We start from the raw sequence: 144,179 nt of genomic DNA, 5'->3' as shown, positions 1-144,179 counted from the left end.
ATTAAGTAGAGAAAGAAAGGTAATATTTGTTGTTTCATTCAATTTTTGTAAGCTATAGTTTTAAAATAAACTAATAAAATAGCTTGTTTAATACCTTTATATACACTAAAAATAAAAGCTTAAGCCTTCTACCAACTAAATAGACCCCCTCTTAGCTAAGACTCCCCAAGAAACTTGAAAATTGAGTTCCCAGCTATGATGGAATGAGAAGTTAGACATGCCTTGTTATGCCCCTCCTTTTGGAGTTTAGACACAACAGCTGACCAGCATTAGTGTTAAAACAGAGATCATAAGACTGACGGGACAGACTCTGTGACAAAAAAAGATACCAAATTATAAGCAAGACCTAAGGTCATGCCAGGCAAGGTGCCATAACTATAGCTTTGATTGGACAAAGAGACTCATTTTAGTAACTTTCTCCTGATAAAACATCTACCAACCATGGACTGGTTCTGGCCAGTTTGCAGAGACTGTGCACTTATGTGCCTCCATGTCCTGAAAAGACTATTTGACATATAAAGCCTAATTACAATACATTTAAATGTTAAACCTTCACCCCCAAATAAACATAGGTCATATATACATCAATTTGTTCGATACACATGTATCAGGACCACCTTCGTAACTATTCATAACTCATCCTATAACCTGTTAAACATATATGCTTAGCCAACTCATTCAACATAAAACTCCTACCCCAACCTATCTTCACTCAAAATGCCTACTAATGGCTTTGGCCAGAGACATGCTTCCCAGTCTGCAAGATGGCCACCTCACAGTCTATAACCCTTTACAAAAAAATAAAGTATCCTTCCTAAATTTGTAGGTCCTGTGATTTTTTAACTTGACACACTGAGTCCTGTTTCTGGCTGGAGGTGCACTTCCTAGCCTGCCAGCATGGCCACCTTTATAAGAAATAGTCTCTTCTTTCCAAATATATTGTTTTTTGTAAGTTACCGTATCTTATGATGAGGATTTTTCACTTAAATATGTAAAATAATATATGGAAAGTGCTTAGCATACTGCCCGATATGTAGCAGGCACTTAAAAACCAGCACCTGTCATATTATTACTGTTACATTCACCTACTTCCTGTTTTCTTCAGCCCTCTTTCCTAAGGAATGCTGAGGTGTTCACCAGTTACTGTAGAAGAGGAAGTCATTCAAGGGACTTAAAGTCACTATTACACATTGTGACACTTCCTATTATTTATTTTTTTTTATTTCTTTTTATGTATTTTTTTTTTGAGACAGAGTCTTGCACTATTGCCCAGGCTGGAGTGTAGTGGTACAATCTTGGTACAATCTTGGCTCGCTGCAACATCTGCCCCCTGGCTCAAGTGATTCTCTCGCCTCAGCCTCCTGAGTAGCTGGGGTTAGAGGCATGCACTGCGACACCCAGCTAATTTTTGTATTTTCAGTAGAGACTGGTTTCACCATGTTGGCCAGGCTGGTCTTGAACTCCTGACCTCAAGTGATCTGCCAGCCTCGGCCTTGAAAGTGCTTGGATTACAGGCCTGAGCCACCATGCCCAACCCTCTTCCTATTATTTAAATGCTTCGGGTGTTTATGTTGCCTCCTCTACAAGAAAGTAAGGCAGTAGATCATTCATATGATCTAAAATATGATAAGTACTCAATAAATACAAAGTACTCTCCCAGGTGAATTTAAAAAGGTGCTTCCCTTTCTCCAGTCACCTATCAAGTAAGCAGGCAGAAGAAAATGGGAAACAAGGGTCTGGAAAAGAAATTTTATTTCAAAAACAGAATAATTATTATAACACCTATGCAGCAATACTAATCTACATAAGAAAAAAAATGCAAACGTAGGCAGTGCTTTTTGTGGAAGAAAGTCCAAATCAGTTTTTTTTTTTTTAAAAAATGAAGCATCATCTGAAAAAGAAAATATGGAAATATGTGTGTGTGTATGCTTGTGTGTGTGTGTGTGTGTGTGTTAAGGTCTAGGATTCAACAAAAAAAAAAAATAGACATTCTTACTAAGCCCCTGTGAAAATCAGATATAATGAATTACCTTCAAAGAGTTCTATGCCTGGAAACCCATTGGGGTTTGCAAAAAAAAAAAAAAAAAAAGTGTAAGATGCAATATACACAACTATTATGGAAAAAATTGAAAAAGCATCATTTTATGAAGAGTTTATTTTACCTAATATTCTATAGATACTAACAACTAGTAGAAATAACTCGTGTCAAACTGTATTTTTCCAGAATACTTTCACACTATGCAAGTCTATTCAAGAATTATATTTTCTGAGAATTGAGTCATATTTGGTTATCAAGGTGAGAAACCTACCCAAACTCAATAATACCAGAAATGTCTAACCTCAAATACCAAGTTAATTAATTATTAAGGAAAAATTCTAAATTTAAAATAAAAATTAGAGTGGTACAATTTTCCGAAGGTCAGCATAATTGCTTTTGGCATTATGTATTGAATTCCTTGCAGCTGGCTTCCATTTGTATTACATTTCCCCAATTATAATTTTTCTCCACAAATGACCAAGGTGTTTATGTAAGTGTCCCTTTCTTAAATTCTATTATGATTAATTAGTGACTATACAACTCTGCTTTAACATCTAAGATAATTGTTTAAAATTTTAATATACTCTAATTCATAAGAATGGGTTTAACATTACAGACAATGAATAATTTTATAAGCAATAAAACAAGATAAAAATATCAACTTATCATTGTATTAAGATTGAGCTCTTCAATTATACATCCAAAGATGATAGGTAATTCTCCTTGGCTTTGTAAGGCCACAAGTTTTCAATTGACTGTTAGGCAGCAAATTTGTGCAAATTAGACCATAAAATTAAGACATTCTCTACATCAATGCTAGAGATACAAATAAATAACATCCTGAAGGGAGAATCATTTATCACTGAGTTTGTTTCCATAGTTTAAAACCCTTTTCTTCAAAATTCAAAAAAGTACTCAATGCAGTTTAAAATATCTGACAAAATTGCATAGATATTGACATAAACTAATGCAAAAGCCCTACTGCCAAGCAAAATTTATAATTGCCAAACATTAAGACTAAAAGAGCTAATAAATCAACAAGCACTAAGGTCTTACTCTGCCTACAATATTAAATGAAAAGAAACTTTAATAGACAATATCTATATTTAAGTAAGTTGCACTCTAGTGGTGGTGGTTAGAATATACATTCTAAATTTAATACTAACATATACCTAAAAATACGGGTAAATTGAGTGTCACAGGGGTTTAGTGTACCGATTATTTTTTCACACAGGTAATGAGCATAGTACTTGCTAGGTAATTTTTCAATCCTCACTCTCCTCCCACCCTCCATCCTCAAGTAGGCCCAGGTGTCTATTGGTCCCTTATTTGTGTCTGTGCATACTCAATGTTTAGCTTCCACTAAGTGAAAACGTGTTATTTGCTTTTCTGTTCCTGGGTTAATTTGCTTAGGATAATGGCCTCCAGCACCATCCATGTTGCTGAAAAGGATATGATTTTGTTCTTTTTTATGGCTGCATAATATTCCATGATGTGTATGTACCACATTTTCTTTATCCAGTCTATTGCTGATGGGCATCTAAGTTGATTCCATGTCCTTGTTATTGTGAAAAGTGTTGTGATGAATATATGCATGCATGTGTCTTTATGTTAGAATGATTTATATTCCTTTGAGTATATACCAAGTAATGGGATTGCTGAGTTCAATGGTAGTTCTGTTTTAAGTTCTTTGAGAAATCTCCAAACTGCTTTCCACTGGCTGAACTAATTTACATTTCTACCAATAGTTCATAAGTATTCCCTTTTCTCTGCAACCTTGCCAGCATCTGTTATTTTTTTAACTTTTTAATAGCCATTCTGACTGGTCTGAGATAGTATCTCATTTTGATTTGAGTTTCTCTAATTATTAGTGATATTCAGCATTTTTTCATATGTTTGTTGGCCACATGTATGTCTTCTTTTGAGAAGTGTCTGTTCATGTTCTTTGCCCATTTTTAATGGGGTTGTTTGGTTTTTGCTTGTTGATTTGTTTCAGTTCCTTATAGATTCTGGATATTAGTCCTTTGTGGGATGCATAGTGTGTGAAAATTTTCTCCCATTTTGTAGATTGTCTCTTTACTCTGTTGATACTTTCTTTTTCTGTTCAGAAGCTCTTTAATTAGTTTCCACATGCCAATTTTGTTTTTATTGCAATTGCTTTTGAAGTTATCATTAGATCTTTCCCAGGGCCAATGTCCAGAATGGTATTTCCTAGATTTTTCCAATATTTTAATAGTATAATTTCATCTAAAATGCCATCAATTAATAGAAAGGCATTTCTGACTTGAAAAGAAATTATGTTGTTACCTCTTCAAATGCAATTTGAGAGTCATCTCTATGTTGCCTTATAGTTGTCTTGATGACAAATATTATGCCCTCACATTGCCATTAGGTTTATAATATGAGCAGTAAAGAGAGGAATAGACCACCACAGAATAAGAAGAAATATTTTGATACCTTTTTTAGTGTTGCAACATAGAATAAACTAATAAATGTTTCTAGTATCAAATAATGGATAGGTTTGTCACTGTGGCAAATATTTCTATTCTTAAATGTCAGTATTGTATGACTATAGGTTAATTTTTAAGGAAAATCATTAAAATGTATCTTTCTGCTATCATTATATATATGTAACAAAGGGAACAATCATACACACACACACACACACTCTTACATACTTTTGAAGCTCGATGGAGCTGGAGGCCATTATCCTATATATACTTTTGAAGTATATAGGACAACGGCCTCTAGCTCCATCGAGCTTCAAATTGTGTATATATATACACACACACACTATATATATATACTTTATATATATACACACACACATATATATAATTGTTCCTTTTGTTACATATATAACAATTGATGATATATATACACTTCAAATATATACAAATAGAGTTTAAATATATACACTTCATTATATATATAGAGAGAGATATATATATATATACTTCAAGTCATAATGGTTCAAGAAACTAGAGCAGAAAGAGTAAACAGTAAGGGGTGAGGAATAATATTTGAAAGACGTGGGATTTAGACAGTATCTTGAGAACAGGTACTGGGTGTTTTCATCTCTGTAGTAGAATGAATGCTGTCATGCAGTATTTGTATAATAAACATTTGTGGAACTATATTTATTGCTAGCCATAGGAAAAGATATTTCACTTAGGAAAAGTACTGTACACAATGGCTGGAGGGATGGGGGACACAAGTATGTTTGTGCAAAGAATGCTAACTCAGGGAGACAATTGGCATTTTGGCAGAGTGAGAGGTGAAGCTGGCAATGGCAGCTCCTGATCATTTATGTCTTCTCTGATGTTCCTGTCTGCCAAGAAATAGAATCTGGCTAAATGCCCATCAGTGAATGAATGGATAAAGAAAATGAGGCATATATGCACAGTGGAATAATATTTAGCATTTAAAAAGAAGGAAATCTTATCATTTGCATCAACATGAATGAACCTGAAGGACATTATGCTAAAAGAAGTAAGCCAGGCACACAAAGACACATGCCACATGATCTCATTTATATGTGGAATCGAAAAATGTTAAACTCATAAAGGGTAGAATGGTGGCTACTAAGCACTTAGAGTACTAGAAAGTTAGGGAGATATTAGTCAAAGGAAACAAAATTTTATGTAGGAGAAATAAGTTCAAGAGATCTATTATAAAACATGGTGACTATGTTTTATAGCAAGGTGCTATTTTCTTGAAAATTTCAACAAAATTAAAAAGAACATTGAGTGAGCCACACACCTGCTTTACTTAGAAAAAAACATATCAATTTTTTATATATACTGTATACTGAAGATTTTGTTAGAGGGTAGATTCATGTTATGTGGTTATATTTTAAGTAAATATAAAGGGTACTAATGCAATTTTGTTACACGGATATGTTGCATAGTGGTGAAGTTTGGGCTTTTAGTGTATCGATCACCTAAATAATGTACACCGTACCCATTAAGTAATGTCTCATTGTATTAGTCCATTCTCACACTTCTATAAAGAACTTCCTGAGACTAAGTAGTTTACGAAGAAAAGAGGTTTAATTGACTCACAGTTCTGCAAGATGTACAGGAACATGGCTGGAAGGCCTCAGGAAACTTAATCATGGCAGAAGGCAAAGGAGAATCAAGCGTGTCTTACCATGGTGGAACAGGAGGGAAAGAGTGAAGGGGGAAGCTCTACACACTTTTAAACAACTCATTCACTGTCATGAGAAGAGCAAGGTGGAAGTCTGCCCCCTATGATTTAATCACCTTCCACCAGGCCCCTCTTCCAACACATTGGGAATGCAGTTTGACATGAGATTTGGGTGGGGACAGAGAGCCAAACCATAACATTCTGCCCCTGGCCCTTCCCAAATCTCATGTCCTTTTCACATTTCAAAACACAACCATGCCTTCCCAACATTCCCCCAAAGTCTTAACTCATTCCAGCATTAACTCAAAAGCCCAAGTCCAAAGCCATATCTAAGACAAGTCCCTTCTGCATATAAGCCTGTAAAATCAAAAACAAGTTAGTTGCTTCCAAGATATAACTAACTTGTACAGGGTTACAGGCATTGGGTAATGCTCCTGTTCCAAAAGGGAGAAATTAGCAAAAACAAAGGAGATATAGGCCCCATGCAAGACTAAATCCCAGCTGGACAGTCATTAAATCTTAACACTCCAAAATAATCTCCTTTGACTCCATGTCTCACATCCAGAGCATACTGATGCAAGTGGTGGGCTCACAAAGCCATGGGCAGCTCCACTCCGTGGCTCTGCAGGGTATAGCCCCCATGGCTGCTTTCACAGGCTGGTGTTGAGTGCCTGTGGCTTTTCCAGGTTCATGGTGCAAGCTGTCGATGGATCTACCATTCTAAGGTCTGGATGACAGTGGCCCTTTTCTTGAAGCTCCACTAAGAAGTACCCCAGTGGGGACTCTGTGTGGGGGGCCCCAACCCCACATTTCCCCTCCAAACTACCCAAATGGAGGTTCTCTGTGAGGGCTCCACCCCTGCAGTAGACATCTGTCTGGAAATTCAGATCTTTCCATACATCCTCTGAAATCTAGGCTGAGGCTCCCAAACCTCAACTCTTGTCTTCTGCACACCTGCAGGCCAAACACCACATGGAAGCCACCAAGGCTTGGAGCTTGCCCCCTCTGAAGCACTGGCCTGAGCTGTACCCTTGGCACCTTTTAGCCATGGCTGGAGCTGGAGTGGCTGGGACTCAGGGAACCATGTCCTGAGGCTGCACAGAGCAACCGGGCCCTGAGCCTGGCCCACAAAACCATTTTTCCATCCTAGACCTCTGGGTCTGTGATGAGAAGGGCTGCCATTAAAGTTTCTGAAGTACTTTGGAGGAATTTTCCCCATCGTCTTGGCTATTAACATTCAGCTCTTCTTTACTAAAGCAAATTTCTACAGCCTTGAATTCCTCCTCAAAAACGGGTTTTTCTTTTCTACCTCATGGTCAGGATACAAGTTTTCCAAACTTTTATGATCTGCTTCCCTTTTAAATTTAAGTTCTAGTTCAGTTAATTTGTTTATGTAAATGAGTCAGGCTTTCAGAAGCAGCCAGGCCAAATCTTGAATGCGTTGCACCACATATCTTTAATTATCACTATCACGTTCAAAGTTCCACAGATCCCTAAAGCAGGGGCGCAGTGCCACCAGTCTTTTTGCTAAAGAACAGCAAGAGTGACCTTTACACAAATTTCCAATAAGTTCCTCATCTCCATCTGAGACCTCCTCAGCCTGGACTTCATTGTCCATATCATTATCAGCATTTTGGTCAAAACCATTCAACAAGTCCCTAGGAAGTTCCAAACTTTCTCTAATCTTTTTCTATTCTTCTGAGCCCTCCAAACTGTTCCACCCCCTGCCCATTACCCAGTTCCAAAGTCAATTCCACATTTTCACGTATCTTCATAGCAATACCCCCCCTTCTCTGGTACCAATTTTTTTTATTAGTTAATTCTCACCACTGCTGTAAAGAACTTATTGAGACTGGGTAATTTATGAAGAAATGAAGTTTAATCAACTCACAGTTCTGCAAGCTGTAGAGGAAGCACAACTAGGGGACCTCAGGAAACTTACAATCATGGCAGAAGGTGAAAGGGAAGCAAGCATGTCTTACCATGGTGGAGAAGGAGACAGAAAGTGAAGGAGGAAGCACTATACACTTTTAAACAAACAGATCTCATGAGAACTCATTCACTATCATGAGAAGTGCAAGGGGGAAGTCGCCCCCATGATTCAGTCACCTTCCACCAGGCCTCTCCTCCAACATGTGGAGATTAAATTTGACATGAGATTTGGGTGGGGACACAGAGCCAAACCACATCACTCATCACCACCCCCTTCCCACCTGCCCTACACTTCCCAGTCTCCAATTTCTATCATTCCACACTCTATGTCTATGTGTACATATTACTTAGTTTACACTTATAAGTGAGAACATGTGGTATTTGTCTTTTTGTTTCCAAGTTCTTCCACTTAAAATAACAGCCTCCAGTACCATCCATGTTGCTGCAAAAAACACGATTTTATTCTTATTTATGAATTGTATTCAATTGAGTTTATATATACATTTCCTTTATCCAATTATCCACTGATGGACACTTCTATTGATTCTAGATCTTGGCTATTGTGAGTAGTTCTGCAATAAACACAGGAGTGCAGATCCCTCTTTGATATACTGATTTTCTTTCTTTTGAATATATACCTAGTAGTGGGATTGCTGGATTGAATGGTAGTTCTATCTCTAGTTCTTTGAGAAATATCCATATTGTGTTCCATAGGGATTATACTATTTTTCATTCTCAATAACACTGTATAAGTGTTCTGTTTTGTCCACACCCTCACTAACATTTGCTATTTTTTTTGTCTTTTCAATAACATCCATTCTCACCAGTATAAGATGGTATATCATTGTGGTTTTAATTTGCACTTCTCCGATAATTGATGTTGAGCATTTTTTCATATGCTTGTTGGCCATTTGTATGTCTTCTTTTGAAAAATGTGTATTCATGTCTTCTGCCCACTTTTTGATGGGGTTGTTAAGTTCTTTGTAAATTATTTATATTAGCCCCTCTCAGATGAACACTTTATATTTTCTCTCATTCTGCTGGTTGTCTGCTTGATCATGTCTTTACCACAGTAAAAATAAAGAATCAAATTTTATTTTATGCTTTTATAATCTGTGTCTGAGGATGTTGTTTCCATTCATATTACATAAAACTGATTTCTTCTGTAATGGCTTTATGTTGATTTTCAAGCTAAACAAATATTTTCAGTATATACATAGTTTTTCTTAATATTATAACCAAAATCTAAAATATTAACCAGTTTATTTTTCAAAATAACCTAATCATCAAAATGACACATTTTATATTTAGATTATTGTAGCTGATTATTTTCAGGGTTTTTGTTTAAAAATACATTTTAAAGTATTATAGTGGAAACTTTCAATACTTTAAAAAGCCATTGAACTAGAGGCAGAAAATAACTAAGTCTGATTCTTAAATAGCTGACTTTGCTAGCTGGTTCATAATTTCAATTATCTAATTAAAATGGATCCATCTTAGATGTGCTGCTAATTATTGGCAAAAATGAAAAATGTCTTCATCTATTTCCCAGATTTATTCCCAGATTTATTAATCCCAGTCAAGGATTTGAGTATAAAATACCCTTTCTTAGTCTCACCCAAGCAAGTTATAAATAGACTCCACATAATTATATGTCTGAGAACATGTAGTATAATTTATATTAAGGTAGAATTTTGGGAATCCATGGTAAATATAATGTATTTTATCAAAATCTCATGTCATTATTTGGGAGTGTTAAATGAGTTTAAAGGCAGGACGGTTTGCCTGATCCTCTTCCCCTAAATGAAAAACCAAGGGACTGCTCTCCCAGCACGGTCCCACACACCTGGACTGGTGGAGAAATGCATCTCTCTCCTGAGGTTGTGGATTGCCAAAACCAATGGGGCATGAAAGGCTTGAGTCAGGTCAGGAACATCTAGAAAGCTAAGAATACAACTTTCTCTATAAACAAGAAAAACAATTACAATTATCATTTGGGTTCAACTAATCCCTTCGCTGCTCATCTGTCCTCAAAGTGCCAGAATCCATATTTTATGCATCTTTGAAAACCAAGCTCCAACTTTGGTGCCTCAAATATAGATGTTTAATGCATGTTTACTGTATTATCAATTAAATAAATTTAGCTTGGGTATATATAAAGACCAAAGAAATGGATTATATACATTCATAATTAAGCATGTAGAGCTAAATATACATAGATTTAGCTTTATACAACTAAAAATACACTATATATACACATACGTATGTGTGCGTATATGTATATATAGTGTATTTATAGATCTATCCCATTTTAGTCTATACTATTCCAGCATATTCTGAGCATGAATGTTGATGCTTCTATGGCTGAGCTGTTGGCTATTGATCCCTTTTTGCTATTGCAAAACCTTATGTGATGAAAAAAATCCCAGCAGTGTAAACATTGTCCAGTAAAAACCATGATACTCCCTCTGCTTCTCCAGCTGACTTCCCTACAACCACTGCCTTATTCTTCAAATTCTGGTATTAACAAATTGCAACTACCTGCATACTCTATGCTAATTTTACATCTCCTTGCTTTTGTATGGCACTTGCTTGCTGAATCACTCTTTCAACCATTACTCAGCTGGCCCATTCCTATTTGTCCTTCAACTATAACCCCAAAGTCCTTTTTCTGAACATGATTATTTTTATCTTAAACTCACTTATAAGTTATCACGCCTTCATTATTTTTCTGTAATTCTAGTATTGTCTAGTTAGATACATTAGATAGGTCAAGTTTACTAGAGAGCTAGAGATTGATATAATGATATATGGTAGGTTAGAGTGATATAAATTGATATAAATTGATATATATTGATGTATATCAGACTGCATATTTTTTCTAAATTTCATCTAGGGAATTTTCATTGATTTAAAATAAACCTACAAATCCTGCATCCTTTAACTTGTATACTTATAGCTATATAGCCATACAATTCTATAATGTATAACTAGGATTTTAGGTTTTTAAATTATTCCTTAAGTTTATTTCTTGATGGTTAGAGCCAGTGGTGAAATTTCCAAGTGTTAGCAAGTTACTTCCATGGGGAATGAAGTCTGACCTTTTAGTTTATCATTCTGTATCTTGCAGATAGCAGGTCACTTCATTTGTTAATCTCACTGAAAACTCCACTGATATGCTCTTTATCTATGCTTCTGGGGGAAGGTCTAGCATACAATAGGCTCTACATAATTGTTGAATGATTAACTGAATAGAATATTTATTGAGTGCTTCCATGTATTAGTTTGTCAAATGAGAACATAGCTGTTACAAGCTTGGATTTTGGAGTGAGATAGATTAGGATTCCATTCGTGGCTTTACAACTTACTATCCATGCGTTCTCAAAAATTACTTTCCTTTCCTCTCCTGTTAAATGAGGAAAATATCTTCAATAAGAGTATCTAAGATTGTATTAGACAAAATAAGAAAAGCTTTTAGCATGATACCAAGTATATTTTTGAATGAATGAATCCCCAGGGAAGTCCTATGAGAGGTGGGTGCTATAGGGAGGCAAGGAAACTGAGGCTCAGAGATGTTGAGCAAGTTATAAAGAAAATAAGCAGCAAAGCTAGGATCCAAATCAAGTTCAGTATGTTTGCAATGTCAAGGAAGTTTATATTATTTCTGCAAGAAACATTAGTGGCATTTTCCACTCCAGAGTTTCTTTAAAGGACATATGCTGGTGAACTCCAGTTATTTGTCAACTCTGTCTCCCCAGAAATCTCTTTAGATTAGAGTTAACATCATTCTTTGGTATTTCAAACCCTGCACAACATGTTTATAATTGGATGGTCTGATAAATGATCCTGCATAAACCAGCCACTAACATCTTTGAACCTCCTCTGTCATTTTCTATGCAGAATTCCTCTTAAGTGCCTCATATACAGTTTGATGTGCCCTCTTTTAAAGTAGATATGCACTGATCCTATCAGTGTCTAAACTACCACCTGACTGTAAAGTAGCACTTTTAAAATCTATTCTTTCATCATTTTATCCATGTCACTGTTAGAATAGATGTCACATTTTTATCTAATTGGTTTTAATACCTTTTTAGCTTGATTGTAAAATTCTCATAAGTGGGAACAATTTCATCATCTTTTTATATGTAGTATTTACCATGATGCTTGATGTATACTTGATGCTCATAAAATATCTAAATCAATACCACTATAATAATCTATAATAATTATGGTTTTATTACTCTATATGAACATAGGGAGTAATAATTCTATTTTTATGACACTGTCAATTTTATATTCTCACCTAGAAGGTTTGTTGTCCCATCTTCTGGAAACATTAAAAATTATGGAAACATTAAAAATTCCCAAGCAGTTGTTTCAGAAATTGTTTGAAGTTTGAGCCGTATTTTCTTTAGCAAGTAAAGTGAAAAGAACAGACTATCTGTATTTATGTAAATTCCCAATCATTATAAAACACACTTCCTTGTCAAGAATGTCTCTTTTGGAACTCCTAGTCTTTAAAGAATGGGAAAAAGGGGCATCAGGATGCATAGGAGACATGTACTCAAGGAGAGAGAGCCAAAAGTCTCCCAGCGGTTTTTGGGAATGGGCTGTGGATAGAATTGTTGTAAAATAAACACTGCAACATTTCTTGAATATCCTGTCTGATGTTCCCGAGACAATTTTGATCCATTTATCACAAATCTGTTTTTTCTGTCACTTCTGATTGTCTGAAGAATAACTTCCTTAATTTTATGAAGATGTGCTACAGAATATCTTTTTTTAAGCAAAAAGAAATACCACATGATCTCACTGGTATGTGGAATCTAAAAAAGTTGATCTCACAGAATTACCAGAGATTTGGCAAAGCAGAAGGGAGGGTGGGGAGTTGGGGAGATGTTGATCAAAGGATACATAATTCTGATAGCATAAATAAATTCAAGAGATCTATTTTATACCTAGGTAACTATAGTTAATGATGATACATTGTATTCTTGAAAAATGCAAAGAAAGTGGACATTGAGTGCTTTCACCACAAAACCTAATTGTATGAGGTAATGCATTTGTTGTAGGACCCAATGTACCTAAATGTCTTCCCCAGTAGACTCAAACTGTGTTGATTAAATATTTCCTTTAGTCTTCTGGATTATAGCCTCCAAAAAGGTAGGGCACACTCTGTCTTGTTCACCACTGTGCCTGGCATATTTAGCACTCATGTGACCGCACTAATACAGGAAAAAAGACACCCTGTCTCTCCCATTCTCCAATGTTTTAATTTTTTAAATAGAAACTTGGATTATTTTGATAATGCACAGTATTAATGGGAAAATGGGTATGAGGTGGGTTTTTTGCTTAGACTGTCTCATGAATATTGTTGCTTTATACAGGTAGCAGAACCAGGTTTTGTGCCCTTTCACACATTTGTTCTGCCCCATCTTCCCCCAGCCCAGTGGAACGATCAGTTTACTATTCTTTCTCCCCTGCATCCTTTCAATTTCTCTCCATCCTTGCTCCTGGAGAATAGATGGTCTTTATGTATAACAATACATCAAAACTATCCTATGGAAAGGACCAATATTAGTAAGAAAATAGTCTAGTTAGTTTATAGATGTTCCACTCTGAAGAATTTAAAGTTTACAGTATCTGGACATTCTTAGAGATAAATGAGCTTTGGCTAGAGGAGGACAGAACGTAAGTGGAAAGAGGGATTAAAAAGAGAAGAAAGGTCAGAAATAAATGTAAGGGCTTCCAGTGCTCACCCCCATGAAATGAAACTTACTTTGACAGGTGACCTTGAAGGGACATATATGAATCATTATACTAGTCTTTACTCTCCATGTATTTCTCAGTAGCTGCATACATGATTGGGTCCATCTGGGAATGGACCGAATCAATAACTTTTTCCAATTATTGCAGATAGACAGATTCAGCCCAATTTTACCCATGTAATCTATGGATCAGGTGTTATATTTTCCCACAACAGCTAACTGGAGGGGGGAAATCAAGATTTAAACATAAGTTCTCTATGAATTCAAGTTTTCATTATTTTTTCTATGTATCTTGATATAAGTTTTATTTAGAAGGTGAGAGAAGGGCAGAAGCTAGAGAAAAAGGGAGATAAAATTGAAGCAGGGAGACGAAAACCATGTAAGAGCTAATTTAAACTTTTTCCAAAAGAACAGACCCGGGTTCAAAGTTAAGAGTTTTTGGGGGTAGAGGAGAAGCAACTTGTAGAGAACCAAAAATCAGATTGAAATCTAGCACTCTAAAAGACAGGAGATAACACCACGTTGAAAAGATGCTAAAGGCAAACTTTTCTTTTAAATTTTCCCTGAAGTCCAGGCTGTCCCTTAGTCCCTCTTCTGTGACCAATAGAAGCTATCCCATTGAGCTTAGACTGAGCTTAGCTGGCTCCTCTCAGCTACTTCCCTTGACTCTGCCTAAGGGAAAGTTTCCAGCAAGATAGCTGTAACTTCCACCCAACAGCAGTGGTGTACTTTATACAAGTGTGATGGAGGGAAACCCTTCAGAGCAGTAAAGAACTCAGCAATTAAACTGGTTTCTGATAATAAAATCTGTGTGTGGCATTGTTTCCAAATTCATACATCATTTAAGCCTTTCTGAGCTTCTGTTCAAGAGAGCAAGTTTAGTCTGTCCTTTTTCCATTGTATTTATTTTAGTGTCTTCCTATTTAAGAGGCTTACAGAGTCTTGGGCAATCCATAAGCAATAAAAAACACCTTCCAGTCCTGGTGAAAATGACAAGGCAAACAAATAATGTATACAAATCCAAAAAAAATAAATTAAAAATAAATTTAAAAAAAGCTACTTCAAAAAAGTGAGTTTGTTTTTGTCCTCCTAGAAAAAACAATTTTAAAGTTCAGAGTGGTGTACTCAATATTAAAAGACTTTTAGGTACCTGTATTGTAGAGATCCCTTTCTTGTTTTTAAATGGAACTTTCAAAATCTGGGACTTATAATACCAGTCATTCATTTAAAAAACATTCACTATTTATTGAATGTTTGCAGTGTGACATCAACAGATTGAAGGATTTGGCAGACAAAATAAACAACATAAAGAGAGGTACAGACGAGTAAGAGGCAAGAGATAATTCAAAATCACCATTAAAATAGAGTCACCCTAACTCCCTGGGTAGTTTATGAATGTTTTGTGCACCGCGAGATATGGGAAGAACTCACTTCCTCTTAGGTGGGAGTCTAGTAAGCAGCCATTACAGATTTCTACCATTTACCCACCCCTTATTACTACTTGTCTATGTCCTTACCAAATGTAAATATAAATGGCACCATTTTGTACTGATCTAGTGGACCTATGCGACATAAGCAAAAATGCTTTGAATCAGTTTAGGTAGAATGAGTAATTTCCCAGAGAAAATAAAGGAAAAAGAAAAGAATAAAAAAGAACATACACGCATCAAACTTTAATTCCTCAAAAGCAAAGATACTAATGTAAAAAACATGATTTTTAATCAGCTGAAGGAGGTAAATCTAACTTCTACTTCATATTAACTCATAGTTCCTGGAATCTACTTAGCTGTATCCTATACTGCATCTAATAGTTGTTCTTAAGTGCAGAACTAACAATGAATTTTTATAATAAGAACCATAACCTTTGAATAATTAAGTTAAAAATCAGAAGATTTTTTGTTAGATACTATCATCAGAATCCAAACAGCTTTTTATTTTTGTAAATCAGTATGTGCTAATGGTTGTTACAAAATAAAATACTACTGATTAGCTTCTAATAGACAGTATTAAATACTCCCATGTGGACAAGCTACAGAAAATTTGGCCTTGAGTCCCATGGTTCACTGTTGGTAGCTGAAATTATGTAAGTGAGTGAGATGGCAGGGAGATTGTGCAGAACAAAAACAAAAATTTAGAGGAGAGAAGCATCTGTGACAAGGGTCAGGCAAACTGAATTTAATTGAAATCTGAGTAAATGGCATTGTTTGTAACTGATCAGATAGCCCAAATGACATAAGCAAAATTATCTAGTGTATCCATTACTCCAGGATGAGTAGCTCCCTAAACTTTTAAATTCCCAAACCACCTTCTACATCTAAAAAGAATGTTATTTTGAGCTCTTATATAGCAAGATTTACAGTAAAACAATAGTAATAGAAATATATATAAATAAGTTTCTACAATGTAGCTGAGGCACTTTGATGTAAAACAAAATACATTTATTTTTTACTTTTTTAAAAAACTTTTTTTTCTCCTTAAATACCAAGCTTGTGTGGTTCTGCCATAAACTCTCCACCTTTCCCAGGATGGATGCTTTCTGCTTTTTATTCACTACTTATCGATGCTCAGACAGACTAAACCTAATGACTAAAACAGCCACAGGGAAAAAAACAAACCCAGGAAAGAAAAGCATTATTTTTACAAACAAGTGGTAAATCTTCTTGATGTGTAAGGAAAATACTTCTTCTATTTATTCTGTTTGAGAATAAACAGAGCAACTCTAAAATTTTTCTTCTCCTTGATGTCTTTTTTTTTTTTTTTTAAGTGGGGGAGCGAAGCTTCACTCATTTCCAGGTTCACATTAGTGTGCACATTGACAAACTGAAAAACAAAATTCTAAACCCCCAATAAAACGAGTTTCTGCTCTTGTTACTTTTTTGTACCATGTAACTTGTCTTTAACCTATACAACGTATGTCCATAACTAAATCTGCTATCTTAATTTGTACACATCAACATGAAATCCATCCTGTGTAATTCTAACAGTATGAAAAAATATGAGCATGACTAGAAAAGAATGCAGTCAGTTCTGTCCAAAAAACAATACAGGGTAGATGAATAGACCAAATGTCTTTTACAAGCCCTCTTCAGCTCTGTGCTGCTGATAGTCAGCACAAAATAACATTGTACCAAACACTGGACACAGAGCCTCCAATTCCAACTAATATAAAACAAACAAACAAAAAAACATTCCAAGGTGAGAGGCCACTTACTCCAGCTACGCTGACTGACCACAAGCTGCTTAAGATCCTTTTCGATTTGTCTTCTAGGACCCAAAAAGAGGGGGTTCACAAGATGAGAAGTGTCTCTAGGAATGTGTGGGACACTAATAATAAGCTCAACAAATACAAGTCAGGTAACAAACCTATCTCCATTGAAGAGCCAGCTTGAAGAGCAAAATGTCAAATGATGAAAACTCCCCTCAAAAATAGCTTATGGTACTATGAGTTAAAATTTCAGGAATGCGAAGTTTAGATGCCAACAAGATGGCAGAATAGGATGTACCCAGTCCTCATTCCCCAACAGAAACAATGAATTGGCAACCACCTACAGACAAAAGTGACTTTGTGTGTGGGAGCTTCAGGAGACAGGTAGGAAATAGTGACACCCCAGTGGAGCTCAAGATCAGAGAAAGCCACTTTGAGAAGGCAGGCACAAGCCCAGGTAGCAGGCCTACCGCCATAGACCTGGCTCTGAACCCAGAAGCCTTCTTCACTCAGCTCCAGTCTGCTTGTCCATGGTCCTGGGAAGGTTCTGTCTGTCCAGGGACCCATCAGGAGCCACACCCAACAATGCCCCTAGTAACAGGCCCAGCAACTGAAGACCTGACTGTAAACACAGAAGCAGCTCTCTGACCTGGCTATAGCCACTTAACCACAGTCCCAGAGAAAATCTCATCAATAAACACAATAAAGACCATTTTTTAAAAGCTTACACTAACATTATATTCCATGCTGAAAAGCTAAAAAATTTTACCTCTAAAATGCATAACAAGGCAATGATGCCCACTCTTCACCTCTCCTAGCCAACATACTACTGAAAGTCCTTGCCAGAGAAATTAGGTAAGATAAAGAAAATAAAAACATCCAAATTGGGAAGGAAGAAGTAAAAGTATATCTGTTTGCAGATGATAAAATGTTATATGTAAAATCCCTGAAGACTCTACAAAAAAAAAAAAAAAAAATTGCTAGAACTAAGTGAATTCAGCAAAGTATCAGGATAGTAAATCAATGTAAAAAAATCAGCTGCATTTCTATCACCTAACCATGACCTATCCAAAAGGGAAATTAACAAAGGAGTTCAATTTGCAACAGCATCAAAAAGAATAATATATTTAGGAATAAACTTCACCAAGGAAGTGAAAGACTTGTACTGAAAACTACGAAACATGATGAAAGAAATTTTAAAAGACACAAATAAATGGAAACATAGCTTGGTTTATGGATTGGAAGAATCAATATGGTTAAAACATCCATATTTACTAGAAGTTTTTTAAATTATAAAATTCATTTAGAGCATAACAGACCTCAAATAGCCAAAAAAACTTAGAGCATGAAGAGCAAAGCTGGAGATATCACACTCCCTGATTTAAAAACATATTATAAAGCTAAAGTAATCAAAACCATATGGCACTGGCATAAAAATGGATATAGAGACCAATGGGGTAGGAATAGAAAGCTCAGAAATAAACCAGTGCATATACAATCAGCTTATCTTTGACAAGGGTGCCAAGAATACAATAAGAAAATCATAGTCTCTTTGATAAATGTTTTTGGGAAAATTAGATACGCAGAATAGTTAGAAATTAGACCCTTATCCCACACCATATGCAAAAGTCAATTCAAAATGGGTTCCATAATATAAACACACATCAAAATGTCACATTGTACCCCATTAATATATGCCATTTTTGTTGATTAAAAAATAAAATTGAAAAATTAGAAAAAAATCAAAAAACTTAAACAGAACTCAAAACTAAGAAACTCTTAGAAAAAAAAAAACAGATGAAAAGCTTCTAGACACTGGACTAGGGAATGGTTTTTTGGATATAACACCAAAAGTACTGGCAACAAAAGCAAAAACAGACAAGTAGGATTATATCAAACTAAAAAGCTTCTCTACACAAAAGGAAACAAATAAAAAGGCAGCCTAAGGAATAGGAGAAAATATTTGCAAACTATCTGTCTGATAAGGAGTTAATATCCAAAAATATATAAGGAACTCCTACAGCTCAATAGCAAAAAAAAAAAAAAAAAAAACTCAGTTGAAAATGAACAAGGACATGAATAGGCTTCTCTCCAAAGAAGACATGAATAGCCAACAGGAATATATATGAAACACACACTCAGCAACACTAATCATCAAGGAAATGCAAATGAAAAACAATGAGATCACCTCACACCTGTTAGGATGGCTATTATCTCCCACAAAAAAGGACAGCAAGTGTTGGTGAGGATGTGGAGCAAAGAGAATCCTTTTACACTGTTGGTGGAAATTTAAATTGGTACAACCACTATGGAAATTAATATGCAGGTTCAAATAATCAAAAATGGAATTACTCTTTGATCCAGCAATTTCACTACTGCATATATCCAAAAGAATTAAAATCTGGATTTCAAAAAGATATCTGTACTCCCATGTTTATTGCAGCATTATTCACAATAGTCAAGATATGAAAACAATCTAAGTATCTGTTGATGAATAAATGAATATGGAAAATGTGGTGTAGCTTATATACGAATAGAATACTATTCAATGTTAAGAAAAAAGGAATTTCTGCCATTTCCAACAACCTTAATGAACCTAGAGGACATTACAATAAGTGAAATAATCCAGATACAAAAGTACTATATCATTCCTCCCCTGGCTCTTCCCAAATCTCATGTCTTTCTCACATTGTAAAATATAATCATGCCTTCTTAACAGTCCCTCAAACTCTTAACCTATTCCAGCATTAACCCAAAAAGTCCAAAGTCTCATCTGAGACAAGGCAAATCCCTTCCACCTATGAGCCTGTAAAATAACAAACAAGTACTTGTTTACTTCCAAGACACAATGGGGATAAAAGCATTAAGTAGATACTCTTGTTCTAAAAGGGAGAAAACAGCCAAAAGTAAGGGGCTACAGGTCATATGTAATTTTGAAACCCAGCAGGGCAGTTACTAAACCTTAAAGCTCCAAAATAATGTCTTTTGACTCCATGACCCACATAAAGGGCACACTGGTACAAGGAATGGGCTCCCAAGACCTTAGGCAGCTCTGCCCCGTGGCATTGTGGGATGCAGTTCCTTTGACTTCTCCCACAGATTGTTGCTGAATGTCTGCAGCTTTTCCAGGTGCAAGATGCAAGCTGCAGGTGAATCTACGATTCTCAGGTCTGAAGGATGGCGGCCTCCTCACAGCTCCAATAGGCAGTGCCGCATTGGGGACTCTGTGTGGGATTTCCAACCCCACATTTCCCCTCTACACTGCCCTAATAGATTTTCTCTGTGAGTGCTCTGCCCCTGCAGCAGGCTTCTGCCTGGGCACCCAATCTTTCCCATACATCCTCTGAAATCTAGGCGAAGGCTGCCAAGAATCTATAACTCCTGCATTCTGTGCGCTCAGAGGCTTAACACTACATGGAAGCCACCAAACGTTATGGTGGCTTGTGCTCTCTGGAGTAGTGGCATGTGCCTTATCTTGGGCCCTTTGAGCCTAGGCTGGAGCCAGAGTGGCTGGGATGTGGGGAGCAGTGTCCCATGGCTGTGCAGCACAGCGGGGCCCTGGGCCTGGCCCATAAAATCATTCTTCCCTCCTTGCCCTTCAGCCTTTGGTGGGAAGGGCCGCCACAGAGGTCTCTGAAATGCCTTAGAGGCATTTTCCCCATTATTATGTATATTAGCTCTTGGTTCACTTTTAATTGTGCAAATATCTCCAGCAAGTGGCCTCTCCACAGCCTGCCTGAATTCCTCTCCCAAAAGAGCTTCTTCTTTCTCTGCCACATGGCTAAGCTGCAAATTTTCCAAACTTTTATGCTCTACTTCCCTTTTAAATATAAATTTCAAACTTATTTCTTTGCTCCTGCACCGGAGGATAGGTCGTTAGAAGCAGCCAGGCCATATATCGAATGCTATGCTGCTTTGAAATTTCTTCCACCAGATACCCTAAATCATCAGCCTCATGCTCAAACTTCCACAGATCCATAGGGCATAAAGAGAATGCAGCCAATCTCTTTCCTAAGGCATATCACACCTGAATGACATTTGCTCCAGTTCCCACTAAGTTTCTCATTTCCATCTGAGACCTTGGCAACAGGGACTTCACTGTCCATATCACTATCAGCATTTTGGTCACAACCATTTACTCAGTCTCTAAGAAGTTTCAAACTTTCCCTCATCAAGAACTATATTCTTCTGAGCCCTCCAAACTGTTCCAACTTCTGCATGCCCATTACACAATTCCAAGACTGCTTCCACATTTTCAGGTATCTGTTCTAGCAATGTCCTCCTCCTCAGTACCAATTGTCTGTGTTAAGCAATTCTTGCATTGCTATAAAGAAATATCTGAGGCATTCCTATATACCATTAACAAGACAAACAGAGAGCCAAATCATGAGTGAACTCCCATTCACAATTGCTACAAAGAGACAAAAATACATAGGAATCCAACTTACAAGGGATGTGAAGGACCTCTTCAAAAAGAACTACAAACCACTGCTCAATGAAATAAAAGAGAACACAAACAAATGGAAGAATATTCCATGCTCATGGATAGAAGAATCAATATCATGAAAATGGCTATACTGCCCAAAGTAATTTACAGATTCACTGCCATCCTCATCAAGCTACCAATGACTTTCTTCACAGAATTGGAAAAAAACTACTTTAAATTTCATATGGAACTGAAAAAGAGCCCACATTGCCAAGAAAATCCTAAGCAAAAACAACAAAGCTGGGGGCATCAAGCCACCTGACTTCAAACTATACTACAAGGCTACAGTAACCAAAACAGCACGGTACTGATAGAAAACAGATATATAGCCCAATGGAACAGAACAGAGGCCTGAGAAATAACACCACACATCTACAATCATCTGATCTTTCACAAACCTGACAAAAACAAGAAATGGGGAAAGGATTCCCTATTTAATAAATGGTGCTGGGAAAACTGGCTAGCCATATGTAGAAAGCTGAAATTGGATCCCTTACACCTTATACAAAAATTAATTCAAGATGAATTAAAGACTTAAATTTTAGACCTAAAACCATAAAAACCCTAGAAGAAAACTTAGGCAATACCATCCAGGACATAGGCATGGGCAAGGACTTCATGTCTAAAACACCAAAAGCAATGGCAACAAAAGCTAAAATAGATAAATGAGATCTAATTAAACTAAAGAGCTTCTGCACAGCAAAAGAAACTACCATCAGAGTGAACAGGCAACCTACAGAATGGGAGAAAATTTTTGCAATCTACCCATCTGACAAAGGGCTAATATCTAGAATCTACAATGAACTCAAACAAATTTACAAGAAAAAAAACTGTGTCAAAAAGTGGGTGAAGAATATGAACAGACACTTTAAAAGGTGACATCTATGTATCCATCAGACACATGGAAAAAATGCTCATCATCACTGGTCATCAGAGAAATTCAAATCAAAACCACAATGAGATACCATCTCATGCCAGGCAGAAGGGTTATCATTAAAAAGTCAGGAAACAACAGATGCTGGAGAGGATAAGGAGAAATAGGAATGCTTTTACACTGTTGGAGAGAGTGTAAATTAGTTCAACCATTGTGGAAGGCAGTCTGGCGATTCCTCAAGGATCTGGAACTAGAATTACCATTTGACCCAGCAATCCCATTACTGGGTATATACCCAAAGGACTATAAATCATGCTGCTATAAAGACACATGCACACGTATGTTTACTGTGGCACTATTCACAATAGCAAAGACTTGGAACCAACCCAAATGTCCATCAATGATAGAATGGATTAAGAAAATGTGGCACATATACACCATGGGATACTATACAGCCATAAAAAAGGATGAGTTCATGTCCTTTGTAGGGACATGGATGAAACTGGAAACCATCATTCTCAGCAAACTAAAACAAGGAGAGAACCAAACACTGCATGTTTTCACTCATAGGTAGGAACTAAACAATGAGATCCCTTGGACACAAGGCGGGGAACATCACACACTGGGGCCTGTCGGTGGGGGGTGGGGGTGCTGGGGGAGGGATAGCATTAGGAGAAATACCTAATGTAAATGATGAGTTGATGGATGCAGCAAACCAACATGGCACATGTAAACCTATGTATCAAACCTGCATGTTGTACACATGTACCCTAGAACTTAAAATATAATAAAATAAATAAATATCTGAGGCCAGGCACAGTGGCTCATGCCTGTAATCCCAGCATTTTGGGAGGTTGAGGAGGGCGGATCACAAGGTCAAGAGAGAGACCATCCTGACCAACATGGTGAAAACCCATCTATACTAAAAATACAAAAATTAGCTGGGCTTGGTGGCACATGCCTGTAGTCCCAGCTACTCAGGAGGCTGAGGCAGGAGAATCACTTGAACCCAGGAGGTAGAGGTTACAATGAGCCAAGATCACACCACTGCACTCCAGCTTGGTGACAGAGGGAGACTTTGTCTCAAAAAAAGAAATATCTGAGATGGGGTAATTTGTAAAGAAAAGAGGTTAGTTGGTTCCCAGTTCTGCAGGCTTTACAGGAAGCATGGTGCTGACATCTGCTTGGCTTCTAGGTAGGACTCAGGAAGCTTACAATCATAGCAGAAGACAAAAGGAGAGCAGGCACATCACATGGTCAGATCAGGAGCAAGAGAGGGAATGAAAATGGAGGTGCCACACACTTTTAGATGACCAGATCACTAAAACTCATCACCACAAAGATATCACCAAGCCCTGAGGGATCTGCCTTCATGATTCAAATACCTCCCACCAAGCCCCCCCTCCAGCATTGAGGTATATAATTCAACATGAGATTTTGGCGGGGACAAATATTCAAACTACATAACCACCTTAAGGGGAAAAATATTTGTTCTTTGGAGTTTCTACTTTATTCAAATGTGATGAAACTTTCACAATGGAAAACAGTTAAAAGAAGATGTTATAGTCCCCCATACACACCATGAAAAATATCTTTCAAGACTTTTATGATCCTTAAATTCAAGTGTAAATAGCTTTTGCTACATATGATTTCCTGCTTTGAAGGTATTAAATTATAACTGAACAATGTAAGTGACTCAAATCCTTAATGATTTTATTTTACAAATAATTTATAAAGCTTTTACAATAAATTCTACCACCAAATAATTTCTAACCCACATTATCATTATTTCATCACTGTGCCAACATTAACCATAAACTGATCTATATTTCTAGTATCTACAAAAATCAACAAAGCAGTGATAATGAACATGTGGCTTGCCCTTATAAGGCAAAGATGGTGATGAAATAAATTATGCAGCAAATGGAGGCAAGTTGCATTAGTCACAGACATTCACTTCAGGTCACTTTTCATGAAAAAAAAAATTAAAAGACTTCTCTATGCCTAAACACAAATAAGGGGACAGCTCAAAACTGAATTGACATCTGGATAATGGACAGTCAGCTAGGTTTACTCACAAACTGACTGGTTTTTACCCAGAACAGTTTTCTGTGTCAGCAGGTTAGCAATTTATTCAATTCTGTGAATCTTCATTTTGCCTTAAACCTTGTGAAAACTATAAGTATCAAAAATGTATTGCCTAGGATCTAAAAGACTTCTAGTACATTCAGGAAACCAGATCTCTGGCTTAAAGTGTTTACACATTATTGTTTTAGTGACATGGAATAGTTTCACAATACTCTCGGGAATATGTAAATTAGATGAGAAAATGACATTTTAATGTGTTATGGATTTTCATAATTGTATCATTTTAGCTATTCATGCCCTGAGATTTTAATTTTCAAAATATTTTCATTTATACCCAATCTTTATTATTTCTGTTAATAAGAAGCATACTCTATAAATGATCAATGAATAAAATCCATTGATGATATAAGCAACTTAGTTTAGCCACCTTCTCTTTTACTGAGTCTCAACACAATCTGTAAAAAGAGAAAACTGTTAGTCTTTATTACATTTTTCTATTAACCTTTTAATAGAGTTGCAGTAAGCATGAACAAAAGCAAAATTTGTGGTATGAAACAAAATTGTTACTTATACTTCAATAAACAGTGCCAGCATACATTATAATTTTAGCATTAATTTAACAAGGTTAAATTTATAAGACAAATGTTAGAAATTCTCTAGGGTTTCCTAGGAAACTAACATTTCATGATGAGAAGGCTTAAGTTTTTTTTTAAGTTATTTTATTTTTAACGTTTGTGGGTACATAGTTGTACATATTTATGGGATACATGTGATATTTTGATACAGGCATATGTGTAATGACCAAATCAGGATAATCGGAATATCCATTACCTCAAACATATATTTTTTTGTATTGAGAACATTCCAAATCTACTTCTCTAGTTCTTTGGAAATATACAATAGATTAATGTTAACTAAGTCACCCTTCCAAACACTAGATCTTATTCCTACTAACTATATTTTTGTATCCATTAACTAACCCCGGTTTATCCTTCACTTACCACTAACCGTCTCAGCCTCTGGTGACTATCATTCTACTCTCAACTTCCATGAGATTTTTTAGGTACCACATGAGTGAGAACATGTGATATTTCTTTCTGTACCGCGGCTCATTTCACTTAACGCCCTCTAGTCTCATTCATGTTGCTGCAAATGGCAAGATTTCATTCTTTTGTGCAGTCACATAATATTCTATTGTGTGTGTATAAATATATATATTTGCATATACATATATGTATGCATATATACACGTTTTTGATCCATTCATTCATTAATGGATATTTGATTCCATATCTTGGCTATTGTGGATAGTTCTGCAATAAACATGGGAGTGCAGATCTCTTTGTTATACTGATTTTCTTTCTTTTGAATATGTACCCAACAGTGGGATTGCTAGAGCACATAGTAGTTCTATTTTTAGTTTTTTGAGAAACTTCCATACTGTTTTCCATAGTGGCTGTACTAATTTACATCCCCACCAACAGTGTTGTATGAGTGTTTCCCTTTTTTTTTTTCTGCAACCTCTCCAGCATTTCTTATTTTTTGTCTTTTTTATAAAAGCCATTTTAATGATATCTCATATGGTTTGGGTATGCATTTCTCTTATGGTTATTGATGTTCAGCATTTTTTCATATACTTGTTGGTGATGTGTATGTCTTTTTTTGAAAAATGTTTATTCAGATCTTTTGCCCACTTGTTAATTATTTGTTTTGTTTTGCTGTTTGAGATGTGTTCCTTTTATCTTCTGGTTACTAATCCCATGTCAATTTGTTAGACCTTGTCCTTTGAGTCTTAGAGCTTTCATAATCCAAAGAGACCACTTATTTCAACAACCAAATTTTTTTCAACATAAGCACATTAATTACAAAATACTTCTACAGATATAAAAGAAAAATACATTAGCATCCAGTATAGTCTTTTAATTATGTAAAGTATTTTACCATCTTTAATATAACCATAAAAAAACAGAAAATTCATTTTAAGGATATATATAAGCTGAGACACACATGATGGGATAATTTTCTAAATAATCTCTTTTATACATTTTCTAACATTGGCTCATTTTAAAACATGTGTATTGTTTTAAGAAATATTTTTTCATTTTGTATCTTGTATCCGAATGGAGGGAATATTCTCCTGGACAGACACTACTGCATATCTCTTAATCCTGTGGTTTCCAACTCCCAATAAACCTCAAGAAAGGGGAGATGCTAAATTTTTGCTATTGTATACATTTATACTCATTTCTTTGATATCCACTCCAATGTCCTCTATTACAGGCAGTTTGGAAATATAAAAATATATATATACTTAATATATAAATTTATTTATTATATATTTAATATATAATTTATATATAAATATAAAAATACACAGAACAGGAATGTGTGTGTGTGAGAGAGAGAGAGAGAGATAGGGTGTGGATGTGTGTGCTTGTGTGTATTTGTGAAAGAAAGAACAATTTCCTCAGGCTGTATTATTTAAAAACTCAAATACTAGTTTTTTTGCATTAAAAGTGAACATTTTTCTAATTTCCCCTAGAGAAAAAATATGTAAGAACTCCTGTGGTCATTTTAATAGTTTCTTTGGTGTTTGGGTCACTAGATCCTCTCAATACTGAAAGGCAAGGTTTACTGAACCTTAAGTTTTCTTTTTTGAAAACTTAAAATTGTACCATCAAGTAATTTATTTAGCAACCATGAGTTGCCTGTCTTCTACAACAAAAACAAACTTCTCAAGTAGAAATTATCTGCAGGATACATTGAAAGAGATAATGGACTTTTTGTTTTCATCCTGTTTCCTAAGTATTTTCAAGTCAATGGGTTAAAATATTAACAGTTACTACTTCTGGGCTGTTTTTCACACAAAGGCAAGGATCATGGATTTTTCTCCATTATTGTAAACCCAGTGTCCTGCACAGCATCCAAAACATGGTAGTTCCTCAGCAGCTGTTCGTTAAATAGATCTCCACCAAAGTTCATTTCAAAGCAAGTATTTCTCAGTATTTTTCCCCCTTTTCCTGTTTGTGCTCTAATTGGAGGGCTGGAGTGACACTGCAGATATATATTTGGAACATTAAATTTGCCATGCACTGTGCTAGGAGCTTTACACACCTCAGTGGATCTCAGATGTTTGTGGGTATAAGAACAATTTGTAAGAGCTTGTTAAAAATAAAGAGTCCTAGCCCCCTCCCCCAGAGATGACTTGATGGATGGGGTAGGCCAGGAAATTCCTCAAAAGCCCCTAGATAATTCGAATGCTGTACATTTTCAGAAATCCTGCCAATTATGATTGAAAATTGGAGTAAAGGGGTTTTAGAGGCAGAAGGGTGCTTCCAATCTTAGGCAGACAGAAGTCGAATAAAGGATTTATAGTAATAGTATATTCAGAGAGTCAGTTGTTTAAATCCTGGTTCTTTTGACCCATGGTCAGGAACTCAAGCCCAGGGACTTAAAACTTGTGATGGAATTCAGTTTTCCAAAGAAGCTCTTAGAAAATCACTGTCTTCTCTATTTTCAGTAATGGGTGAACTTGACTTGAATCCCCTTTTGTCTGTAGAAATGAGCTAGTATTTGATACTTTTCACTCTGAACCACCAGCTTCTTAAGTCAATGACACAACTGCTGCAACAGCACTTTCAGAAACTAAAAAGGCAAGTGAAAAAGTAATTTCAGAGGCAACCTATTTGGCTCACCTTGCATTATTGAGCTGGAGACTAGGGGCTCTGAAACAAAGGGCAGAGACCTGGCAGCATCCACAGAAGTGTCTGCTGTGGCTGTCCAGGCCATAGACCAAAGAGAATCTGATGCATCACAGCCTATCTGGAGCAAGGACAAAATGCCTTAAAGTCAGATCCAAAGCTCTGCTCTTTCACTTAATCAAAACTAAATATTAAATCACAAATGCAGACCAACCTTGTGGTCTGTGAATAAAGGTAAATTGTTTACTCCCATGAACTCAGTCTTTGGAGGGAAGAGGGGGAGGCAGACAACTTCTCTATTAAATCATTATTTAAGGCATTCTTTGCCTCATTAATAAAATTGTGTGGCAAGATCTTCCACTGTCATGACTAATGTTATTAAGGCTCATCTATGTTTGCTAAAACGCATTTGAAAAATAAAAATAGTTGCCAATGTTTTGAAGCTACTGGAGTGAAACATAAAAGAAAACAAAAACACTTACCAAAAGAGCCTGCAAACCTATTTACCTAAGAGCAGTCTTGCTTGCACAGTTATATGCTTCACAAGCCTCTATTTCATTAAAATCATTTCTTCTTGAACTTCTGCTATAAAACATGCATCAGTCACCTGCCTCAGTCACAGTAACCTGTCCTTGCCCAGCACTTTCTTCAACCATAACCACAGGAAAACCTAGCACATCATCCATCTTGCTGAAGTGGGAGACAGGTCACATCTTCCCCCACCCCTCCATCCCTTTTAGTAAAGTGCTGACTTCTGATGCAAACTGAAAAGCCTCCCTGTGGGCTAACAGAAGGAGAGCTTTTTCCACTCCTATGAAGCACCCAGTCTCCCCAGCACGCCACCAAGCGTGGCCTTGCCCATTGGATCTATAATTTGACTAACAGAGCTAGTCAAAAGTAACAGAAACCTCTCAACTGGGATTTAGAGGCTTATAAGCACTGAAATTGTTATATCCCCTGGCAAATTTAATGTTCCAAATGTATATCTGCAGTGTCACTCCAGCCCTCCAATTAGAGACAGCACAAACAAGAAAAGGGGGAAAAATACTGAGAACTATTTGCTTTGAAATGAACTTTGGTGGAGATCTATTTAACGAACAGCTGCTGAGGAACTACCATGTTTTGGATGCTGTGCAGGACACTGGGTTTACAATAATGGAGAAAAATCCATGATCCTTGCCTTTGTGTGAAAAACAAGCACAGAACAAATAATTACTAGTTATATGTGGTGAGAAGCCTTCTGATGATTAAAAAAAGATGGAATGTTGAGAAGTCATTAGACCAACCTACTCAAATTGTATGGAGAAGGATGGCCTCTCTGTAGAGAGAATATTTGAACGAAGGCCTGCTGAGTAATAAACCAAAGAAAATGAGGGAAAGAGCATTTCAAGGCCAAGTGAATAGCATGTGGGAAAGAGCTTGAACTGAAATGAAATTAAAGATCAGCATGGCTGGAAAATAATAATGGGCAAGTTAAAGAGATGCAGGGGCTTAGGTAATCAAGTTGGAAAAGGGCTAGATCACTTAGGACTTCTAGGACTTTCCATTTCATTTGAGGCACAGTATGAGCCCTTGCACGATTTTAGGAAGAGGAGTGGCATAACATGAAATGCATTCTTTAAAGGCCACATGACTGAACATATGGAGGGAGACAGAATGGAAGCAAGAGGCAAATACTTAAAGGCACAAAAATATGGCAGATAGGGTGATGTGATAGAAATTGATATAAGAGAGACAGAACGCTAGAGAAATGCAATCGAAAACAAAATCTCCTCCAAACCCAAACACTTCTCCACAAAGGTAGAAAAGAAAGCAATTTTAATGTTCAATAAGTATCAAACCAGACTGCAATGCACATTATAGGCAGACTGCTAAGAGATTTCAAACTGGAAAGTAATCTCACCCTTTTATATAGCCAAGCCCATTCAACCTGTTACATGCCTATTCTTAAGGTAAGCAACAGCTACAGACAGTCCCCAACTTACGAGTTTGTGACTTTACAATGGTATAATATGGATACATTAGAGACCATATGTCAAGTACTCATATAACCATTCTATTTTTCACTTTCAATAGTGTCCAATAAATTACATGAGGAATTCGATACTTTATTATGCTTTATGTTAGATGATTCTGCCCAACTGTAAGATAATAAAAGTGTTCTGAGCATGTTTAAGGTGGGCTTGACTAAGCTATGATGTTTGGTAGATTAGATGTATTAAATTCATTTTAACACAATATTTTCAACTTACAATGAGCTTATCAGAACATAACCCGATCATAAAACGAGGAGCATCTATAGTCCTTAAGTGGACTTCACAACATAATTTATTACAGATAGTTCATCCTAAATTCACCTGGTAATTAGGGTGGCCATCTGTGTTTGCTAATCAGCTTTATCAAAAGGAGATTTTTAACTTCTCAGATCTTTATGAAAGGAAGTAGCTTTGTAACTTGGAGTAAGGTACTCCTAACCTCCCACAGAGACTGGGAGATAAAGATGCAATCTCTCTGGATATTTACATTTCAAGGAGATGATTTCAGGTCCTTGAAAAAGACATTCGGGGTCTTAAAGCTGGTAAGAGACTATTCAGCTTTCAAAAGGTTTACACCCATTTCAAAGAGATAGAGAAATAACTTATAATTACAATTTTCTTAAGTAAATAATCTAAGAAAGGAAGGGGGAACGGTCTCTTCCCTTATTTTCAACAGGGAGAGTTAAATCTCTTGTTTTTAATTTTTATTTGTTCTTTTTCAAGAGATAGATAAATGGATTTGAGATTACTGTACATTGGGTTATATGTGAAGATTGAAGGAGGAGAAACTAAAATGACCAGTTTGAGCAATTACATCAGTTAAACTGAAAAGAAAACAGCTGTTCTAAAAAACATAAAGGCATGCCTACAGGTTTGTCGTGAATGTCCACGTGAATGTAATGAAAAGTATGTTAAGAAAATGCAGCATCTCCAAAAATGTTATTTCACAAAGTTGTTCCCTAATAGCATTTAATGTCAACAAACAGAAGTGCCAAGCTTAGCAATTACGCAGGCAGCCAGCCTCCAGGCAGAGCAGTCACACATTTGCACAGATGTGGGCACATCAGAGGGTCTATTGCTAAAGCAGACAAAGGACTTGTTCCAGCTATTGAACAATGTTCTCCCTCCAACAAACCTATTCCTCTGCACTCTGCTGTGTGATGCTGGGGCCATGGCTTACCAGATTCCATTGATCCTTTGACAAGGAGGCTTCCTGTTAGGTTCTGCCACTATAAGGTTCTGCCACCATAAAGGTACTAGAGAGGGGATTGCAAGGCTGAAGGAGGAACTGAAATACTCCTTTTTGCTTTGCTTCCTGTTCTTCTCAAATAGCCTGAGCAAGGCCCCTTCACCCTGGCAGGGGCAGTTAACTTCAATCTTCAGCTTCTTTTCCATATTCCCAGTCTCACTGAGCCTCTTCCAAGGTAATAGGAGCAGCAAGACAGTGACCCCGCCTCAGAGGTCTGAGTCCCAGTATACTAGGGCCCCACCTTTAAGCTTGTAGATTCCTACAACCCAACCCCTTCCCTCTATTCCCCCAACATTAGCAATGGCAGCCACTTGCTTCAGTTATTTATTATCTTTGTTCCCTAAGTGTTTTCTCTGATTTTTCAGTACTCCAACACTTAGCCAATTTCCTACCTTAATTTCTGTCAAAATATCTAGTTTGAGTTTTGTTTCACTGACACAATGGGTGACTCCTGTCAATCATAGAAGTGATGTAGTGTCCTTGAGCTCTGTCTTTAAAAGCTTAGTTTTGATGATCTCATCTTGTAAGAATAAAACAGAATATTTAGGTACTCCAACAAAATACATTTATTAAATTTATGAAGAAATAGCATTGCCTCATTGAACTGTAAGAAGAAATAAATGAGTAAATCTGTGTAATGTCTAGAAGTTAATAAGTAGTCACTAAGTGTTAAGCAATATTATTACTATTATAATTACTATTGCTATAGTTGAACTGAGTTCAGAGGAAGTTAAAATTGTCTCTCATAGAGGGGCAGTTTATTCCAAACTCTTCCTCCTCAAAGGATTCAATCAAAAATGTATTCACAGCATTCACTGACATAGGTGTAATTTAGGCAAAAAAAAAAAAAAAAAAGAGAAAGGAACTGTAGCATTATCTTCCTTCTTCTACCCTGTTTTTTCCCTGTGTTGCATTAGAAAAACAAAGTTGTGGCTGAAGATGGAGTGGATTTCACAGACAAGGAAAGTAAAGCTTTGAGAGCTTAAATAGCATGCAGCCAGGATTTCAAGTCAAGTCTACTGCCAGTAGACCTGGTCTGAGGCTCGTTAGCTTTCAGGGCCTCAGCAGACAGGCTTCCTCCTGCCTAGGGATTTCTGGAGATACTGCTCTCCATATTCCCCATGGAGTTATGGTCTCTGTATTTTCAGGTCTCTCCTGGAAGATGGAAGGCTGTATTGATAGAGATTTTATCTTGTTCACTGTAGTTTTCCCCCAAACCTCATACTATACCTAGCACATAGCAGACACAATAAATATTTAATGGATGAATTAATTATACATCTTTAAAACTTTGCTTCCATAGTTACTTATCTCAGCATTTTAAGTATTTTATTATTCCCCTGTATTATTCAACTATGGCTAATTCAAACTTCAAAAGAATAATTTAGGACTATCTAGTGCTCAAGTTCTCTGTCCAGGAAGGAGAAATGCACTGCACGAAACTAAACAAGACTTAAAAATTGTGTTTAAGATATCACCTGGTATGTTTCATCTGGAGAAATCTCATCATTAGCTTACTTTCAGGTATTTTCCCAGTGAAGATGAAGTAAGGGCATACTATTCTCATTGTTTAAAATATAGTGGATGTGAGAAATGAAAAAGACACTTTCCAAACTCCTCACTGTTGGTTGGCAACTAAACACAGCAAGAGGGAGTGTGATGTGGTGGCAACAGCCTGGAGTTTGGAGGCTTACTACTTTGGTGAAAATCCTGGCTCTCTTCCTCCTAGTAACTGCCTGGCCTTGAGAAAGTTACTGTACTCTTCTGTGCCTCAGTTTCAACTCTACAATAATAGTATCTATCTTATAGGATTATTGATTAAATTAGTTAACATATATAAAGCAATTATAACAGTATCTGGCACATACCCAGTGCTTACTATTTCTATCTAGAAGAGGTAACAAAATAGTTCATTAGTATCTAATACAAAATCATTTAGGTACTTTGTGACTAAATTAAAAAGATGTTGGAAATTAACCAACATTTGAAATCTCCACTGCACTCCAGCCTGACAACAAAGTGAGACCCTGTCTCAAAAAAAAATGTAGATGATCATATTTACCTTGAAGTATCATTATGAGTCATAGAAATAAGGCATATAAACCACAAGCTAGCTTTTAGGAGGTGATGAATAAGCAGCAACTATTATTAGCAAAGATGAACTTTTCAGCTAGCTGAGAAGAACATGTGGGAACCTGTGAGAATAGGAGGAAAGGTAAGATGTGGTCACTGGACACAGTGGCATAGACAAGGCTGAAAATCAGGCCTGAGCTGAAGATGGGGATTGGACAGGGCAGTTGCAGTCAACACACAGTGGAATGAAAGTTATGGTGACCTTGGGAGAACAGGTTCCAATCAGGGTCACTACACATCGTTTGCAAGGCTCATTGCAAAATAAATTTGCCAGTAGCCAGAGATAGGGAAATTGCCCCTTTTCATACCCCAACCCATAGAGGGTGGGTAACCTCCAAGTAATTGCAATATCTTTGCATGGATGCACTAGATACCTGCCCCCGAAGTTAGCAATAGGCCCTGCCAAGTCATCCCTCACCCCGCAACTCACCATGGTGCTGCTATTTCAGGGCGACATGATGGTTGCCTTTCCAGAGGATCACTAGGGACAGAGGACAGCAACAAAGGTAGCACTCCCACCAACCTCTTACTCCTCACCCCCACCCCTAAGCTTCAACAGACCGGGCCGCTGCCTGAGGCAGAGGGTAACAGTAGTCCCTGGGCAGGGTCAGGGAACCAGCTGTTCAGAACCCCTCCCAGCAAGGTGGGAAGACTCTAGGAGGTGACCTCACATGGGAGTCGAAACACCAAGCCCCCAAAACATAATCACTGTGGAAAACAGAAGCCATTGCATCAAACTGTACTTACAATGCACCATTCAAAGACAAAATTATTGTATGAAGAATTTCAAGATTGCCACAGCAAATCATTAGACCCCAAGTATGAGGAACCTGTTTTTGAGATGCGAAGCAGTCCACCTTGGTCCCACACCCACGAGGCTGGCCTGGGCTTCCTGTTGAGAGGTCTCAAAAGCTACACTGCAGTCTTGCAGAGTGAGTGGGAGGTATAAAGATAGTATAGTCAAATCATTCAAGACAGTTTGCTGGGAGAGAAAGGTGAGATAGAGCAATAGCTAGAAGAAGTAGAGTAAAAGAATTTTTTAAATTGTTTTGTTGTTTTAATATAGGAAATATTTTAGTAGATTTAAATGCTTTTAGGAAGAAAGCCCCAATAAGAAAGAAGCTAAAGAAAGAGTCAAAAGTGACGAAAATAGATGAAGTTCCTAAGGAAGCAGGAGGCGAAGGCGCTCAGAACCCAGATCATGGATTGGCTTTAGTTACAAACTCAAGAGTAACCAGTGTATAGATGGAAATAGAGATGATATCCAGAGCTGAGAAAGGAAGGCAGAAACAGAGGCATCAGCATTTAACATCTGATGAGGATACTCAAACGCTGCCACTAATTCTGCCATTAATGCAAAGAAATATATTAATGAAGAAGGTAAGTCTTGACACTACTATTCAACATACTGGCCTGGATCAAAGTCTCATGGGGACTTATCCTGCTTTAATGTGTCAATTAAGAAACATTATCACCATGGCAGTACGTGATATTTTTGTTGCTATTGCCTTTCTTCTTAACTTTCTATTCATAAAAGCAACGTCAATCCTTTCCCAATAATTTTCCTTGCAACTAACTACATTGCTTGTCAATTTTGAAATGTAGTTTTTCTTTTAATGGAGCAGACTTTTTTTTCTGTGCCCTAAACTTAACTTGAACACAATTCCCTACTTGTTTGGAGGCAGCAAATTACAGTGGAGACTGGGTACACAGGTAAATCAAATGTCAGCTTTTAAATGACCAGTTTCATGTAAAGGTTATCACTTCCCTTAATGGAGTAACTAGGGCTTCTGATGATAGGCCAATCCCCAAACTCCTTTGTTCTGCTCCAGTAAATGTCAACTCTGATGCTGACATTTCTCTTCTGATACTCCATATGCAGTCACAGGAAATACTCATTGATGCTGCTACTCAGGAATCATGGAAAGAAATAATACCTCACTGCTTATCATTCTTCTCGATGAGAGAATCTCTTTCTCTTTCTTCCCTCCCTCCATCCCTCTTCCTCTCTCCTTTCCTCTCCTTATTTCTCTCCTCTGCTGTGTCCCTTTGTCTTTTTTCTTGTTTTTTGACCCTCTCTCTTTCCCTTTCTATGATACTATGAAGGTTCAATGCAGTTTAGCAAACCCAGTGTTTATTATCACTGTTTTGAACTGCTTCCTAGATCATCTGAGATGATGAAAATTAAAAGAAACTAAAATTAAATTAAACTTGAATTTAAAAAACTAAAAATGATAGAAAGAAGAGTAATTATTTGGGTAATTATGTAATTATTTACTTACTTAAATACTCTTCTTTGTATTCATGTTTTTAAATAGCAGTAATACAGTATTTATAAAAACTGGTCTCTTTACCTCAAGCAGTGAAAACTTAACATACCTTTGTGTTTGGCTGTGGTTTTCTTTCCCTCTTTAAAACTCATCCTTCAAAATTATCCTACATCAGTAGGTCAAAGTTTGGGACGATTTTTGAATGACCTCGCAGTGGATAATCCCCCAAATTAATGAGAAAGTCAAGTTGGTCTTCATTCTCAGTCCTGAGGCAGACAACCGTGACTATTCCCTGAAATGCAACTCATTCAGAGCCCCTCTCTTCTTCCTATAATTTCCTCAACTTTTGGAGGCAAAAAATTTTAAAGAATGTGCTGAAACTATAGACTTTCACCCATGAAAAATTCTCATGGACATATATACACAATTTCATGCACATACATTCAGGTAGTTCTTTTCTTAGGTAATTATGTGCTTTGTATAAGTAGAGCAGTCAGAAGTGTGACTAAATAATAAAGATCAATATTTTTTCAAGCTCTAAGAGTGACACACATTGGACTCTGTTTATATTCACACTTCTGGCTGCCCCACTTACACAAATGGAAAAAACTGGAAAAAAAAAAACTACCTCAAAGTGTCTCACAATGGTGAATATATGTATGTGTGTGCACATATACAATATTGTATATGTACATATATACATACAACATGATGTATATGTATGAGGGTATATTTTTATATTGAATATATACATATGTAATGCTAAAATGAGAATATAGTTAGGTTCAGAGAGTAAATAATGTTCATTATAGCCATAAAGTGACTCTATAATGGTTAATAAAGATATAAAATCAAATGCATTTAAGAGGAAAGGCATTAATTGAATTAAGCACTATTATTATATTGGCATCTCCTTTATGCCTGTGGTATGTTACTGGTGTGGGAAATATATATGCACTGAAACTATTTTGCAATGTATACCCAAAATCACCCACTGTTTTTGAAAAGCCCATAAAAAGCCTGAATTCTCCACACATATTCCATACATGAGAGCAGAAAAGAAGAATTTGCCAACTTGTAAATTTTCTATGCATGTATTTAATTTCTTCCCAAAGGTCCACTTCACTAGTTATTCAGACTCAACATAGGGAAACAGACATAAGGAAGTACAGTTGGAGCAAAACATGGCTACACTTTGGCCAGCAAAATCTTCCTCACCAGCAATATGGATAATACAGACAGCAAAATTATCAGCACTGGAAAAAGAAAATGAAATAACAAGGTAATTTATCCAAATTATCTCATAAATGGAAAGCCAGAAATTTGAAGACTTCCCCATTATTGTTTCCCTCATCTTCTCAGTTTTATTATACAAAAAGCTAAGTAAACTTATTATATTTTAATTTCCTCTCAGACCATTGTCTTTGAAGCTCAGTAAATTTAATTAATATCAATTATCTATCCAAGATTGAATCTTATCCAAGAGAGGAAATAGCAATCCGCAAATGCTAGAACTGTGCTCATGTTTAAGTTGCACATTAAAGTAATTGCTGTGTTTCTAATAGCTCTGGAAAAGCCCATTATCTTGATTATAGCTGTTGGTAAGTGAAAACAGATTTACATTTCACAACTGTGTTAAGAGTTTCACAAGCCTTAATTTTCAGAGAGTAATATCAAATCATGCATTTACTAATTAGCATTTAAAAGGCTATTTGCATTTGCCTGCTACTGGCAAATAAATGTGTATTTTAGTTATTACATATATGTCAAGAAAAAATTTTAATATATCTAAATTTTAAGGTACATGGTTGTCTCTATACAAGATTGAATTTTTGACTCCAACATAAACTCATAAAAGTGTTCATGCATCCATTGGTTGGCATTAGAGATTGTAGCTTAACATGTGGACAAATACACCAAATAAATAAAAATACACCAGAAAACAAAGTGTTGTGAATAAAATTAATATCAAATGATATGAGAACAACTGGGTGGCTATTTTAAATTTGTGGGAAACAAGAAATGTTGAAGGGTATGAATAATCATATGCCTAGATATATACCAGGAGAAACTATAGAACATACTTATAAAGAATTATGAAAGCAAGGCATGGGGTTAGCAATTATAACTACTAACATGAATTGACTATCTGCCAACTCTTTACTAAAAGTAGAATAACATAACTGTATCTTTAATTCCACACAAATAGAGCTAAAAAAATTAGTGCAGCTTTTTAGCCATGTGCTGGCTATCTGCATGCATTCGGGGTATTTGTTTTGTACCATAATAAAGTTAGACAATTCTATATTTATGAATTGGCACGTTCATGTAGGCCTTGACTTTTTGTTGTTTTATTTTTTTGGCAACAGGGGGTTAGGAGGTCCTCTTTGAGGAGGTGACATTTCATATAATATCTGAAAAGCATGCAGGTGATAGCAAAGATCAGAAGAAAATAATTCCAGAGAAAAAGAATAAGTTGAAAACAATTACTTTTAAAAATAATAACAGCTACCAATTAAATGACATTTCTTTTATCTCTGACTTTTGAATACAGTTTTTTAATTGCGTATCTAGGGTGGAAGGTGAATACTTAATGCAGATGTAAGACATCCTTTTATTATTTCACATAACAGTCTAAACAACTTATTTTTTTTTCTTCTAAAACAAAACAAAACAGGATACTTGTGCAGAATGTGCAGGTTTGTTACATAGGTATACGTGTGCCATGGTGGTTTGCTGTACCTACTGACTCATCCTCTAGGTTCCCTCCCCTCACCCTCCACCCGCCAACAGGCCCTGGTGTGAATTGTTCCCCTCTTTGCGTCCATGAGTTTTCAATGTTCAACTCCCATTTGTGAGTGAGAACATATGGTGTTTGGTGTTCTGTTCCTGTGCTAGTTTGCTGAGATGATGGCTTCTAGCTTCATCCATGTCCCTGCAAAGGACATGAACTCATTCCTTTTTATGGCCACCTAGTATTTCATGGTATATATGTACCACTTTTTTTTAATTCCATATATGTACCACATTTCTTTATGCAGTCTATCATTGATATACAACCTATTCTTAAGAAAAACACTACCTACTAAACTCTGGGTTTGAGAATAGTAAAAATAGATTGTCATACTACGTAATGATCTCTCTCTTTGGTTCTGATTGGATTAACTTTTCTCAAGTGACCACACACAATGAAATAAAATATACATACAAGTTGAGTGTCCCTTATCCAAAATGTCCAAGATTTGAAATATTTAAAATTCCAGGTTTATTCAACTTTTGGAATATGTGAAGATACATGTATTATTTCATTTTCACTCTGCTGATAAAGACATACCCAAGACTGGGCAATTTACAAAAGAAAGAGGTTTATAATGGACTTACAGTCCATGTGGCTGGGGAAGCCTCAACAATCATGGGGGAAAGCAAGGTGGAGCAAGTCCCATCTTACATGGATGGCAGCAGGCAAAAAGAGAATGAGGAAGACACAAAAGTGGAAACCTCTGATAAAACCATCAGATCTCGTGAGAGTTATTCACTACCACGAGAACAGTATGGGGAAAACCGCCCCCATGAGTCAATGATCTCTCACCATGTCCCTCCCACAACACGTGGGAATTATGGGAGCTACAATTCAAGATGAGATTTGAAAACCATATCAATACATAATGAGATATTTTGAGGGTGAGACCCAAGTTTAAACATGAAATTCATTTATATTTAATATACACTTCATACACGTAGCTAGGAGGTATTTTATACAATATTTTTAATAATTTAGTAAATGAAAAAGTTCGTGTGCAATGAAATGAGAAAGCAAAGATGTCAGGTGTGGAAGTTTTCACTTGTGCTATCATGTCAGTACTCAAAAAGTTTGATTCTGGAGCATTTTGGATTTTCAGATTAGGAATGCTGAACATGTAATAAAAGCTTAAATAATTGGAAATTAAATTTAAACAGGTTTAAATAAATTGGGGATGTTTTTGCATATGACAATTTCAGGCCAAAATTTCATCTTTGTTTTTATCCCTGCCATTTATAATGTATCTCTACTATCTGGAAAAGAGATACTACCTAAAGTATCCTATTCACATCTTTAAATTTTTTTTTCCTCAAGCTGCTAAATAACATAACTTCCATTGAAAATTAACATGAACCAGGTGCTTTCTAACAAAACAATAAATATATTCTGATCTGGTCTGAGTGCTCACAGTTTATATTATTGCCAAAAGACTGTTCTGACTAGCAGATATAATGTGGTACACACATGTTAGGTAAGAATGGAATCTAATGGAGCTGAAATTCAATTCTGTAAGTGATTTAGCCATCTGCTTTTGAGAAATTCATATAATGTGGAACATTTTGTCTATGAAATCCTTTGCTTAAAAGGGAGTTATATACCTATTAAAAAGCTGTGGCCAGCTCATACAAAATCTGCCAAACTATGTTATATTAATTAAAATTATTCACGTATTTTTAATAATTGGACGTCATTGTTTATCTGAGATTCTGACTGTTTTTATGGAGTAATTCAATTTGAAACATGTCCACCCTGGCCATATTTTGAGGGCAGGTTGAGCAAGTGAAACTTTATCAGGTTAGAGTTCAAACAACACTACTCAAATATATTTCATGGGTTTATACAAAACTATTCACAACACGAAAAGTATTTTAAAAATTGAAATATTAAGTGAATATGAAAAGAAGGAAGAGAAAGAAAAAGCCACAAAAACAGAAAAAAATAGGCAAACAACATGAACAAGCAATTGACAAAAGAAGTAGATATGGCCCTTAAATAGAGTAAAAGATGCCTGACTTCATAATGAGAAGCACAAATTAATCCTTCACTCAGATACCATTTCTCACCTCCTGGATTTGCAAAAATCCAAAGGCTGGACAAGACACTCTTTGACAGAGTGAGAATTCTCCGTGTATACTTTCCACATAGATTTAAATTTTGAATTACTTAAATGTAATACTGTATTAGTCAGGGTTCTCCAGTGAAACAGAACCAATAGGGTGAGAGATGGATTGAGGATAAATAGACAAATACAAAGAGGTTTATTATGAGAAATGGACTCATGCAATAAGGAATGCTAAATTCCTCAATCTGCCATCTTCAAACTGGAGACCCAGGAAATCCAGTGGGGTAATTCAGTATGAGTCCAAAGGCCTAAGAACTGGGAAGTCAATGGTGTATATCCCAATCCAAGGGCAGTAAAAGATAAGATGTCTCAGGTCAAGCAGTGAGACTGTTCTTTTCAGGACTTTTGGATTGGATGATGCCCACCCACATTGGGGAAGACTATCAATTTTATTGAGTCCACCAATTCAAACACTAATCTCATCCAAAAGTACCCTTGCAACCAGAAATAATGTTTAATCTGGGCACCTGTGGCCCAGCCAAGTTGACACACAGAATTAATCATCATGGCTATTCATTCAGAAAACATAAAAAAAAAAAAAGAATGATGCAAGTCTTCTCTCAAACCTTGAAAGCAATAAAAATTATTTAGGTTGGTGCAAAAGTTATTGCCATTTTTCCCATTACTTTCTCTTTTTTTTTTTTTTTTGAGACAGAGTCTCACTCTGTCGCCCAGGATGGAGTGCAGTGGTGCGTTCTAGGCTCACTGCATCCTCTGCCTCCTGGGTTCACGTCATTCTCCTGCCTCAGCCTCCCTCGTAGCTGGGACTACAGGCGCCCGCCACCACGCCAGCTAATTTTTTGTATTTTTAGTAGAGACGGGGTTTCACCATGTTGGCTAGGATGGTCTCGATCTCCTGACCTTATGATCCGCTGGCCTCAGCCTCCTGAAGTGCTGGGATTACAGGCATGAGCCACCGAGCCTGGCCTTCCCACTACTTTCAATTGCAAAAGCTGCAATTACTTTTGCACCAACCTAATATATTCATAATTCTGAAGAGAAATTATTTCCAACCTTAGATGCTGTATTTAACAATTTATCAAAAGTAAAATATAGAATCTGTTGAGGATGTATGGATGTGAAATCTTTTGAGTACTATTCTAAATGCTTGAAATGTATTAGCATATAAAATAGACAAAAATTATTGTCCCTTGTGGAACTTTCACTCTAGTAGTGAAGGCATACAATAATTACAATATATAATAAATAAGCAATTTATGGTTAAAAATGGGTGCTAGGGGTAGGGTACCAGGAGAGGTATCTTTCCAAAAAACAACAACAAAAAAAACAACTAATAGAGTACCTGATGTGTTTTGTAATATTGAAGAGTTTTACACTTCTTTCAGAGAATTTGAAAAATAATTAGTGTTGTGTTCATTGAAAACTAGGCAAACAAGCAAGCAAGCATTTTTAATTTCACAGAAAATTAAAAAGTTCAATTCCCTTGGAAAAATATTTTCTTAAACATATTTACAGAGTCAAGATAATACATTGAGTGAATGTTGATTTTGAGACATAAAACAATGTATTATTATATATCATAATTCTATGGGTCAGGAATTCAAATATGGCACGGTGGGAAGATTCATCTCTTCTCTAAGACATCTGAAACCTCAGCTGAGATGACTAAGTTGCTGGGGGCTGAAAGAGTTGGGAGGTGACTAGGCATCTCTTTTTTTTTTTTTTCACGTGGTTTCTCCATATGACTAGCTTAAGTTTTCTCACAGCATGGACCCTCAGGGCAGTCAGACTTCTTAAATGGTGGCTCAGGGTTCAAGGAGTGATTCTAGAGATCACCAATATTAGAAATTTGCATCACCCACAAGGCAATGCTCTAAGGACACAACATCACCTTCATTATATTCCTGCTGAAAATGCACAATTGGAATCCAAAGGTGAGAAACCAGACAAGCCCAAACCAAGGAACATTTTATGAAACAACTGGCCCGTATACTGCAAAAATATCAATGTCATGAAAGACAAGGAAAGATGAGAAACTATTTCAGATCAAAGGAGACAATTAGTTTGGTAGGACTACGATAACAAAATACCACTGAGTAAATATTGATTTTACCATAAAATGTGAGATGAATATATCGTAAGGAAGATCTAGGAAAAAATGTGGGTGTTTGGGAATGAACTTATTTAGAGAGCGGAATCCTTATCTTACATAACAAAGTCGACATATAATCTCTAATTGGGAAAATCAATAAGTGGTAGTATAGCATATTGTTTTCAAATGTGAAGACAAAATTCAGAAAAATTAATAGCTAAATAAGTTGAAGGCGGTCACTTCTAGTGAGAATATTGGGTGAGAAAGAATGATTGGCAAGTATTGTTTTGTGTTAAAACCTGTGGTACTAGTTGATTTTTAAGCTATGTACACATATTGCTACGTATATTCCATTAAATGGCATCATAATGTGTTAAGCAAAGCCCAAAGTCCCCATAGACATTTCATTTAGCTTTGTGCATTTCTTCAAGTACTTCCTGAGGATAAATTCCTAGATTTTGAATTATGATATCATGGGAACACATATTTAAGATTGTTTTATACATATTGCCAAAATGTCTTCCAGAATGTTTATTACAACATCTCCATCAAAGTCACGGTATGAAAATGCTCACTTCCCCAGGGTTTCTACAAAACTCTTTAAATCTTGGCCAATGTTACATTAAAACAAAGCAAAAAAAAACACATTACTTTCTAAATTATATTTCACTAAGTACCAGTCTGGTAACCTTTCATATGTATGTTTCATTGTATGTATTTTTCTTATAAATGTCTATGTCATTTGCCCATTTATCTATTGAGCTATCTGTCTTATTAATTTGTAAGCACTCTCTGTACATTGACATAATCCTGTGTAGGTCACATAATTTCAAACTATGAAAACTTTGTCTTTTGTCATTTTAACTTTGTCTATGACATTTTGTCATGCAGCTTTATGTTTATATTTCATGCTTAAGGCATTTTACTATATAGTTTATCTTTGCTTGGCACTATTCTCTTTTTATGATTTATGCCTTGAATGGGATTGTGGCTGTGTTATAAATATTTTGTATTCAGAACAAGAGCTTGAATCTAGTCTATTGTGAAGGATGAGAGAGAAGTATTTTATCAGGTAAGTCACTTATCAGATTTATATTTTCTAAAAATCAATGTGGTTTTGTTTAAAGCACCACAGATTCTTTGACATTTCTCCTACTAATGGGTGGGATCTATGTTCCCTCCTCTTGAATCTGGGCAGGCTTGTAACTGCTTCAACCAATATGGATTGACAGAAATGATACTATTTCACTTTCAAAGCCAAAGGTCATATATCTTCTATCTGGTTCTCTTTGGAGGCTTACTCTGGAATAAGCCAAATTCCATTTAAGGATTCCAATTACACCATTCTGGAAAAGTCTGTAGGTACATCTGTCAGCAGTTCAAACCTTCTTGTCATCTCTGCCAAGACACCAGACAGGTGAGTAAAGGAGCTTCTAGAGGATTTCAGTCTCCAGCCATTTGTCACCCCCAGCTGTTTAAATATCCCCAAATGAAACCTCAGACACTGAGGAGTAGAGACAAGCCATCCCTACTATACCCCATCCCAGTTTCTGACTCCTAGAATCCATGAATATAATGAAATGATTGCTGTTTATGCTATTAACTTTGAGCGGTTTGTTCACAGCATATCACTCTAGCAACAACACTGGCAATGAATTAGAAAAGGGAACGAAAAAGGAAGTCCAATTAGGAGGCAATTGCAAGTGTCCAGAAGAGACACAGAGAAACCTGAAACAAGGTTAGAAGGAAAATGGGAAGAAATTGAGAGAGTTCAGAAGCTGAATTTGCAATATACACATATCACAAAAATAGGTTAGTATTAAAATATAACCTTTTAGACTGCTATATCAGAAAACTAAGCCACTTATCAGCCTAAGCCACTATCAAACATGAGTCCATAACTAATTTATAGAAAAATGAAGTAATTTTCTTCCCAAGTGTCACACTTTTTACAAATCATGCATTCTTCCACTACAAATTTAAAGCTTTTTCTTTTGTAACCAGAGGGTCACAGATAAGTCAGGGCTCACTGAGGGAGCTCAGGGGATAAGAAAATCAAAGGAAACCGGGCTTGAATATGTAACAATGGCACACATTTTAGTCACAGAAATATCACATAAGCAGTCTTTTAATAAAAGAGCTAAAGGGTTACTTTTCACCCTTTGAAAAGCAAATTATCTTAATTGGCTAAGATCAGAAGATATCAACAGGGTTCCAAAAGCAATACAATATTGGACCTTTAAACTAGTCCAAATTGTCTTAGAAGTAAAAGAGAAAGATGGAGTCCATCAGCTCTATTTGAAAACTAACAATAGGAAGGCCAGTTGGTTACAGCAGGTGAAACTGTTTAATCATTACTTCCTAATTGGGATCCTTTGCTTTCTCTGGCTTGTTGGGAAGCAGACTAACAGGTGATTTTAACTGTTTGTCCTGACTCAATACTTTTGCTCTAGACTTTGTAACTTACCTGGGAGTTTCAAAGCCAAAGTGCCTATATGAGCAATCTATATATTAAAGTACCGCAATTCTACACTGTGAGAGTTTGCCGAGGGGCTAGTAGAGTTAGACAAATTAGAAGAGCTTTATCATGGTGAGGAAAAAGTGCATTTAGTTCACCGATATTATCTAGATGATGCCGATTTGTACACTTCCAAGAAATTTCAAAAGGCAACATTACCTTGATAAAGTCTAGTCTAGTCCTAAGTCTCACATGTAAGTAGACCCAGAGATTATCAGAATTTTCAGGTTTGTTTTTTGAGACAGAGTCTCGCTCTGTTGCCCAGGATGGAATGTAGTGGCACAATCTTGACTCACTGCAACCTCCACCTCCTGGGTTCAAGCAATTCTCCTGCCTCAGCCTTCCTAGTAGCTGGGATTACAGGCACCTGCCACCATGCCCGGTTAACCGGTTTTTAATGTTAAAAATAGCCCACATTTTCATTAAACTTGAGGAAAGCCATATCTAATGATTATCCAGAACGTCAGACTCTCCTGTGCAAGGGGAAGCCCTTCTTCCAAACACCAAGAAACACGGAAAGTCAAACTAATATTCAGAAAATAAAATGGTGACTATGAAATTAAAATAAAAATTGGTGTATTCACATGAGAGTTTTTTTCTTCCAAGCTGTTAGGAAAATTGACGAGCTAGACTCTTTCCACCACAGAAAATGCTAATCAAAGGATGAGATAGCTCGATGTTTACAAGCTAATGTATTTAATACCACAGGCTGAGCTCTTTAAGGAGCCAGTAACACCCTTTCCCCTCACCTTTCCAGTTAAGAAGTCAATACAGAGGTTATGTAGGGTTCGAATTTTTCACTTATTGCTGGATTGTGGATTTCAACATGGACTTTCAGCCATATTCAGTCTTCCCGTGCCTTCCCTTCAAGTCTAGCCCTTGAGCTGCCCTCAAGGAGAGTTGGGTCTACAAAGCAAGATATCACCAAGCCAACTGAAAGTGGACGTATTAGTCCGTTTTCATGCTGCTGATAAAGGCATACCCAGGACTGGGCAATTTACAAAGGGAAGAGGTTTAATGGAAAACTCACAGTTCCTTGTGGCTGGGGAAGCCTCACAATCATGGCAGATGGCACGGAGGAGCAAGTTACATCTTATGTGGATGGCAGCAACCAAAAAGAGCTTGTGCGGACAAACTCCCATTTATTTAAACCATCAGATCTCGTGAGACTCATTCACTATCACGAGAACAGCAAGGAAAGACACGCCCCCATAACTCAATCACCTCCCACCGGGTTACAATTCAAGATGAGATTTAGGTGGGAACACAGAGTAAAAGCGTATCAGCGGTGTTGCAGCTGTTGAACAATCTGTTTGCCAAGGAGCTTCCTGAGAGCTTCAAAAGCAGTGGTAGTTAACGCCTGCCTCTTGAAGATGGTCCTGATCCAGGTGTATCAACCACGTAATAAAGACAGTCCACAAAGGTCTCAGTGATTTATGCTCAGTCCCTTTCATTAATATTGCCAATCATGTAATCCATTCTTTACCCCTTGAAAAGAAGGGAGGGTAGAAGTGGGGGTAGTGTAGAAGAAATAGTGGGAGCTCTGTTCCCAGTTCTTCTGAAGGAGCTGTTCTTGTTTTGTGAGTCTAAGTGAAAACAAACATTACATCAAAGAGAATATACCTCTTTCTTTGCTCTCTGCTCTGTGGAACCAGGCAGGGTAGGAAAGGGAGATTCCAGGGAGCTAAGAATTTAAAGCCAGAGTGACCGTCAACATTCCCATAGTGAAACACAGCTCCCCTTCACTAGTCCTAAATGGTGCCCTATAGAACCCTGGAAGACCTTCCCGGGGCACGTCACAACCTCACTGACGCAAAATGTCCTCTTTGGGACTACCAGAAGACACGATGTAGTAACCTTTGTAGGTAGATGGCTGCTGAGTCACTATAATGAACATCTAAAATTTAACATCTTCTCCTTTTACTTTGTATTACCAATGATTTATTTTTTATTCCTTTAAAAAAGAATACAATATAACTTGGAAAAAATTTGGCTAGATACAGCTCAGTGGACTTAAAACAATGTGCTATGTTTGAAGAACATCAAATTATTTTTGAAAACCTTGCCAAGTGACTTCAATAAGATGAGAACTATTAACATGAACTTTTAAAACAGCAACTTTCCAACACTTTTTAGACATTTTCTGAACTGGATGCTGTAGAGTACTATTTAGATCCTCCCTGAAGACCAAGGCATTCTTTTCCTCAGGTGCTAAGAATCTTGCCTACTGATGATTCACAGCTGACTCCATCTACAGGCATTGCCCTTCACTGAAAACAGTTGTTTCCCCCAATCCTGCACAAACTATGTCCCATCCTGGGAGGCAGCCAATATCCAATGACTGATCATTGTGGAATTAACACGTCCTAACTCTCTTGCCTTAATTTGGGAAAACTCTTAAGAATCAGCTCAGCACACGTATTTCCTGTAGGATCAATTGTTGCAATAGCATTAAAATTCAACTTCTATTTTTTGCCCATCCTCATCGCTCTTGACTGCAATAAATCATAGTTGTAGACTAAAGAACAGGTCCAATTCTTCTTGCCTTTTCTTTTTTTTTTTTTTTTTTTTGAGACAGAGTCTTGCTCTGTTGCCCAGGCTGGAGAGTAGTGGTGCAATCCTGGCTCACTGCAACCTCTGCCTCCCGGGTTCAAGCGATTTTTTCTCCTGCTTCATCCTCCGGAGTAGCTGGGATTACAGGCACCTGCTACCATGCCCAGCTAATTTTTGTATTTTATTAGAGACGGGGTTTTGCCATGTTGGCCAGGCTGATTTCAAACTCCTGTTTGCCCGGGAGCTGGCATAATTTCAAGTCATCTATTAGACATTCAAGGGGAATCTTAAGTAAATAATCTATTACTGCCTAGGACGAGGCAAGTTTGGAGCAACCCTAAAACCAGTAGCACTCTTCCATCTAAAGAGGAAGTTCAGGTCCTGTAACCCTTCATCACTTAGTGTCAAGGCTAAGATACAGTTGGTTCTCAGTACTAGTGTAAAGGGTTTTGGAGATAAATATTCTTGCTTCTGTGTAGACTGCCTATATTTGAGAGATCCTCTCATGGCCCTCCCTTTAGGATTGCTTGGTGCTTTCTTCCATTCTGTCTTCTCTCACGTCTATGGGGCAGAAGGATGAGCAAGAGCTCTCTACAACTTGTCAGGGAAAACACTGCCACTTTTAAAAAGCCAAACAAAGATCAGAATGAGATGCAGAGAAAAGAGGACATGGAGGGAATGCCTTGCACCAATTACTCTAGGGTTAATGGTATAGTATCTGCAAGAATAATATTAAGAAGACACAGGAAGGGTAAACTACTCTTCAAGACATTCTCAAGGAAATGAAGGCAGGAGGTGAGACAAGAAACAAGGTGTAGATGTTTTAAGTATAAAGGGTTTCTGAGCTGCTTTATTCCTAAAGATTACTCAAATTAGTTATTTTGCTGAAGGGCAGGCATCAGTAAGAAAAGACAGTTGCAAGGTGGGAAATCAGGAGAGAGTAACTGATAAACAACTTCCTTAAAAAGCCTACATGGAAATAGACCAAAAGCATAGGGAAAGACATCAACTTTAAAGTGGAAGAATATTTCATCCTCTGAGACAGGCAATAAAAAGAGGGAATGTAAAGAGGTAGAAAAATTGGGGGGCTAATAAAATTGTGTATATTGAGAAATATACATAAATTTCTCAATAAAATCAGAATTGAATTTATCTGCTGAATGCGAGATAGGCCAAGGGAATGCTGGGAACATAAGAAATGTGGAAAAGCTGAGGTGCATTTGCCCTAAAGGAGATATTAGGGGTTAACCAAGGGACCGAATAGACAATTTACTAAACAATAGCAAGGATCTAGATAAGGTTAAGGAGCTTGAATTTGTGATGTATTCACTCAACATAATTCTGTGATCAAGGGCTGACTTCTTAAAAAAATAAACTGAGGTGGTGGTTGGGTGCCTAGATTCGGAGAGTGACCAGAAAGACAGCAAAAGGTTGGGGGATGGTGGGGCAGTTGGGAAGGTAGAGTACTAATGGTTGAGAGTGAATGCACAGTTGTATTAGATGACCAATGAATCCATGCTGAGTGAGATAGAATAGGAATAGAAGGGAAACAATGGCAAGAGCCAAGGAGCTGGATGTCATACTGAAGGTTACAGCAAGAGCCACAAGTAGCTGGGAGAAGCAGTAGCCTGGGAAGCTTAAATCAGATGAGGACAATTAACTGAGAGCACTTTAGACAGGTTATATTGCCAGACTGCAAGAGCTAGTTCCACCTTACTAAGTAAGGAGATGAAGTAAATAGAATTGTTGTGAGAGTCCATATGTGAACACATGTAAAGTACTTAGGTCAGGGTCTGATATGTACTGTTACCTCAATAAATGTTAAGCTATCGTTACATTCCAGAGTTTACCATTGTAGAAGTTCCATAATCAAAACAGGTGAAGCATTACTCAAACTGATAAGGCACAACTTCCAATGATGTATCATTTTGCTAATGGAGAGGTATCATTGAGAATAGATGGCTTCATGCCATCAGGAAGCTGAGGTTTAGTGAAGGCAAAAGCCACTGTATGCATATAGAAACAATTTACATTCTATCTTCTGGAGCTCTACTCTCAGTGACTAGGAATGACAGGAAGAGGATATGTTGATATTTATAAATGGAGGCATATTTACGTGGGAAAAAATTGTTTTTTTTTTCAGATTATTTTTGCATTTGGGTGCCTCAAAATCACAGTATTAACTATATCCACCTGACAAATGACACATGCAATTAGTTCCACCATGAAAATTTCCACATTTCTGAGGTGTCCTGCATCAATGCCAGAATGATCTCTTCTATGCACTGTTCTACCAGGGTTTAGGAGTGCTGCTTAAGTCCATTTACAAAACCTTGAAGCTCTCTTGTTTAAACTGAGATATGAGTCTGATGTGCTTCTTTATAACATGTTGTGGGAATTCAATTTCAGTAATAGATTAAGACATACCTTGGACACATTTCACAAAATTAAAATGAAATTGATATACCAATTGAACTCATCAACTCAATATAACCATCATCTACACCTAAGGGCACACTAAATATCATTTCATGAGCAGGATGAAAAGAGAATTATTTCCAATCAGAATCTCACACAGTTTTAATGTGATTATCTCCAGTTGACTAATTGTGTCATTTCACTTTATGTTCATTCATTTAACAAATATTGATCTACTGTCTATTATGTGTAAGGTACATTCTAGTGGCTACATGAAGTAAGTGATACAAGTTGGGATAAAACTCCTACCTGTGAACTTGCCATCTGTGGGACAGACATAAAAGTACATACATTAAAAACTAGAATAAAGGGCAGAATGTACATGGAAGTACTAAAGAAGGAGCAATTGATCCTGACTGGGAAAATTTCATGGAGATAACATAAACAAGACAAACATTCATGAGGTAGAGATACTCCAGGCTAATGACTAACATGAGAATAGAAGGACTGTGTAGAGCTGTGACATGGGGAATATTTGAGTCTTTAGGTGGCTTTGCAAATACCCAGCCTGTTCAACAACCTCTGTGTTGACCAGCACTGTGTCAAATTCACATTTTTTTATGAATTTTCTTTATTTTTATTTTTTAATTTTTATTTTTATTTTAAGTTGTGGGGTACATGTGCAGGATGTGGTTTGTAACATAGGTAAACATGTGCCATGGTGGTTTGCTGCACCTATCAACCCATCACCTAGGTATTAAGCCTAGCATGCATTAGCTATTTTTCCTAATGCTCTCCTTCCCAACCTCACCCCCCAACAGGCCCTGGTGTGTGTTGTTCCCCTCCCTGTGTCCATGTGTTCTCATTGTTCAGCTCCAACTTATAAGTGAGAACGTGCAGTGTTTAGTTTTCTGTTCCTGCATTAATTTGCTGAGGATAATGGCTTCCAGTTCCATCTATGTCCCTGCAAAGGACATGATCTCATTCCTTTTTTTGGCTGCATAGTATTCCATAGATATTCACACATTTTAAAACATTTCTTAAAAAGTAGCCCCACTCCTGTCCCAATCTTTCTTAGATGCTACTTTATAGATAGTAACTGGCACCTTTTCTTTATAAATTTGATTTGGACTTTGATATGATATTTCATTCATTCAAACATTAGAATGGCCTCTCTTTCATTTTAATAATCATCCTTGAAATTTAAAAAAGAATTTCCATGATTATGTTCACATATAACATATAAATGTTATTTATTTACATATCAATAATATTTAATGAAGCATGCCAAAGATTTACTTGTTTTTCATAATTTGTATTTTGGAAAGTTTAGTTGCCAAATTAAAAAAGCTAATGTGTAATTACATTGTAATTTCAAAGTGTAATGTCTCCTTAATCAAAAGAAAACTTTTTTTAAGATCCCAGAAGATTCTAGAGTGAACTGACTTCTTGCTCCCTGTAAATCACTATTCTGGAGTGATTCTAAGTTTATTCTCCTTCTACCACCGCCTCATTTTAATTCAGTCATAAGTTTATTTAGTCTATACCAGCGTAGGACTTGTCAAGGGCTAGCTGATGGTATACATTATCTTGCTGTACAAAAGCAACATTAAAAAGTACTTACTCTACTGTAGGTAACATTTCTTCTCCCTTTTCATAGACTCTACTTTGCAATTCCATGACCTCTTACAGATAGGGCTTATGTTGACAGCACAAATTCATTCTTCTGTGATCATATGACACCAGAGTCTTATGCAGACAAATGTTATATCATTCCCAGAAGATACCCACTAGAGCTAGATTTCTTTGCATTGCAAAAGCTAATCTTCTACTGTCATTATCTAGTAGTGTTACTGCAGATTCCAACCTGATATCAGCCTTTGATGTTACCTGTAAAATCTTCACTATTTCAACAGCATAATTGCTTCTTGCTTAAATTCTGGCATAACAAGAGATAACTTGATTCTCACTACACTTCCCACTGCTGGCTCTATTTGGTTTATATAAAAAACTATTAAGCTTTATTTTTTTAACTTAAAAATCAAAATTCAAGTATACAGCCTTATTTAATCCAAGGACAAAACAAAGTTAACAAAAGAACTAGAGAAACATTTCCTAATTTTAATGAAATTTGAATTCCAAAGTGCCCTGAGCAAATAATGAAGCTCTTGTAGAAAATGATTAGAAAGGTTATTTTAAATGTTTTTTGCTAATAAAACTTATGAGTGACAAATAGAAAGACAACTTACTACATTTTCTCACAGTTATGTCAGGAAAATGATTAAGTAGCTGAATGGCTTCCCAGCTGAAAATGAGCATGAAAATTATACCTGAACGGCATCACGAGTGCAGGGCCCCAGAAAGAGAATCTAAAGAGTGCTGCTCCATTTTGGGACTGAGAAGTTTTAGGCCAGTCCCTATTTTCTTCTGCACAAAGTAATGGTGAGAATAGCCTTCCTCTATCTGATTCCCTAATAAATAAGAAGTTTATATAATGGATTTGCAAATATTTTTTAGCCCATATAATAAAAATACCACACACTCTTCACACTACAAAAAAGTTCTCACCAAATAGAATGGGAAGATTGGCATTGACTTGCCTGTCTCCCCATTCTAGATTTTATTAAAATTGTAAATATCTCCATCTGTTATCAAAACAAAGGAAGGAAAGGAAGTGTTACCTGTAAAATTTTCGCTATTTCAACAGCATAATCACTTCTTTCTTAAACTCTGGAAGGAAGGAGAAAACAAGGAAGTGTAATTCTGAAACATTTATGGTAATAGAGAAGGGCACTAAATTCCTGAAGGACATTTAATGTTTACTAGTAGTCCCCAGATGAGGAACTTAGAGTCTTTGTCTTAATAAAGCCGGAAAATAATTTTAATCTACTTATGTGAAAATTAAAATTAATTGTAGACACTGCTAGAGAATATGCTTTGTTACTTTTTAAAGACTCAGTAGGATTCCTTGTGCCCTTTCCTGTAAATAGTGTACACTCATAGGCACCAAAGATAACATGATTGATCACAATAAGAAAAAGAAAACTCACTTAACCTAAAGCCCCAGTGGCTTCCACTGACAAATCCTCTACAGAAAAATTAAAAAATAACAAAATGAATGTTTGTTTGATTTTTTTCCTTTCGACTTGAAGGCAGAGGTAACCAGGTAGAATATTTAAATGAACAGACACTTGAAAGATGAAGAAAATTGAAAATAATTTTAATAATAATCTACACTTATATAGTTCCTTAAATTAAGAATTACTAGAATATACCTATTTAGTTGACTTTAATTAAGACATTTTTATTTCACTTAAACATAACCTCTAGATATCACTGCATGCACCTATTTCACTGATGTGGTAATATCCAAAATCTACCAAGTAAGCATGTAGATAAAGAGATAATAGATAGATAATTAATCGTTTCATTTCCCACAACAACCATTTAACAAACTGCCTTCTAAGTAAACCCGCATGGCAAAAAAAATAAAATCCCAGAGATGCATACAATCAGCCTAAAATACAGTAAGCTTTTTTTTCCTTCCCATGCAATAATACTTAATTTACTCTCTGCCATTTGTTATACTTTGGATCCCACAGGAATAAAAACAACCTTTGGAAATAGACCATGCAGTCAGCAAGTACAGCACAGTGAACAGAACACTTAAGATTATGATTCTAAGGGATGGGTCAGCAGTATTCTCCCCTTTTGGCTTTTACTATCTCCTAACATTCTTATGATATCCTTTTTTATAAAGTTCATGTATCCAGATATTCATCTGAACTCAACATCTCAAACATGAATGGAAAACAAAACCATCACAGTCTTTTGAATCAAACAAGTTTCTATTCCCAAATGCTGCAGATTATAACAGCAGAAATCATTTCTTCTATAAGAATTAACATACATTAGATCACACAAGACAGATGATTATACCCAAAGATTTCAGAAGTTATCCACTGTTTCTCAGTTTCTACTGTAAGTGTGACGTCTTCATCACAGACGCTCACACATCATTCTGTCTCCCATCCTGTATTAGCAAATCCCATTGCCATCCTCTGGAAGATTGAGGACCCCAACATCATTAAAAGAGTTACTATGTTCTTTCTCTCTTAGAGTTCTGTCTTCATTCCATTTTTATCTTTTCTGCAAAGTTCATGCTCCCATTATTTCTTATTGAAACTATAGTGACAACTTTGTAGTTAGTTTTATGTCTGATTGCTCCCCTTCTGACTCATCCTGTGCATTGCTGCCAACAGTCGTGTTATTAAAACCATAACTTGTGAATTTCAAGCTCAAAATTCTTACATGATTTCTCATTCAATAAAAAATAAAATACAATCTCATCAACCCAGAATTCAAAGTCCTCTACAATATGAAGTAGCCTTCTTAACAACTATTTGCTGCTGGACACACACACACATCCACACACCATACTCTTCTTAATTCCTTCAGTCTATAATTTAGAACTCTGTGTGGCTTTTATTAAGCTATTGTTTAAGCTAAAACCTCTTCTTCCAAGCCATCTCTTCCTTAACAGTTCAAATGCCACTTTTTCTTACATCCATTAGTTGATTTTTTTCTTGAATTTTTATTGTACTTTAATTCTACCTTTATTTTGACGCTGAACACTGCTTTTTCTAGAACATATGTGAGTGCATACATATGTATTATATATGGATTTTTTTAGCTTCTTAAAAGTTAAGAACTACATCATAGTAATCTTGACATAGAAGATTCTAAAAATAATATTTATTAATTTCTATTGCAAGTTGGTAATAAGGCAATGATATTTTCCATAAAGAAAAATTAGACTAGAACTTTATTTTAGTTTGTTGATATTTTGACTAATTGACTTACAAAATGGGAGTTGGAGTATAGGGTTGGGAAGAGAGTAGATTAATGCAACTGTAGAAATACTTAGAAAACAGGGGCAAAAAGAGGAAAGCCTAATTACTTGAGCCCAGAAGTATTTTATGAAAAAAAAATTACTTTCACTTAAATATGACTGAATCCAGCTAGTCTTCCTTTTCAGGTAAGTTAGAAAAAAGAATATTTCTGTATTAGTCAGGGTTCTCCAGAGAGAGAGAACCAAAAATGGATGGATGGATGGATGGATGGATGGATGGATGGATGGATGGATGGACAGATGGATGGATAGATGATAGATGAGAGAGAATTTATTAGGGCAATTGGCTCACATGATCATGGAGGCTGAGAAGTCCCACAACAGGCAGGCTGCAAGCTGGAGACCCACAAAAACCAGTAGCAAGGCTTCGACCAAGCCCGAAAGCCTCAGAACTAGAGAAGCTGATAGTGTAGCTCTCAGTCTAAGGCCAAAGGCCTGAAAAGCTGGAAGCTGCTGACATAAGTCCTGGAGTTGAAAGACTGGAGAGCCTGGAGTTCTGATGTTCAAGGACAGGAGAAGAAGGATGCCCCAGCTCCAGGAGAGAAAGAGAATTTGCCTTTCCTTGGCCATTTTGTTCTGTCAGGGCCCCCAGATGATTGATGGTCCCCATTTACATTTCCTGGATCTTCCCCAGTCAGTCCAATGACTCACACACCAATCTCCTCTAGAAACACCCTCACAGACACATCCAGAAATAACACTTTACCAGCTCTTTAGGAATTCCTTAATCTAGTAAAGCTGATAGCTAAAATTAACCATCACAATGTCTATTCAGTTTAGTTTGCATCACAGTCTCTCGGCCACTTCTGTTTCTTCAATAATGTTGCTAGTGAAGGGCATGCTACAATTAAGGATAGACTGGAAATCTAAAACCTAAAGCTGAAGAGGAATAGTTACCAAACACATGAACCCTATTATACTTCTAGTCCTAAAAGTCCATTTGAAAGAGTATTATGTTTTCAAACTCCTAAAGTCATGTGTCTTTCGTTATTAATGGTTCTTTATAGATTAAATGAATCTTCACTTCTAGTATGATTGAATATTGTTCATTCTTCAGTTCATTGCCAGAAAGCCAAGTGCAGTAAGTCTTTTCAAGTTTAACCCCTCTGATGAAGGCATAAAGTTTATGTGACTAAACTAAGAACATAATTTTCTAGAATCAGAAATTTGGAAACAGACAGATAATGACTTATTCATTAATTTTAGAAAATTTTGTCTTTATCTAAAACATACGTTTCTTGACTGTGATTAATAGGGACAACTTTATTCATTTCAAAAACGAAAATGACACAAGAAAAGCAAGTAAAAATCCAAGCATTATTAAATGACACAATGAAGCTTCATAGCACATTCAAGTTTAATATGACTTTAGAATTTTATGAATCTAGGTTACTTGCTTGGGATCAGGGAGCAAATTCAATTTTATGTGTTACTATAACCCAGAATCTAAATGTTCTTGCTATCTTGTACAAATATAGGTTGCATATTTTGAAGAGTGCACTTTCTGATTTTTTATTTATTTATTTTTGTGGTAGATAAAGGCTGCAGTTTAGCTCAAAATTGCATGACTCAGTCTTTCATGGAGTTGCAGTTGAATGTATAGGCTCTTCACTATGCATAGGAAGCCAGCCATTGTGCCACCGGGAGGTATTTTGTCACTTAACAACCTACTATAGAAGTAAACAAGAAAGCAAATTTTTCATGTCTTTTTTTTTTTTGTATTTCAGTGAAACCTACAAACCATTATATTGTACATATATCCTTTGGCACATAACCAATATACTTCTTTTCTGTCTCTAACTCCAATAACTTCTGTCTTTTTTCAGAGGATAGCATGTCATCAGTGCCTTTTGGGAGTATACAATTTATCTGTATAACATTTCAGTGCACAGAATTGTCTATTGATCTTTCCTCTAATTGGTTTAGAGCAAAATAAGGTGTGTATACAATGTGAGTTTGAAGACCTGTCATTATAAAGGGAATAGAAATGAACACAAAGCCTATAAATTTTTATAATAAGAGTTTCAACTGATCTCAAAGTAGAGAAACAGAATTAGAGCTATAAACATTTAAAAAGCAAAGAAAAAGCAACAGTAAACTAATCACATTTATAACTGTTGCTCTATCAACTTTCAATTTTGCAAGGAAACTGTTGAAGAGAGCACTGGATTCTGTATAATGGAACAATATCTCCCTCAAAGGACTGTTGAGAGGACTCAGTGAGACACATTTCTAAGGCACATATCCTGACACAAGAAAAGCATGTGATAAATAGCAGCTGAGGGAAGTTGTAGTAACTGTAATCAAAAGGCTGGGATCTCAGTATCTTTTTGATCGCCTAATAGCAGCCTCAAGCATGTCATTTAACCTGTCTAACCTTCAGGCTCCTCAAAGGTAGAAGCAAAATATAATCCCTACTATGTAGACTTTCCCCACATTGTTATGAAATCAAATAAGAGAAGTAGATAGAAATATCTTTAAAAGTATAACTAGTTGTACAAATATAAGATATTATTATTTATATCTGGTAATTTAACATTAGACCTAACACAGAAATCCCTTCTAAGTATCTCTGGAATATAATCATTCAGATCACACTTGCATAGCAAGAATTATTAGTAGTAGCTCCCTACTTGTAGTTTCAGCCAGCACAAGGCAAACAGGGATGCTTGCTCATAGACATTAAAGCATTTGTAATTTAGTTTTCCCTCTTCCTGCTGCTATTTCCCTATTGTCAGTGGCCCAGAATCTATCTTAGTGGGTGGTCAATGGTAGAGTTAGAAAACAAGGGTATGGGATGCATCCCAAGTCTTTCATCCTTTTAATATTCATAGACAACCAAGAGCTGACTACATACATCAATTCAAGATTAAAAACATGAAAGTTGAAAGGAAAAGAAATCTATAAGCAATTACCACCTTTCAAGTCTTATGTTGATATTACAGAGTATCTTGGGAGTTGGTTTGATTAAGGAAATACTTGGTGCTCCATTAAAATTTCTTACTTATTTGGTTATTACACTCTCACTTGCCCTAATGAAAATAATTTTCTTTCTGTTTCAGGCCTGTGCATCATTTGTTAAAGTTAAATACACCATTAGTAATATAAAATCAAATAACCAGATAGATGATAAAGCCATAAAGAGACAGACAGAGAGATAACAGTTTCAAATGCTTTTAGAGTCTACTAACATTGGTGAATTTCTAAGATTTAGTTAATACATCAGGAAACTGAGAAATTAGACCACCTCTTAATTTTCTTTGAAACCTAATTGGCATATCGATCTGTGTTGGGTTGCAGGTTTAAAAAGGAGTCATACGCCAATTAGGACTGTGACAGTGGAATAACTCTTCCTGTATACCCCATTATGGAGCAGTTTATGCATGAAAGTAAGTGCTGCTCTTCACCTTAAACATAAATAATTACATTCTAACTGTAAGGTAAGCAAGAACTGCATAATAGTATATTGCTGCTATGCTATTAAAGTCACTCAAATGTTGTACTATTTGACAGCTATATGGCATAATTACATGCTAGATGAGAACATTCACTTTACAAAGTGCCTGTATTTTTAAAAAATTGAGTATTTTTTGAAAGATCAAGCATTTTAAAATAATGTCTTACTGAGCTGAACTGAACACTGCACTAGCAGTGAAACCAAGTCATCACTGATCAGCAGCTAAAGATGATGTGACTGTGAATTAAAATCTCCACAAAACTGAAGTTGGATCAACATCCACATTGATCCATAATTTTCTTAGCATCAAGCTGGATGTGTGGTAGATAATCAGCAAAGACTCTAAAACTTTTTTAGACACAAAGAGTTCAGTGCTAAATTATCAGTATTAAATATATCTGCCTTATTATTCACACTCAAGCTAGATATAAATGGAATCTACGCTTGAACTAAAAGTGAAACAAATTGGGAAGTTTAATTGATGTAGAAGTTAGAAAGAGTTGGTCAGAGTTTTGAGATAAACCTTTTTAATTATCATTATCAAGTAAAGGTGACACATATATTGGTCTGAGGAAATCCTAGTGTGTCCTCCAGCAAAGCTTATCCCTACAAATCACCTTATTTAGAAAATGGCATTTGCTAGAATTGAAGTGTGGTTGTTGAATAAAACATTTTAGAATTCAGAAAATTAGAACCAATCTATTTTCTTTTCAGTTGACCTGTTTAATGAGGAGTAGTAGCCTCAGATTAAAACACAAAAATGTAATTTTAAGCATTAAATGGTGTGTATTTTAACAAGGTTATTTCAGAAGGAAATAAATAAAAATAAAAGTCCAATAGTCAAATTCACTAAAATGATACTACTTTTCCATTTGAATAAGTTAGCTATGTTCAAATCATTTATTTGTTTCAAAATCTCCTGAAGAGAAACAAAGTTGAGTCTAACAATCAGGACGCTACTCTCTGTTTTTCAAATCTGAAATGTATCCATTGTTCCCATCTGCAGCTGAGGACCCAGGCAGCACACTGCCACATATATTAGATGTAAACGCATGACAGGTCCCCTATACAGATGAAGCCTGAGAGTCCCTAAGTGGCCTGAGGAATCACTCAGCAGAGTACAGGAGATCATATTACTCAAGAAAGGTGACTGCAGGGTCTCGGTTATGGTTACAGCATTTTCCTATTCCAGCCCTCAGTCACAGCTCAATGTCATACCTGACCCTGCTAATGATGGGGCTCATTTTCCCGCATTGGAAAACTAAGTAGTAGAATGAGGAAGCAGAGGTTTAGAAATATATGAGCAATCTTTCTCTTCACCTTCGACTCTACTTAAATTAATAAGGTAATGGTTTACTTTCAGTGATAATAATTAATAAAGAAGCCTTTATCTCTAGGAGAAACATGAGAAAGCTGCCTTTAGATTTTGAGACTCATATTTCTAATGCTAATTTGTCCTTGGACAGCTGTGTAGTATGGTTGGCTACATATTAGTTGGAAGAAGTAGAATACTGAAATCATGAAAATGAAGGCATGAAGTGGTGTGTGTGTCTCTGTGTGTCTGTGTATATGTGTGTGTGCTAAAAAAGAAAAAAGATAAATTGTTTATTTTTTAAAACAAAACAGGTAATAAAATTAAGTATGTATGTCATTTAATGGAATTCACACCTTATAGGGTAGGGAATAGCATATATGTAATAGAAGAGGTACATAATACACTGGAAAACTAAATTCAAAGGCAAGCAAGTGGCAGAACTGAGATTAGAACTTGAATCTTGTGACTGTAAACAAGTTTCCCTCATACTAAACTAGGACTCCTTCAGAAAGTACTATTTCGAGTTAATAGGACAGTAATCTCAGGTTGTAACGCCCCTTTATTTAAATAAAGCAAAGCCCTCTAGTGGCTATCTTTAAAACAGCATTCAATTAAATTTACCAGGTCATCATGACTCTAAAGATGGGTGCTAAAACATCACCTTACTATGTGGAAACAATGGGACAATGGCTATTGAATGACAAAAATCTAATATACCACTGCAATTAAATAAATACTGTCATATAGAAGGAATTACATTGGTGTAGAGGCCTAGGTTCCTGCCCCAATCTACAGTTGCCATCTAACTACATTGTACACATTACCATCATGAAACTCGATAAATAACTACTCAGATTGATAATAAGCAAAAGCCATTAGACTTTTCTTCAAAAATACATTGAGTACTCTTTTTCACACTCTTCAGTCTTCAATGTTCTCACCAGTTGCTCTGTGTCTTGCGGATGAATCTTTGTTTATTTGTTTTAGTTCTTTTTAGTTCTTTTCTTCTTTCTAGGACGTTTGTCCATATTAACAATTCCTTCCTTTTATAACAGCTCCCTAAAGAAACTCTTTGGCCTTTTCTCCCATTGCACCCTCTTCACATTGGAATCAAATTGCCTGGTTTTCCATCTGCATAAAGTCCTCTCGAAATCTGAATTCTACATATCACCCAGGACCCGTTCCTATGCTATATTTTTCATAAGATGTTTACTGGTCCTCTCAGCTAATGCTTCCTCCACTCATGGAACTTCCATAGCATTCAATCCATGCCTGTTTTAAGATAATTACAATTTTCTGTGAATATGCACTCATCCCCAAAAGAATATTGCACAGAACACTACCACTACTACCACCACCACCACCACTAATTGTTTCTTAGTGTCCCAGTAACAAATCTAGTCATCTACCATGCAACATCTCCTTGCTGGCCCTAATATATAATGTTCATCTTTGGTGCCACCACTGCTACTGTGCTTCCCACTAGTAACATCTGAATCCTCTTTGGAACCCTTTAGGTACCTGCTGCCTGATGTTCCATGTCCAACTAAAAGAGAGTATTTTAAGGCTCTTTTGTATTACACTCAGATACAGGGCCACCAAATTAGTTATCAGGCCCTAATACTTTCCCTAGAGGCATTGCATGTGGCATCTACACAAGGCTTGTCCATGGACATGAGCACAAAGTAGACTGAGCCAGAAACTAATCTATGTCACATTGAAATGCTCTCCTCCTGCCAAACATTTTTATTACCAGGTAAGTAATTTATGCTAGGTTCAGCCTTGTTACTAGGTTAGTCTGTCTTCTTCATAAAATGAGCTCACTTGCAAAAAGCCACAGTGTAGACACAGATTAGGCCTAAACTGGATTTTGCTCACCCATCCCCTAATTCCCAATTCCACCTACCCTAATTCCTAATTAGAGTGTGATCAATTTCAGGTACAGGCTTTATATCTATTTCATTATTATTTCTCCAATCAACCTTAATGTGGTGCTTCACACATAGTAGGAACTAAATAAAAACCTGAATAATTAATGATAGAATGCAACACCAATTTCCATTTTTATCTTTTTCTTATGAATTCCATATACCCCTTCCAAGTTGGAATAGCTGTTTATAATAATAAGTTTCTGTGTGTAGATGATATGTAGAGAATGCAAATAAACCATTAAGCTAATGATCTTTCCTCAAAATTTTAGCACAGAATATGTCGCTACTGTTATATCAGAAATATCATATTCTATCACTAGTTTCCATTAAAATCAGAGTATGTTTAAAAGGAAATGGAGAGCCTAGGGTTTTTACTTTCCAAACCTTTGCTTTATTTTAAATAAATAGAAAGTTTAAATTTATGTAAATAAATGCATATAAGATATTTGCATGGAGGCACATCTTTATTTCCTATACTTTGCAGCCTATAATTTTAGGCTCTGTCAAACAGAAATGGAGTAGAAAATAATATATTTTCAAAAAGTTTTGCTTTGAGGCAAGATTTTCATGGGTCTCCAGAGGGGTAACATTCTCCTGGTAAATGTTTTATATTAAGTATTATTCACTAGTATCAAAACAAAGTACTCACAAAGTCCAAGCTTGGGGAACAAATACAAGACATAATGAGGAAATAAAGAAATAAATGTTTATGAGCTAAAGCTATTGGGTTCTTTTATGTATTAAACAAAATTTATAAAGGAAAAAAATCTGGTGTCTTCTGTGCAACAGATGAACTTAAAAGAAATTTTGTTGGTCTTACAGTTGTTCTCTTCATCACAAATGTAAAACACAATCAAAGACAATCAATATAGTCTTATGGTTCAAACACCACATGTTTTCAGTCATAAGTAGGAGCTGAACAATGAGAACACATGGACACAGGAAGGGGAACAACATGCACTGGGGCCTGTCAGTGGGGCGAGGGGAGGGAGAGCATCATGATAAATAGCTAATGCATGTGGGGCTTAATACCTAAGTGATGAGTTGATAGGTGCAGCAAACCACCATGACACACGTTTACCTGTGTAACAAACCTGCACATCCTGCACATGCATTCTGGAACTTAAAATGAATTTTTTTAAAAAAATAGACTTAATGGTTCTCTTTATTATGATTAATGGATACACACCACGCATTTCATTACTCCCAATAGATGTTTTAAACACCCAATAACTGATTATTATTATAGCAAATAATACCTCTAGTTGGAAGTCATCATTATACTAACATATTTTTCCTATTCATTAAAATGATCAGTAAATCAAGTTATTTTTGCAGATATAGCAGAGACTGCTAGATATTTCTCGATATCCTCTCATTTTTTTCTGTTGTTTTCTAACTTTATTTCAATATATTTCTATCTCTTCGGAGCTACGTGGCTATATTTTATTCTATTTCTGTATGCTAAATTTGTAGCAGTTCAAAAATCATATTTTTCCAAGCCTTCAGGCTTTTTTCTTCCTATTTGTATGAAATATTACTAATATCTTGACCTCTTGGAGCTTCCAGCCCAAGTTGCCAAACTATGCTGGGTATGGGAGAATTTAAGCCAGATAATTTCAAAATAAGTTTTAGATTTTGGTTTGCATAATGTTTCTTGGTTCTTTACTTTGTGTTTCACTTTCTTTCTTTGTATCAATTTTTAAGTTTAATGTTTCTGTGAATAGGACAGCCTCAGTGTAGGCGGGGAACCCAAAGAATGTGCCCCATGGGATGAAACCTTATAAGAGAGTAGGGCAGGAGAAAAGTTTAAAAAGCAGTGATGAAAATGCCAGGCTGTCATAATGGTAAAAAAGCCTTCTGGAGTGTCCAGAGCCTAAAACAAGGGGAAAACATGGCAAATATCATATTTACCAAGAAGAAAGTGAAGATAAGGGCAGTTCCAGAGTTACAGACAGAAAGTTGGAGATCATGTTACAGATGAAAAGCTGAAGCCTAGAAAATTAATCGTCTGACCCCACATTGTGGAGCTATTTAGGGTGCTCTCACCATTTCACAGTGCTGCCTCAGGCAAGTGTGAAATGGGGAAGCCATTGAAACCCAGGTTTAGAAAGCTGCCTTCAATGCATATGTTACAAGGGGCAAGGTGGGAAGCACAGAGGTGCCAAGGCAAGAGAGCTGAAGGAAACCTTAGTCATTAGAGGGGGATTGCTTGTCTCTTTTCCTTCTAATTCAATAAAGGAAAAGTCAAGCATTCCACTCCCACCTACGAGAAGGTGGCAGCATGCTGGAAAGAATAGCTTTAAACTCTCAACACTCATAACACTCATAAGAGGAAGAGGGAAAAGATGATTCATCAGCATTGAGGACATAGAAAGAATCTCCTTTTCACAAGAAGGTGGTATTACTGCCTGGCAGGACAATTCAGACTACCTCTGACTACCAAAATAGACAAATAACATATCACAAGCCCACAAAATAATATTATAATACAAATAATATTTTGCATATTCCTAGAATATTACATTTAATTTCAAGAATCTCAGTGTAACAAATATATAGATTGAATAAAAAGATCCACAGAAGAGATGAAAAGTATTTAGAGAAACAGAAGTATTGATTTATTCCTACAGATTTACAGATTAAAAACACTAAACGCAGACCTCGACTAAATAATAATTAACCTGGGGCTGAATAACTGAATATAAATATTCAAAGGGTGTATATCCAAGAAAAAAAGTGTAAGTATTTAACCGGAAATCCGGAGCACAAATAATTGGCAAATATGATTGATTGCTCATTTTAGTTTGGACAAATTAATCTGATATATGTCTAGTTAAAACTGGAGACCTTCCTTTCTTCTAGCTTGGTCAGGGCTTAATCACCACAGACATACTACTATGTCCTTTGCTTTGATAAAACTGCTCAGACTACACAAAATAATTCTCTCCACCAGGCTTTCTTTTCATCTTGCTTTACCAGAAATTGAAATCATTGCAACGTGTGAAGAAGGCCTTGCCTAAGGCATTATCTCTAAAAATGTATCTGATAAAGAAAGTGAATGTGTTATTTAGAAAGGAGAGAAGCATCCTGAGATCTCTTCAGAATAGATGCCCTAATTTGTTCATAGAGGTTTTTAGTTGCCTTCTTAGAAAGGAAAGCAACATAGTTCCCAAGGGAAAAGTTCTGTAGAAATTAATTTCACTGGAAATATGCCTATACTTAGCATTGATAAGCCCTTACCTAGCTGAACAACCTAATTTTGTAGAATTCTGAAGGGCATGCTCAGAAAATAGTTACTGGTTGAAGGACAGTACTCTTAGGGGGAGGAACTTTTCAGAATCCTCAAACGTTGTGTTTTGTTACAAATTCGAAAGTTGATTGATGAATCACTTTGTTATTTATGCATCTCAAAGCTAACTCAGTAATCTCCAAAGTGTATTATTTAAAATTCTTAATTCAGGGCTTAGCAATTTACAACCTGAGAGCCAAATCCAGATACTGTCTCTTTTGTAAATACAGTTCTATTAAAACACATCCATGCTCATTTGTTTATAGATGTCTGTGGCTACTTTACCTATGCAAATCTGCTATGATGGAGTTAAATAGTTGTAACATAGACCATGTGGCCACAATGGCTAAAATATTCACTACCTGGCCTCTTATAGAAGAGGGTTGCCAATTCTTTCTCTAGTTCTTTTGGGATGTATTAATAAGTATTACCTGATCAAAAAGCATGGGAGACATGGTGAAACGCTGTCTCCACTAAAAATGCAAAAATTAGCTGGAGGTCGTGGTGCATGCCTGTAATCCCAGCTACATGGGAGGCTGAAGCAGGAGAATCACTTGAACCCGGGAGGCGGAGGTTGCAGTCAGCAGAGATCGCACCACTGCACTCCAGCCTGGGCAACAGAGCGAGACTTGCTCTTAAAAAAAAAAAAAAAAAAAAAAAAAAAGTATGGGAGACATTTTACTTTGCTAAATAACATTAAAGTTTTCTGTAAGATTTCTGAGTCTTTAACATTTGAATCCTCAATATTCAATGGCTCACAAATTTATTCGGGACCACAAAATCCTTTTTAATGAACTATCTTGAAGTACCTGTTTTCTGTAGAATATGCTTAAAGGAATTACAATATTCACTCAATTAAAAGTAATATTAGTGGCCCGGCGTGGTGGCTAATGCCTGTAATCTCAGCACTTTGGGAGGCCCAGGCGGGCAGATCACGAGGTTAGGAGATCCAGACTATCCTAGCTAACATGGTGAAACCCCGTCTCTACTAAAAAATACAAAAAATCAGCCGGGCGTGGTGGTGGGCGCCTGTAGTCCCAGCTATTCGGGAGACTGAGGCAGGAGAATGGCGTGAACCCAGGAGGTGAAGCTTGCAGTGAGATGAGATCCTGCCACTGCACTCCAGCCTGGGCGACAGTGAGACTCCATCTCAAAAAAAAAAAAAAAGAAAAAAGTAATATTAGCATGTTCTCACACATAAGTGGGAGTTGAACAATGAGACCACATGGACACAGAGGGGAACATCACACACTGGGGCCTGTCAGGGGGTCGGGGGGAGGGGAGGTGGAGGCAAGGGGAGGGTGGCATTAAGACAGATACCTAATGCATGCAGGGCTTAAAACCTAGATGATGGATTGATAGCTGCAGGAAACCACCATGGCATGTGTATACCTATGCAACAAACCTGCACGTTCTGCACATGTATCCCAGAACTTGAAGTAAAAAACAATAATAATAAAAGTAATATCAATAGATCATCCAATAGGTGACAAACATTAGAGATTTAAAGTTGTATCGGATACTATCTTTGCCCTTGAAGAGCTCAGTGATGATTAGGGATTCAAACATTAAACAAATAATTGCAGTGCATTTCAGGAAGTACTAACCTAAGATTTACATGCTGATCAGTATTAGTTCAAAGGAAAGAAAAATCAACTTTCATTAGGATAGGCGAAAGTTAGAAATCATAAGAAAGGTATAGAGAATATACATGAACCATGTATGCTTTCAAGAATGTACAAAAATTTTCCCTGCCGAAAATGTAGAGAATGTCATCCCAGACAAAGAGACAAATATATCTATAAAAATAAAATTTTTGTTTTGGAAACTACAAGGAATTTGCTTTTGAGAAGTCGGCAAGATATTTGGTTCAAGAAGTAGGTAGCTCTCATATCCCTAACCTTGAGCATGTGTGAAGGACCTATGAGAAACAGAATTAATGACCAAGATAGAGACATAACATCACATACCATCTGTGTTAGTGCCATACAAAATGATGAAGCAAATCAGTAGCGCTTCCACTTCCCTCCAAAAGCAAGAGTTTGGAAACTAAAATGAAACATGATATTTAGAGATAACATGGAAAGTTTTCGATAATAACTTAATTGTAGCTTCATCCCTGAGGCAGTTTTCAACTTCTCCTTTAGAGAACTAATGGGGAAATTAGTTGAAAATATGGATGCCTGCCAGGTAGACAGGGGAATTCTGACTTTAAAAAAAGATTGCAGATTTCATGGAGGAGAGCTATTCCCAATCTGCCTGACAAGGAATAATACAAATTTCCACAATGTTAGCCTGACTGTATTTGGAAACTCAACCAATAAAAATGCCTGGCACAGAGATTGGCATGATCCATAGATAGATTCGGAAAAAAAAAGCAATAAAATTTTAAAAGATGCTTTGGAAACCACAGATAAACTACAGGACAACAGACCCCTGGTAAATAGTTGGCTATTAGTATACATAGCTTTTTATGTTTCACGATGGTGACAGGACCTCTGGTAAAGGCTGCTGTGGAAAAGATCTAGAAACATTAACAAATATATTTTCTGTTCATAATTTTCAAATTCTGCCTTAATTTTCTGCCTTACCATTTTTCTCTTCAATTCCATTGCTTTTTCTCCAGATAACCTTTCTGTCTCTGAGTCCTAAGGAATCCACTCCTTGGCTTTTCCAACTTTGTCTTCTTTACACAGCCTATGGCTCTGCAATAGTAACTACACTGAGATGATAAGGTGTCTCTGATATGAAACTTCTCAACCTTTTTGTCTTTTATCTAAAAATGTCTATAGATCCATACCAGTTTTCTCTTCTTTCCCTTCTTCTTTCTTGAAAGAAAAAAGTGTCCTTGCTCCTTTCCAAGCTAGCCTTTTAACATGTTATTTTTGATCCCATTTGAATTCTCAGAACTTGCCTCATAACTTCTCTCTTTTTTCATCACCCTCAATCTTGTCTTCATGTTGGCTTCTTTCTTCATCTGCAAATACACTAAAGGTTCTCCAATTCTAAGTAGATTTTTCCTCAAATCTGCCTTTCAACCTCTTCCCTTTTCATTCCTCTGAATGCCCATAGGAGTAATTCTCCCTCAATTCCTCCATTCAACATTGCTCACTTTCACCCTACCCTTAGTCTAGGTTTTAATCTTATACCACTTCCGTAACACTCCTCTTTAAAATAACGAGTAATGTCATTGCCTAGTCTAAGAGTTTTGACTCTTTCCTTATCATGCTTTATCAGAAGCAGCTGACAATATTAAATGGAGCCTCCTTCATGAAATTTACCTCCTCTGTCTCCAGCGACTTTGAATCTCCTTCTGTTTCTTTTCCTACTCCTTCTCTCACGAAGTATATCATGTGTTTCTCAAAGTTCTATTCTTTCCTCTTTCCTCTTCTCTGTATTTTTATAATCCTTTTGTAAGCCTTTATTCTCTCACACTGGACTATCATAGAAACACCCAAATTGGACATGGTGCTGTTCTCTCATTTCTCTCAACCATTCTTTAAACTGGCCCAATGATTATTTCATTAAAACAAATGTCAGATCATCACAGCAAAAATAAGAACACTTAAAATCTGTATAGAGCTGTATCATTTTCCAAGCACTTTTATAATTAGCGAATGGATAATATTCACTGTCCTGTCAGTATTATTCTAATATATTTCTGAGCTAATATATTAAGGCTCTGAGTAAGTAAATGACTTTCCCAGGGTCACACCTTTTATGAAGGGCTGCAATCGTATTTGAACTTGTCACCTTTGACTTCCTAGTATTAGGCAGCTGCTTTCATGTCACTCCCCTTTTACCAAAACCATCCCTAAATTTGGATCATGTGGTTTCTTATCCAGTGCCCTCTACCTTTCTGTCTAATCTCCCACTATATGTAGTAGAATATGTAAAATGCTAAAAGAACACATCACAAAGTGTAAGTGAAGTTTATTACTATTTCTATTTTCATCTTTCTCACTTTGCCATGTGCTTCCCCAATTCATATCTCTGCTCATACCTTTCCTTTCTTTTCTCTCCTTACTTTCTGAATCCATGTAAAAGATTCTAATGGATTATCTAAAGGCCCCCATATTAAATGCATTGCTCCTCTAACAGTTCTGCTATCACATGTGCTTCATTCTGTTTGTATATCTTCCCCAGTAGACTCAGGCCTATTGATGTAAGTGTTATCATCCCTATTTTGTAAGTTCATACCTAGTCTTAGAAAGCCTACGCAGTTTGGCTTCTCAAAAGGTGAGTGAGTTAGACTCAGCCAAGTTCCCCAACTGGAAATAATCCAATTTTTACAAGGCAAAATGAAGAAGACTGTTATATAAATAGATGTAAATAATCTTTTATGTCAATCCCAGACACATCTTTATTTCCAACATGTGACAATGAAGTGATTGTTATTAACATGTACCCTTTTCTTGTTTAATATTTTCAATTAAAAAAACATTGTTGTTCATATTATTTAGGGCTCTTATTTTCACATCTTTTGTTCTTTGGAGTATCCTAATTTACACATCTAAGATAAACTCATGGTGAAGATTTAAAAAATTTAATAAGATTATGATTCTAAATATGCAACACTCTCATTGTTGACTTTTTGGACTATGTAAAAAGTCAGAAAAAATTCTCACATATTCATATCTTCCAGAAGATAATAATTCTTAACAATTTAACGTGTTAGCATCCTGTTTTTCATATACACATAACAAAAATGAAACGATTGCAGATACAATTTTGTACATTATTTCATTCACCTAATATGATATAATATCATGTCCTCATGCCTTTAATTATTTCATAAACACCATTTTAATGCCCTCAGAGCACGTCATCATGGATGTATCAAATTTTATTTAATCATTTTTAAAATTGGGGTGTTTTATATTACTGTCCATTGTTACTATTACAAATAATGTTGTGATGAATTTTGTGTACATAAATCTTTATTTGTGCTTCAGAGTATAGAATTATACAATCTTGAGTTCATACTGTGATTCTGCCTTTTTTTACAACTTTACTTCAAATCATAGGTCCTATAAGTCACTAGAGTATTGAATGTGAAACCTTAAGAATAAAAGCATTTGAGAACATAAAACAGCAGACGAGGCAATCCACTTTTGTCAGTAGGAAGAAGATTGAAAAATTTTATAAATCAGATACCATGAGGGGACCAAAAAAAGAGCACTAGTGACCCAGGTGGAAGTTCCTGTTTATAGTAGATCTACACATGTTCTGTACCTGTCATCATAAAATTGAATTTGTCTGGATGGTTTGTTGAGATGGGCAAAAAAGAGTTTCTATAATACTCTGTTTTTAAGTAGAAAGTTTCTTTGTTATAACCTATTTAATAAAACAGTTGGCCTTAAAACTCTAAATCTTGCAAATCTGGTTTTACGTGTTTGTTTTAAGAAACTGAATTTACCCACTATATGTTTGTTATAGCAAATTGTATTTATTAGAATATGTTTGCTGTAGAAAATTGAATTTACTTCCCTAAGTCATAATATACACATCAGCACAGTAATGATGAACTAACTCACTGTCTGTGCTATCACTAATTTTATTCGGTAACTTTAGCAAATGGCATGAATTCACTGAGAATCACAATCTTCTGCGTTTGCTTTCTTCTACATTACTTTTTGAGAAAAATTAATTAGAATAACAACAACTTCACTCTTAAAGAATACACAAAATTTTTTTTACATCAAGATCCACTTCTAAAAACTGGATTTAAAGGAAAATGTTACCAAATTTCAAGGTTCTTTATACATTTTACAAAAGATATTTATATAAAAACTCATTTATTCAACAGATTCATATTAAGCATTGATTATTCCGAATGCTAAACAGGGATACAGTCCACGATGAAAAATGTATGGGTCCAAAGTCGTAGTCCCAGTGATGATGAATGAGGGTACTCAAGGTACTATGCCTTTCCCAGTACTGAGTATCATTACTTTAAATCTTGATGGTTTTATTTGCCAGATAAAGCATACCATTTTATTAATTTGCTTAACTGTTACTACAACTGATGTTAAAATCCTCCTTATATCTATTTCCCTTTTCATTTACTCATTTTTCTTCTGGGATTTTTCATTTAATTTAGTCATGGGTGTGCATTATATTAAGGATTTCCATATTTTGGCCTATAATATTTATGGTAAATATAATTTTGTATCAAATATATATATTATATATTTTACATGTAGAATAGTTTTTATTTCCATCTATTATTTTTATGATACCTGATATCATTTTATGCTTATAAATTTTTTTGTCCCAAGATCAGGCCTACCTCGGGCTACCTGCCTGATACCACAGCATAGCACACACTTGGAAGTAACATTTACATGAAAGACAGTGTGAACAGCACCCTCAGCAGATATGTAATGAATAGGTCCCTGAACATACCATCATGTCACACCTATTCTGGAGTGCCTTGTTCACAGGTCTCCTCTGCTCTCAAATTCCCAAACGCTTATGCAAGTTTTAATCATGCCCCAAGGTATGCATGCGTATGCACATACCCCTCCACCGCCACACACACACACAACCAAATAGGATATGGCTAAGTTTGAGATGCCAGAAAGTTTGACTCTTTGCAAGGTGACTCTACCAGGCTCCATTCATATGATGCTTCCTCCCATTTTTCTTTAGGTTTGGCAAATTTACAATAACTTTGATGAGACTTGGGAGTGAGAAGCCTAAGTCTGACGCAGCAGGTCTTTTCCTAAATCCTGAGTTCTCTTAAATAAGAGTTTAACTTCCAAAAGCCTTTATTCACACTCACCAGTACAAGTTCTGATTATCTTATCAATGCTTGAGCCTAAGGGAGATCAGTGATGGTCACTTGCCTTTACCCCCACTTCCATTTGCTTATACCTGAAGTCCTGTCCAGTCATATCCAGCAGAATTTTAAAAAATAAAAGATGGCCAATAAACTAGACCAAAGGACAAAAAGATAATAGGTGAAACCTCACCTCAAAGATGGCAGAGGACAGGAGTTTAAGAAAACAAGGGGACAGTTGAATGGACACTAAGGAGAAAGAGAGGCTCCTAAAGAAGGGATATAAACACTTCCTGAGAAATCCAGAGATGTTCAACCCCTAGAAATAAGAAGAAAGACACATTGGGAATAGGTGTTTAAGATGTAGGTGAGGTGAGATCAATAAAATAGAGGCACATATGTGCCACGAAGAGACACTCCATGTGAATTATAATAGGCAACTTATGGCTCAGCTCAAGAACAGTTATATCCATTGTTCTGAACTTTGACATATGTACCCACATTATTGAACTTACAAAGCTTAAGGAGTCGAAAGAGATCAAATGCATTTGTAACTGATGATAAACGTATGTGACAGAATGTGTCTGTACTTTGGGTGATATCATTGAGTGAATACACATATAGAAAAAAGCTTTAATTTTCATTTTTTGCCAAAACTCATGTCAACTTTAAAATATGCTCATATTTCATTAACAAGAAAACAAGATATCCTGTCATAAAAATGCTTTTACCTTAGTTTTATTGTTTTGTTTTGTTTAATTTTTATTTCTGGAATTCATTTTTTCAAGAGTCCTACCTGAACTCTATTCACATCTAACCATGTGGCTCTGACAATTAAATTGTTTTTATTATCACAAACTTCTTCCTATGGACCAACTGCCAAATCAGTCTCAAACGGCACCATCTATGTTTCCAATTGTTTTAAAGTACACATCTTTTTAAATCTAAATAAGCATAACAATGTAATAGCTTATAAAATTGTATAATTCCTCTTTATGAAAAAGCAATCTATGCCTTAAATTAGCTTTGGGTGTGTTTTTTAATGTATATCTCAGTATTTTCATCATTTAAGCCAGAGAGTTGCTATATAATATTAATGCCAACTTAAATCAAGCATCTTCAATATGCCAAACTATTCCCTCTTTCTAGCCCCTAGAAAAAGACGTATTCATTTTTGGTTAAACACACTTATCAGAATGAAAGGGAAGGTTTTGCTAAATATTGGGTTTTTTGGCAAGTTGCATTTTCCTCCTCCCCCCACCACCACCAAACCATCACACTGACAATCTCTTTTAGGCTCTTCTCTGTATCACAGAGGCTAGAAGCCAAGGAACAGCATCTCCTGAACTCCCCTGCTCTCAGTATTCTAAATGCATTTAGAGTTCTGCCAATAGGAAGCCCTTGCTCAAGATTTGGAAGGAGAAATAGAATCACTCTGGGTCCATTTCTCTTTTTCCACAGGAGGCGGATACAAAGATTTCTCAGCTGTAAGTGTTGGCAGCAGCCTTCAATCTCCCAACATTCACCTGCCTTGGGGTTGAATTAGACTGCTGTCATCTTAAGGGATATTTCTGATTCTCAGTATCATCAATCTAAACATCTGGAAATTACTGATGAAAAATCTGGAAGGGGAACGTTAGAAAAGGAAAAATATTTCCAATTAACCAACTCAAGTCACAGAGCTCAATACTGCTACAAAAAGAATGATTGAATTGTCCTGAGACCAGACAAAAGTGTAAGAAATAATTTACATAAGTTTCCACCTGTCATGGGTATCAAAAAGACAAAAAGGCTCAAAAGCAAATAGAAAGCTTCTTCGTTGTGCCCAGAGTGATCTATTTATCAGGGCAGAGAGGTAAGAAGAACTAAGGTGGAAAAAGTCTCAGAGGAGTGCTACTCCCTCAAATCTTACCCTGGAATAGATTCCCTAGAAGGAGAGCTTCAGTCAGTAATATTTGTATGAGAGATTTATTGAGGAAGGAAGTGGCTGGGGCTAGGAAAGAAGATCAGCAAAGATGTGGTTTCAGATAAGCTTGGGAGTCTGATGGCTCCACAGTTTTTCACCTGGATAAAAGGGGGCTGGGCTCTGGCTGGGAAACACAGCACCAGGGCATGGCTCATCCTCTCGGCTAAGGAGATTAGGGTGGGCCACCAACATCCACTGCAAGCTCTACAGCAGAGCTACTTTTTGTTTTCATGCAATGTACGCCTATACTCACTGACAGCCAGACCCAAATCCATGTCCTATCACAGAAGAAATTTTATGCCTATAGTACTAATACCAGGACCACAGAAGAAAAATGAGATGTACTCTATCACCAATTCTGTTCAATTTTCCAGAAATAGCAAGTTCTTTTTAAGACACTGATAAGATGATTTAAGACATCTTTTGATATTCTAAAAGTGCCATCATAGCTATATTTTATACAGTTGTATACATTCCACTGAAGATCAAGTTAGAGACTAAAATTAACCTCTAAAACGAAAGAAAAGGAAATACCTTCATACAATGAAAATTTTATATATCAATGTGTCTGTTTCTGAGCTCTCTGATCCACTGGTAAATTTATTTATCCCTTTGTCAATATCATATTGCCTTAATTCATGGAGCTTTTTATTATTATATTCAGTAAGACAAATGCCTATATCTGTTTCTTCTTCAGGAAAGTTTTGGTTATGCTTGAGCCTTTATGTTTTCATTTAAATTTTAAAACCAACTTGTCAAGTTCCTTAAAAAAAAGTTCTGGTGACATTTTGAATGTAATCCCACTCAGGCCATAGAACAAAGTTAGGAAGAACGTTATTGAATCTTCCTATCTATGAGTATGTTGTGTTTTTTTTCTTTTATTTGTGTCTTACTTAAGGTTGTTTAATAAACTCGTAATAATAAGATTTTGACTGATATTTTTCTAGGTGTCATGCTTTTATGTTATTATCAATGGTATCTTTTTGCAAATAACTTCTTCCAACTGTTGCTGTTTAAAATAATCATTGATTCTTGTATTTTAATTTTATATCCTTCTACCTTATTACTTTCATTAATGCCAGTAATTCATCTGTAAATACTTTTGGTTTTCTATATTACCATCTTATATAATAATAATAGTTATAGTTCTTTCTTTACAGATTCTAAATAATTTACTTATATGTCTTCTTTGTCTAGGCTATTACACTATTGAATTAAAATAATATTAGACATCATTGTCCATTCCTGACTGTAAAGTAAATACTTCTAATGTTTTCACTGATGTTTGGTACAGGAATTTTGTTGATATTCTTTATCACTTAGGGAAAGATTTCTACTCATATCTTTAAAACAACTTTATGGCAAGGCATGGTGGCTCATGCCTATAGTCCCAACACTTTGCTAGGTTGGAGGATCATTTGAGCCCAGGAGTTTGAGACAAATCACCTCTACAAAAAAATTTTAAAAATTAGCCCAGGCATGGTGGCATGCACCTGTAGTCCCAGCTACTTCAGAAACTGAGGCAAGAGGATAGTTTGAAACCAGAAGGCCAAGGCTGCAGTGAGCCATGATCATGCCACTGCACTCCAAACTGGGCAATAGGGCAAGACCCTGTATCCAAAAAAAATTAAAATAAATAATTACATTTTATGTCTAAAAGTTCTGTTTAATTCTTGTTAAAAATTTCCAGGTCATTCTGAATAGTTTTTGTTGCTTGCTTATTATCGTAATTCCATCTTTTATTATCTTTTTTCATTAACTTTTATTTTAGGTTCAGGGTACATGTGCAGGTTTCTTATGTAGGTAAACTCATGTCACAGGGATTTGTTGTACAGTTATTTCATCACCCAAATATTAAGCCTAGTAACCAACAGTTATATTTTCCCATCCTCTCCTCACACCCTCTACGTTCAGGTGGGCCCCAGTTTGTGTTGCTCTCCTCTATGTAGCTATGCACTCCCATCATTTAGCTCCCCCTTATTAATGAGAATATGCAGTATTTGGTTTTCTGTTCCTGCATTAGTTTGCTAAAAATAATGGCCTCCAGTTTCTTCCATGTTCCTGCAAAGGACATTATCTTGTTCTTTTTTGTGACTATACAGTATTCCGTGATGTGTATGGACCACAATTCCTTTACGCAGTCTGTCATTAACGGGCATTTAAGTTGATTCCATGTCTTTGCTATTGTGAATATTACTGCAGTGAACATACATGTGCATGTGTCTTTATGATAGAATGATTTATATTCCTTTGTGTATATACCCAGTAATGGGATTGCTGGGTCGAATGGTAGTTTTATTGTTAGCTCTTTGAGAAATCACCACACTGCTTTCTACAATGGTTGAACTAATTTACACTCCCACCAATAGTGAATAAGTGTTCCTTTTCTTCACAACCTCACTGGCTTCTGTTACATTTTTTAACTTTTTAAGAATAGCCATTCTCACTGGTGTTAGTATCTCATTGTGGTTTTGATTTGCATTTGTCTAATGAGTGATACTGAGTTTTTTTAAATACTTCTTGGCCACATGTATGTCATCTGAGAAGTGTCTGTTCATGTCCTTTGCCCACTTTTTAATGGGGTTGTTTTTTCTTGTAAATTTGTTTCTGTTCCTTATAGATGCTTGATATTAGACCTTTGTTGAATGCTAGTTTGCAAAAGTGTTCTCTCATTCTGTAGGTTTTCTGCATATTGGATCTTTGTCAGATGCATAATTTACAAATATTTTCTCCCATTCTGTAGGGAGTTTGTTTACTCTGTTGATAGTTTCTTTGCTGTGCAGAAGCTCTTAAGTTTAATTAGATTCCATTTGTCAATTTTTGCTTTTGTTCCAATAGCTTTGGCATCTTCGTCATGAAATCTAACGGTATTGCCTAGGTTTCCAAGGTTTTTATAGTTTTGGGTTTTACTTTTCAGTCTTTAATCCGTCTTGAGTTCATTTTTATATATGGTGTAAGGAAAGGGTCCAGTATCAATCTTCTGTATGTAGCTAGCCAGTTATCCCAGCACCATTTATTAAATAGGTAGTCCTTTCCTCATTGCTTGTTTTTGTCAGCTTTGTCAAAGATCAGACGGTTGTAGGTGTGTGGCCTTATTTCTGGGCTCTACTAGGGGTCCTCTCCAGCCCCCAGTTCCTTCAGACTCTCCAAATCCCAAAGGCAACAACAGCTAAGACTGCGAAACAGGAAAGATGGTATCCGGCTCCTCCCGGGAGCTCCATCACGTGGCTGGGGGGTTTGAAAGTGCTGCCAGCCAGAAAACACCGCTGGGGATGGCTATAGGCCTCAAGAGGGAGATTTTGCCCAGCGAAGAGAACCGGGATCGGGACCTGCAAGAGAAAGCCGTCTGGTCGCTTCTCGGCACAGCTGCTGCTGGGAGACGGCGCCAGTCCCTAGCTGCCGCGGATTCCCTGCAGCCTGACGGCAACCAAGCTAAGGCTGTGAAACAGCAATTACAGCCCATCCATCGCTCTCCCTGGTAGCTCCGTCCCACGGAGGCTCCGAACTACAGCCATCTGGAAAACACCGCCAGGGTGGCTGGTGACCCAGGTCTGGAGGCCCCGCCCAGTGAAGAGAAGCGGGGTCAGGGATCCGCGTAAAAAAGCGCATTCTGGCCGCTTTTCCCATAGGGCAGCGGTACCGAAGGCACCAACAGCTAAGGCTGCGAAACAGCAAAGATGACTGCTGCTCCTCCCTTTCAGGAGCTCATCAGGGAGATGGAATGCTGCTGGCTGGCTGGCTGGAGTTCCAAGCCAAAGGTGCCATGGAAGCCGGGCCTACAGACCATTGCTGCTCAGCTTCCTGGATTCAGCCCCTTTCCCAGGGGTATGTACGGAGGTCTAACCTCCCGCTGTGCCAGCCTTGCAGCCACTTTTCCCGAAAACCCGGGTATATGAAGTTCCCTGGGCTCCACATGTGCCTGAGCGGTCGCTATGCCAAAACAGCATCTCCATGTAGCTCTATTTTTTTTTTTTTTTTTTTTTTGCCCAGGCTGGAGTGCAGCGGTGATCCGCCTGCTTTGGCCTCCCAAAGTGCTGGGATTCCAGGCTTGAGCCAGTGAGCCACTGCGCCCGGCCAACTGTTTTTTTGTTTGTTTGTTTGTGTTTTGTTTTGTTTTTTGAGACGGAGGGTCGCTCTGTTGCCCAGGTTGGATTGCAGTGGCGCGATCTGGGCCCACTGCAACCTCCGCCTCACGGGTTCAAGCGACTCTAGTGCCTTAGCCTCTCGAGTAGCTGGGATTACAGGTGCGGGCCACCACACCCGGCTAATTTTTGTATTTTTAGTAGAGACTGGGTTGCACCATGTAGGCCAGGCTTGTCTCAAACTCCTGACCTCAAGTGATCCACCCACCTCGGCTTCCCAAAATGTTGGGATTACAGGCGTGAGCCACAGCGCCCGGCCTCCAGTTACATCTTATTGGATGTTTTTTCTGTTTTATTTTGTTGCGTAGAGAGAGGAGTTTGTTTTTCCCCCCCTACTTCTTATGAGCCGTGCAATGAATTAAATATTATGGTTCATAAAGGGTCTGGATATTTCACCATAAGAGAATCCAATATGGCCAGATGCTGAAGCCTTATTCTAGCTCTATCTCCCAAATTGCAATGTGTTAGAAATTACAGTTAAACCATAAAACATATTCAGTATCAGAACTAAATCTCTATGAAGCATAGTTCATATCGAATGTACATTTTTATTTATTGAACTCTTGCATCAGAATTAATAATATTTTTGGTAGTACTCTTCCTTAGGTTGAAGAAATATCAACATGCTGAGTCCCTCGGGATAGCTGTTTTTGTTCAACAGATATTAGAGTGCTTCACACATAGCAGGCACTGATAAATACTAATTGTTTGAGAAGACTAGACGTAAAACACAAAAGAATAAAGTGGCCAGACTTTATCCAAATAAATCCTCAAACCCATCAGCATGTTATTTTATATAAATATACATCATTTAGATATATTTCCTATTGTATCACCCAAGTTTCAATTCCAACTTAATTCCTTCAACCTGCCATAACTGCACTCAACCTCAAGGAATAAGAACACATAATAAAAATCTAAGGGTGGAAAACTGGGTAAAGGTTCTTAGTTTTATTTGGGTGACTCGGTACGAGTAAGGCAGAAGAACCAAAGGGGGAATTATTCCAGAAATATAGAAAAGAAAAGATGATGTAGATACTACTTCAGTGAAAAAAATAAATAAATGATTATTTTGATTCTTTGTTGTAGACAGTTGCAAGCCAAAGAAGTACACTTTTTCCTATGGCAGATATGTATGGGAACCACACCAAACTTCCTTTACACATTTACAAATGGATGCACAATTTAACCCCTGGGTTGGACCGGCACCTCCACAGAGAACTAATTTTCCTTCCATTAATACTCTAGCAAACAATAGGAGTCTATAGAAACATCTGGGTCACATTTATTGAGAAAAGGAACAAAATGTTACGTCCACATGTTAGATGCAGAGTATATTGTATATGGCACTCCATTCAATCCACTAACAAACTTTCCAATGCAGATCCATGACTCTTTCACTTCCATAGCATTCCTATGCATAATGATTGGTAGCTTAGGTTCTTTCTCTGTCAAAATACAACATTAGAATACATGCAAACAGAGAGCAGTGTTGTTTTAAAGATAAATGTGAATTCATTCTAATGTATTAAAAAGTAGATTATTTATGAACTTAGATTACTTACAAACTTTAATATTTTACCTATGATTTATAATAAACTACCTACCATACATATTACACCTGAATATGACATGCCAGTGTATACGGTAGTTGAAAACCACTGCCATTTATCAACTAAATTTTGATCATCTGCAAAAAAGTGAAGGTAATCTGCAATTATAAGTATCTTCTATTAAAAGAGAAAGAAATTAGTGACTCTAGTCGCTGACAAACATCAAAGCACCGCCAAATGGTATGATACTTATATTAATTAATAGACCATACAAATAAATGTGAAGAAATACTGAGATTTCCCAGTATTTTTTTGACTTGACATTTCTTCCAGAATATCACATTTTGTTGTCCCTAATTTATGGGTGCCCAAAGCACGTCTTTCTCATCTTTATTGGATGTCCCTACAGGAAAGGAGGGAGGTGGTGGGGCAGAGTACCCAAATGCTGTTGGTGGCTACTGCCACCTGGCACAGGAGAAAACTGAGGAAGTCCTAGCGACTGTTAGTATGGCGAAAATCTCTTGTGGGAATTGCTCCATTCTACAAATACAATCCCATCTGCATTGGCAACTTTACATTGTTGCTGGATTAGTATTGGCAGAAAAACAACTCTATCATATGCTCTGCTGACATGTCAATAACAGTCTCAGGATGCAATTGGCATTGTAAATGATTATCAGCTAATGTATGCTTACATTGCTTAACTGAGTGGTTTTACTAATTTTGAAAATTTAATTACTTTTGATTACATGTAACATTAATGGTGTAAGAGCCAAAAGCATATTCATATATAATTCCATAATCTAAGTATAAAAAGAAATGAGAACCATGACAAATTAAAAGTTCAAACACTGAAAAACAAAAATCAGGTATTCAGATTTTCATCAGCTAGTTTTCTCCTTCCTCCACTACCTAGTTTTATTAAATAAATTTTGGTGATAAAGAAAGATTAGGAATAAAAGCCTACATGGTAAAATCAATAATACTAAATGTACTGAAGTGCTAAATCTTATGATCATGTGGGTGAAGCATTTATTTATTGTTTTATCCATTTGATGAGGCAAACAATAAATTGCTTAGGGAGACTGCTGTGTCACTAAACTGAAGAGAGATTTATGTTTGAGAAGCCATATTTGCACTTGCATTCAAAAACAAATTTTGTAAATAGGTTTCTCCAGAATTGTATATTCAGGTATTCAGTATTAAAGGCCATATTTTGAAATTGGCAAATAGAACAAAGGAAAGGCTGTAGGATTTCTTGAATCACGTGGCCCTTTTAAACCTGAAATTGTGGCATAGATTTCCCAAGAAATGTAACCTATTCTACAAGAAAAATGGTGTATGTTTTATCTCACTGAAATGATTTGCTTATTCTTTTAAACAGGTCATTGGAGGATATTCTAAGATTAACTTGAAATATAAAATTTAACAGAGCATAGAAAAATGAGAAATGGGATATACTTATTATCTGAGAAAAAACAGCATTATAACTTAGTATTCTTCTGTCCATAATGCCCTTAAAATTGTGATGCTTGCTTGATGTAGTCTCTGCCAGGTTAGACAATAGTATACAAATACGCTATTCTTAAATTTTACCTTCACTTTGAAAAATAAATCCCATCTGGCCTCTTTTAAGAACCAGCCTCCCTACTTATCCCACACCCAAAATGTTTTCACCGAACGAAATACATCTATATGTAATTGTCACATAGTGCTACATACTCTGGCCTCAGGCTTTAATATACATGTATTTAAAATTACAAACAATAGGGGAAGGCAAGTAGGTATAATCCAAACCCAGTGATTCCTAAGCAGGATTTTTCCACTAAGCATTTCCCTACCTCAGTGGAATTTATTGTTCTCTTGTCAACCAAGTCCTGATAAAACTATCTTCTTACAAAGGCAAGCAGGCTGCCTAAGAGACAGTGGTGGGTAGGGAGGATCTTTCCCCCACATCCATACCCTACACCAACACTAGAACTCATTCTTCTTCTTTTCTCTAGAAAGAACTTCTATCCTATTTACTTTTGTAACTGTCTGGGTGTCTAAGGCATGGTACATGCTTTTGAAATTTTTTTGATTCCTTGAAAATATGAAATTTGAGTAACTCCCACTTATTCCTGGTCTCTAAGGAAGCAAGAATACTTGAAGGATTGTAATAAGAGGATTGAACTGTGTTCATGAGGACTATGCCAATTGATTACCAATTTGAAAGTCCTAGAACACAATGAAATAAAAATTAAGAATAAAATACTTCTAAAGCAAACATAGCCTGTCATTGATCATTTAGCAAGAACTTCAGTATTTTATTATACTTGAAGGTCATTGTTATTTGTATCATTTTTACTGCATATTAGAGGCATTAAATATATATCAGGCTGAATCCGTATGGACTTCATAAAATATACTGCAAGTTAGATTTTAAGATAAATCTGCGACTAGATAATTTATTTAACAGTTGGTTCTAAATTATTAGAAAAACATTGCAATTTGGAGCTATTCAGGGTCTCTAATTCAAGATAAAATGAGAATATGTTGAAATGAAAAGCTTAAAATCAGTTATCACACTTGGAAAGATACGAAACACATTTCTCAGTACATATGGTGGTCACTATGTGCTGTACAGTTATCTGCTTGAGTTCAGTCTTCATGCCACCACTTGGTATGAAGTGGTCATACACCACTTGGTATATAACCTTGGACAGGGATTCTCGCTTCTTAGTGCCTCAGTTTCCTTATCTGTAAAATACAGATTATAATAAAACCTACCTCATAAGTTATTCTAAGGATTAAAATAATGGATGTGATCCTTGATTTCTCATTTTTCTCATCCCTCACTCTCATATCCAATTCATCATGAGGTCCTATTTTTCTTCCTCTAACCATATCTCGATCCTTTCCACTTCAAACTATCTTTTCTGTGCCCATCTTCATTAAGACCACAATCATTTTACAGATGCATAAACAGATCTCCCTAAATCCACACATTTCCGACTCCAGTCCATTCTCCAGAGTGATCCTTTTAAAACATTTAAACAAATCACATTTTTCTCCTTAAAATTCTGTTATGAGCTCTTCTTATTGTTCTTTAAGGAAAAAAAAAACAGACTTTTTAACATGGTCAATATCATTCAGCATGATTCATTTCCTCCAGATCTATGAATTTCATCTTCACAATTCTGCCCCTTCACTCATTCATCATCCTCCTGTCAGTTCCTCAAACCTAGCAAGTCCTTCCCCATTGCAAGGTTGTGGTATACATTCTTCTCTGGAGCTGTAAACCCTTCTCTGAGCCCTGCACATGAAATTCTCCTGTTCTTTCCTGAAGAATCTCTGAAATGTATCTCCTTATATATGTATTTCCATGCCACTCTATTTAAAGTGGCGATCCCACATTATTAATTATGCCATTACCTTGAATACTAATTACCATAATCTTCAACTATCTCATTTGTTGTTATTGACTGCCTACTTTCCCCAATCAGAATATAAGTTCCTCAGAGTCAGGCTATCTAATTCATTCTTTATTTTCATTGCTTGGCACATAGTAGGTGATTAACAAGTTGAGAATAAAGAAAAAGCTCACGACTATTTGTGGCACATATAAATGCTCCATCAATAGTGGCTTTTATCATTAGAATAATTATTTTACTCAAGGAAATTATGTAAATTATAAGGTAAAAGAGTGAATATAAATGCATAACTTGAGAGACTGCTTTTGGCATTGAAAGAAATTCACCAGCTCAGTGAATAAACACTGTGACGCTGAATAGCATCCAAATTAATCTCATCATGCATATTGAGATCCCGAGTTTAATTTTTTGGCAGTATTATTTGGGTTTCTCTTTGAGAACTGCAGAAATATTCAAAGAGTAGATAGTAAATACAACCTCCATTGCTGCCTCATGGCTGTCTATCAAACCCCACTGGTAAGCATCTTGTGGATAGGCATGATATTCCACTTAACATACATACACACACACACACACACACACACACTCCAGTTAACGTGTAGATGACAGGTATTCAAATATTTGTTGACTTGAATTGAATTTGATAGAAAGGTGGAGGCAATGTCACAAGAGAAAGATCGAAGGTTTATTAGCAAGAAACACACAAATGCTTGCCTACTTAGATAATAGCTTGGGCTTTGGTGCTCTCAATTAATCAGTGATTCTAACCAACTGGCCAGAATTGTTTAATTAGCTGAAACACAAACAATTAACTATTTTACTAGACAACTAATCCATAGAAATAACTAGCTAGAAAAATTCCATAGATTATCCAAGGTCTGTGGTCCATAACTGTCTCTTTGCAGGTCGTCTCACAAAATTCAGAGAAATGTATGCTCTGCCTGTAATGCCAGGCAGTGGAAATGCTCTTGGATGAGAGGGAAAGCTGAAAATGACAGAAGGGCTGAAAACGTGACTAGACTTGATTAGAGCAAAGAGAAGAAATTATTGTTGCAGCATAGAAAGAAGAGAAATAATGAATAGAGTGACTTGCTGACAGAAATAGAATCAAGTGACTAGATTGGAAGTTTTGAGGTAAAATGCAATTTCAGTTACAGAAAACAAGGATGAAGAGAAAAGCAGATAGGATAGAAGGCAAAAGAAAGTTTGGAAAGCTTTCATTCACAATCATAATTAAGTATTCAAAATACCCTACTTATCCCTTATTAATACAATATAAAAGAACATGCTTTAGTAATAAAATCTAAGTCTGATTTTTTAAGAAGTTTATAAACTTTGTTCAGAAAGTTTACATTTCAAAGGAAATGAGATCCAGAAAAATAACAATTTAGAGCACTTAACGATAAAGTAAAAGGAAAAGGTATATTTCAGACACAAAAACTTCCATTAATATCTGAAGATCTCTGTGCTATAGCAGAAATTGTGTAGAATAAAATATCGCATATGTATGTGTGTACATATATATATATATAGCATGTATAAAACTAAATAATTTGTAACATGTCTGCAGCTTTCAGAGATCAAAACCAAATATCATCTTCACTGATTTAAAGCCTTCTTCTCATGATTTCAAAGCATGTTATTGCATGATAAAATTCATTTGTTACACCTACCCAGGTGATAATACATGTTATAGCAATTTTGTAGAAAAGGAAATTGAGTATATTTTTGGGGACTTCTCTAACTTAAAGCAATGAATCAAATCAAGCAAAAAAGTTATGATCTCAAGCCAGAAGACCCAGTTCACCAAGTCTTTTCTCTCTCTTACTTTCAATAACTAAAACTAACATGATATTGAGCCACTGATTTGATTTTTACCTACTACTTGTATGTGCTATTAGAAATAAGATCAATGAAGTGAAAAATTTAAGAATAAAAGTCAAATTATATATTTTACCTTTAACTTCAAATAACTTTGATCATTGGAAAATGTAACCCATGGATTTTTCTAGAATAAAACACATGAAAATGAATAGACATACTTAGGAAAAATAAGATTCTAACACTGACTCTTCTATTTCTTTTTAAAAGTCTTACATTTGGGGCCAGGTGCGGTGGCTCACGCCTGTAATCCCAGCACTTTGGAAGGCCAAAGAGGGCAGATCACCAAGTCAGGAGATCGCGACCATCTTGGCTAACATGGTGAAACCCCGTCTCTACTAAAAAAATACAAAACAATTAGCTGGGCATGGTGGCAGGCGCCTGTAGTCCCAGCTACTTGGGAGGCTGAGGCAGGAGAATGGCGTGAACCCACGAGGCGGAGCTTGCAGTGAGCGGAGATTGAGCCACTGCACTCCAGCCTGGGCGACTGAGCAAGACTGTCTCAAAAAAAAAAAAAAAAAAAAAAAAAAGTCTTACATTTGGGTCCTGGAAGAAATAGCAAAAACTTATACATTACTGATCTTTATTCCCTTTGGATTTGCAAGTACATACTCAGCATCTCTGGCACTTTACAAATTCCAAACAGATTACTGAGAAGCTTGTTAAACACCCAAGCACCTCAGGTGGTTCTGATCCAGGTAGTCTAGGGAACCAACTTTAAAAACACTTGATCTAGGAGTTAACAAGCCAGTTGTGAAAACAAAAAACATACATAACACGAGAACAACACATAGCCATCAATGCAGGGCAGATGTTACTACATGGTCACTTGTGTCATCAACAGAGAGAGAATGCGGGCATGGTCAGGGCCTGCTCTGCAGGGTTGGTGTTTTCTAAGTTACTTAATTAAATAATTCACCCTGGAACCAGGCATAACTAGAAGAATGAAATACCTGTCTTCTTATTTCCCACAAAAAAACCTGGGGAAATATTTTTTCCCTGGCTAAAATTTAACTGAATCCCATAAGTAATCAATCCAAGACTTTTTCTAGATTGTACTGAAAAGAACTAACTCTAGCCTTGAAAATTATGAACGGTTAGGAAAATACTTCTCTTATTTTTCCCACAGGGAGGACAAGAGGCTTTACTCCATTACTTACAATTTCCCAATAAATAGCTCCTCATCGCTTTCAATTTCAACTTCAAACTCCTCAGTATGGGCACAGTCTTCCCAATACAACCTCTACCTCCCTTTCCAGATTACTATTTGAGGATTACACAACCCTGGCCCTTCACTCCAGTGGAAAGTAAGATGGTTTCAGATGTGAAAACAAGGAAATGCATTGGCTCACTTAAGAATAAACCCCAGTTGCTACAATTGACCATGTAGCAACATCTGCTTTGCATTGATGTCTATGTATTGTCCTTGTGTTATGTATTTTTCTTGTTTTTACAACTAACTTGTTAACTCACAGGTCAAGTGTTTTCAAAGTTGGAAACTAGACAGCCTGAAATGGGCTTTAGAGTTGGTTGATAAAGTGCTTCAATGATTAAATGAAGAACCTGTAGTCTCTTTACTTGTAAGCTCTACTAAATGTTAGATTGATCCTAAGATTGGTTCCTCTGAAATTGCATAATGGCTTCCAGTAGCAATAGAGGCTAAATGCATCTTCCTTTTCATCCAGCAGGAGACAGAAGGAAGCTTCCCATAGTTTGTTCTAAGAGTAAGAAACTTTATTCTCAGAACTCACCAACAAATTTCTTGTTGGGTCTCATTGGCCCAGATCACTGTAAATGTGCCCATCCCTGAACCAGATATGACCTGATATGTCATGATGTTTGAGTCAATCACAGTTTCCTCTACACTGACCTACTTGCAATTCTAGTAATGCCCACATTCTCTGAGACCACCGTAGCTTTCACACTCTTTTGCCTCTACCTTGAATTTCTTTTCTGCTCATCATGATTGGTCAAGTCATACCCTGTAATATTTATTTCAGATGTCACCTCATTTTGAAAGGATGTTTTATCAGTTTATTCACCTCCCTAAATTTAGTTTGTTGCCACTCCTTTTTATTCCCATACTACTCCCATAAAAATCTCTATGCTAACATTGTACTCACTTTTTTTTGGTCTCAATTATTGAAGGGTGCAGTTATAACACTCTAGTTATAACAGAACAGTGACTGTCAGTGACTTACATGTACGGTAGATGATTAATAAAATACTGGTTAAATTAATTAGTAAAGAAATAAGTGAAAACAGCATCACCATGAAACTGCCCTCCCCAAAGTCAAAACCAAGACCTGCCCTGTTTATGAGCCCTGACACCCCCACCATTCAAGGGGGTGGTGACGTCAGCCAGGAGGTGTCTCGAAAGCAAGAGTCAACACTAATTAAATGCTCAATAAATGTTAACGAATATAGGAATAAATATTAATACATGAAAAATAAAATTACACATAAATATGATAAAATTCCCTTACAAAACAAATATAATTCCTTATATGTCACCCTCTGGGTAGGAGCCAAGTCACAGTTTTATTTTGACTAATCTTATTTTATAAATAGAAACGATAGTCCTGGTTGCTGTTCTCTGGGAGGAAACACTCTACCTCACTTCATCCAAACCTCATTTTACAAACTGAGTTGCCCTCACTGGCTTTATAGGTCTCTCAACTTACTGGTTTTCTTGCTGTATTTGTCAGATGCCTATACTTTCTTAGAGGTAACAGGAGCTACATTAGTATAGCCATGGGGCCAAGAGTCAAACCAAACAGGCAAGGTTCCCAATTCTTCCTCCTGTTTTTATTAGGTGTGCTATGACTTGTATATATTTTATATATGAAAGTTCTTTAAGATTTCAGTCTAATCATTTTCAAAACATTATCTTAGCCCTAATGACTAAATTTGTTAATCATTAACTTTCTACAAGGTTTAGTGTTTAACGTGGATTATAGGGCTATAAAAAACCCTGTAAAATTTGTACTATTATGATTTTCATTTTTATAGATTCAGAATCTAAACTTAAATAAACACTCTAACGGGGAAATTACAATTTAATAAAACAATTTTATAAAGATAAATTTGGTAATATTTGTCTAAAGCTTTTAAAATGTGTATATTTTTTGAAAATCTTAATTCTAACTTTCATTTATATGGGCCAGCAAAATGAGCCAATAAGACCAAGTTATTTTCTTGACAGTCTTGGCCTAAGTTGGTCATTTTCATTGTATTTAACTTATAAACAATGTTTTTCCTCCAAAGAAAATATGCAAGAGTTGTTCATAAATTCATCTAGTAGTCACACCTTACCCACAAGGCACTGATATGTCATGTGAATTTTGGAGTCTCTTGTCCTTCTGTGACTTCAGCCTCCCATAGCCAGCCTTTTTGCTCAATTTCACATTAAAGTTCATGTATTGTATAAGTCTGAAAAATGCTATGAATAAATAAATAAGAGATATATTCCTGAAAAGATAAGAGTATTGGACTGGGACTAAAAAGAATAAATACATGAATCTTTTAAAACTTGAGGATACAGAATAGACTGCATCCACTGAAAATATATTTGTGCCCAAAATTGAAATAATAAAACTTTTATAATATAAAGAGCTTTTAGAAATTAATTAAAACAAGATGAGCTATCCTCCCCCCAAAGAAATTTGCCTGTCAGTTTAAAAATGTGCTCAACTATGAATTAAAGAACTATATTAATTACAGTTGTGCATCACTTAATGATAGGGATATGTTCTGAGAAATGTGTCATTATGGGAACATCATAGAGTATACTTACACAAACCTACAAGCATAGCCTACTATACACCTAGGCTACATGATATGGCCTTTTGCTTCTAGGCTACAAATGTGTACAACATGTTACTACATTGATTATCACAGGGTATTGTAACACAATGGTAAGTCTTCATGTATCTAAATTTATCTAACCACAGAAAAGGTACAGAAAAATATGTGGTATAAAAGTCAAGAATGGTACACCTATATAAAGGCACTTACCATGAATAGAGTTGACAGGAAGTTGCTCTGAGTGAGTCAATGAGTGAGTGGTGGGTGAATGTGAAGGCCTAGGAAATTACTGTATATTACTGTAGACTTTATAAATGCTGTACACTTAGGCTACGCTAAATTCATTCTTAAAAATTTATTTCTTCAATAATTAATTTAGCTTATTTAAAGTAACTTTTTTACTTTATTTTTTTTAATTTTATTTTTATTAACTTTTTTACTTTATTATTATTATTATTTATATTTTAAGTTCTGGGTTACATGTGCAGAATGTGCAGTTTTGTTACATAAGTGTACGCATGCCATGCTGGTTTGCTGCACCCATGAACCTGTCACCTACATTCAGTATTCTCCTAATGTTATTCCTCCCCTAGCCCCACACTCCCCGCAGGCCCTGGTGTGTGATGTTCCTCTCCCTATGTCCATGTGTTCTCATTGTTCAGCTCCCACTTACAAGTGAGAACATGTGGTGTTTGGTTTTCTGATCTTGTGATAGTTTGCTGAGAATGATGGTTTCCAGCTTAATCCATGTCCCCGCAAAGGACATGAACTCATCTTTTATGGCTGCATAGTATTCCATGGTGTATATGTGCCACATTTTCTTAATCCATTCTATCATTGTTGGGCATTTGGGTTGGTTCCAAATCTTTGCTATCGTGAATAGTGCTGCAATAAACAAACACGTGCCTGTGTCTTTATCGTAGAATGACTTATAATCCTTTGGGTATATGCCCAGTAATGGGATTGCTGGGTCAAATGGTATTTCTAGTTCTAGATCCCTGAGGATTCGCCACACTGTCTTCTACAATGGTTGAACTAATTTACACTCCCACCAACAGTGTAAAAGTGTTCCTATTTTTCCACAACCTCTCCAGCATCTGTTGTTTCCTGACTTTAATGATCGCCATTCTAACTGGTGTGAGATGGTATCTCATTGTGGTTTTGATTTGCATTTCTTTATTTTGAGCCTATGTATGTCTCTGCACATGTGCACATGAGATGGTTCTCCTGAATACAGCACACTGATGGGTCTTGACTATGCAATTTGCCAGTCTGTGTCTTTTAATTGGGGCATTTAGCCCATTTACTTTTAAGGTTAATATTGTTATGTGTGAATTTGATCCTGTCATTATGAAGTTAGCTGGTTATTTTGCACATTGATTGATGCAGTTTCTTCATAGCATCTATGGTCTTTATGATTTGGCATGTTTTTGCAGTGGCTGGTACCAGTTGTTCTCTCCCATGTTTAGTGCTTCCTTCAGGAGCTCTTGTAAGGCAGGCCTGGTGGTGACAAAATCACTCAGCATTTCCTTGTCTGTAAAGGATTTTATTTCTTCTTCACTTATGAGGCTTAGTTTGGCTGGATATGAAATTCTGGGTTGAAAATTCTTTTCTTGAAAAATGTTGAATATTGGCCCCCACTCTCTTCTGGCTTGTAGGGTTTCTGCTGAGAGATCAGCTGTTAGTCTGATGGGCTTCCCTTTGTGGGTAACCTGACCTTTCTCTCTGGCTGCCCTTAATATTTTTTCCTTCATTTCAACCTTAGTTGAATGACAATTATGTGCCTTGGGGTTGCTCTTCTCGAGGAGTATCTTTGTAGTGTTCTCTGTATTTCCTGAATTTGAATGTTGGCCTGCCTTGCTAGGTTGGGGAAGTTCTCCTGGGTAATATCCCGAAGAGTGTTTTCCAACTTGGTTCCATTCCCCCTATCACTTTCCAGTACACCAATCAAACACAGATTTGGTCTTTTCACACAGTCCCATATTTCTTGGAGGCTTTGTTCATTTCTTTCCACTCTTTTTTCTCTAATCTTGTCTTCTAGCTTTATTTCATTAATTTGATCTTCAATCACTGACATCCTTTCTTCCACTTGATTGAATCAGCTACTGAAGCTTGTGCATGCATCACGAAGTTCTTGTGCTGTGGTTTTCAGCTATTTATCACATTTCTGATAAATTGCCCTTGTTATTTTGAGATATGTTCCACCAATACTTAGTTTATTGAGAGTTTTTAGCATGAAGTTTCAGGTCATTTAAGGTCTTCTCTACACTGCTTATTCTAGTTAGACGTTCATCTAACCTTTTTTCAAAGTTTTTAGCTTCCTTGAAATAGGTTAGAACATGCTCTTTTAGCTCAGAGAAGTTTGTTACTACCGACCTTCTGAGGCCTACTTTTGTCAACTTGTCAAACACATTTTCCATTCAGTTTTGTTCCGTTGCTGGCGAGAAGCTGCAGTCCTTTGGAGGAGAAGAGCCACTCTGGTTTTTGGAAGTTTCAGCTTTTCTGCTCTGGTTTCTGCCTATCTTTGTGGTTTTACCTACCTTTGGTCTTTGAAGTTGGTGACCTACAGATGGGGTCTTGGTGTGGATGTCCTTTTTGTTAATGTTGATGCTATTCCTTTCTGTTTGTTAGTTTTCCTTCTAACAGTCAGGCCCCTCAGCTGCAGGTCTGTTGGAATTTTCTGGAAGTCCAATCCATACTCTGTTCGCCTGGGTATCACCAGCAGAGGCTGCAGAACAGCAAATATTGCTGCATGATCCTTCCTCTGGAAGCTTCGTCCCAGAGTGGCACCTGCCTGTATAACGTGTCTGTCAGCCCCTACTGGGAGGTGTCTCCCAGTATGGCTACATGGGGGTCAGAGACCCACTTGAGGAGGCAGTCTGTCCATTCTTAGAGCTTGAAAGCTGTGCTGGGAGAACCACTGCTCTCTTCAGGGCTGTCAGACAGGGACGTTTAAGTCTGCAGAAGTTGTCTGCTGCCTTTTATTCAGCTACGCTCTGCCCACAGAGGTGGAGTCTAGAGAGGCGGTAGGCCTTGCTGAGCTGTGGTGGGCTCTGCCCAGTTCAAGCTTCCTGGCTGCTTTGTTTACCTACTCAAGCCTCAGCAATGGTGGACGTCACTCCCCTCCTGCCAGGCTTCAGTGTCGCAGGTCGATCTCAGAGTGCTGCACTAGCAGTGAGCAAGGCTCCATGGGCATGGGACCCTCCAAGCCAGGCACGGGAGGGAAACTCTTGGTCTGCCGGTTGCTAAGACTCAGTTGGAAATGCAGAAATCACCCATCTCGCTGGGAGCTACAGACCAGAGCTGTTACTATTTGGCCATCTTGGAAGAAACCTGATTTGCATTTCTCTAATAACCAGTGATGATGAGCATTTTTTCATATGTCTGTTGGCTGCATAAATGTCTTCTTTTGAGAAGTGTCTGTTCACATCCTTTGCCCTTTTTTTGATGGGGCTATTTTCTTTTTTCTTGTAAAATTGTTTAACTTCTTTGTAGACTCTGAATATTAGTCCTTTGTCAGATGGATAGATTACAAAAATTTTCTCCCATTCTGTAGGTTGCCTGTTCACTCTGATGATAGTTTCTTTTGCTGTGCAGAAGCTCTTTAGTTTAATTAGATCCCATTTGTCTATTTTGGCTTTTGTTGCCATTGCTTTTGGTGTTTTAGACATGAAGTCTTTGCCCGTGCCTATTTTCTGAATGATATTGCCCAGGTTTCCAGGTTTTCTTCTAGGATATTTATGGTCCTAGGTCTTACTATTAAGTCTTTGATCCATCTTGAGTTGATTTTTGTATAAGGTGTAAGGAAGGGATCCAGTTTCAGTTTTCTGCATATAGCTAGCCAGTTTTCCCAGCACCAATTATTAAATAGGGAATCCTTTTCCCATTTCTTGTTATTGTCAGGTTTGTCAAAGATCAGATGGTTGTAGATGTGTGGTGTTATTTCTGAGGCCTCTGTTCTGTTCCAGTGGTCTATATATCTGTTTTGGTACCAGTACCATGCTGTTTTGGTTACTGTAGTATTGTAGTATAGTTTGAAATCAGGTAGCGTGATGCCTCCAGCTTTGTTCTTTTTGCTTAGGATTGTCTTGGCTATGTGGGCTCTTTTTTGGTTCCATATGAAATTTAAAGTAGTTTTTTCCAATTCTGTGAAGAAAGTCAGTGGTAACTTGATGGGGATAGCATTGGATTTATAAATTACCTTGGGCAGTATGGCCATTTTCACAATATTGATTCTTTCTATCCATGAGCATGGAATGTTTTTCCATTTGTTTGTGTCTCCTGATTTCCTTGAGCAGTGGTTTGTAGTTCTCCTTGAAGAGGTCCTTCACATCCCTTGTAAGTTGGATTCCTAGGTATTTTATTCTCTTTGTAGCAATTAATGGGAGTTCACTCATGATTTGGCTCTTTGTTTGTCTGTTATTGGTATATAGGAATGCTTCTGATTTTTGCACATTGATTTTGTATCCTGAGACTTTGTTGAAGTTGCTTATCAGCTTAAGGAGATTTGGGACTGAGATGATAGGGTTTCCTAAATATACAATCATGTCATCTACAAACAGAGACTTCCTCTCTTCCTATTTTAATACCTTTTATTTCTTTCTCTTGCCTGATTGCCCTGGCCAGAACTTCCAATACTATGTTGCATAGCAGTAGTGAGAGAGGGCATCCTTGTCTTGTGCTGGTTCTCAAAGGGAAAGCTTCCAGATTTTGCCTGTATGGTATGATGTTGGCTACACGTTTGTGATAAATAGCCCTTGTTATTTTGAGATATGTTCCACCAATACTTAGTTTATTGAGAGTTTTTAGCATGAAGGGTGTTAAATTTTATTGAAGGCCTTTTCTGCATCTATTGAAATAATCACGCGGTTTTTGTCATTAGTTCTGTTTATGTGATAGATTATGTTTATTGATTTGCATATGTTGAACCAGCCTTGCATGCCAGGGATGAAGCCAACTTTATCGTGGTGAATAAGCTTTTTGATGTGCTACTGGATTTGATTTGCCAGCATTTTATTGAAGATTTTTGCATGGATGTTCATCAGGGATATTGGCCTGAAATTTTCTTTTTTTGTTGTGTCTCTGCCAGGCTTTGGAATCAGGATAATGCTGGCCTCAAAAAGTGAGTTAGGGAGGAGTCCCTCTTTTTCTATTGTTTGGAATAGTTTCAGAAGGAATGGTACCAGCCCTTCTTTGTACTTCTGGTAGAATTTGGCTGTGAATCCATCTGGTCTTGGGGTTTTTTGTCTTTTTTTTTTTTTTTGGTTGGCAGGATGGAAATTACTGCCTCAATTTCAGACCTTGTTATTGGTCTATTCAGGGATTCAACTTCTTCGTGTAGTGTATGTGTCCAGGAAATTACCTATTTCTTCTATATTTTCTAGTTTATTTGCATAGAGGTGTTTATAGTATTCTCTAACGGTAGTCTGTATTTCTATGGGATCAGTGGTGATATCCCCTTTATCAATTTTTATTGTGTCTATTTGATTATTCTCTCTTTTCTTCTTTATTAGTCTGGCTAGCAGTCTATCTATTTTGTTAATCTTTTCAAAAAAACCCAGCTCCCTGATTCATTGAGTTTTGAAGAGCTTTTCATGTCTCTATATCCTTCAGTTCTGCTCTGATCTTAGTTATTTCTTGTCTTCTACTAGCTTTTAAATTTGTTTGCTCTTGAGGGTGGAGTCAAGGTGGCCGACTAGGAGCAGCTCCAGTCTATAGCTCCCAGTGTGAGCGATGCAGAAGATGGGTAATTTCTGCATTTCCAACTGAGGTACTGGGTTCATCTCACCGGGGAGTGCCGGACAGTGGGTGCAGCACAGTGGGTGCAGCACACCGTGTGTGAGCTGAAGCAGGGCCAGGCATCACCTCACCCTGGAAGTGCAAGGGATCAGGGAATTCTCTTTCCTGGTCAAAGAAAGTGGTGACAGGCAGCACCTGGAAAATCGGGTCACTCCCAACCTAATACTGCACTTTTCCAACAGGCTTCACAAACGGCAAACCAGGAGATTATATCCCGCACCTGGCATGGAGGGTCCTAAGCCCATGGAGCCTTGCTCATTGCTAGCACAGTAGTTTGAGATCAAACTGCAAGCCAGCAGCAAGGCTGGGGGAGGGGCACCCGCCATTGCCAAGGCTTGAGTAGGTAAACAAAGTGACCGGGAAGCTTGAACTGGGTGGAGACCACCACAGCTCAAGGAGGCCTGCCTGCCTCTATAGGCTCCACCTCTGGGGGCAGGACAAACACAAACAAAAGGCAGCAGTAACCTCTGCAGACTTAAATGTCCCTCTCTGACAGCTTTGAAGAGAGTAGTGGTTCTCCCAGCATGCAACTTGAGATCTCAGAATGGGCAGACTGCCTCCTCAAGTGGGTCCCTGACCCCCGTGTAGCCTAACTGGGAAGCACCCCCCAGTAAGGGCAGACTGACACTTCACATGGCCAGGTACTCCTCTGAGACAAAACTTTCAGAGGAACGATCAGGCAGCAGCACTTGCAGTTCACCAATATTCGCTGTTTTGCAGCCACCGCTGCTGATACCCAGGCAAACAGGGTCTGGAGTGGACCTCCAGCAAACTCCAACAGACCTGCAGCTGAGGGTCCTGACTGTTAGAAGGAAAACTAACAAACACAAAGGACATCCACACCAAAAACCCACCTGTACGTCACCATCATCAAAGACCAAAGGTAGATAAAACCACAAAGATGGGGAAAAAACAGAGCAGAAAAACCAGAAACTCTAAAAATCAGAGCACCTCTCCTCCTCCAAAGGAACACAGCTCCTCAACAGCAATGGAACAAAGTTGGAGGGAGAATGACTTTGATGAGTTGAGAGAAGAAGGCTTCAGACGATCAAACTACTCTGAGCTAAAGGAGGAAGTTCGAACCAATGGCAAAGAAGTTAAAAACCTTGAAAAAAAATTAGACGAATGGCTATCTAGAATAACCAATGCAGAGAAGTCCTTAAAGGACCTGATGGAGCTGAAAACCACGGCACGAGAACTACTTGATGAATGCACAAGCCTCAGTAGCCAATGCGATCAACTGGAAGAAAGGGTATCAACAATGGAAGATGAAATGAATGAAATGAAGCAAGAAGAGAAGTTTAGAGAAAAAAGAATAAAAAGAAATGAACGAAGCCTCCAAGAAATATGGGACTATGTGAAAAGACCAAATCTACGTCTAATTGGTGTACATGAAAGCGGCGGGGAGAATGGAACCAAGTTGGAAAACACTCTGCAGGATATTATCCAGGAGAACTTCCCCAATCTAGTAAGGCAAGCCAACATTCACATTCATGAAATACAGAGAACGCCACAAAGATACTCCTCAAGAAGAGCAACTCCAAGACACATAATTGTCAGATTCACCAAAGTTGAAATGAAGGAAAAAATGTTAATGCAGCCAGAAAGAAAGGTCGGGTTACCCACAAAGGGAAGCCCATCAGACTAACAGCTGATCTCTCAGCAGAAACTCTACAAGCCAGAAGAGAGTGGGGGAGAATATTCAACATTTTTCAAGAAAAGAATTTTCAACCCAGAATTTCATTTCCAGCCAAACTAAGCTTCATAAGTGAAGGAGAAATAAAATACTTTACAGACAAGCAAATGGTGAGAGATTTTGTCACCACCAGGCCTGCCCTAAAAGACCTCCTGAAGGAAGCACTAAACATGGAAAGGAACAAACAGTACCAGCCACTGCAAAAACATGCCAAATTGTAAAGACCATCAAGCCTAGGAAGAAACTGCATCAACTAACGAGAAAAATAACCAGCTAACATCATAATGACAGGATCAAATTCACACATAACAATATTAACCTTAAAAGTAAATGGGCTAAATGCTCCAATTAAAAGACACAGACTGGCAAATTGGATAAAGAGTCCAGACCCATCAGTGTGCTGTATTCAGGAAACCCATCTCAAGTGCAGAGACACACATAGGCTCAACATAAAGGTATGGAGGAAGATCTATCAAGCAAATGGAAAACAAAAAAAGGCAGGGGTTGTAATTCTAGTCTCAGATAAAACAGATTTTAACCAACAAAGATCAAAAGAGACAAAGAAGGCCATTACATAATGGTAAAGGGATCAATTCAACAAGAAGAGCTAACTATCCTAAATATATATGCACCCAATACAGGAGCACCTAGATTCATAAAGCAAGTCTTTAGAGACCTACAAAGACACTTAGGCTCCCACACAATAATAATGGGAGACTTTAACACCCCACTGTCAACATCAGACAGATCAGACAGACACCAATGCCTGTCCTCAATACAAAAATTTATTCTCCAGTTTTTCTAGTAAGCGATCATCAAGGATATATTTGAACATAACCAGTCATGAGTAACTATCAGTGGTGAACATTATGATATGCCACTGGACACCCTTCATGGAGGACTCATTGCCAGCTCCTGGTGTGCTAGTAGTAAACAGTCTTCTCTGGGGATTGCCTCAGCTGCATAGGCCTGCCTCACCCAGAGACATGCACCTCCAGAATACGCACAGCCAATGATTGGCCCAACTGAAGACAATTTTGAGGGGCCACTGGGCTTCCATTGTAGTTAAAAATCTGCAGAATTCTACTTAGTTCTCCTGCTTTCCGCATGCATTCCATGGGCACTTTTCAAATAATTCCCTGAACACTAAACTGTGCCCCAGAGGCTGCTCCTAGGAAATCCAACTGGCAATGCTTTCCATGCAACTCCATCCATTGTTTTCTTCATTTTTCTCTTATTGGGCCCAAAAATATGCCTCTTGCATTTCCGCTTACCAATCCTTCTTCTGTCCTCAGAACCAACACAAATAGGAATATTCTCATGTTAATTTGAAAATTCCTTTAAATATTTGTTTGTTGGAATTTCTTGAAACATACCTAATCAATGCAATGACAATAGTTACCTAGGTCAATATTTATACCAACATATAACTTGCAGTTCTTTCTCCAAGAATTAAAATACAAATTCATTGAAATCTGCTAAAAAACTAATCAATACTTTCCAACATATTTATACTGTTATAAGACCTATTTCATCAGTTGGACCCTCCTTTTCTAACATAGCTGTCAAAAGAATTAATTTTACTAGAGTTAATATTGGGTTTTTGCTACTGATTTGTTATTTTAGCCAGGGACACAGGAATAGTAAAATTCTGCACTGTCTATATTCCTAATCCACCTTCACCCTCACTCTGTCTAGAGGTTTCTGATAGAGATTAGTCCAAAGACATCAGCGATATAGAAGAAGAAGTAACATTTTAATAATATTTAAGTCTGTGTCTGATAAGATTAGTATAGGGCTCTAGTAAATCTTGGATTGAGCATGTGGCTTAGGTTCGAGTTCAAACTGCAGAACCCTACCTTCCTTCGAGTCTGAATCCAACACTTGCATCTTTGTTACTACTTGCTGATGGCTGAAAAGAATAGGAACTAGATGCAAAAACCAACATACTCAACTGTGAGGAGGCCCTGAATACAGTTATCCATCAAAATGCATAGAAGACAGATAACTATGCATAGATACAAGAACTTGTATAAGAAACGGTAATCCCACCTACTAGTAACCATGGTCAAAATTGCATCTAGAAAGTGAACTGATCCCATTGGAATTTCTTCATGCTTGAAAGGAAGTTCTTAGGGAGATGGAAAAGAAATAACAACTCTTCCTACGTTATTCTCTACTTGCCACTGTCTTGGAATGTGAAGATATTTACCCTCAAACACCTCTTCTCTGTGATTATTTTATCTAGATTTCTCTCTAATACATGCTTTCAAACATGCTTCTTAATACCTGTGTTTTCCCTCCATATTATACAACCTACCCTAAATTTATAGATTTAGATTTAGAATGAAATAACACACTTATGAGCCATATGGTCTTTGAAAAGTTGTCTCCTCAGTTTCGTTTGCAAATCTTAAAAATGGTAATAATAATATCTACCTCATAAAGTGTAAAATTAGGAAGGAATATGCAATCACATGTAAACTGACACAGTGGTTAAGAGCTCTGGAGTCAGATATCCGCATTTTAAGCCAGTAAATTTAATTAACCTTGCAAGGTATCATTTTAACCCACATGTAAATTGGAAATAATAGCATTTTCTTTATAGCTATGTCATGGGGAATGAAATAAAATCAACTACATGAATCACTTAGCACAATGATTGTTTAACTATTATTAGTCACTATTCTTATTTAAGAGCCTGGAATATAGCAGACACTCAATAATTGTTGGTGCTATCTCCCTCCTCCCAACCCCCACTTCTCTTACCTTTAACCAATGTCTACGGAAAGTACATATGCCCTTTACTACCTGATCCTTGACAATAATGATGGGTAAGGGACTCATATCCATGTTTTTTTGCTAAAGTGCTCTAATTAAGAATGATGCCATAGTATATCTTTTGAGAGTTATTTGAAGATTCTTCTCTGAAAACTTTATTAAATGGAGGGCACATATTGGTGCTAAATCTGAGACTCAAAATACGTGGATAGATAAATATATTTTATATTTACTAGCTTTGGCAATTTAGGTGGCACATATAATATTTTACTTAGAATAACCTTGAGCTATCTCTTTCTAACCAAAGTGTAAGTATCCTTCAGTAGTTACAACCTTTTAGAGCATAAGCATCTTAGGATATACTTTAATCTTCTCGGACAGCACTGATCAGTAAGGAAAGAAGGAAGGAAGTCTTTGTGATCCAACATTATCTTTTATGGCCCATCAGAGCTTTTACTGCCTCATTTTCTTTAACTCAGACCCATACTGAAGTTGTCTTTTGTTTTCTTAATGAGCTACTTTTACACAAAATCATGTGGTCATCATGTACTTTTTAAAAATATGCTCTATTATCAAGGCACAAGTTTACAAGAAGGCAATTATTTAGTGTTAGCACTTCTATCCAATCCCAGCATGACACATGCATTAAATGTGCTCTCAGTTGTAAACATTGTCATTATTCATGGCACACCAGTAGGCACTATAAAAATAAATCAAATACTATTCATTTGTTTCCACTTCAATTCAGTAATGCTTTAGCTTCACAAAATTTCTTTAAAACTAAGAAAGATGATTCTAAATTAAAAGTTTTAATTTCTCCATAATATGAAAATGCTTCAAATTTTCTTGTTGTAAATGGCAGAACATTAACTTTAGAGAATCAAATATCCATAAACCTCATTATGCTAATACCAATTAAAATTTCTAATTTAAGGTAAATTCAGATAAGTATGTTCAGAAATAGAGGTGTTTCTTGTTATCCAGCATAACCTGATGGAGAAAAAGAAATAATCAAATCTATATCTATACATAAAAAAGACTCCTTAACTAATTCTAACCTCTAGATGCCTCAGTTCCCCAGTTTATTAAGAAGGAATAATATTCTTCCCTCTGACAAATTTGCTAGTCTGTTTTAGAAATAAATTACACCTACCAATTATGAAATTAAAATTTCTCAAGTAACAGAACAACAAAAGATAAATCCCCTGCGATGTAATGGTCACTTGGAAGTCAATAAAATTCACTTTATTCTGTGCTTAAGTAAAAATGCTTTAAACTGGAAGAAAATGTAATTAGGGAATGTATGCAGAAAAATATGTATTAACTAAAATATTACTTGTCATGCTTTATTACCAAAAAGGGATTATTTTAAACACTGAGTAATATTAATTAGACTTTTACAATCTTAAGTTAAGGTTAGTTTTCTCCAGCAATGACTTATTTCTCGAAGTACCTTTGGTCGACCGGGATACATAGAGTTAAAGAGACATTTTAAACCCCCTCTGCTGAGGCCATTTATTAGCCCTTGATACATTCTCAGAGCAACAGAGGTTTTCACACCAGTGACTACTATTGTATTTTTATAATTATTGGCTTAATGTCTGCTTCTTGTGATAGATTTTGAGTTTTGTGAGAAAAAGGATATTCTTGGTATTGGTTGTGCTGTATACCCAGTACCAGTACTGTCTTTGACATAGAGTTGATTATACAAATTTTCATTGTTGTTGAATGAATTGCTAAATTAATAAACTAGAGGAAGGGTATACTTGGGAAAGAATGAATGAACAATTAAAGTACAAAATTCCCCTAAGCAGTCAGTATAGGGAGATTTTTATTAATTACTTCCATCACAGAGCAATGGAATGTTTACTGATTATTCCTAGGAGAGAGAAATAAAATAATAAAACTTGGCATATTCACAACACGTGACATTTTATTTTAAAAAACGCAAATAGGCTGGGCACGGTGGCTCATGCCTGTAATCCCAGCACCTGGGAGGCCAAGGCAGGTGGATCACTTGAGGCCAGAGTTCGAGACCAGCCTGACCAACATGGTGAAACCCCATCTCTACTGATAATACAAAAATTAGCCAGGCGTGGTGGTGCACACCTGTTGTCACAGCTACTCAGGAGGCTGAGGCACTAGAATTCCTTGAACCTGGGAGGCGGAGGTTGCAGTGAGCAGAGATTGTGCCACTGCACTCCAGCCTGATGACAGGAAGAAAGACTCAGTCTCAAAAAAAAAAAAAAGCAAATAGTGAAAGTTTAGTGCTTCAGGTGCTTCATAGTAAATTAATTTCAATATTTCTAAAATAATTTTACTGGAGGTCTTAGGTTGTATAATAAGGCAAGGCAATAAAACAAAAGGCATACAGATTGGAAGAGGGGGAATATTTCTCCTTATTTGCATATTATAGGATCATGTACATAAAAAATCCTAAGGAATTCCTAAAAAAAAGCTGTTAGAAATAATGTAGTGGTTTTCATATATCCATAAATTGTCTGATACTCCTCTCTTCAAGAGATGGCACCTAATTTTCCTTCCCTTGCGTGGAGTATATCTGTACATTCACCATGTCCAGCAGTTGAGTGCTTACTAGCTGCCAGGCAACATGGCATGGGTTTTCTATTACTGTACCACTTAATCTTCACAACAAATCCCTGAGATATGTACTTAGCACCTTCAGTCAGAGGGCATGGAAATATAAATTAACAGAAGAGGCAGAAACAGAGGAATGTAAATCATGAACTGTCTGAAGGATCCCTGTATGTGTCGTCACCACATTGTTCTTCCCTACTCTCAGGCTTGAAATAGTGTTTTGCCACCATGCTGATGCCAGAGAAACAGCCTATTTAAAGATGAAGTAATCTAAATAAAACTCTCAGAGTTATCACCATAGGAAGGCCCTTCTTACTTTGCTATTGGCAAGACTTTCTTTTCATTGGAGGAGGTGGGCAGAAAAGTGACCAAAGGACATGTAGTCTTATTGTCTTCTCCCTGCCTCCATACTCTAAAATAAACCTTGCCAGTCCAGGTGGCCTGACCCTGTCTGCACGTCTTGTAGTTTGCTCTTTCAGAGATGGCCAAGACCAACACACACACACACAGAGACACACACACACATACACACACACACACACACACACACACAGGTAAGCAACCTAGAGGATCAGTGATGGAGGTTCAGTTTTCATCCAAGAAAAGTTCCACAAGGGAAAAACATAAAAAACAGAAGGAAGGAAATAACAAAAAAATCAGGCACAATTTTTCAAACTGAGAAAATACAACACAAATTTTTAAATTGAAAGGGATCACCAAGAAGAAAAATGAAAACATTTTTAAAAGAATTTTTTTTTAATGACTTCTAGAATCAGCCCTAATATGTAAAGAGCTATTGCTATGGTGCTATTTGAAAATGGACTTAGATTACTTTATAATGTGTACTGCTAACTTTAGAGCAATCACTAAAAAATTTTAAAAGTGTAAATGATGAACTAAAAAATGAAATAAAATGCAATTATATAAAAGACTCAATTAAAACCAAAGATGGCAGAAAAAGAAAAAGAAGAAAAGTTTAAATAAATAAATAACAAAGAAAAAGTGAAACAAATAGAAGAAATATTACAAACATGGTAGATATTAATCCACATATATTTAAAAAGCCACTTAAAATGTGAACAGTCTAAATTATTGCCGATTTAAAACCAGGGGGGTGTCAGAGTCAGAGTAGGTTTTAAAAAAACAAAAACAAGAACAAGACCAAACTATCCATTGTCTACAAGAAACCCACTTTAAACATAAAGTCAGAAACAAGTAAAACAAAAAGAGATAGAGAAAGATATACATCACTAACCCTAATCAAAACAACCTGGAATAGCAGCAGTAATTTCAGAGAGAATAGACTTCAAAACAACGAAAAATTTCCAGGAAGACATAATAATCTTTAATGTGCATGCAGCAACAACTGACCATCAAAATACATAAGCAAAAACTGACAGAGCTGCAAGGAGAAATAAACAAATCCACTATTACATTTGGGGTCTTCAACATCCCTCTTTCAGTAAGAATAATTCAAGATGAAATGCAGAATGCAACACATCAGTCTATTACAAGTGCAGAAAATAACCTCACCAAAGCAGGTAGGGGAAAAGGTGCAGTATACCACAGATGTATAGGTCAATAATTCTGATAATGTTATACATGTAATTGGAATTGAACAATTGGGTAAATGGATAGTAGCTGGTGGGATCCGGCCTTCTTGCTGCTGAAGCAAGCATTCACAGATAGTAAGGGAAGGAGGCTATGATGATTCAGGTGGTAATGTATTAGAATTGTAGCCATCAATAAAAACTCTGCTTTTATTTGTATAAATATAGATGGTTACATACAGGAATATATATATGAGTGTATACACATGTGTTAGTATGCACACATATATTTCTATAGTCTATCAGCAGAGAGGCCCTAGAAGCAATGACACTCGGTATCAATCATCACAGCTAACACCTAAATCTTTGTTCTTGTGCCATTTTCAATAAAAGGAACCATGGTTTCTTTTTATACATATATATACACTTTAAGTTCTAGGGTACATGTGCACAACGTGTAGGCTTGTTACATATGTATACATGTGCCATGTTGGTGTGCTGCACCCATTAACTTCTCATTTACATTAGGTATATCTCCTAATTCTATCCCTCCACCATCCCCCCATCAAATGACAGGCCCCGGTGTGTGATGTTCTACACCAGGTGTGAGATGTTCCCCACCCTGTGTCCACATGTTCTCATTGTTCAATTACCACCTATGAGTGAGAATATGTGGTGTTGGTTTTCTGTCCTTGCCATAGTTTACTGAGAATGATGGTTTCCAGCTTCATTCATGTCCCTACAAAGGACATGAACTCATCCTTTTTTATGGCTGCATAGTATTCCATGGTGTATATGTGCCACATTTTCTTAATCCAGTCTATCATTGATGGACATTTGGGTTGGTTCCAAGTCTTTGCTATTGTGAATAGTGCCACAATAAACATACGTGTGCCTGTGTCTTTATAGCAGCATGATTTATAATCCTTTGGGTATATACCCAGTAATGGGATGGCTGGGTCAAATGGTATTTCTAGTTCTAGATCCCTGAGGAATCACCACACCGTCTTCCACAATGGTTGAACTAGTTTAGGTTCCCAGAGAAATTGCTGATTCTAGGACTGTAGCAGGAAGTATACAAAGTGAGTTCTGGTGGTGACAGAAAGTAACAAAGTCCTCAGGAAAAATAAAAAAGCAAACTACATTGATGGGGTATGTCAAGCAGGCACAGAAGCCAATTGAAAGCTTTTCCAATGGCCAAAGCTGGAACAATTTGAACAACAAAATAAAGTAGCATTGGATTATAACCCAGAGTATAAAAAAAATTATGAGGCTATACTAATATATATGTGTATGTGTGTATATATATATATGATTAAATAAATTAATAAATGAGGAGAAGAGACAAAATTACCTTGCAGAAAAATTCCAAATAAATCTATGTAGGTACCCTAAATGAGGGGGAGCAAAACTCTGCATCCCTTAGCAATAGGCTATCCTCCTTGCAAAGAGTGTAGTGCAAAAAAGTGGAGAAAATAATAACTTTAAAGTGGAGAAACCTGAAAAAACAGTTTCAGTCAGATTATCAAAATCCAGGTCAGCAGTCATAAATCATGTTGACACTATGTGCATTTGATATGATGTGAAGAAAATGACACTTTACTTCTGTGATCTTCCTCCCCAAATCTTATAACCCCAGTCTATTCATGAGGAAATTGTTTTAATCCAAAAAATGGGCATGCTACAATATACCTGACCAGTACTCTGAAAAACTGCCAAGGTCATCGAAAACAAGGAAAGTTTGAGAAACTCACAGCCAAGAGGAGTCTAAGACACGACAACTAAATGTGATAACCTAGATGAGATCTTGAGCAGAAAAAAAAAGTCAGTTAATAAGAAATGAGAGACAAATAAACTATGAACTTTAGTTAATAATAAGGTACCAGTATTGATTCATTAAACATAACAAATGTAACATAGTAATATAACATGTTTCTAACAGAAGAAATAGAGTATATGGGGTGGGTGTATATGGGAACTCTCTGTACTATGTGCTCAATTTTTCCATAAATCTAAAAGTATTCTAAAAAGTAAAGTCTGTAAATTGTTTTAAATCTTTTCAATGAAGTTTTCTTATGCAGAGCCTCTAGAAATTTCTGCACCCCCAAGAACAAAAAGAAAAATCAGACAAGATTTCAGAAAGAAAAAACATGGATGATTTTCAAAGTGCTGAGGCTCAGGATAGCAAAAAATTTCTCATCAATAATACTGGGTACTAGAAGAAACTGGGAAAATGCCATCAAAGTTTTGAGGATAAAAAAAGAATTTTGAGCCAATAAAAATAAATAATTTGGAGCCTAGCCAAGCTGCTACCCAAATACACTAGTAAAATAGTAACATTTTCAAGCTTTCAAGGACTCAGAAAATTCGCAGACTTTCCCCAAATAATTATTAAAACATATTCTTTAGCAAAATTAAAACAAGGGACAGAAGAAAGAAGACAACATAAGAACTGAGATGAAAAAAAGTAGCATACCAAATCCAGAATTACAATGAAATCTTAGAAAAATGAGTGTATATCAGGATGAGAAGGAACATGGTCCATACAGAATTGCATATCAAAACCTTTGAGAAGACGGTCTTGAAGAAGAGAATGAATTCCCTATAACAAAAAGCACAGTGAAAAATCTGAATCATTGTGGTGAGAAGATGAATAAATATCATATTAGATAATTTAAATAAAATGTTTACCTCCATGCCTCAAGTTTTATAAATCATGGTTCTCATTCAAGAAGCCAAACTTAGTAAAATAAGATTACCTCTCCCCCCATGGTTTCAAAACTCTTCCTCATTCCTTAGTAAATAATATCTATATACTCAACAGTTTGACATCTTTGTTAGTAAAATATTTATAATAAATCTATATAGAAAGCATGAAAGAATTATAGAATAAGATATAAATGATACAAGCATAAATAAATAAAAGTCATAATAAGGAGGATGGTGGTGGTAAGTGGAAAAGTTGGGAGGGGTGGTGAGCACCATAGATGTACTCATTCTTTCATCTAATAGGGCAGTCAAGAGAGTCTGCCTATAGTTAAGAAACAGACGGTTAATTCTATCATGTACTGATATAGGCAACCAATAAAATAACTGAAAAATAAATATGTGACTGATTGAGAGAGTAGCAGTTTGGGAGGGAGTTGGAGGAGTAACGAGAAAGTAATATAATGACCTAAATTCCTCATTTTTCAGAGTAGGGGGTTGTAGCTATTCACTTACATTGATAAATGAAGAAATGTAGATAATCCCGCATTAAAAAAAAAAAATGTTAAAGACAAGATAAGGTGTAATTTATTTTGAATTTTTTAATTGAAACATCAAAAAATTAAATTTAAGCTTTCTGTGGTTATGTGGAAATTATAATGCTTAGTCCCAAATTCTGAAAGATATATACACCTACATCCCTGCAACATTAATTGCAGTCTACATTCCTTAGAAAGCTACAGATTCATGATACAAATGGAGACAGCCATTCTGAGCTCAAAGCATGTACTGAGCTTCAAGTCTTCACTGTTCAACAATGAAAGCATGAATATAAATCAAATACTCCATTCATAATATAGAAAAACAAAAAGCTAAGAAATAGAAATACAAGAAAAACAAGACAGGAAAAACAAAGTCCTAAAGATTTTTTTTAATGAATGAATAATGAAAGAAACAAAATAGTTCTGATAATCCAAATTTTATTCAAAATATGAAACATACATACTTCCAGCAAGTTGGTTTACTTGTTTTCTGTAAAGTGAAAATATAAGTATACATAATTAGGAACAAGAAATGGAACAGATAAAATATATTATTAACAGACAAAATATATTAAATCATATATAATATAATGGATAAAAATATATTTTTATAAAATATATTATTTTATTTTTAAAATATATTATTTTATATTATTAAATTATACTGTAACAGATAAAATTATATTATTAAAAATACTATAAGCAGATATCTGTTAAGCATATAAAATATATTATGTAACTGATAAAATTATATTATTTTTAATTATAATTATGATACCTAGACTCTGAGAAAGCATGAAGCAATTTAAGCACAGAGCTTGCAATGCAGTACCTTATAAGCCAGCCCAAGCAAATATAAAAATAACTTGAATGTGAGACATTAATTAAGTACCATAAAAGTAACAACAATAAGTAGAGCCAGTTATATGAAGAAGGAAGAACGGGATATTTCAGTAACATGGAAACTGAATAATGAGAAAATTTCCAGAAGAAATAGGCAATCAGTAAGTCAACGACGCAGTGTCATCAGGCAGAATGGATTTTGCATAGATAGGAAGCCAAATAGTCCCTTTGCTACAATCTCTGAAATAGCTATCAATTAAGAAGTGAGTGGATGACCAAAGTTTGTCAACCAAAAAAGCAGGTCAATATGAAACAGAGAGGAAGAAAAAAGGAAAGGGGCAAAGGAAGAAAGATTGAGAAAGAAATAGAACAAATAAATTTCTGGTTTCCTCTGAGGCAACATCGGACACCATTATCTTTCACAGACATACCAACTTAGGAGTGGTAAGGACCTTAGAGATCATTTTCTGAATCCTCCCCATTTTACACATGATGAACTTGTGCTCTTCGGTGAGGAACAAGGAAAGTCACACTCCTGGACTCCAGATTTACAGTACAATTACCATTCCATTACACTGCATGGTCTCTCATTTACTTCAACAAAAGACAGGGGGTGATAATCCATGATTTTTCACCATTTTAAAATTTATTTACAATATTTGTATTTTTCTTATGTAATTAAACAACACTTAGGTTGCAATGGGGTGAGTAAAGAAAATCTTAAAAAGGAAGCCATCTCCATTTCATAGTTACATTCTATGAAACTATGAACCTCTACTTTGCTCAATTTCTACAGGGCTGTTCCTGCTGAACCCTTGGGGCTCAGGCACTTGAACAGAAATTATCTGGCAAAGTGCTGCCCTATTGGGACATGGCAGCATATCTATCTTGATTCTTATTCAAATGTGCAAATCATGAAGTCCCCTGTAATAGAATGTAAATACAGTTTTTGCCTTTCAATACAAGGTCAAGCCGCAACTTAAGGCTCTTTGTAATATTCCTAGCATCCTAGTCTCCAGGCCTCTAAGAACATGTAAAAACAAAAACCTGCAACCAGCAATGTTTTGCAGTTCAATTATGCCGGAAATAGGAAGTAATTCTAAGATTCTGAATAGGTTCTTGATGAAAATATTGGCTAGGAAAATGATTGTGCCCTCATGCCTATCCAGCACATCTGGTAGGAAAGGATTGTTACTTTATTTGCATTCCATGAACAATTAAAAAACTAATTTGCAGTTTGGGACAAAGAAATGTGAAACAGCAGTTGACTGATTGAAATCTTTTCAATAAAAGAATAATCCTGACAGAATTACTTTAAAGGGTTTTTTTTTTCCTTTAAAAATCTTCATTAATTGAGTTCCATTACTTTAAAAACTATCTTGGTTTGAACTGATATTTGTCTTTGTGCTAAATAATTTAGCAGCAGTGGGAAGGTTGGGGGAAGGACTGTATGACACATATGGTTAAAAGCCACGAGTGGAAAGAGGCTCACAAAAGACTAAGTAAAAGAATCCCCATATACCCTCAAAATGAAGAAGAAAGAGTGAGAGAGAGGACAGAAGGAAGCTGACAAGCCAGGTGACAAAGAAAACAGAAAAGAAGGTAACCCAGAGGTCAAAAGAACTCATATGTCTTCCAGTAGGTGGGGAGGTTTGAGCAGAGAGGTTGTGAATAGTCCAGGCAGGCAAGCATGGAGCAAAGTCCACATCAGCATCAGTGATGTTTCCTGCAGGCTCTGAACACACTGAAGATCTGGTCCTCAGCGAAAGTGCCCTACCTGTGAATGTGCGCTATCCTTCAGGCACATATTAAATGGAAGGGCATCTACACATTCTGATGCTATTAACTTAAAGGGCTACATTTTTCTTAGGAAATTTCTGGCCTAATATTTGGTACATTTCATTTCTAATTTCTAATTAAAATATATGTTGAGATAATTCTGCTTATAAGCATCTGGAACTCTACTTCAAATATACTCTTGTGTTCTAGTAGAGGCCAGCAGGAATTACATTCTATGAAACTAAATATCTGTAGATCAGAACATGAGTTGAGAAGTAAAGCTTGTGAGGGACAGGGTTTACCCCATAGTAAGAGCTGTAGGAAAGTATAGCTGGCTGAAATGCAATATCGGGTACACTCTTACTTTCAGTTCTGGACAGACACTTGCACTGAATCTGAGACTTCTTTTTCCAATGGTTATTTTACAAAGAACAATTATAAGATCTGTACACCACTTTCCCCATGCCACTCAACTCCTCTGCAGACATTACTGACCAGTCACAGCTTCTCTTCTATCTGAGGCAGGACTCAGCTTCATTGTAACATTATACTCATTAAAGTGGCTTGAGAGTAGAAATCTTTTCTACCTGTGAGTTATTCTCTTATCTTCTATGATGCTTTACTCAAAAATTAGCCATTAGTAATTACATTCAGGCCAAATTCTTACAACTGCAAAAATGTAGAACTGGAAGACAAATGTAGATCTACAAAAACTTCTTTAAAATTGCTATAAAGGGCCAGGCACGGTGGCCCATGCCTTAATCCCAGCACTTTGGGAGGCCAAGGCAGGAAGATCACTTGAGGTCAGGAGTTCAAGACCAGCCTGGTCAATATGGCAAACCCCATGTTTACTAAAAATACAAAAATTAGCCAGGCATGGTGGTGGGCATCCGTAATACCAACTACTCTGGAGGCTAAGGCAGGAGGGTCACTTGAGCCCAGGAGGTGGAGGTTGCAGTGAGCTGAGATCATGCCACAGCATTCCAGCCTAGGTGATAAAGCAAGACCCTGTCTCAAAAAAAAAATTGCTATAAAGATTTTCAGAGTGGGAAGTTATATTTTAAATCTAGGTGTTGTGTATTAAGTATGCAATTGTATAATGTTTCATAATCTTCAAAGAATTTTCACATACTTTTTTCAATTTGACTTATATTGCAATACTGTGTGAAAGAGAAAATGAATTCAACAAAAGAAAGAAACCACCAGAAGATAAGAAATTGAGGCTTTGGTAATTTTGCTTTGATGATTTTGAAAGGCAGAAGTACTAGTTCATTCAGTACAGGGCGGGCTTGTTATTTCTCCTCTACTCAATTTAGTGCTAAACAAATGGTCTCAAACTTGCTGTATTACGTGGCACTGCCAAATCCATGGTTTTTCTTTGCATCTCTAACTCAGTATTTCGGGAGCTAGGAATAAAATTGAAATTACAAGTGTTCTATGATCTGCAGCCAAAATTCGATCTTAGAAACAAAAGCAATCATTGAGGTAATATGCTTGAAAAATACTTCTGCTTCCATGAAGTGTTTACTATAGAAAAATAATTGGACATATTTTTTCCTAGATGTAAAGCATTTCAATGCAGATCATTCTAATTACAGCTGATTAAACCAGGTCTTTGCTGTGACCCATTAGGTCAAAGACATCTTTTTCCTTTGATACAAAAAAAATTTACCTTTCTGAATAAATAATTACTGAGATGCTTTCAATACTTTTAACTTCCCCCAACCCAAGTCACCTATATATAGTTAACATATACCAGTTGATCCTACTGTGTTCCTTATCATTTGGATTTTAATTGCCACAGTAAACTTGTTATTCATATCTATGACTGTAATATCCTTTAATATAATGATATCCAAAGTATACAGTGTTCCAGAAAGAAAAGGCTTTAACTCAGCAGAAACAAAAACCTAGTATATAAAACACCACAAATTCAATCAAATCAATTTTCTTTCATTTCAAGATGTACATTATTTTGGATACATATTTTCTTATGCTCTATGTAAGCCTTCCCCTAGGATTCTTTTTATTTTTGTGAATTATTGGCAACAAAATTGCTAACTCATGAAGTTCAGCTTATAGAAATGCTAGTTATATTAAATAAATTGATTTTATCCCACCCAACCTGCCTGCCCTATTTTTCTGTGTTTTCCACTTTAGTATTTCATCTTAGATTTGCAAAATTATAATAACAAAGTTGGAAACAGAGTTCCCCGGAGAAGTTTCCATATCATTGTATCTTTTTATTATTATTTGTATAAATTTATAATGTACGAGGGTAACTTTGTTCAAAGATATATTGCCTATTGGTAAAGTCAGGGCTTTTAGTGTATCCATCACCTGAATAATGTGCATTGTACACACTAAGTAATTTCTCATCATCCACTATCCTCTAATCACTCCCTTCAGAGTCTTCATTGTCTATCATTTCATGCTCTATGGCCATGTGTACACATTACTGAGCTCCCACTTATAAATGAGAACATGTAGAACATGTGGTATTTGTCTTTCTGTGTTTGAGTTGTTTCACTTAAGAGCCTCCAGTGTCATCCATGTTGCTGCAAAAGACATGATTTTGAGACAGGAATAATACAGGGTGGTTGCAAAGGAATAGAAAATTCTAGGCAGTAGTGTTGCAGGACTTTTCCTTAGTTCAGCTAAAGACAGGGTCTTTGTCTGTCCCATGGCCATGAAAATTTAGGCTTGCAGATGGTTTGAAGGGTGAGTAAAGCAGGGTTGTATTGGATGAAAAGGAAGAAAAGGGGGAAAAATGGACTCTTGCAAGGCCAGAGTCCCGGCTAGAATGCCTCCTGCCTGCAGCTTGAATCCCAGGTTCCACCCAGGAAAAGGAGGGGCCGGGCTCCTCCTGGCTGCAAAGGGTGAGGACTTCCCAAGGCTCCACCCCAGTGGGCAGGCTGGTTGAAGTTTCTCCAGGGACCCTCCCTCCCACCTGGCTATCTCATTCCCCCCTGTAAAGAAGTATGTCTAACTCCCATTAGATTAAGGGTAAGGACAAAGACCGATCTTAACTGCTTCCTGCTGACAGGGACACAGTTTTGGGGAAATGGTAGTCAGAGCTTTCTCAGAGGCCTATTTAAGGGTTCCAGCAGAAAGGAGCATCATCAGAGGCTCCAGTTGCATGACAGTTTGGAGTTTGATGCCCTGAAGGCAACAACAGATGAACCAGGTTATTAGAAAACATGTATCAAAACGAAACAAGGAGAGGGGTAAGGACAGCTCAAAAATTCCAAGGCCTTTCACAAGTTTGCACAAGAGGGAGGCTGAAAGCCCAACTGGTAAAAAAAACTTTACCCTTTTGCCGACATGTTGGGCTTCTGGGTTCCCTTCACCTCAGCCCAATCTTAATTAAGCCAACCAGTTTATGGTTTGGGAAATTAGCACTTTCCAGTTTGGAGGATGCATCTGAGGGGAGTGACCTGTAGGACGGAGACATAATTACCTAACTGAAGAAAGGAATAAGGAGGAGAAAGAAAAAAAAAAAGGCACTTTTCAAAGGAGTCCCAGGGGTTCAGGTTGCATTCAAAAGGGGTACAGACTAAAGATGAATGGCTATCCATCCAGAAAAAGGGGAGCAGGTATCCCTGGTTCCCTTCTTTTCCTTGCAGATAACAGGTACATGAGGGAGAGAGGGAGGAGCATCCTCTTTCCCTCTTTTGTCCTTGCATCCCCAAGTCCTGTTGACCTTGGCAGGCACTGCCATGGGTGTAAAAGTAGCTTGCACCTATGAAGCAGGGGGGCTTAGGGGGTGGGGTGATAATCATCCACTCTTACCCATGTATGTCCTATCTCCCATGCTGTCAGTAGCCTTGGAGTTCTCTAGACCTCATTTATCCCATGGATATTAAGGTGGCCTTTATCCATAAAACAGGAAGCTTGGGGTTGGCTTAATCAGCAGGAATCAGCCATACTCACCTGCACTGTGCCTTTTAACTTCTGTTGTCTGCCTCTGGATCCCTTAGATACAGTTTTCTTCCCCAAGACGTTGGCTCAAAGCTTGGAATTGAGTCTGGAAGAAAAATGTGTCTCAGGGGCATTGCACAGACTCCTTATGATAAGCCAAATGCTAATGTGAAACTGTGGAATTGAGTCCTCCTCCAATAAGGGAGAGAAAAGAATGTCTTGTGACACACTGAGATAACTGGTGACTATAGTTATGCTTGCCAGGATTTGGGTGCATGGTACTTGAGTTTAGTTAGCTCCCTTGGTCTCACTTTCCCAAAAAGGAAACCTCCAAGTGATAGGCATCCTATTTATTCCCTATTTATTATATCACTTGGCAGGATTTGCAGGATAATTACTCAGAACTAGAATACTGATCCAGATTTTTACATTACCCATCCCTCTTGTTCTTTCTGAGCTGCAGTCAGAGATTGCTGGTTGGTTCACAGAAACAAACAGGGTTAGTCTTAAATGTAGGTGAAAGTTAAAAACAACTAGTGAGTTTAGAATTTAGTGACAACTATATAAGTTTTGAAACATGATTTCTATCTCTCCAGTCCTCATGTTTGTTAAAAAAACAAATCATCATAGGACTGAGTGGTTTGCAAAATAGACTTTTGCCTTATTCCTTGCTAAAGATTTTATACACTAATTTGCATAAAGTGCAGCAAGAATAACTATTTCTATATAGGCCTGTGGGACTGGCTTTAATGGAAGTCTGTTCCACAAGGAATCTCAGATAAGACATTTTAAAGCTGAGCCCAGCCATGAGATTATCCTCAAATAACTGTGAATTGGGTGATCTTAGGATCTCAAGATTAACTTGGAGCTCCTGACCCTGTTGGAAAGTGACATTGTTGAGGTGGGTTCCAAGATGGCCGAACAGGAATAGTCTGCAGCTCCCAGGGTGATCGAGGCAGAAGACAGGTGATTTCAGCATTTCCACTGAGGTACCTGGTTGATCTCATTGGGATTGGTTGGAAAGTGGGTGCAGCCCATGGAGGGCGAGCCAAAGCAGGTCAGGGCATTGCCTCAACCAGGAAGTAGAAGAGGTCAGCAGATTTCCCTTTCCTAGCCAAGGGAAGCCATGACAGACTGTACCGGAAAAACTGGGACACTGCCAACTAAACACTGCACTTTTCAAATGGTCCTAGCAAACGGCACACCAGGAGATTATATCCTAAGCGTGGCTCAGCAGGCCCCACTCCCACGGAGCCTTGCTCACTGCTAGTCTGAGATTGAATTTCAAGGCCGCAAGCCTTGCTGGGGGAGAGGCATCCTCCAGTGCTGAGGCTTGAGTAGGTAAACAAAGCCGCCAGGAAGCTCGAACTGGGTGGAGCCCACCGCAGCTCAACTAAGCCTGCCTGCCTCTGGAGACTCCACCTCTGGGGGCAGGGCATAGCGGAATAAAAGGCAGCAAAAACTTCTGCAGACTTAAACGTCCCTGTCTGACAGCTCCGAAGAGAGCAGTGGTTCTCCCAGCATGGTGTTTGAGCTCTGAGAACAGACAGACTGCCTCCTCAAAGGGGTCCCTGAACCTCGTGTAGCCTACCTTGGAGACACCTCTGAGTAGGGGCCAACTGACACCTCAAACAACTGGGTGCTCCTCTGAGATGAAGCTTCCAGAGGAAGGATCAGGCAGCAATATTTGCTGTTCTGCAATATTTGCTGTTCTGCAGCCTCTGCTGGTGATACCCAAGCAAACAGGGACTGGAGTGGACCTCCAGCAAACTCCAATAGACCTGCAGCTGAGGGACCTGACCGTTAGAAGGAAAACTAACAAACAGAAAGGAATAGCATCAACATCAATAAAAAGGACACCCACACCAAAACCCCATCTGTAGGTCACCATCATCACAGACCAAAGCTTGATAAAACCACAAAGATGGGGAGAAACCAGAGCAGAAAAGCTGAAAATTCTACAAACCAGAGCATGCTTTCTCCTCCAAAGGATCGCAGCTCCTTGCCAGCAATGGAACAAAGCAGGACAGAGAATGACTTTGACAAGTACACAGAAGTAGGCTTCAGAAAGTCATTAGTAACAAACTACTCAGAGTTAAAGGAGGATGTTCAAACCCATCGCAAGGAAGCTAAAAACCTTGAAAAAAGACTAGAAGAATGGGTAACTAGAATAAACAGTGTAGAGAAGACCTAAAATGACCTAATGCAGCTGAAAACCATGGCACGAGAACTACATGATGCATGCACAAGCTTCATGAGCTGATTCAATCAAGTGGAAGGAACAGTATCAGTGATTGAAGAATAAATTAATGAAATGAAGTGAGAAGAGGAGTTTAGAGAAAAAAAGAGTAAAAAGAACAAAGCCTCCAACAAATATGGGACTATATGAAAAGACCAAATCTACATCTGATTGGTGTACCTGAAAGTGATGGGGAGAATGGAACCAAGCTGGAAAACACTCTGCAGGATATTATCCAGGAGAACTTTCCCAACCTAGCAAGGCAGGCCAACATTCAAATTCAGGAAATACAGAGAACACCATAAAGGTATTCCTCAAGAAGAGCAACCCCAAGATACATAATTCTCAGATTCACCAAGGTTGAACTGAAGGAAAAATGCTAAGGGCAGCCAGAGAGAAAGGTCGGGCTACCCAAAAAGGGAAGCCCATCAGATTAACAGCTGATCTCTCGGCAGAAACCCTACAAGCCAGAAGAGAGTGGGGGCCAATATTCAACATTCTTAAAGAAACGAATTTTCAACCCAGAATTTCATATCCAGCCAAACTAAGCTTCATAAGTGAAGGAGAAATAAAATCCTTTACAGACAAGAAAATGCTGAAAGATTTTGTGACTACCAGGCCTGCCTTACAAGAGCTCCTGAAGGAAGCACTAAACATGGAAAGGAACAACTACTACCAGCCATGGCAAAAACATGCCAAATTGTAAAGACCATCAATGCTAGGAAGAAACTGTATCAACTAACAGGCAAAATAACCAGCTAACAACATAATGACAGGATCAAAGTCACACATAACAATATTAACCTTAAATGTAAATGGGCTAAATGCCCCAATTAAAAGACACAGACTGGCAAATTGGAAACACTCAAGACCCATCAGTGGGCCCATTCAGGAGACCCATCTCACATGCAGAGACACATATAGGCTCAAAATAAAGGGATGCAGGAAGATCTACCAAGCAAAGGGATGCTGGAAGATCTACCAAGCAAATGGAAACCAAAACAAGCAGGGGTTGCAATCCTAGTCTCTGATAAAACAGATGTTAAACCAAGAAAGATCAAAAGAGACAAAGAAGGGCATTACATAATGGTAAAGGGATCAATTCAACCAGAAGAGCTAACTATTCAAAATATACATGTACTCAATACAGGAGCATCCAGATTCATAAAGCAAGTCCTGAGAAACCTAAAAAGAGACTTAGACTCCCATGCAATAACGGGAGAATTTAATACCCGGCTGTCAATATCAGACAGATCAACGAGACAGAAGTTTAACAAGGATATCCAGGACTTGAACTCAGCTCTGCACCAAGCAGCCCTAATAGACATCTACAGAACTCTCCACCTCAAATCAACAGAATATACATTCTTCTCAGCACCACATCACACTTATTCCAACACTGACCACATAGTTGGAAGTAAATCCCTCTGCAGCAAATGTAAAAGAACAGAAAAATCACAGCAAACTGTCTCTCAGACCACAGTGCAACCAAATTAGAACTCAGAATTAAGAAACTCACTCAAAACTGCACAACTAGGCCGGACATGGTGACTCACGCCTGTAATCCCAGCACTTTGGGAGGCTGATGCGGACGGATCATGAGGTCAGGTAATCAAGACCATGGTGAAACCCCGTCCCTAACAAAAATAAAACAAATTAGCTGGGCGCGGTGGCAGGTGCCTGCAGTCCCAGCAACTTAGGAGGCTGAGGCAGGAGAATGGCCTGAACCAGGAAGGCAGAGCTTGCAGTGAGCGGAGATCGTGCCAGTGCATTCCAGCATGGGTGACAAAGCAAGACTCCCTCTCAAAAAAAAAAAAAAAAAAAAAAAAACTGCACAACTACATGTAAACTGAACAACCTGCTCCTGAATGACTACTGGGTAAATAATGACATGAAGGCAGAAATAAAGATGTTCTTTGAAACCAGTGAGAACAAAGACACAATGTAGTACTCTCTGGGACACATTCAAAGCAGTGTGTAAAGGGAAATTTATAGCACTAAATGCCCACAAGAGAAAGCAGGAAAATAAAAAATTGACACCCTAACATCACAATTAAAAGAACTAGAGAAGCAACAGCAAACACATCCAAAACCTAGCAGAAGGGAAGAATAACTAAGATCAGAGCAGAACTGAAGGAGATAGAGACATAAAAAAAAACTTTCAAAAAATCAGTCAATCCAGGAGCTGTGTTTTTGAAAAGATCAACAAAATTGATAGACCGCTAGCAAGACTAATAAAGAATAAGAGAGGGAAGAATCAAATAGACGCAATAAAAAATGATAAAGGGGTATCACCACCAATCCCACAGAAATACAAACTACCATCAGAGAATACTATAGACATCTCTATGCAAACAAACTAGAAAATCTTGAAGAAATGGATAAATTCCTGGACACCCTCCCAAGACTAAACCAGGAAGAAGTTGAATCGCTCAATAGACCAATAACAGGCTCTGAGGCAATAATTAATAGCTTACCAAGCAAAAAAAGTCCAGGACCAGATGGATTCACAGCCGAATTCTACCAGAGGTACAAAGAGGAGCTGGTACCATTCCTTCTGAAACTATTCCAATCAACAGAAAAAGAGGGAAACCTCCCTAACTCATTTCATGAGGCGAGCATCATCCTGATACCAAAGGCTGGCAGGGACACAAGAAAAAAGAGAGTTTTAGACCAATATTCCTGATGAACATCGATGCGAAAATCCTCAATAAAATACTGGCAAACTGAATCCAGCAGAACATCAAAAAGCTTATCTACCAAGATCAACTTGGCTTCATCCCTGGAATCCAAGGCTGGTTCAACATATGCAAATCAATAAACGTAATCCATCACATAAACAGAATCAAAGACAAAAGCCACATGATTATCCCAATACATGCAGAAAAAGCCTTTGACAAAATTCAACAGCCCTTCATGCTAAAAATTGTCAATAAACTAGGTATTGATGGAACATATCTCAAAATAATAAGAGCTATTTATGGCAAACCCAGAGCCACTATCATACTAAATGGGCAAAAACTGGAAGCATTCCCTGTGAAAACTGGCACAAGACAGGGATGGCCTCCCTCATCACTCCCATTCAAAATAGTGTTGGAAGTTCTGGCCAGGGCAATCAGGCAAGAGCAAGAAATAAAGTGTATTGAATTAGGAAAAGAGGAAGTCAAATTGTCTCTGTTTGCAGATGACATGACGGTATACTTAGAAAACCCCAGCATCTCAGCCCAAAATCTCCTTAAGCTGATAAGCAACTTCAGCAGAGTCTCAGGATACAAAATCAATGTGCAAAAATCACAAGCATTCCTATACACCACTAACAGACAAACAGAGAGCCAAATCATGAGTGAACTCCCATTCACAGTTGCTACAAAGAGAATAAAATACCTAGGAATCCAACTTACAAGGGATGTGAAGGACCTCTTCAAGGAGATCTACAAACCACTGCTCAATGAAATAAAAGAGGACACAAACAAATGGAAAAACATTCCATGTTCATGGATAGGAAGAAGCAAAATCATGAAAATGGCCATACTGCCCAAGGTAATTTATAGATTCAATGCCATCCCCATCAAGAGGCTACCAATGACTTTCTTCACAGAAATGGAAAAAACTACTTTAAAGTTCACATAGAACCAAAAGAGAGGCCGCATTGCCAAGACAATCCTAAGCAAAAAGAACAAAGCTGGAGGCATCACACTACCTGACTTCAAACTATACTACAAGGCTACAGTAACCAAAACAGTGTACTGGTACCAAAACAGACATATAGACCAATGGAACAGAAGAGAGGCCTCAGAAATAACACCACACACCTACAACCATCTGTTCTTTGACAAACCTGACAAAAACAAGAAATGAGGAAAGGATTCCCTATTTAATAAATGGTGCTGGGAAAACTGGCTAGCCATATGTAGAAAGCTGAAACTGGATCCCTTCCTTACACCTTATACAAAAATTAATTCAAGATGGATTAAAGATTTAAATGTTAGACCTAAAACCATAAAAACCCTAGAAGAAAACCCAGGCAATACCATTCAAGACATAGGCATGGCCAAAGACTTCATGACTCAAACACCAAAAGCAATGGCAACAAAACCCAAAATTGACAAACGGGATCTAATTAAACTAAAGAGCTTCTGCATAGCAAAAGAAACTACCATCAGAGTGAACGGGCAACCTACAGAATGGGAGAACATTTTTGCAATCTACTCATCTGACAAAGGGCTAATATCCAGAATCTACAATGAACTCCAACAAATTTACAAGAAAAAAACAAACAACCCCATCAAAAAGTGGGCAAAGGATATGAACAGATACTTTTTAAAAGAAGACATTTATGGAGCCAACAGACACATGAAAAAGTGCTCATCATCACTGGTCATCGGAGAAATGCAAATCAAAACCACAATCAGATACCACCTCACACCAGTTAGAATAGTGATCATTATAAAGTCAGGAAACAACAGGTGCTGGAGAGGATGTGGAGAAATAGGAACGCTTTTACACTGTTGGTGGGAATGTAAACTTGTTCAACCATTGTGGAAGACAGTGTGGCGATTCCTCAGGGATCTAGAACTAGAAATACCATTTAACCCAGCCATCCCATCACTGGGTATATACCCAAAGGATTATAAATCACACTACTATAAAGACACATGCACACATACATTTATTGAGGCACTATACACAATAGCAAAGACTTGGAACCAACCCAAATGTCCATCAATGATAGACTGAATTAAGAAATTGTGGCACATATACACCATGGAATACTATGCAGCCATAAAAAGGGATGAGTTCATGTCCTTTGTAGGGACATGGATGAAGCTGGAAACCATCATTCTCAGCAAACTATCACAAGGACAGAAAAACAAACACCACATGTTTTCACTCATAGGTGGGAATTGAACAATGAGAACACTTGGACACAGGGCGGGCAACATCACACACTGGTGCCTGTTGTGGGATGGGGAGATGGGGGAAGGATAGCATTAGGAGAAATACCTAATGTAAATGACAAGTTAATGTGTGCAGCAAACCAACATGGCACATGTATACATATGTAACAAACCTGCACATTGTGCACATATACCCTAGAACTTAAAATACAATAAAAAAAAAAAGAAAAAGAAAAAGAAAGTGACATTCTTTACTGACCACAGGTCAGGAACCCTATACAGGGACTGCATAGACAAGATTATGTGGCCAGATTCCCCATTAGGCTTCTATCAGCTCTGCAAGTTGAGCTTGACTCCCCAAAGGGAAGCATACTCTTCCAGTAAAGCCTTGGCAAAACAGCCACTTTCTCTAATTGTGTGCTGCTGCAAAAGAAAAATGGATTCCTATTACACTGATGCAAACAACTAAATTGTCATAAAAATACTCACAGACAGTTTCCAAACTCTAGAGGAACCAGGCAAAGAGAAACAAACATACTCCAAATCTTGGTCATAGGAACACACCTCGCTTATTTATTAAAGGCCGTAAATAGCTTAAAATAAGTTTCCTTGACTGGCTTCTCGAGCCCCATGTTGAGTGCCAAAAATGTTGTGGGACTTTTCCTTACTTCAGTTAAAGACAGGGTCCTTGTCTGTCCAATGGCCATGAAAATTTAGGCTTGCAGATGGTTTGAAGGGTGAGTAAAGCAGAGTTTTATTGGGTGAAAGGGAAGAAAAGGGGGAAACAGGGACTCTCACAAGGCCAGAGTCCCTGCTAGAATGCTTCCTGACTGCAGCTTGAATCCCAGGTTCCACCCAGGAAAAGGAGGGCCCAGGCTCCTCCTTGCTCCAAAGGGTGAGAACTTCCTGAGGCTCCACCTCAGTGGGCAGGCTGGTTGGAGCTTCTCCAGGGACGCCCTCCCTGCTGGCTGTCTCAGTAGTTTCACACAATTAGCGAAAGGAAACTGTTGAAATAGCTCCACAAGATAGGAGCTAGTAAGACTCTGAAAAACCACAGTGTGAGCCAAGCTGACTAAGACTGACTGAACTCAACATGGTGCTGGGTTTCTCCTAGGACCTTATTATGCACTCATTAACATACTAAATCACATACCTACTAGTGCCATGACAGTTCCAGGAATACGAATATTTGGTGTAAATATAGGTGGCACCACAGTTCTTGGAAATCTTCCCCTTTTCCAGAAATCTTAATGAATATTACACCCCTTGGTTAAAGAAACCCATAAAGATAGAAACTTCAAATCTTGTGGCAGGACTTTCTCTTGAGGATGCCCACACTGTTTTTGCTTGCATGTGTACTTTTCACTTTGTAACAAATCCTCATACTTTCAGTATATCCAAACTTGTCCTTGAGTTTCTTCTTTCAGATGGTGTCAAGAACCTGGACACCAGCTGCAGTCAAGGTCCTACCAGCATTTGAGGATCTCCTCTAGCAGTATCAATTTCTTTCTTCATTGTGTCTTATTCCCAACATGGTCAGAAGTAGTAAGCCTAGAGCTGGGAAGATGATGTGGTCATGCTATCATTCAACCATTAGTAAAAACAATTCAGAAATGTTTCCTTTTAAATGTGACTTGACTGAGGAGGGAGAGATGTAGCCAGAGAATCAAGCATTTATGCTGACTATTGGCAAATTTGCCTTACCTCACATTTCAAAATGCCCACCCAACACTAAATGTTCCTCACGGACTGCACTGCTTTCCAACAATTTGTTAACTTGAGATGGAACTAAAGAACAAAAGGTATTTTTATTCATGAAGGTGGATACTTGCTCAGTAAACACCACAAAAATGTAAGCGTACTGTTTTCATCAATCTGAGAGATAGTTATTCACTGATTTGGTAGATTAATTCCCTAGTAGGATGAACAAAACATTTTTTCCAAGATTTATTTATTTGGTAAGTTTTTAAAAATACCTTGTAGCAACAAACTTTCTGTGTTGGCAAAACTGAAGAAAAACAGAGCTTGTAAAAGCAAACTCATTAGTTAGGAGTTATACCAAGATGAAGCTGACTTTTGCTTCGCTACCTACATGATTTTGGACAAGTCCTTTGACATTTAAATTCAGGTTTTTCATCTATAAATTGGTATTATACTTATCCCCCTTAACACTGTGCTAACCACTAGCATATACTAGCCTTACATCAATGATAATCAGTAGGAACAGACAGAAGAGAACAGTAGCATAATGATGTTTTAAAAATGATGTTTAAAAAATCAATCCCAGTTTCAATTTTATTCCATTAAAAATTTTTCTATAAGTATATATAAAAGCTACAGGCTCAGAAGATCCTGCTCCTATTAAAAAGCAAGCCTTGCTGCTGAGAGGAGAGATTGGGGGCAGGTTTAGGATGAGATAGCAAAGTAAAAGGGAAATAGACAAAAAAAAAAAAATCAGTGGTTTGTTAGTCTATTTTGCATAAATTACCATGTAGTCAATTCAAAGTTTCTTAATTTCAAAAGCATAAAATGCACTTATTCATCCTTTCCTGAGTCAAAATTTAAGCCACAACCTGAAGAGATAAATAACATCTAATCACATATCAACGAAGGGACACATTTCTGAGAATGGAGTTGAAGCTTAGGGCATTGTGTTTGAAGGCTTTTATTTGATGTGCCTTGCAAGCCTGAGTCTTTCACATAAGGATCCTTAAGACCATAGTGCAAGTCTTACAATCATCAAGCCTGACTGTGCTGCATGGGTTGGAAGGTCACAGTTAGGGACAACAACCCCACAGAGTGCCCAATAGATTTCCTAATGACTTGCTGGTGTAAACAGTGGTGGATAATGGTGATTCCTCTTTCAACTTTGATTCTTTTTTTAATTAAGAGAAAATAGCATTTGAATAAAACATTTCAGTATTGTGCAATCTAATTTGTCCATAATAGTCCCTGTGTTTAAAGCCATTGCCAAGTGACTAGTTATCTAGAAAACAACTCTACTCCAGACTCCAAAATCCCCCTTAGGTAAAGATGAACCAAGATGGATTTTCTACTGCTTCGTGAATACATTGTCATACATAAAACCAGCAATTTAATTTGATGAGAAAACAATGATTATCGGTGCTTAGCAAACTTTCAGAAGCTTAATACCCAGGACCTATGGCCAACCACCAGACCTGGTCACTTAACCATGAGAGAGGTTTCGAAGTGAAAGAAACCATCATGACCCCTCCTCTAGCTAAGATTTCTGGTGACCCTCTCATTCCCAGTGGACACTGAGACCAATGTCCTCCCTATAGCGATGTCCTTTCCCTTCGGCTCTTGCTGTTTGACTCTGACTTAAAGCTATAACGATGCTAAGGGATGTATATTTTTTGTTTCTACATAATATTCTTTATGCTTAAGTAGTCTAAAGTATAGCTCAAAGTAGTAGAAGAGAAGAGACAGAAAATGAATATTTTGTTTTGTTTTTCTTTTTTTCTTGTGTGTGTGTGTTTTTTTTTTTTTTTTTTTTTTTTTTTTTTTTGAGACGGAGGTTCACTCTGTCACCTAGGCTGGAGTGCAGTAGGAGGCAGCTTTTATGGGCACAGCTTTGGAGTCAAACTCTGAGGGTTCGAATGTTGACCTTGAAGTTTACTAGTTTTGCATTGGACAAATTACTTAGTCTCTCTACATCTCATTTTCTTCATATGTAAAATAGACCTAAATAAAGTAGAAAGAAATGAGATTGTTTAGGTTAATCATTTTACATAGTGTTTGACATGATATTTACCCAATAAATATTAGTTCTTACAGCATTGTCATTATAGAAATATGCAGTGTGGAGCAAAAAAACAGTAAATTATTGAGTGTAAAATCTAAAAGAAACTTGAAATATTTATTTAGGAAAATTCGGGGTGGAAAATTTGTAGCTACCGGAAAATAAAAACAAACATGCGCTTATTAAAAATATATTATTTCCCAAACATTGTGTTAATCATTTACATGTTATCTTATTTCATTCTCAAAACAACCCTGCATACTAAATTTGCAAGTATTGTTACTCCACAGGAAAGAAAACAAACCTAAAAGGCTTCATGTTAGTTTCACAAGACTACCCAGTTTATTGGAAGCAAAAAGGAGATTCTAATACACATTGATCCAACTTGCAAGTCATGTGTTTTCATTGAACTAGGGTTGGCCGCACAATATATTCAGTGAACACTTTCCCCCACAAATTGTGTCAGCTCAGATGGATCAACAGGCCTAGGGTGAAGACAGATTGGCTTAAGTTACTATGAAGTACTTAATAACACTGTACAGTTACTGTACAGTAATTTCAACAACACCAAAAAATACACAACAATTAACATCTCAAACCATAAGGGGGTAAAGAGTTTGTTCATTTTAATTATTGTTAGACCCATCAGTTGTCTTATTTAATCACTTTGACCTTTACTACTTAGAAAAATACTCTCTGCAAAATAATGTAAAAGGAACATTAAGGAAGCGAATTTTTTCTCCCAAGGAGGAAATTTTATAGGTGTCAACAGATTGACTGATCTTCGTTAGGCACATGAAAACCAGGCTTGCCAGATGCAGCTCGGAGGTTAATGTTTCACTGTTACATAGCAACTTCCCACCCGAGGGTTCCTAAGAGCTTTCTAACTTTACAATCTAATGTCTTTGCAGTCAATACTCTTCCTTTCCTAAATGAACATAAATTCTGCTCGAATTCACCAGGGAAAAAAGCACAATGACTGCTCCATTGCTTCATCACTGTTAGCTGTGCCTGACACTGGACTCCAGCTGCACTTTTTTTATATAACTGTTATAGCTCTTGTCACACTATGGCAAAATTATCAATTTATACATCTGTCTCCCCAAATAGCCAGCAGGCAACTTGATGGCAAAGACTGTGTCTTATTCACCTTGGTACAGTTCCAGTTCAACAACCATTTAATGAGCACGTACTCTGTGCCAGGATTCAAGCTAGATGGTGTCAGGTTATAAAGACAAATGAAACACAGCACAGGCCCTTGAGGATGCTGTGGACAAGTGGAGGAGACAGGTACATTAATTGTTCGTTTCAGCAGAGTGTGGAAGAAACTACAATGGATATTTAAAGCCCTGCATAGACTTTCTTCTGCCTCTAATACTCTATCCCCATCTTCTAATACTCTCCCCATTGCTTACTGGGCTGTAGGTACATTGGCTTTCTTGCTGCTTTTTTGAACATAACCAGCATGTTATCACATCAAAATATTTGAACTTTCCTTTCTGGAATGGTGTTCTCCTACATATTCGCATGGCTTACCCTGCACATCTTTGAATGTTTTTAATTCTGCCAAAATATTACCTTCTCAAAAAGGCCTTCCTAGATGACCTTTCTAAAATATTGGCCACCATCCTTGTCTATACCTTTGTCTCATTTTATTTTCCTCAAAGCACTTAGCTACATGACATTATATTATGCATCTATTTTTCCATTTGTCTGTCTCTTTCAAAAGAACTGAGCTCCTCAAAGACCTTGGCCATCTTGTTCATAATGTTATTTCCAGTCTCAAGCATCTTCTTTGCATCGTACAGGATTGAGGAGAAGCAATGCATCAATAAGTGAAGTAAACATTTTGCAGGTTTAGCGCTAAAAGGAAAAAAATAATTGAGATGCGTTTCAAGGAGGAAGTAAAGTTGAAGGAGGGCTTCTTTTTAAAGTAGGAGAGATTTGAGAATGTTTATGGATTGAAGGGAAGCTTGCATGATGGAAGATCATACCGAATGGTAAGGACTTTGTGTCTTGTTCTACATGTGATTGGAAGCCTTGAGAAGATATTGAGCAAAGGAGTAAGACCACTTGACTTAATATTTTAGAAGAATCCCTTTGACTACAAAATTAAGAAAAGACTTGAAGAGGCCAGTTGAAGCAGAGACCCCAGATGCAGTGGTTTAGGCAAGAAATGAAAGTGATTCAATTAGGGAGGAAGAGCCAGAGGGGATGAAAATGCTTAGGATACATTAATATATTCAGGATTCAGGATATATTACTATAAAGCTTTAGAATTTGCTGGAGCTTTAATATGGCATATGAGATAAAGAAATAAAGATCAATCCAAAGTTTTTACTCTGAACAACTAGATGAACTGTGCAACAAGGAAGCCAAGAAACTGAGAGAGTAGGCTGTGTAGGAAGGATCACCTACATGAATTTTGCAATAGATAAGAATGATGACAAGAGTAGTGGAGGAGAGGACAATGAATGATTTTAACTAGAAGCAGCAGCTAAAGGGATTGTGTGGAGTACCTCTCCTGTTCAGAAACCTTCTGTGTCTTCTTATTTGTATTGTTTCTTAAGGGCAAGGACCATGTCTTATTGCATCTAAGGCTGGAATGCCCTATACAATCTGGGAGCTCTGTAAATGTTTGTGAAACAATGAATGAGTGGGATAAATGAATGATACACACGGCTCTTCAAGATTTCTCCACTCATCTCCCACAATCACATCACCTATTTTCCAGCACCACCATAATGCTTCATATTTCTGAATCTACCCTGCATTTCTCCACTTTCATGTTTGCTGAGAGAGCTCATAAGGCTCTCTCAGCACAGATGATTTTCTCATGTTTCATCACTCATGTGCCTCTTGAAAAATCTCCTCATGTTTCAAGACTCAGCTCCCACCCCATGTCCTCCAAGAGCAGTGTCACTGAATCTCAACTCCACCCATGTGGCAAGGTCATTCTGCCTCCTGCTCTGTGATCCATTAGCATCTAAAATTGCACTTCTCAGGCCTTCCTTGAATTGGAGTTTACATTTATTTGCCTTCTCCTGTAGACTATCCAATCCAGAGCAGTAGAAATTTTTTCTTCTTTTTACTTTTGGCTTCCTAGTCAGAAAATTTTCAAAATTCTGTGCAGCTGCACCACAAATAATAATTGTATTCTGAATAGAATTAAATTAATTAAAATGAATTTGCAACAGGCAGGGGAAGATCTCTTTTAGCTAAACACAATTAGTATACTATCTATACTTTCAAATTATTTTGTTTAGGGAACAAATCTGAAATCATGAGTTATTTTTTAATGAATATTCTGTATTTGGGGAATGAAAAAGCCCAGCTCAGTTTTAAATGATGGTAAATCTCTGTAATGAACTGAATATGTGTATCTCCCCAAAATTTGTATACTGAAATTCTAACCCCCCAGTGTGATGGTATTAGGAGGCGGAGCTTTTGGGAGGTGATATGGTCATGAGGATGAAGCCCTCATGAGTGGGATTAGTGCCTTCTTAAGAGGCCCCAGGGAGAGCTCCAGTGCATTTTCTGCCACGTGAGAATGCACCAAAAAAGATGGCAGTCTCCAACCCAGTAGAGGACCTCACTAGAACCCAACCATACTGGCATCCTGATCTCAGACTTCCAGCCTCCAGAACTGTAAAAAATAGACGCCTGTTGTTTACAAGCCACCCAGCTATGTAAACACCCAGTTATAGCAGTATGAACTAAGAGAATCTCCTAAATCTGCATGCCTGTCTTGCAGCCTTATTCTCCATCATCCCCCCAAGTGCTCCTGACTTCCACCATGTTCCACCACTTGCTATTTATTGCACATAACCTGTCACAATTCTCTGTGAAAGCTCTTCCCTCTGACTGAAATGTTCTTCCCCGCTTTTTACTCTTGGGAACCCCTGACTCAAAGCTTTTCAGATTTAACTCAAATGACCCCTCTACTATGAGACCTTCTCTGTCCTACTAGAGAAGTTGAGCACCCAATCTCCTCTGTTTCTCCAATACCTTCCATATAACTCCCTTAGGATACCTGTCTTAAGCCAGTGCTCACCTGTCTTGACTTCCTTCCCAAACTATCACTGTGAATCCTTCTAGGACAGGATTTGTGTCCAATTATTTTTGTATCACCAGGACTTAATATTGGCTAGGAAAAAGTAGGTACTCAGTGAATAATTGCTGAGGTGAATGAAACTTAAAACCTCTAGTTTGCAGCCTCATGGTGCTACAAGGCAATTTTGTCTTAGTTTTTTATAATTTCTTGTATCAAAGATAAACATTGATTAATTGTTTTATCTGGAGCCAAAGGCACATAGATATCCCCTACCAGCTTCAGGCAGCCCAAGTGATAGTGAGATACCTTTGTTCCCCCAGTAATTATGGTTGCCTTTTTTTTTTCTTAATCCCTCTGGCCCTTTCAGTTCTGATTGTGTTATCCAGCTGTGCAACGAGACTGAATAATATACTGTCAGCAGTCACTTTTTAAATTTCTTTATCCACAGGTCTGGGATGTATTTTTTTCAGGGGGTGGTGCAGGATGGGGAATGAAGAGTGTTTTCTAGTGAAGTGTATTAAGGAGTTTTATAGGGACACATTTCTGATCTTACATACAAATATGCAGGCATCCTGGTAGTAATTATCAAAGTACTTCTGACTCAATTATAATTAAAACAAAAGAATTTCCCAACTTTGAATCTAATAGACCCTGCGAGCCAGATTTTGCCCTGACTGTAGTTTCACACTTAAAGCCACCTAATTTCTCCAAATCTGTTTATCCCATTAAGAAAATGGCTTTCTAAGATTAGAAAATCAACACAAGATTGTGGAAGACAGAGAAAGGAATCATGACTTGGGCCCTTCAATGCCAAAGTCTCCTGTCTCATCTCAACATACATCCACAGAATGAAATTAAAAGACTGGTTACTAAGTGCTTGTAATACAATGAATTCTGCTCTAAAGTTTCTGGTCTTAAGGAGAACACATGCAATACAATGTTTTTTTCTCTGTTAAGGAAAAGCTTCCCTTATTTATTAATATTTTATTAATAAGCCCAAGACAGGATGTCTCATCCACAGGAAAGAGAAATTTAGACAGAACATTCAAGCTCAAAGACAGATCTGCTAGTTATTTACCACACAAGTGTGAACAAAGAGAAATGCCAGCAAATAATAAGCAATACTAAAATTCAATTAGCCTTGGAGTCTGTTAAGGTCCTTTCTCAATTAAGCCCTCTACCTGGTGGTGCCTAGTATTCAAACATTTGTAAAGTGAATGAATGAATGAATGAATGTATAAGCAGTTCCTGTGTCTGCCAAAGGCAGTTCTGATCAGCCCCACAACCCTAGGTATTAACAGCCTGTAGGAGAATTTATATTTATTAAGCTATTTAAACACACATTACTGGAAGTAATTTATTATTATCTTCACCTTTTAGGGGAGAAATCCAAGGTTAAGAAATATGTCCAGGATTATATGCTGCCTAATAAATTTAAAACTGGGGTTAAACCCAGTTCTGACTGTTTTCAAAGGTCATGCTACTATAATTCTACCAAGATACTTCTATAATTTCCCAGTAGCTAAGCATGATTTGATGCTGTTCCTGGTGCATTATTTTCTCTAATGATTCAAGATTCCAAGCAGAACTTTGGGCATTTTATGTATGCTACAAGACATAAAGCCTAAGTATCTGGGGAAGAGAATGTAGAGCTGCTATTAACGAGGACTTCCAGGCAGATGAATTAAACCAGTTCTTTAAAATGGGTATAATTGATTTTGTGCTGCAATACAGTTGGACATGATTTACAAGTAGGTGACTTTAATGACCATAAATAATTAATACTTTCACGTACAGCCCAACAAAATATTTCAGTAGTTAGCTGTTGGGGGAAAAGTAGGAAATTCAATGGGCAGAAAGCTTTGAAGCTAATAGATTCAGTTGCCTAATCCCAACAGTTCTTTATTTAAGTGTCACCTCCTAGCCAGGTTACAGCTATGGAGATGCACAAACTATTAAGGCTTCTTTCCCCGTCTGTCCCCAAAGCTCATACATGCAGAATGCTGAGTGGTCATACCCAAATTGTTTGCCTCCTATTGGCTGAAATTGTAACATGTAGAAATTAATTTTGTTTAATAAGTATCCCTCATAAGGTAGGAGATATCAGGTAGTTAAAACTTTGAAAAGATTCATTCAAGCAGCTCCATCTGAACACCTTGTTGGGATGCATACACTGTAAATGTGGTAGTTCTAATGGATGAATAAGAATGTATGAACTTTTAGGGAGAGGAGGGCAGAGCAAGAGGATGTGACACAAGGGAAGTAGCTAGAGGGCAATGAGAAGTTTAGGGGGTCTATGTTTCTTCTCCAACCCTGGCAATGGCATCAGTCTTGCACATGCATTAATGCTAAAGTAGGAGAATTAATTCAGTATAAAAATAACTATAATGGCATTGTTTAGGTGAAAATATATGCATATTGGGTTTGAGCCAAGTAACTAGTATGCTGCCCAGATAATAGACCCTTCGGTCTCACTCTCAAGGGCAGCAGTTGGGGGAAGGAGTTGTTTCTAGGGCAGCTGGAGCCCTGATATGATGGGCATTGGAATACACTGAGCTAGAGCATGGGCTTTGCAGTCAGGAAAATATGGCTCTGCTAGTTTAAATGCTATGTAATCTCAGTTAGGCAAGTTAACATCTCTGAATATTTCAATTCCCTTCCTGTGGGGAAAAAAAAAGAATACTTTCATTGTGTCGTACCCATTAAATAGTGTTAAATCTGTGAAAGGCTTAGCAGAGTTTCAGACTCATAGCAGGTGCCTAAGGATAGAGAATTGGCTAATTCAAACTATTATAAGCATATTACAATTATAATACACTAATGAATTATAAGAGTAATCTGGTTGGTCATATATTCTTTGACTTTTTGCCATGTAAAACTATAAGCCAGATCTGAGAATTGCCCTGACAGATAACTCAGCATGCTGTGAAAATGAAACAAATTGGTATAGGTTGATAATCTCCCAGAAAAAAAGGATTCCCAAGCACCATAGGTGAGAAGGGAAGTGTAAATGTCAGTCATGCTTCTAGAGAAGTGGGTCCCAGAAGGATTAGGACGCTACTGTCTCTTTCGTCGATATTACTAAACAACATCCAAAATGTCTACCAAAGCAGGGAGTCTGTGAATGCTCCTAACAATGGCCATCTTAAAAGTCTTGCCAGCAGCTCTCCTGGGGACCTAAGTTTCACCCAAGTCACTGGGAGTTAATTACATGGGTGTAAAAGGTTAAAGGCCATCTTAAAATTCTTGCTAGCAGCTCTCCTGGGGACCTAAGTTTCACCCAAGTCACTGGGAGTTAATTACTTGGGTGTAAAAGGTGAAAGGTAGTTTATCTTTAAATTATATTTTGCTCAGTGCAACAATCTCATTAAAGGTTGAAAATGTGGTTGTATCAAAATACAATGTATATGTGTCATAACCGTTTCTGTAGCAGAAACTCAACTCTGCAAAGTGTCCTTTCCCTTGTTCTAATTTTAATATCAAAAAATAGAATTTTGATTGGTTTTCTTTAACAGACATTAAAAACAATTCTTCAAGCTCTGGTCATTAGCAACCTAAGAAAGTTGATAGTAGCTGTCAATATTCCTCCAATGTGTTTTATCCTCAAACCCTATTACATACTGTGGTTGTGAGGGAAGAAATGTGATTTTACCCAATTATAGAGGCACTGCCAGGAAAATAGAAAAGTTGAGCTAGTTCTCTCTACAAAGATCAATAATAAAATCTTAACTTCAAAATTGCCTAAGAAGACACTTCTTGGTCATTGTAAGGACAGGAAAATTTATATAACTATGAAAAATAGTATCAAGAACTCATAAGCATCCTCCCGATTTTGTATATTTAATTGCATCCTAGAGGAAAGTCCCACTGTGATCTACTGTTATTAAAGTTATTTTCTTTCTAGAATTTGCTAGTAACTGTTCCACATCTAGTGAAAACAGGATTCTTCTATGCCAGACTTGTGTACAAACTCTCTGAAAAGCTCAGCATAAAGTAAGGCATTCACCAGCAACATTTCTGGAGTGCTTGCTCCTCCATGAGGTTTTGTAAGAGACCGCCTAGAATTCATAAATTTAATGCTAAAGAATATCTTTACTGGGTTGCTCTCTATCAAGTCAAAATGTAAAGTGCTATGTTTGCTTCCATAGGAAGTATATTTGGTAAAAAATATGACAGATTATTTGTAAGATACTAATGCATTAGTCAAAATCTTTTTATGACAGCAAGGATTTTAATTAGTCATACACTTGTAATTTCAGTTAGTCATACATTTTGTAAATACAAACAGAAGTGAGGATGGCCAAATAGGAACAGCTCCAGTCTCTGGCTCCCAGTGTGAGCGACATAGAAGACAAATGATTTCTGCATTTCCAACACAGGTACCAGGTTCATCTCACTGGGGATTGTCAGACAGTGGGTGCAGGAGAGTGGGTGCAGTGCACTGAGCATGAGCTAAAGCGGGGTGAGGAATCGCCTCACCTGGGAAGTGCAAGGGGTCAGAGAATACCCTTTCCTAGCCAAGGAAAGGGGTGACAGATGGCACCTGGAAAATCGGGTCACTCCCACCATAATACTGCACTTTTCTGATGGTATTAGCAAACGGCACACCAGGAGATTATATCCTATGCCTGGCTCGGAGGATCCTATGCCCACGGAGCCTCGCTCATTGCTAGCACAGCAGTGTCAGATCAAACTGCAAGGTGGCAGCGAGGCTGGGGGTGGGGCACCCGCCATTGTTGAGGCTTGAGTACGTAAACAAAGCAGCCTGGAAGCTCGAACTGGGTGGAGCCCACCACAGCTCAAGAAGGCCTACCTGCCTCTGTAGACTCCACCTCTGGGGGCAGGCCATAGCCAAACAAAAGGCAGCAGAAACCTCAGCAGACTTAAATGTCCCTGTCTGACAGATTGGAAGACAGTAGAGGTTCTCCCAGCATGCAGCTTGAGATCTGAGAACAGACAGACTGTCTCCTCAAGTGGGTCCCTGAACCCTGAGTAGCCTAACTGGGAGGCACCCCCCAGTAGGGGCAGACTGACACCTCACATGGCTGGGTACTCCTCTGAGACAAAACTTCCAGGGGAATGATCAGGCAGCAACATTCGCTGTTTGCCAATATTCACTGTTCTGCAGCCTCTGCTGCTGATACCCAGGCAAACAGGGTCTGGAGTGGACGTCTGGCAAACTCCAACAGACCTGCAGCTCAGGATCCTGACCGTTAGATGGAAAACTAACAAACAGAAAGGACATCCACACCAAAGCCCCATTTGTACATCAGCATCATCAAAGACCAAAAGTAGATAAAACCACAAAGATGGGGAAAAAACAAAGCAGAAAAACTGAAAATTCTAAAAATCAGAACGCCTCACCTCCTCCAAAAAAACGCAGATCTTCACCAGTAATGGAACAAAGCGGGATGGAGAATGACTTTGACGAGTTGAGAGAAGAAGGCTTCAGACAATCAAACTTCTCCAAGCTAAAGGAGGAAGTTCGAACCCATGGCAAAGAAGTTAAAAACCTTGAAAAAAGATTAGATGAATTGCTAACTAGAATAACCAATGTGGAGAAGTCCTTAAAGAATCTGATGGAGCTGAAAACCACGGCAAGAGAACCACACGACGAATGCACAAGCCTCAGTAGCCGATTCGACAACTGGAAGAAAGGGTATCACTGATGGAAGATCAAATGAATGAAATGAAGTGAGAAGAGAAATTTAGAGAACAAAGAATAAAAAGAAATGAACAAAGCCTCCAAGAAATATGGGACTATGTGAAAAGACCAAATCTATGTCTGATTGGTGTACCTGAAAGTGACAGGGAGAAGGGAACCAAGTTGGAAAACACTCTGCAGGATATTATCCAGGAGAACTTCCCCAATATAGCAAGACAAGCCAATATTCAGATTCAGGAAAAACAGAGAACGCCACAAAGATAAACCTCGAGAAAAGCAACTCCAAGATACATAATTCAGATTCACTAAAGATGAAATGAAGGAAAAAATGTTAAGGGCAGCCAGAGACAAAGGTCGGGTTACCCACAAAGGGAAGCCCATCAGACCAACAGCTGATCTCTCCGCAGAAACTCTACAAGCCAGAAGAGAGTGGGGGCCAATATTCAACATTCTTTGAGAAAAGAGTTTTCAAACCAGAATTTCATATCCAGCCAAACTAAGCTTCATAAATGAAGGAGAAATAAAATCCTTTACAGACAACAAATGCTGAGAGATTTTGTCACCACCAGGCCTGCCCTAAAAGAGCTCCTGAAGGAAGCAATAAACATGGAAAGGAACAACTGGTACCAGCCACTGCAAAAACATGCCAAATTGTAAAGACCATCGAGGCTAGGAAGAAACTACTTCAACTAACAAAGAAAATAACCAGCTAACATCATAATGACAGGATCAAATTCACACATAACAATATTCACCTTAAATGTAAATGGGCAAAATGCCCCAATTAAAAAACACAGACTGGCAAATTGGATAAAGAGTCAAGACTCATCAGTGTGCTGTATTCAAGAAACCCATCTCATGTGCAGAGACACACAAAGGCTCAAAATAAAGGGATGGAGGAAGATCTACCAAGCAAATGGAAAACAAAAAAAGGCAGGGTTTGCAATCCTAGTCTCTGATAAAACAGACTTGAAACCAACAAAGATCAAAAGAGACAAAGAAGGCCATTACATAATGGTAAGGGGATCAATTCAACAAGAAGAGCTAACTATCCTAAATATATATGCACCCAATACAGGAGCACCCAGATTCATAAAGCAAGTCCTTAGAGACCTACAAAGAGACTTAGGCTCCCACACAATAATAATGGGAGACTTCAACACCCCACTGTCAACATCAGACAGATAAACGAGACAGCAGGTTAACAAGGATATCCAGGAATTGAACTCAGCTCTGCACCAAGCAGACCTAATAGACATCTAAAGAACTCTCCACCCCAAATCAACAGAATATACATTCTTCTCAGCACCACACTGCACTTATTCCAAAATTGACCACACAGTTGGAAGTAAAGCACTCCTCAGCAAATGTAAAAGAACAGAAATTATAACAAACGTCTCTCAGACCACAGTGCAATCAAACTAGAACTCAGGATAAAGAAACTCACTCAAAACTGCACAACTACATGGAAACTGAACAACCTGCTACTGAATGACTACTGGGTACATAATGAAATGAAGGCAGAAATAAAGTTCTTTGAAACCAGTGAGAACAAAGACACAACATACCAGTATCTCTGGGACACATTCAAAGCAGTGTGTAGAGGGAAATTTATATCACTAAATGCCCACAAGAGAAAGCAGGAAAGATCAAAAATTGACACCCTAACATCACAATTAAAAGAACCAGAGAAGCAAGAGCAATCACATTCAAAAGCTAACAGAAGGCAAGAAATAATTAAGATCAGAGCAGAACTGAAGGACATAGAGACACAAAAAATCCTTCAAAAAAATCAATGAATCCAGGAGCTGGTTTTTTGAAAATATCAAAAAAAACTGATACACCACTAGCAAGATGAATAAAGAAGAGAGAAGAATCAAATAGATGCAATAAAAAGTGATAAAGGAGCTATCACCATCGATCCCACAGAAATACAAACTACCATCAGATAATGCTATAAACACCTCTATGCAAATATACTTGAAAATCTAGAAGAAATGGATAAATTCCTCAACCCTCCCAAGACTAAACCAGGAAGAAGTTGAATCGCTCAATAGACCAATAACAGGCTCTGAAATTGAGGCAATAATTAATAGCTTACAAACCAAAGAAAGTCCAGGACCAGATGGATTCACAGCTGAATTCTACCAGAGGTACAAGGAGGAGCTGGTACCATTCCTTCTGAAACTATTCCAATGAACAGAAAAAGAGTGAATCCTCCCTAACTCATTCTATGAGGCCAGCATCATCCTGACACCAAAGCCTGGCAGAGACACAACAAAAAAAGAGAATTTTAGACCAACACACCAACATCCCTGATGAACATCAATGCAAAACTCCTCAATAAAATACTGGCAAAACGAATCCAGCAGCACATCAAAAAGCTTATCCACCGAGATCAAGTGGGATTCATCCCTTGGATGCAAGGTTGGTTCAACATATGAAAATCAATAAACATAATCCAGCATATAAACAGAATCAAAGACAAAAACCACAGCATTATCTCCATAGATGCAGAAAAGGCCTTTGACAAAATTCAACAACACTTCATGCTAAAAACTCTCAATATATTAGGTATTGATGGGATGTATCTCAAAATAATGAGAGCTATTTATGACAAACCCACAGCCAATATCATACTGAATGGGCAAAAACTGGAAGCATTCCCTTTGAAATCTGGCACAAGACAGGGATGCCCTCTCTCACCACTCCTATTCAACATAATGTTGGAAGTTCTGGCCAGGGCAATCAGAAAGGAGAAGGAAATAAAAGGTATTCAATTAGGAAAAGAGGACGTCAAATTGTCCTTGTTTGCAGATGACATGATTGTATACTTAGAAAACCCCATTGTCTCAGCCCAAAATCTCCTTAAGCTGATGAGCAACTTCAGGAAAGTCTCAGGATACAAAATCAATCTGCAAAAATCACAGACATTCTTATACACCAAAAACAGACAAACAGAGAGCCAAATTATGAGTGAACTCCCATTCACAATTGCTTCAAAGAGAATAAAATACCTAGGAATCCAACTTACAAGGGATGTGAAGGACCTCTTCAAGGAGAACTACAAACCACTGCTCAATGAAGTAAAGAAGATACAAACAAATGGAAGAACATTCCATACTCATGGATAGGAAGAATCAATATCGTGAAAATGGCCACATTGCCCAAGGTAATTTATAGATTCAATGCCATCCCCATCAAGCTACCAATGACTTTCTTCACAGAATTGGAAAAAACTACTTTCAAGTTCATATGGAATCAAAAAAGAGCCCACATTCCCAAGTCAATCCCAAACCAAAAGAACAAAGCTGGAGGCATCACGCTACCTGACTTTAAACTATACTACAAGGCTACAGTAACCAAAACAGCATGGTACTGGTACCAAGACAGAGACATAGACCAATGGATCAGAACAGAGCCCTCAGAAATAATGCCACATATCTACAACTATCTGATCTTTGACAAACCTGACAAAAACAAGAAATGGGGAAAGGATTCCCTATTTAATAAATGGTGTTGTGAAAACTGGCTAGCTATATGTAGAAAGCTGAAACTGGATCCCTTCCTTACACCTAATACAAAAATTAATTCAAGATGGATTAAAGACTTAAATGTTACACCTAAAACCATAAAAACCCTAGAAGAAAACCTAGGCAATACCATTCAGGACATAGGCATGGGCAAGGACTTCATGTCTAAAACACCAAAAGCAATGGCAATAAAAGCCAAAATTGACAAATGGGATCTAATTAAACTAAAGAGCTTCTGCACAGCAAAAGAAACTACCATCAGAGTGAACAGGCAACCTACATAATGAGAGAAAATTTTTGCAATCTACTTATCTGACAAAGGGCTAATATCCAGAATCTACGATGAACTCAAACAAATTTACAAGAAAAAAAAAAAACCCATCAAAAAGTGGGTGAAGGATATGAACAGACACTTCTCAAAAGAAGACATTTATGCAGCCAAAACACACATGAAAAAAATGCTCATCATCACTGGCCATCAGAGAAATGCAAATCAAAACCACAGTGAGATACCATCTCACACCAGTTAGAATGGCCATCATTAAAATGTCAGGAAACAACAGGTGCTGGAGAGGATGTGGAGAAATAGGAACTCTTTTACACTGTTGGTGGGACTGTAAACTAGTTCAACCATTGTGGAAGTCAGTGTGGCAATTCCTCAAGGATCTAGAACTAGAAATACCATTTGACCCAGCCATCCCATTACTGGGTATATACCCAAAGGATTATAAAACATGCTGCTATAAAGACACATGCACACGTATGTTTATTGCGGCACTATTCACAATAGCAAAGACTTGGAACCATCCCAAATGCCCAATAATGATAGACTGGATTAAGAAAATGTGGCAAATATGCACCATGGAATACTACGCAGCCATAAAAAATGATAAGTTCATGTCCTTTGTAGGGACATGAATGAAGCTGGAAACCATCATTCTCAGCAAACTATGGCAACAACAGAAAAACAAACACTGCATGTTCTCACTCATAGGTGGGAATTGAACAATAAGAACACATGGACACAGGAAGGGGAACATCACACATCGGGGCCTGTTGTGGGGTGGGGGCAGCGGGGAGGAATAGCATTAGGAGATATACCTAATGTTAAATGATGAGTTAATGGGTGCATCACACCAAGATGGCACATGTATACATATGTAACAAACCTGCACGTTGTGCACATGTACCCTAAAACTTAAAGTATAATTTAAAAAATTACAGCAGACTTTCAATTTCACCTCTTGATAACAATGTTTGCTACTGCTAGAAAATTGATTAGCCTGAGACTAAATGTGAAGCATCTTTAACCATCCTCCTTCTTAATTATAAAATTTAACTGACTCCTTTTGTGTCCTGGGGTGTTCTTAGAATATGAAATTATATTACAGAAGACCTATCGTGAGAAAGATAAACCATCATGAAATAATACTGAGCCCCAGTTGCCCACTGTTTAGTACATGCTGGGTACATTTTAGGCATTCCACAAATACATTTTTAAAGAATGAAAGAATTAAAGGACTCCATCACATTTTAAATCAAAGAAAATATTTTAACATTCTTTGAGTCTGTAATTCTGTCACAAATCAAACATTACATAAAGTTCAGAGGCAACTATGGCTACTTTCAAGTCTGCCATATGTCATATTAATTTTCTGATGAATTTTTTTAGGGCACTGGGAAATCTCAAGAAAAACATTTTCAAAAAGTGGGTTCTGCTGATATTTTGTTTGAAGATAGCTGGAACTTCGAAGATAATGTAACCAAATCAGAGAACTGAAGACTCCCTCTCAATACAATAGCTTCTCTTCCAGTCCATTCAGACTGTTCCTTCCCTGGGTAAATACCTCAGTCACCCCAACACTAAAATGTGTTGATTGTGCAGAGGCTGCTCTCATTTTACATTCAATGGAGACTGAAAATAAATCTAGGATATGCTGACTAATTCTTCTGGCAGATACCAGCCTTTAACATGCAGGAGATATTCCCACTGTCATTTGTCTGAAGGGCATTAGAGGGAGAGAGGGAAATGTACTTCCTCAGAGTGAGCTTAGTCTAAATTCTCATATAGTCAATATCATTATATTTTCCTGGGTTCAAGGCACAAGCAAATGTGATGGAAAAATAATAAAAAATTAAAAGTCTATCAGCATTCACCTCCACATTTAGACAAACATCAAAATGTAATGGTTCAGATGCAGTCAGATGCAGTACTGAATAGAATTCAATACCCTAAATAATCAGACATATTCTAATGGGATAGATCCATTGTGGATAGTTTCACTGAATTCTACCTCTCTTAGCATCTTCTTGCTGATAAAAGCATGTATGACTGATATAGAACTTGGACTGCTCACCATTACTCACCTTCTCCAAAAAGAAACTAGAGTCATTGCTTGTGTTCATTGGTTGTCTCATTAATTACCAACAACAAATTCTAGTCATGTGTTAAGCTAACCTAAGCTAATAAGCAGTCCACTGAAGTTGTTAAGAGAGAAAAGCAAACGTGAATATAAAAAGATAAGCTTTTTTAATTCTAAAAGATTATTTTATGCTATATTAGCATCATCTAACAAACAAAATCTAGAAATACTTAATTTTTTAAAAAAGCAGTAGAAAAAAAAACTTACCTAAGAAAAAGAACAGTGGGGATAATTATCACAAGGTATACCTTAGAGTCTCCAGAAATTCAATACTGATAAGTTACTGAAAAAAAAAATGTTAATAACACATTCTGCAAGCAGAAGATACTTGTAAATATGTAATTTCATTTCATTACTCTGTGAGACTAGCATGAAAGTGAGCAATAAAAGTACAGAGACTGGAAGAAGCAGAGAGAAAACAGAAATAAAGAACATAGATGAGAATAAAACACAGCCAGAGAGAACAATAAACCAGGCAAGGAAGGTAGAAAGGAAAGAGAAACAGGAAAAAAAGGAGAAGGACCCCACTGAGCAGATGATACGTGTAATGCAAATCTTGGTTTGTAGCTTCTATTTCTTCTATTCTGTGGTCAGTTCCCCCAGTTCTATGGCCTATGAATGTTTAAAACACATCTCAGGATTTTTGCAAATCGTAGGGGTTAAGGGGAGGGAAAGGCTTCATTGATTCCAGCTTTGAATGTCTCTGATAGAATTCTCAAGCCACCATGATATTTTACCTTTCTTAGGTAACTTGATGTTTTTCCTCAGATATCAAACATTTCTTTCTCTGTCTCTGAAGTTCTATGATAAGTAAGAATTAATTTGTAGAAAATTGATCTCCTGCAGGTTGGCAACCCAGAAAAAGTATCACCCTCCTAAAAAGTTGCTTGGAACTCAGCCATCAGCAGTGCTTATGAAAATCAATCCTGGTCAACTTCAAGGCCAGGAGCTTAGTGCCCTAATCACATCAGAGTGAGTACAATAGTCCCCTTCTCCATCCTTGAAAGGTGAGGTAATTAATTATGCTACTAGCTCACTATGTCATACAGGCACAAGCAGCAAGGCATGGACCCTAACCCTCCTGTTGTGCCAGGAGAACATCTAGAGCTCCCCTCACTATGATTGCTGAATTGTCAGATTAAGATTGGAGCCAAGACTTTACTAGGTTCTATCCAAACTCCTGATCAATCAGAAGATGGACCAGAGCTTCCTTAACTTAAAAGCTCCTCAGCCAAAGTATTGGAATCCTTCTCCTGGAATCTGACATCCAGCTCTACCAGATCTTTGTGCACACTCTGAGAACACATGATCTCTCCTATCTCCCTGAGTTTCCCCCCAGTACATACCACTCCACAAAATCTGATGCGGGTGCTTCCTGGTTATGTGACATTGTTTGCGCAACAGTCCGGAACTTTACAAAATATATCTTATTGTTGAAATGTTCCCCAGATTTTAACAAGATAGACTATTAAGGCTGTCAAGCCATTTGAACTTAATACTCTATCTATAACACCTGCTCTCTCCCCCACCCACCCATGAAAATTCACTAGAATATGCAATTATTAGAACTAAAATCAAACTGAATATTTGAAGCATAGTGCCTCTTCACTCACATTGCACCTTCTCTTGGGTATGTGGCTGGGCCATGCCTTTTTGAACAACTGGCCTGTGCTCTCTAATTCCAAAGCACTTCTCATGGCATCACAGAGAGACGGCTAGAGGAATGTCATAGAGGCCAGTCATGCATTTGATCTCCAGCTATAAAATAATTTTGATTTCTTCCAGATACCAGATTGCTTCTTTTCCTGCAGTCAGCCACTGCTTATGACATATTAAAAGAAAAAAAGCAAAGAATATATACTGATGATCGTAGGTAATCAGCATATATAATCTTTCCGTAGAGCAATCAAAATGCCATTGTCACTGTTTGGGCATTGAGATATACTGATAAATAAAATGGATGTCCCACACTGAAGAAGTAATATGAGTTCTGCTTAAAGAGGAAAATACTGATTCCTACAATTATAACCCATCACTCTAATAGCCTCTTGTCATCTAGTTAGAGGGAGCCTCTCTGGTTATGATAACGCATCATCAAACTGGTAGTCTCTTTGTATCTGAACAATTTAGGAAAAATAATAAAAGGCTGGATTGAGCATTGAGGACCTTTTTAGTCTCTGAAAACAATTTAACATCATAAAAAGTGGATGTCCTATGCTTGGGTAATTTGAAAAAGGAATTGAAAATTTATGGCCATAGTACTTTTTAAAATTTGATAGTTCTTTGAAATTGCATATTAAACTATCTCGTTTCTTTTAAAAGGAAGATATTTTTTCTATTTCTCTCTGAAAGTTTTCTCTTAAACAACATTTCTATCTGGAGTTTTAAAAAATATTTTTGTCCTTTTGTTATTTTGAATTATTTCTCCCTCCTGTCTGTCTGCCTCTGTTTCTCTCTCTCTGTCTCTCTCTCTCTTCTGATTTGAAAGCAGAGTTGGAATTTCTATGAGAAGTGGAAGCCTTGAAAAAATAAAAAGCTGTATAGCCTTCTCTCCATCAATTAAGAAAAATCCAACCTCTTTTCTAGGTGCTTTTGCTTGCAGAGACTCCCTTAATCTGAATGAGTTTTTTCTTCTTTTTTTTTTTTTTTTTTTTTTTGAGGCGGAGTCTCGCTCTGCCGCCCAGGCTGGAGTGCAGTGGCGCAATCTCGGCTCACTGCAAGCTCCACCTCCCGGGTTCACGCCATTCTCCTGCCTCAGCCTCTCCGAGTAGCTGGGACTACAGGCGCCCGCCACCACGCCCGGCTGATTTTTTTATATTTTTAGTAGAGACAGGGTTTCACCGTGGTCTCGATCTCCTGACCTCGTGATCCGCCCGCCTCGGCCTCCCAAAGTGCTGGGATTACAAGCGTGAGCCACCGCGCCCAGCCTTCTTCTTTTTTTAAACTGATAAACATTAAAAATCCATCAGGAGGCATTTCTCAGTGTGAGAGGACTCAAAAAGGCAACAGAAAATCTTTCTTTATTGGAGATATTTCTGCTATGATGTTGATTCTCAGCCTATTTCAAGAAGAACTAGGTGCCCCAGGGTACTAATTATAAACTACATTATTCTTTATGACTAAATATTCAGCTTGAATTTGATCCATCTTGGCACCGAATCTAATTCTTTGCCAGCTAAAGAATAGTTGGGTGAATTCATGGGTGAATTCTTCCCCAAGAGACACTGCTAAAAGGCTGTGTAGTTCGGAGGCTAGAGGACAGGCTCTGAGATCCAGGATCAACTTCCTGTCAGTTGTGCATCTTTGGAAACATTTCCTAATGTTCCTTTGCCTTAGTTTCCCCACAGGCACAAGAGATTAATACTGATGAAAACACCTAACTCACCTTAGAAGAAAGTATTCGGCACGAGGAAGCACTCAAAAACCATCACTAATTGCTCTAAAATCATATGTTCAATAGGCTATGAATTAAGCTAACTCATCACAATTCCTCCTAACATCACTTCCACATTTCTCTTGATTATACTAACAACTTCATAGAATCATTCCTCTGTAATACTTTGGTGGAAGAATCTGCTATATAAATAAATGCAGGTTATAGAGACACTTTGGAAAGCTCATGTCTCCTTTATCTGACAGCACCTCTGTTCAGAAAAGTGGAAATCTGGCTCTATAAGGATATGCATTCATGAGCACTTGATTGAAAGGGGTCAATTTCAGAAATGTCTCAGAGTTGGAGGTCTTGGGCCTGAGCCTATTAAGATGAATAACTCCTCCACGGTAACTCATCAATGTGGAGATTCCAGCAGTTAAATTCCCTAGACTAAGTCTCATGTTCTCACTCAGCACACTAACCCATTCACAGCTAAATTATCTCATCCACAATTTCAATTTTTGATTTAACTAAAAAATATATGCCTATAAAGATAAGTCTTCAAGTAAGCCAGACACACAGTAGTAGGAGGTGCGTTTCTTAGAGTCCCATGAAGCAGTATTAGAATCCTTCTCTACTCTGTGAGATTTTGGGCAAATTAAGCTATCTCAATCTCAGCTTTCATATGTGAAAAATGGGGATAAAAATAACTGCCCCACAATATTTACTTTGTGAATTCAAGATAAAATATTTAAAGCTCTCAATACAGCTCTTGACAAAAAAATGGATTTTAAATACATGGTTATTACTATTATTATTACAATTACGTAGATTTAAAAATTAATGTATTAATATGTGATTTCCTTATTCATTAGGAACTCTGGGATGGATGTAGTTATGATGAAGTTGGGAGTGGCAGAATAAAAAGGAAAGTGATCCCAGTAAAAAGAAAAAAAAAATAGGGAGGAATTAAAGTTGAGAGGACAGACATAAATTTGTCTTTACGTGCCTTTAGATTAGACATCAAAGACCTTTTGAAAAATCTGATAAAACCTGAGAATCCCATCTCCACAAAAACAAATCCACACATAAATATGCAAAATTGTATAGCCCTAAGAACTCCAGGATATGTGCTACTAGAATCTATACCAGTGTTTTACACACTGTGCA

Source organism: Nomascus leucogenys, chromosome 18 (genome assembly GCF_006542625.1).
Source record: "Nomascus leucogenys isolate Asia chromosome 18, Asia_NLE_v1, whole genome shotgun sequence".
Taxonomy (NCBI): domain Eukaryota; kingdom Metazoa; phylum Chordata; class Mammalia; order Primates; family Hylobatidae; genus Nomascus; species Nomascus leucogenys.
This window is presented reverse-complemented; position numbering follows the sequence as displayed.